At 44.9% G+C, this 144,179-nt stretch overlaps 1 protein-coding gene and 2 long non-coding RNA genes across 3 annotated transcripts; 2 read left to right on the forward strand and 1 right to left on the reverse strand.

The window, feature by feature from the left end:
- Positions 1–865: 865 nt before the first annotated feature.
- On the forward strand, positions 866–44,789 carry CERK (ceramide kinase). The gene is made up of 13 exons (XM_081023702.1): positions 866–1,074; positions 14,009–14,122; positions 15,903–16,025; positions 17,212–17,337; positions 21,428–21,491; positions 24,569–24,714; positions 31,200–31,274; positions 32,196–32,348; positions 32,858–32,963; positions 35,930–36,000; positions 38,340–38,548; positions 42,650–42,858; positions 44,592–44,789. Exons 1-13 carry the CDS (start codon positions 927–929, stop codon positions 44,674–44,676), a joined length of 1,629 nt encoding a protein of 542 aa, XP_080879828.1. The 5' UTR covers positions 866–926; the 3' UTR covers positions 44,677–44,789.
- A 3,696-nt stretch (positions 44,790–48,485) lies between these two features.
- LOC308486790 lies at positions 48,486–56,255 on the reverse strand. The gene is made up of 2 exons (XR_013991312.1): positions 56,078–56,255; positions 48,486–49,199 (listed from the first exon to the last, which is right to left on the reverse strand). It is a non-coding gene; the product is annotated as an uncharacterized lncRNA (long non-coding RNA).
- Positions 56,256–91,935: 35,680 nt separating this feature from the next.
- LOC308486757 lies at positions 91,936–93,131 on the forward strand. The gene is made up of 2 exons (XR_013991274.1): positions 91,936–92,033; positions 92,933–93,131. It is a non-coding gene; the product is annotated as an uncharacterized lncRNA (long non-coding RNA).
- The last annotated feature ends 51,048 nt before the right edge of the window (positions 93,132–144,179 follow it).

Below are 144,179 nucleotides of genomic sequence, written 5' to 3' on the forward strand. Positions count from 1 at the left end.
AGCTTCCAGGTCATGTGGCCAGCATGACAAAGCCGCTTCTGGCGAACCAGAGCAGCACACGGAAACGCCATTTACCTTCCTGCTGGAGCGGTACCTATTTATCTACTTGCACTTTGACGTGCTTTTGAACTGCTAGGTTGGCAGGAGCAGGGACTGAGCAACGGAAGCTCACCCCGTCATGGGGATTCGAACTGCCGACCTTCTGATCGGCAAGTCCTAGGCTCTGTGGTTTAACCCATGGCGCCACCCGCATCCCAGTCAGATGGGTGAACATATAAATAATAAATATATTGTCAATATTTATTATTATTATTAATTTTTCCTTGCATCTGCTGGCACACTCTCCTTCCTTGGAGTTTTTTAAGATGAGCTTGGCCTGCCACCTGTCCTGGATGCTCCAGTTGAGAACGCTGCCACTTCAGGGGGTTGGTTTAGATGACCCTTGGGTGTCCCCTTCCACGTCGGGCGAAGATTCCCCCCAACCCCCACCCCGAGACTCGCCTTCCTCCTCCCTCTTCCTCCTCCTCCTCCTCCTGCCGTCGAACAACCAAAGGGAAGAAGAAGAAGAAGTGAGGGCAACTCCGGTTGAGGGCAAGAGGCGGCGGCTTCACCGGAGGCCGCTGGGCTTGCGCGAACTCACCTCCCTCCCCCTCCCTTCTCCCCCACACCCCCCCTCCCTCGCCGCCGCTACCCACGCGCATGCTCCGTGGGATGGGACCTGCGAAAATTCTGAAGGATAACAGATTCTAAAATGCCAGGCTGGGCAGAGGCGCGCGCGCAGGCGGACTGAGCGGCGGCGGCGGCGCCAGGCAGCCTCGCCATCCTCGCCGGGCCGCGCCAGCGAGCGAGGGCCGCCCTCCGTCAGCCGCGATGCCGCTCGGGCGGAGGCAGCTGCCGGAGCCCCGCTGAAGGGGACCGCAGCCACCATGGGCGAGAGGTCCCCGCCTCCGGCTGGCCGGCGGACCCGGCTGGTCTCCTCGCTGGTGCTGGGGCAGCGCGCCTGCGAGGTCGCCCTGGACCCGGAGAGAGGCGCCTTGGAGTGGACGGAGCAGCCGCAGCCGCGCGGGGGGAGAGGTGAGGTCGCTTGGAGGGGGGGCGAGGGGGCTCCGAGCCATGTGCAGAGTGCCGCTGCCAGCCCACCACCAGCTAGGAACTGCCACTTTCCCCCTTAGGGAAACAACAACAACAAAAGGAACCTCGGTGTTTTTCAGGGTTCCGAGCCATGTGCAGAGTGCCGCTCTCTCCCTCCCGGTGCTCAAGACACTGCCGTTTCCCGTGGTGGTGGTGGTGCTTTCGGAATCAGGGCTCCGGGCCATGTGCAGAGTGCCGCCGCCGCCTCCCTCCAAGACGCTGCCGCTTTCCTCTCCCCTTTTCAAGTTAAGGCGTGGTGGTGGTGGTGGCGCTTTCGGGGTCAGGGCTCCGAGCCATGTGCAGAGTGTCGCTGCCAGTCCACCACCAGCTAGGAACTGCCACTTTCCCCCTTAGGGCAACAACAACAACAAAAAGAACCTCGGGTGTTTTTCAGGGCTCCGAGCCATGTGCAGAGTGTCACTCACCCCCACCCCCACCACTAAGGAGCTGCCACTTCTCCTTTAGGTAAAACAACAACAAGGGGGACTTTCAGAGGAACTTCTGGGCCCTCCCAGTTTTCACCCCTTTTCAAGTTAAACAATGGTTGTTGTTCTGATGTTTCTGGAGTTAGGGTTCTGAGCCATGTGCAGAGTGCCGCTCCCAGCCCACCACCAGCTAGGAACTGCCACTTTCCCCCTTAAGGAATCAACAATAAAAGGAACCTCTGTGTTTTTCAGGGTTCCAAGCCATATGTAGAGTGCCGCTCTCTCCCTCCCGGTGCTCAAGACACTGCCGGTTTCCCCTCTTTTCAAGTCAAGCCATGGTGGTGGTGGTGGTGGCGCTTTCAGTATCAGGGCTCCGAGCCATGTGCAGAGTGCCGCCTTCTCCCTCCCCACCTCCTACACATTGCTGCTTTCCTCTCCCCTTTTCAAGTCAAGCCATGGTGGTGGTTGTGCTTTCGGAATGAGGGCTCTGAGTCATGTGCAGAATGCCGCTCCCAGCCCACCACCAGCTAGGAGCTGCCACTTCTCCCTTAGGTAAAACAACAACAAGGGTGACTTTCAGAGGAACTTCTGTTTTCACCACTTTTCAAGTTAAACAGTGGTTGTTGTTGTGATGTTGTTGGAGTTAGGGTTCTGAGCCACGTGCAGAGTGCCACCCCTTCCTCCCCACCAGCACTACCAAGGGATTGCCACTTTCCCCCTTAGGTAAAAAAACAACAACTCAGTTGACTTTCAAAAGGACTTCTGGGCCTTCCCAGTTAAACTACGAGTTAAACACTGGTTGTTGTTGAATATAGAATCATAGAATCATAGAGTTGGAAGAGACCACAAGGGCCATTGAGTCCAACCCCCTGCCAAGCAGGAAACACCATCAGAGCACTCTTGACATATGGTTGTCAAGCCTCTGCTTAAAGACCTCCAAAGAAGGAGACTCCACCACACTCCTTGGCAGCAAATTCCACTGTCCAACAGCTCTTACTGTCAGGAAGTTCTTCCTAATGTTTAGGTGGAATCTTCTTTCACGAGATTGAGGAAAAGATATGGTTGTTAAGTTGTTGTTGTTGTTTTAAATTACATTTATACCCTGCCTCTGTCCTGCCAGGCGCCGTTGGGCAAGGTGCTGCCGCCAAAAACCACAACCCAAAAGGCAATCGCCTTGTATCCTCCAACATTGTTGGGCTACAACCTCCCACCCTTCCTACCAAGCGTGGCCAGGGATGATGGGAGTTGTAGTCCATGAACATCTGGAGGGCCCAAGGCTGGGCAAGACCTTGAAGGCTGTTGGAGAGCGCTGAGGATGCTTGGGAGCAGGGCAAGGGCTTCAGATGGCCTATTGTCACAACCCAGGACTGGTCGTTGTGCAAATATATGGGGGAAATATTAAGAAATCCCCATATGCTTGGTTCACAAGTGGGTTCCCAGGTCTGAAGGCTACTGCCATAGAGCATCGAGAAACAGCTTTAGTTCGAACCGGTTTGAAACACTGTGCACCAGCTTTGCTGATCCTGCATCACTTAAAAACTTTGCTTAGGGGTATTGCCAATACAGATACCTCTGAAAAATGGTTGAGCTACTTAACTCATATAGAGCCGTCTTGTTTGGTGGCCCGTGATAATCAGCATCAGGCAGGGCCGGCCCAAGATATTTTGCCACTTGAGGCGAGCCACAAAATGACACTCCCCTCCCTGCCAGGGAGATTGCCAGGGAAGATTGACATCAGGTAGTGATGAGTGAAGATTGACATCAGGAACAAGGGGGGAATAAAGATCTACTTTGGGATCTGCTGCCCCTGTGGATCTTGTCGCCTGAGGCAGTCTTCTTGCCTCACCTTGCCTCATGGCTGGGCTGCCCTGACATAAGGGCACCACTCCCACTGCCCAGTTCAGACATCTCTTGAAATTGGGGCATGAATTCTCCCAAGCTGTTATTATTCAGGGGCCCGTGCAAGAAACTTCGTTCTCTTCTCATTAGTGTTTTCATCATCTGTCAGCATCTCAGCCTGAGAGGTTCCACATTCCTGTTTAATATTTGCTAGTCAGATATGCGGGGAGGAGAGTCTGTGTGAATGAAAGGTGTGCTGACGACGTCACTGGTTCTGAAAACTGCTACTACAAGTTCAGTGGCTGGCCACAGCTCCCAAGCCTTCTAAGAAAGCCACATGCTTCATTTTATTTTTTGCCGTTGGCTATGTTTGTATTTTAAATATTTGTAAAGTCTTAGCAGTTTTATTTTTTAAGAGTGAACACAGAGATTTGCACTGCTACGTACAGGGTGTTTGGACAATGGCTAGTAAAAGTTCTTTTACGATTGTCAGTCTTAAGCAGTTAATTGCCCCTGTTTGCCCATTACAGTAGGTCAACTTTTTAAAAAAATGGCCTGGCCTAGTTCAGTGTCAGTTCTACATGCTGCACATCAGAACTGCAGTCTGTTGAGAGCCTGATCACACAATACAGTTTTTGACCACACAATAAATACAGTTTTTGACCTGGCGTATGTTCTTATGTACAAATTTGTTTAAACCAGGCATTGGTTCTCAGTACATTTCCGAGCACAATTCAAAGTGTTGGTGCTGACCTTTAAAGCCCTAAACGGCCTCGGTCCAGTATACCTGAAGGAGCGTCTCCATCTCCATCGTTCTGCTCAGACACTGAGGTCCAGCACCGAGGGCCTTCTGGTGGTTCCCTCGCTGCGAGAAGTGAGGTTACAGGGAACCAGGCAGAGGGCCTTCTCGGTAGTGGCACCTGCCCTGTGGAATGCCCTCACACCAGATGTCAAAGAGAAAAATAACTACAAAACTTTTAGAAGGCATCTGAAGGCAGCCCTGTTTAGGGAAGCTTTTAATGTTTAATAGGTTATTGTACTTTAGTGTTCTGTTGGAAGCCGCCCTGAGTGGCTGGGGAAACCCGGCCAGATGGGTGGGGTATAAATAATAAATTATTATTATTATTACTATTATTATTATAAGCACCCCAGCATCTAGATCAGCGACAAGGAACCTGTGGTCCTCAAGACATTGCTGGACCTCAGCTGACCTCAGCTCCAGCAACATGGCCAATGGGCACGGATGATGGGACTTGTAGTCCAACAATATATGGAAAGCACAGGAGCCTTCTCCTCAGTTCCTTCCTGCAGCCCTAATCTCATCTACTATTTTCACCCTTGGCCTTAACTCTGAACTCAGATCAAGCAGCGGATCCTGCAGTTAAACTGCAGTTAAACTGGACATACCCATTGAGTTAAACAGGCCTTACTCCTGGGTAAGTGTATATCAGGCTGTTCCCAAACTCTCTTGCAGTGCACTGTGGACAGATCCAGGCCATCCTTTCAGGGTGACTCAGGTATGTTTGTTCTGCAAGGGCACGCACAGCAAGAATCCATTTAAAGTCCCACACCCTCAGTCTTAGCCATGCCAGCCATTGCACCGTCTCTCTTCCTGTCATCCCAGAAGTTCAGGAGCAGCTTGCAGGAAGGGCTGGCAGTGGTGCCTTTCTAGATTACGATACACAAGGCAGTTTACAACAACAAAATATAACCTGGCCTCCCAGCACTGCCTCAGTTTACAGCCAGATGGGTGGGGTATAAATAATAAATTATTATTATTATTATTATTATTATTATTATTACTACTATCACAGCTCTCTTTTCGGGGCTTCTGGCTTCATAACAACCTCTCTTTCTTCTGTGCTGCAGTTAGACCAGGCTTCCTCAACCTCGGCCCTCCAGATGTTTTGAGGCTACAATTCCCATCATCCCTGACCACTGGCCCTGCTAGCTAGGGATCATGGGAGTTGTAGTCCCAAAACATCTGGAGGGCCGAGGCTGAGGAAGCCTGAGTTAGACCCAAGTCAATGTGTTCTTCGTCTCTGCCATGAGCAGAGCCTTTCCTGCTGCAGCCCCAAAGCTATGGACACACCTTTCTGGGCGGGGGGGGGGAGAGTCTGAGCAGCTGCTTCCTTTTCACAGCAAAACCACATTTGCTTCGATCGGTCTTTGGGTATTAACCACTCCTCTGCCCTGTTTTACTGCTTCACTATTTTCCAGTTTTGTATTCTAGTACAGTGGTACCTCGGTTTACGAACTTAATCCGTTCCGGAAGCCTGTTCTTAAACCAAAGCATTGTTAAACCGAGGCAGGCTTTCCTTACTGAGGCCTCCCGCCGCCAGTGCCCTTCCACCGTTTGGCTTCCGAGGCAAAGTTTGCTAACTGGAACACCTACTTCCAGTTTTGCAGAGTTCGTTTGCCAAATAGTTCGTGAACGGGGCTGTTTGTAGACCCAGGTACTGCTGTATTGTTACTGTTTTAGGACCCTCATACCTACGGGACTGCCTCTCCTGGTATGTCCCATGGAGGACCTTACGATCTTCAAACAAAAACACCTTGGAGGTCCCGGGCCACAGGGAGGTTAGGCTGGCCTCAACCAGAGCCAGGGCTTTTTCGGCTGTGGCCCCGATCTGGTGGAACGCTCTGTGACAAGAGACTAGGGCCCTGCAGGACATGACATCTTTCTGCAGGGCCTGCAAGACAGAGCTGTTCCACCAGGCCTTTGGCCAAGGCACAGTTTGACCCCCTCCTTCTGTAATCTTCATGGAACTCTAACCCAATGGTTGCCATTAATTTGATTCTGAATTAATTTTAGAATGAATTGATTTTAGAATGTATTTCAATGAATTGATTGTGATTTTATGTAAACTGTGTTACTTTTGCTGTCGTTTAGCTGCTCTGAGCCTGGCTTCGGGTGGGGAGGGCGGGATATAAATTATTTTATTATTATTATTATTATTATTATTATTATTAGCCGCTATGCAACTGACTTCACTGAATAACAGGACAGGCACATACCGGTATTTGGTAACTCATATAAGGATAAATACCGTATTTTTTGGTCTATAGGACTCACTTTTTCCCTCCTAAAATGTAAGGGGAAATGTGTGTGCGTCTTATGGAGCAAATGCAGGCTGCGCAGCTATCCCAGAAGCCAGAACAGCAAGAGGGATTGCTGCTTTCACCGCACAGCGATCCCTCTTGCTGTTCTGGCTTCTGAGATTCAGAATATTTTTTTTCTTGTTTTCCTCCTCCAAAAACTAGGTGCGTCTTGTGCTCTGGTGCGTCTTATAGAGCGAAAAATACGGTAATCTCATACGATCCATGGCTTCTCCCAGAGTCCCAAGTCAATTTGAAGACAACTGGTTATTTCTCTTGCAGGGGTGCCTCCCCCCAGCCCACCTGGCTCTACCAAGGCGGCATTTCCTCCGAGAAAAGTGGATTGGGGCCACATAGAGACACCCCCATTCAGCTCCCTTGACTTTCATGCTCCATTTCTCAATGGCATCGTACGGAAATAACAGCAAAGAGTTTTGCCCCTGCTTTGCCAGATCTGCTGGCTTCTGTACTGCTGAGAAAGCAAAATGCAATGCCAATCAGGCTTGTCAAGCAGGAACAGAGCATTCTGCTTTACCTGCTGAGGAGGCAGCGAGCAGGGAAGAGGGACTGGTTTATGAAGAGTGCCAGGGGCCCGATCCAGATTTAGCCTGAAGCTGGAGGTTCTCTCACCATCTCCCACAACCCACTAAAGCTGAGGTCTCTTTGGCCTCCCACCTTTCTGCTGCATCCATCCATTAGGGAAGCTTTTAATGTTTAATAGATTATTGTATTTTAATATTTGGGCCAGCCAGATGGGCGGGGTATAAATAATAAATTAGTAGTAGTAGTAGTAGTAGTAGAGGCATTGTAGCGGGCTGGACTAGATGACCGCTGGGGTCCCTTCCAACTCTACAGTTCTATGATTCTAACCAGGGTGGATGTGATTTAAATCAAATCGATTTAAATCACTAGTCAGTAAGACTTGATTTACCGTATTTTTCCGTGTATAAGACTAGGTTTCCCCCCTAAAAAATAATGTCAGAAAATAGGGGGGATCTTATACAAAGATACATCTCCCCCCATTTTCTTAAATTGGAGTCTCCCAAAATAGGGGGCGTCTTATACATGGGGGCGTTTTATAGATGGAAAAATACGGTAAATCTCCCCCCCTTCCCCCCCTTTTTTACAGAAACCTTCATTCTTGCTGGTATCAGCTTATTATTTGCAACCAGATGAAGGTTTTTGGAATAATAAATTTTCAGAGTAGTTTTTACAGTTATATCAAAAATTTCTGATTTGGTTATGCTATTAGAAATACGCAGACAGATAATTATGAAATTATTGTGAGGTTTAATAAGTTATCTGTTTATATTTGGACAACTTCCCTGCTGTACTTTATTGGAAGGAGAAGAAGAATCATTTCCTGAATAACAATTTAAACAATTTATTTAACCAAAACAATAACATAGCATATGTATCCATGTTTGTTAACAGATGTGGTTAAACAATTTTTTTTTTTATAAAAACACCAGACTGAGTTTTAGCACACATGAAAAACTTAAAACAAATCCTTATTACCTGATGAATAGCCTTTGGTCTATAATGTAACTTAAATAGAAAACTATATTTGGGGGGGGGGGGAAATCCTCCAAAAGCATTTTATTTTAAAAATCCAATTTAAATCAAAAAGTTCTGATTTAAATCAAAAAGTTCCAATTTAAATTTAAAAAATCCGATTTAGATAAAAAAAAATCTGATTTAAATTTAAAAAATCCGATTTAAATAAAAAAAATCTGATTTAAATTTTAAAAATCTGATTTGTTATTTCTTTTTTAATCATTTATTTATTTATTTATTTAATCATTGATTGATTGATTGATTTTTCTAATCATTGATTTTTTATTCACCTGCCCTTCCCAGCCCAGCAAAGATCTGCTGCCCGAAGTGATCATCTCACTGTGCCTAATGATAGGGCTGGAAATTGGGGCTGGATTGAGAGGAATTTTGACATGCCACTGGCATTCTGTTAGATAAAAAGATCTTAAAAGCCAGAGAACAGGCTTCTTCATTTGTTTTCTGTCCCTCCCTCTCTCTCTCTTTTAAATATCTCTATGGTCTCTTCAAGTAACTGTAGAAGACCTCTCTGCTTCGCTTGTTCATTTTATATCAATACTTTCAAATCCACCTTAAGCTTTGTGTGTCAATAAGTGGTGAAATGCCAGGACTGTTGAATATGGCCTTCCTTAATGAACTTGAGAACCTGACCTACTTCTGGAGCTATTTAACTCAACATTTTTAAAGATTTGTAATGCTACTCCTCAATCTTCATCTGATCGGGCCATTGCAGGAAACAGGAAGCTCTCCTTTTGCAACCAAAAATACATTGAAAGAGAACCAAAGAACCCACAAGCGAGACAATGTGAGGCTTTGGGAACGAGAGAAAAAAGTCTTCGGCAATAATAAAGTGCACTGCTGCATGCTTTGATTTCCTGCCAAAATAATCATTGTTTACCTGAGGAAGATTAATACATAAGGGAAGTATCAGTTGATGAGCTGTCTGGTGAGACTGGCCTCTTACATAACAGGAAGCCCTGTAACACAACACAGCCCTATGCAGTTAGTCAAGAATAAAAAGGTGAAGGGGGGAAAATAGGTCAAGTCAAGAATGAAGGCCTTTTGTAATAGGGAGATTTACGCTTACGTAAGCTTGAACGGCATTGCATCACCAACCCCTTAAATAGTACCAGGCTTGCCAAAAACATCAGTGTCTGTAGTTTCCCCCCACCCCTTGGACAGGGGTAAGGAATCTCTGGTCTTCCAGATGTTGTTAGACTTCGTCTCCCATCAGCCATTGTCTGCACAGCCAATGGCCAGGTTGTCAACAGTGAAACCACATCTGGAGGGCCACAGTTTCCTCCACCCCCAGACAGTGTTCAAAATTAGCCAGGTGCCAGTTTCATTTGCGGGAGGCTGGTGGTGCTGTGGGTTAAACCACAAAGCCTAGGACTTGCTGATCAGAAGGTCGGCGGTTCGAATCCCCGTGATGGGGTGAGCTCCTGTTGCTCAGTCCCTGCTCCTGCCCACCTAGCAGTTCGAAAACACGTCAAAGTGCAAGTAGATAAATAGGTACCGCTCCAGTGGGAAGGTAAACGGCGTTTCTGTGCGCTGCTCTGGTTCGCCAGAAGCAGCTTGGTCATGCTGGCCACATGACCCGGAAGCCGTATGCCGGCTCCCTCGGCCAATAAAGCGAGATGAGCGCCGGTCACGACTGGACCTAATGGTCAGGGGTCCCTTTACCTTTACCTTTAGGTTCATTTAGAAATGTAGAGATTATAGTACATTGGTACCTCGGGTTACATATGCTTCAGGTTACATACGCTTCAGGTTACAGACTCCGCTAACCTAGAAATAGTACCTCGGGTTAAGAACTTTGCTTCAGGATGAGAAGAGAAATCATGCTCTGGCAGCGTGGCAGCAGAGGGAGGCCCATTAGCTAAAGTGGTGCTTCAGGTTAAGAACAGTTTCAGGTTAAGAACGGACTTCCGGAACGAATTAAGTACTTAACCTGAGGTACCACTGTAAATCCTTTTGTGGGTGTTGTCCTTTCCCCCCAATAAATGAATTTTATTTATTTATTTATTTATTTATACCCTGCCCTTCTGGCTGGGCTTCCCCAGCCACTCTGGGCGGCTTCCAAAAAAACATTAAAAACATGATAAAACTTCAAACATTAAATACTTCCCTAAACAGGGCTGCCTTCATTTGTCTTCTAAATGTTAGATAGTTGTTTCTCTCCTTGACGTCTGATGGGAGGGCGTTCCACAGGGTGGGTGCCACCACCGAGAAGGCCCTCTGCCTGGTTCCCTGTAACTTCGCTTCTCGCAGTGAGGGAACCTCCAGAAGGCCCTTGGTGGTGGATGAAATCCAGGAGCTGGCCCTAGGCATGACATAAGCATAGAATAATAATTACGATAATGAATAAAGGTAAAAGGACCCCTGACCATTAGGTCTAGTCGTGGCCGACTCTGGGGTCTTCCCTCCCCACCCATCAAATTCATAACAATATGTTTAATCGCTTTCAAGGAACCCGGCGCAATTCTGCCTTTGATGCAAAGCACGTTATCAACAATAAATACTATATTTCCAAAAACGTGTTAGTCCTATTCTGCAATCCTGCTAACGAAGCAACATGTAAAAGTAACACGTGATAAAATGAGCATCAATGATCACAAAAACTGGAACAGCAATCCAAAGTAAGAATTTGAAGTGCCTGAGGATGATCGCTTAACGTATCTTTGGCAGGGCCACCAGCTAGAGAGCAAGTTGACTCCAAAATCTGCGTAACCCGCTCTGAGAAACTTGTAGAAATGTCAGAGGTTGGCGGGACAGACACACACAAATGATGATGATGATGAGGGACCACAAATTATTTGCGCTCAGCTATTCATTATCATTATAGCCTAGGGCTTGCCGATCAGAAGGTCAGTGGTTCAAATCCCTGCGACGAGATGAGCTCCCGTTGCTCGGTCCCTGCTCCTGCCAACCTAGCAGTTGGGTAGGCAAACTAAGGCCCAGGAACCGGAGCCGGCCATATCTCCTTCTAAATCCGGCCCGCAGACAGTCCGGGAATCAGTGTGTTTTTACATGAGTAGAATGTGTCCTTTTATATAAAATGCATCTCTGGGCTATTTGTGGGGCATAGGAATTCGTTCATTTCCCCCCACCTCCCAAATATAGTCTGGTCCCCCAAAAGGTTTGAGGGACAGTGTACCAGCCCCCTGCTGAAAAAGTTTTCTGACTCCTGCCCTAAACCCAGTAAATGAATGAACGTCAGAATCGAGTTAATATTTGACAGGGTTGCCATGCATCTGGAATTTCCCAGACACAGCCGGTATTCAGCCTTTGTGAACAGCGTCTGGGTGGAAATAGCTGAAATGTCTGGGAAAATCTGGACGCAGGGCAGCCCATGCACTTTTGTGTCGGGATTTTCACTTTTTGAAATATGGCAACCCTATACTTGGAGTTTTCAAGGGAAGCCAGGCTGATCTTCCTTTCCAAGCCAGGGCCTCACCTGGGATAGAGGTGTTAACATGACAAAAAGGAATCCTTGGTCCTGGGCAAACAGAGGTTGCCAAGGTGATGGGATTTATAGGAGCGATAACAGGAAATGTGTGCTGGGAAGAAGAAGGGAGGAAAAAGAAGAAGACTTTGGCAGGCTGGCAGAGATGGCTTGAGCTCCAGTGCAGCACTGCGGTGGGAAACAACCCCTCTTGAATTGACTGTGTTGCAAGTTCTGGGCTCCCTCCCTCCCTGGTGTAAATATGTGAATAAATCATATTTCTTAAAGCTGTGACAGTCTCTGCCATGTCTTGCTACTCAAAGGAGCACAGAGTGGCTGGAATCTTGGCACAGATTGGGGATGGCACCCAACCTTTGTAACAATATTTTGGAAGCAAAGGGTTTCCCCTCATCTGGCTTGAAGGGAAACATCTGTATAAAGGGAAAGACCTGCTTTCTGCCTTAGAGGACTTGCACAGTCAGATGCATGACATTACAGTGGTACCTCGGGTTACATACGCTTCAGGTTACATACGCATCAGGTTACATACTCCGCTAACCCAGAAATAGTGCTTCAGGTTAAGAACTTTGCTTCAGGATGAGAACAGAAATTGTGCGCTGGTGGCGCGGTGGCAGCCGGAGGCCCCATTAGCTAAAGTGGTGCTTCAGGTTAAGAACAGTTTCAGGTTAAGAACGGACCTCCAGAACGAATTAAGTACTTCACCCGAGGTACCGCTGTATTATCATCATCATCATCATCATCATCATCATCATTATTATTACAGTGGTACCTTGGTTCTCTAACGTAATCCGTTCCGGAAGTCTGTCCAACTTCCAAACTTCCTGCACTCAAGCGAAAGCTGCGTTGGCCGTTCAGCTTCCGAAAAACGGAACACTTACTTCCGGGTTTTCAGCATTCAGGAGCTGATTTGTTCGTCAACTAAGCCGTTTGAGAGCCAAGGTTCCACTGTATTGTTGTTGTTGTTGTTGTTATTATTATTATTATTATTATTATTATTATTATTATTATTATCCGCCTTTTCCTTAGACCAGGAATCAGCTTACAGATAAAATAAAGTAAAGGTAAAGGGACCCCTGACCATTACGTCCGGTCGTGGCCGACTCTGGGGTTATATAGAAACTAAAAACATTGAAAAGATAGTCTATAAAATATAATGAAACACTCACAGAATGAAAACAGCACATATACTAAATATCTATCTATCTATCTATTTATTTATTATTATTACAACAACAACAACATCACAGCACCAGCCCTTTCCTTTAAAAAAGTTAGTTTCTAAAAGCCTGTTAGAATAAGGTCTTCACCTGCCAGAAGAAGAACAACAAGCAGGAGCTAGCCTAATTTCTTTAGATAGGGAGTTCTACAGTTTGGGAGCAGCCACCAAAAAGGCCCTGAACCCCATCTCCACAAAGTGTGAGGACTGTGAGGGTGGAGGGACTAAGAAAGGGGCCTCCATTGAAGATCTTGGCCCATGAAGGTTTGTTAGAGAGAGTACAATCATCTTGTATTCTCTAACTTGGTATAAAGTAGGTAGCCTCTCATATTTGTAGCGTAAACCACTGAGCCTTGGGCTTGCCGATCGGAAGGTCGGTGGTTCGAATCCCCATGATGGGGTGAGCTCCCGTTGCTCTGCCCCAGCTCCTGCCAACCTAGCAGTTAACACGTCAAAGTGCAAGTAGATAAATAGGTACCACTCCGGCGGGAAGGTAAACAGCGTTTCCGTGCGCTGCTCTGGTTTCGCCAGAAGCGGCTTAGTCATGCTGGCCACACGACCCGGAAAAATCGTCTGCATACAAACATCGGCTCCCTCGGCCAGTAAAGCGAGATGAGCGCCGCAACCCCAGAGTCATTCATGACTGGACTTAACTGTCAGGGGTCCTTTACCTTTACCTTTTTAATGCCGTCATTATGACTTGTCAAGCACCTTCTCTAAAAAGTCTTTTGTTCTCAGAGAGTATCCTGAATATTCATGGTAGTTACCTCCCAATAAAATGTCACATCTTTCCATTACAGTGGTACCTCGGGTTATATACGCTTCAGGTTACATACGCTTCAGGTTACAGACTCCGCTAACCCAGAAATAGTGCTTCAGGTTAAGAACTTTGCTTCAGGATGAGAAGAGAAATCATGCTCTGGCGGCGCGGCGGCAGCAGGAGGCCTCATTAGCTAAATTGGTCTTCAGGTTAATAACAATAATAATAATAATGATGATTTTATTCTTTATACTCTGCCCATCTGGCTGGGTTTCCCCAGCCACTCTGGGCGGCTTCCAAAGAAATATTAAAGAACAGTTTCAGGTTAAGAACAGACCTCTGGAACGGATTAAGTACTTAACCTGAGGTACCACTGTACTGCATTTTGGTCCGGCCTTTATACCTGCATGTCAAATCGTATCTCTTAATTTTTCGCATTTTCTTCTAGAAGCAGAAGCCGAAGGACTCTGATACTGTGTAGATCTTCCTCACAACACTGCTCTATCTCTTTTTCGCAGAGAGCTGTGCCGTGCCCATATCTGAGATTATTGCTGTCGAGGAAACAGAAATCGATAAGAAACAATCTAATAGTGGGAAATGGCAGAAAATGGCAAAGCCGCATGCATTCACAGGTAAAACACAACGGCAGGCACCGTTTTTTAAAAACACCTGTTTGCTAAACGTTTGCAATATTCTTCCAAGCGGTGAGAGAAATCTTACCACTCATCTGCTTTCTTGGATTTCTCGCCAAGAAATCGTTTGGAGTAAGTTACCACTTGGCATAACATAATCTGTATTCCACCCTCACCAACCCTCAATTCTGAGTGGAGAAATTGCCGCAAAACTACTCTGATTTCCACTGCAGAACACAATAGCATCCTTAACTACCATACCCCTCTGCGTATCTTGCAGAAAACGGACCTTTAGGGAGCATATTAAGGGAAAGCAAGCAATAAATGGCTTTGAATTTGTCTTTTGACCCACTAGGGTATATGCCTGGACTTAGTGTGTGTGAATTTTCACCACACACAACCTTCAAATTATAGGGCATTATTAAGTGCTTTGAAATAGCGACAGGATGCATGTTTTCACATGTGCTCCATATTTTATGTACATATAATATCTAAGAGTTTTTTTAAATTGATGGCATAGCTATAAACTTAACCAAGGGTTTATTGATTGCTTAAATGCCCAAAGTGTTTGTTTGTTTTTAACCTAAAGTTCTGCTAAATCTTGCCCCTATTGAATCCATTAAATGGTCAGGGTTTTCTGCTTTGTATCTGCACTTTAAAAAATGGTAATTATTAATTATTACCTCACAACAGATTATTCTTCTTTTTCCCCCCCAAAGGAAGAGGAAGACCTACTTGACTTCAAAATATAAACCTTAAAAAAATTAGAAGCCCTACCTGTCTGAGGTGAAAGGGCAAGCGCTTGATTTGTTTCTAATTCCTTTTAATACCTTTTGAATAAATAGAGGATTTTCCTTTTACAGTGTTGGAATATGAGACATTCTGGGTACCTTGAAATGAATCCTTACATATAACTTTGTTTGCATAGGACAGGCATCCCCAAACTCGGCCCTCCAGATGTTTTGGGACTACAACTCCCATGATCCCTAGCTAACAAGTCCAGTGGTCAGGGATGATGGGAACTGTAGTCCCAAAACATCTGGAGGGCTGAGTTTGGGGAGTTCCACGCTTTGCAGTGATAGCTGACGCGTGAAAGTAGACTTTCCAGTCTCTTTTCCCCAAATCTGGAAAGTCGGAGGCTGTTTCCGAAAAACCTTCAGCCAGCTTTATAAAATTAAAGTTTAATTTGGAATGCCTTCCCCATTTTTGGTGCCCATATCTTGAAGCTACTGGCACATACCAACTGAAAGACAGGAACGTTGATTAGGAAGTCAAATCTCATCTATGCTGTATAACTGACTTGGTGGTCTCTCTCGTCCCATTCAGAATTATGTTTCATGCGTTGGTCTAATAAGTGGGTGGGGCCGTAACAAATAGCCCCACCCCCAAGTCTCTGTGTATACAGTGTGAATGTCTGCAGAGAGGGAGTCCTTGCTCTGGGTTCCAGATCACATGGGGCGGGGCTACTTGGGACATGTGACACTGGGGTGGAGCTAGTCAAATTAGGCCCCCGCCCACTTCTGGCTACGACTTCTTTTTTCTTTTTTCTTCTGCCTCAAATTCCCAGCTGCAATACAGGGCTAGCGATGCCAGTCTATCTTATTGGGTTGTTGTACGTTTTAATGAGATAATGCACGCTGAGTTCTTTGAACCCTACCAACCTCTGTATAAATACTAAGTTCCATTATGTTTTCTGGAGTTAATTTTGCCCCGCGTTTAAAGGACTCTTCAGGCGGAATTCTGCCTCCTGTGTACATGACCCTTTTTTGTTTGTTTGCAGTGCACTATGCGAAGAGAGTACATAATCACCGCTGGCGGTGCAAAGACGTGACATTCTGGTGCATTAATGAGCAACTGTGTAATCAGTGGATGCATGCGCTCAGAGAATTACTTGATTTGCAGAGTAAGTTCTCGATGCGCAACTTGTTTCCTCCGCTGCCTTGGATGGAGATCAAAATCCTAGAGTACAGCAAACGAAAAACGGGGCAAGGGGTTTGTTACAGGTGCTGAGAGTCATTAGGAAGCGCCATTTGCCTCTTAGAGCTACCAATTTCCAGAGCGGTTTAACAATCAATCCGTCTTTGCAGGGAATTTTGGGAACTGTAGCCCCTGGCAGAGAAATAATGTATAGTGTTAACATGGCCCTGTTGTAGACTAGGGATGGAGGACCTCTGGTCCTTTCCTGTGGCATTATTCCAACTTCCAGCAGCCTCGGCTAGCATGGCCAATGGTCAGGGCTGATGCATGAAGTCTAGTACCATCTGGGACATATGTGCAGGAGAAGCAGATTAAAGATAAGAAGAAACAGGAGTTCATTGATAACTGGAGACCTCTAAAGAGTTACTTAAAAAATAAGAGTTGCAATCTGAATTTGGTAGCAGTTTTTGAATAAGCTCTGTAAATAAACGTTAAATGAGTTAAAACAGATATATAATACACAGAGATGCATATTAATATTTTATTATGATTTTGCTGATAAATTTAGGCAACAGGTTTACTAGAGTGAAAAGATGTTGAGAAGGACGGGTAGTCAAATTTATGAAGATATATACTGTACCTCTTGGATGGAATTTTTATTATGATGAATTTGATTTACAGACTTTAAAATGTCTTTGATGTAACTACGGTTAATAAAGCATTAAATAAATAAAAAGGGGGGGGGGAGAGAAGAAGTAGCCTGGCTGCCTTGAATTTATTGGAGAAAAATGGGATAAAATTATCCACAGTAATTATAGTTCAGTTAGCTATACATATCACCAAAAGAATCATGCACCCTTATAAATTTTCTGGCCTATTACTTGAACACCTTTTTAAAAAACTGAAAAAGGGAAAGAATGCTGGAATAGGGCTTAAAATACCAAAAAAAAAAAAAATTGACTGAAAGTTTGTGAGAATCTTTCGGTACTCTGTTCAGTCATGATAGCGTTTATTACATTTGAATCATTATTTCCAATGAACTTGGTTCTCTAAATTGCTTTGTAAAAACAACAACAACAAAACAACCCACTGATGCGCATGAAGGAATTTAGGAGCGAATAATCCTAAAAACTATTTACTTTTAACTGGTATATCCTTTTTCACTTTGGCAGCCTCTAGACCAAAGCACTTGCTTGTATATATTAATCCGTACGGTGGGAAAAAACAAGGAGAGAAGATCTATGAACAAAAGGTAGCTCCATTGTTTAGCCTAGCCTCCATTTCAACAGATGTTATAGGTGAGTAATGTAAAAATGGTCTGTTATAAAATGCATTCCTTCATCTCGTGCATGTTTTAGAAAGAACTGCCTTTAACTTAATTCCATGTCAATGCTGTTACGCAACAGAGGTTTGCCGCTGAACCTACAAAAGGGGTTTTTCGATTCCGGTAAGGAAAGTTGTGCCGCAATGCAACCCAGTTATAATAATAATAATAATAATAATAATAATAATAATAATAATAATAATAATTTATTATTTATACCCCGCCCATCTGGCTGGGTTTCCCCAGCCACTTTGGGCGGCTTCCCAAAAAATATTTAAATACTGTAATACATCAAACATTAAAAGCTTCCCTAAACAGGGCTGCCTTCAGATGTCTTCTAAAAGTCTGGTAGTTGTTGTTCTCTTTGACATCTGGTGGGAGGGCGTTCCACAGGGAGGGCGCCACTACTGAGAAGGCCCTCTGCCTGGTTCCCTGTAACCTCACTTCTTGCAGTGAGGGAACCACCAGAAGGCCCTCGGAGCTGGACCTCAGTGTCTGGTCTGAACAATGAGGGTGGAGACGCTCCTTCAAGTATACTGGGCTGAGGCCGTTTAGGGCTTTCAAGGTCAGCACCAACACTTTGAATTGTGCTCGGAAACGTACTGAGAGCCAAGGTAGGTCTTTCAAGACCGGCGTTATGTGGTCTTGGTGGCTGCTCCCAGTCACCAGAGCCAGTGTGGTGTAGTGGTTAAGAGTGGTAGTCTCGTAATCTGGGGAACCGGGTTTGAGTCTCCGCTCCTCCACATGCAGCTGCTGGGTGACCTTGGGCCAGTCACACTTCTTTGAAGTCTCTCAGCCCCACTCACCTCACAGAGTGTTTGTTGTGGGGGAGGAAGGGAAAGGAGAATGTTAGCCGCTTTGAGACTCCTTAAAGGGAGTGAAAGGCGGGATATCAAATCCAAACTCTTCACCAGTCTAGCTGCCGCGTTCTGGATTAGTTGTAGTTTCCGGGTCACCTTCAAAGGTAGCCCCATGTAGAGCGCATTGCAGTAGTCCAAGCGGGAGATTACCAGAGCATGCACCACTCTGGCGAGACAGATAGGGTCTCAGTCTGTGTACCAGATGGAGTTGGTAAACAGCTGCCCTGGACACAGATTTGACCTGTGCTTCCATGGACAGCTGTGAGTCCAGATTGACTCCCAGGCTGCACATCTGGTCCTTCAGGGGCACAGTTACCCCATTCAGGACCAGGGAATCCTCCACACCTGCCTCCTGTCCACCCAAGAACAGTACTTCTGTCTTGTCAGGATTCAACCTCAATCTGTTAGCTGCCATCCATCCTCCAACCGCCTCTAGACATTCACACAGGGCCTTCACTGGTTCTGATTGCACAAACCATGGTGCAGATTCCACATCCAGCCTCTGGGCTTGGATCTCAGGTCAACCCCCAGTGCATCGTAGTGCAAAATGCCGTTTGTTGAGAAACAGCTGCAAGGTTTTGCAGCTCCCTGGAAGCTTCACAGTGCTCATTTAATTCTCTGGATGCAAAGAGCTTTCTCAGTCCTCAAATAAACAAATAAGCACGCATAGCACAAAAGGAAAACTCCACCTGAAAACATTTGCATGCGCTTTTTCAGTTGTCAACAAGAGAACAAGCACTGCACAGTGGCAACTGAGTCTCTCCCTCTTTCCTAAATGTACACAGCCTTGCTCGAGTTCAGATTGCCATCACTAGGCTGAGAAAGACTCCTAAGAGATTGGGACAGGCCTTTGTGCAGGTTGCTGGAAGGCTTTCTGGCAATTTACTATGTGTGTGTATTTTTAGAAAGGTGTTGTGAAAACTCCAAGCATTTTGCAGCCATGTTGTTTGTACAGGGTTCACCTCAGATTTGGCACTGGCGTAGATATTTTCGAAATCCACGCTGAATATAGATTACAGGATTGTTCTTTTCCTTTCAAGGAGGCCGATGACCACGTAGTAGCTTCTTACCCCTTTTCTTATCCAGCTATTATGCGCTTCCTTCTTTTGCTGGAATAACGGTCCATTTTTTTCCATAGGAAACTTGGGTCGTTGCCCCAAAGGGAAGCATTTGCTAGCTGGGAATAGGAAACAGCGTTTGAGGCCATGGGGCTGGCAGAAATCTGGTCAAATTTCTACAGGCCAGGCTCTATCACAGACCCTCCAAGTGTCCCCATTTTCCAGGGACGTCTCTGATTTAGAGAAGCCATCTCGGTTTCTGATTTGATCCCGGAATGTCCCACTTTTCCTTAGGAAGTCCCTATTTTCATTGGAGAAATGTTGGAGGGTATGGAGTTATCCGAGCCCCGAGCCGTCTGAAAGCGATCCTGTATAGGGAAGGGGTTTTTTTTTATGTTTTATGATGTTTTTATATACATGTTGGAAACTGCCCGGTAAGATGTGTGGGGTATAAATATAAAAATTACCGTACTGGGCTGAATATGAGCTGTACTATTTTTCCCCAAATCCCAACTGTGAAAAGTTAAAGTGTGGCTTATATTCATGGCCTTACGAGAGCGACACCCCCACCCCCCACCCAGGAAGCAGCCCGGAAGCATGGGGCAAAGTTGCCCAGCCCACCCCCCACTCCCAAGCCTCCCCTGAGCAGCCCTTGAATTTTGCAGCTTATTTGAGAGTGCAGCTTATATTCGGGTCAATACGGTATCATTATGGAATAAGACGTCCCTATTTTCATCAGAGGAATGTTGCGGGGTATGCTATCATACAAGCAAGAAGTGAAGAAGCTGGCATGCCACAATTGTGGCAGTGTACGTTGTGGTTGCAGTTTGTCCATGGAGGCGAGTTTACTCCAGGCTTGACTACTGTAATTCGCTCTACGCGGGGCTGCCCTTGAAGCTATCCCAGAAACTCCAGCGGGTGCAGAATGCAGCAGTGAGGCTCCTCACGGGGTCTCTGCCATGGGAGCATATTCACCCAGTGCTTTTCCAGCTGCACTGGCTCCTGGTGGAGTACAGGGTCAGATTTAAGGTGCTGGTTTTGACCTTTAAAGCCCTTCACGGCCTAGGACCCTCGTATCTACGGTACCGCCTCTCCCGGTATGCCCCACGGAGAGCCTCAAGGTCCATAAATAGCAACACCCTAGTGGTCCCGGACCCTAAGGAAGTTAGATTAGTTTCAACCAGAGCCAGGGCCTTTTCAACACTGGCTCTGGGCTGGTGGAACGCTCTGCCTCATAAGTCCAGGGCCCTGCAGGATCTGATTTCTTTCCGCAGGGCCTGTAAGACAGAGTTGTTCCGCCTGGCCTTTGGCTTGGAGCCAGTTTGATTCCCTCCCCCTCTTTCTTTTTTCTTTTTCCTTTCTCCTCCTGTGATGGGGCTGCATTTTAATATTTTAATGTTTCAATATTTTAATGTTGTATTTTAATCTTGTTTTTAAGTTGTATTCATTCAACTTGTTTTTATTATTGCTTGTTAGCTGCCCTGAGCCCGGCCTTGGCTGGGGAGGGCGGGGTATAAATAAAAATTATTATTATTATTATTATTATTATTATTATTATTACTGCAGCCCTGCCCTGTTTCACGAATGAGCCACACCTGCATTCCATAACAGCTTCCTATATTGCTATACACAAGGTGGTTTGCAGGCAAAAGAAACAACAGAAGATCACGCAACCTGGTCATGAAAAACTCTTGCATTTTAAATGATCTTGTACTGAATAAAGTAATAAATAACCAATAAGAATATAATAATGCACTGCTAGATGAACTCTCAAAATAACAGCAGGTTATTTTAACAGGAATTCACTCTCAGTGATTGCAGCGAATGATTACCAAATTGTAATCAATAAAAATGGTAGCAGAGTTACAGTACGTAAAATAGATGGGCTAGTCCTGGATGACACCCTATGTAACGATGGGTGGAGTTGCAGCTTGGTGAAATATGATAAGGTTTATCACAATCCTGGCGCCTTACAGTAGCCTAGACTGCTTCCTCCCTCAGGCAGCTGCAACAACAATAAGTGTCAGGAACCAAAATGGTCATAAACCAGTAGTTTTCTCCCTTCCTTAGCCATTTATGTGCACATATGATGCTCCTTTTAATATTATGTCCTAAAGCTGTTTGTTCCTTTTCTTTCCCCCCTCAGTCACTGAACGCGCTAATCATGCTAGGGATAACTTACTTGAAGTTAATCTAGAGAAATACGATGGGTAAGTTCTCTCTTTCTCTCTTACATTAATCTGTTTTTTTTAAGATAAAGTACACAGTCTGTACGTGCCCTGCTTAGTAGACAAGTGGAATGACTGCCCAATAATTTGGGAATACCCTTTAGTGTGCAGATTGCTGCGAGGAGCTTGCTTCAGCCACCCAGTTTAGCGCCTCTCTTTCTGACCTTATTCCCAGGCACCTGCTGAGGCCGCAGTCCCTATTGATTCATAAACAAACCCCAAAGAGAGCCTGCTTAGTATTGCAGTCTTAGGGGACGGAGATGTCCCTGTGATGTTTTGAAACCATCAGGGCGTCGTACCGCTGAGTGGGCTTTGGCACATCTTGCATTTTCTCTAGTAGCGTAGGAGAGCTGAAAACAATGCCAATATATTTCACATCTGGCAACCAATGCGCCGCTTTGGTTTCAAATAACGAGTGGGTAGACGAGTCCCAAAAGCCCGGGACCCAAATTTTCATGGTTCTCTAGCAGCTAGTTTTCCAGACTGCAGAGCGTGCTGCTCAAATGCTCTTTGCTTTCTGATAATTTAGGAGATGCGTGAAAAACGGTGATGCCTTAATTGATGCCCAGTGAAACAAGTTCCTCTCGGCCCATAAATCTTCCAGGAAAGCTTTGTAATGCCTAATGATGCCCTCTTATCGACGGAGTAGCACATTTATTTATCATTGTGCATGTTTATAATCCTCACCGGTATATTCTCAGAAAGTTTAGCCAATTCTAATCGCCCTTTGGGAGGAAGATGGGTTGGGCTGTGGGGAGATATCCCCAAGCAAGCTACCGTATTTTTTTGCTCTATAAGACTCACTTTTTCCCTCCTAAAAAGTAAGGGGAAATGTGTGTGCGTCTTATGGAGTGAATGCAGGCTGCGCAGCTATCACAGAAGCCAGAACAGCAAGAGGGATTGCTGCTTTCACTTCGCAGCGATCCCTCTTGCTGGCGATGGGAAAGCATTGCCTGCATTCCCAGCTCTCTTTCCCTCCCCCTGAATCCTGCAACACACACACAGATCTCAGGATCGTGGGCACCTGGTATAGGAATGCTAATTCGCTGCTTCTGTCGTGCCCGCTAAGACGGAGATTAATTAAACCGCCATGCGCCCTGCTAATGCAAGGCCTTCTCATCAAGTCACAATTCCTCGTGCATTAATCCTCCCCTAATTACTACAACGCCGAGTCAAATAGTATTGAGATTCCAATTACGCCGGGCATGGAAATGGTTGTAGGATGGGACAGGCGTTCTGGATCATTCCTGAGGCTCGGAATATATGGACGCTCTAGTTGTTATAGACAGATCGGCCGGCGGTTACAAGCAGACAAATTACCAGCGTTCTATACCAATCCCGCATCATTTCCACTTGCTGTCTTTGTCCCTTTGGTCTCACGAACGTAAGAGAGGGCTTTGGATAGGAGGTGTTAACTTTGAGCAGCGGATGCTCACGATAATGCAGTTGTGGTAGGGGGGGAAAATGTGTTTCAATTTGTCTTTTCAAATATAGGCAGATATCTCACAGCAGATGATGAGGCAGCAAATGCAGAGCTAGATGAGATGATGGCTTTCCTGTTATCCAAATGTGACGTGTAGCGCTTTCTGTCTGTCTCTGCGACATATCACAGCCAGCTATTGAACTGTAGGAGAATTCAGCCGCCTCTAACGAATTAACTCTCGTTTCTGCTGTGCGTTTAAACATCACATGAACAGGGATCAACCTGGCAGCTCAGCATTCCTTGAAAACTTTCCCAAATGAAGATTTCCCCCATTGCAGAAAGCCGGTACAGTGGTACCTTGGTTCTCAAACTTAATCCATTCCAGAAATCTGTTCCATAACCAAAGCGTTCCAAAACCAAGGCACGCTATCCCATAGAAAGTAATCCAGAACAGATTAATTCATTCCAGACTTTTAAAAACAACCTCTAAAACAGCAATTTAACATGAATTTTACTATCTAACGAGACCATTGATCCATAAAATGAAAGCAATAATCAATGTACTGTAGTATAAAATAAATAAGACAGTATTGTACATGATTTTTAAAAATTAATTCTTACCTGCACTGATGATAGTCATTGTTTGGATGGGGGGCATTTATCCATTTCCTCAGTCACACAATCAGTAGCTGAACCCAGTAGCTGAACTGGGTTCCGCACAGTCACAAAAACGAATTAACCGAAAAAGCCTCAAAAACAAAAACGCAAAATAAATGGCAAAAACAAAAGCGCCAAACTTCATCCATTCCGTAAGTCCGTTTGACTTCTGAAATATTCAAAAACCACTGTGCAGCTTCCGATTGGTGCAGGCGCCCCGGAAACAATGGCCGACAGCTGCATCGGATGTTTGGCTTCTGAAAAACGTTCGAAAACCAGAACATTTACTTTCGGGTTTTTGGCGTTTGGGAACCAAAGCGTTTGAGAACCAAGGTACCGCTGTATCTTGCAGTACCAACTGGTGAGGAATTTGATTGGAAATATCTGCAGGATTAGTCCCCTTCCAATGTGGCTGGGTTATTTAAATGATCTCCCAGACATTTGTATACCTGGGGGATCACTGAAAGGACCATTCAGTCGCTCATGAACTCTTGCTGTCCATGGTAAAATCTCCAGAACAGCAGCCCAGCTGTAAGATGATAAGAAGCAGTGGCTTATGTAGGGATTATGAATGGTAATTCATTAGGTGAAATATCTGTACGTTGGAAGAGGAACAGTATTCCATGTTGACGTCTGCCTTGTGTTTACTGTTTTGTTTTCAACCGATGTCTGTGAGTACTCGCAAAGGAACAGCAGAAACTAGGGGAGAATTATTTTACAATTAGCCCCAACTCTGCCCCCTCCCCCTCTAAAACAGGTTTACAACTGTTCTGTGATCTGAAATTACATTTTGAACGGATTAATTCAAGACACACAGTAAACCAGCCTGAAGAACTTGATAAGGGAGGTTTTTCTTTTTTTCTTTTTCTTTCTTCCTTGATAAAGCGAACCATATCTATTGTGTCGGGAGTGTTTGACATATTTGTTGATTCCTTCGTTTGCTGTGAGTGTGCATTTTAATTTGTGTATTTTCCGGCAGTGTTGTTTGTGTTGGTGGGGACGGCATGTTCAATGAAGTGATGCATGGTTTGATTGGAAGGACGCAGAAGGATTCTGGCATAGATCAAAATAACCCCAAAGCACCATTAGTCCAATGCAATATCAGGATTGGCATAATCCCAGCTGGTAAGAATCGCAAAACGGCTCACTTTTGCCATACGTCATTATATTGCGGTTATGATTTATTACATGTTTCATCAGCCTCCAGGTTGCGCGGCAAGGAACCTAGCCTAGAATCACAACATGGGCAGAAACTGGCTGCTGGTATTTCAATGTTGTCTGTATCTGTGTAAAAAGGAGCACGTGAAGGGAAACGACAGGATCACAACCTGTTGCCAGACCTCCATCACCCCAACCTCTGTGCGTTTATCCAAACCCATGAATGGCTCTGTTCACAGATAATGGATGGATACATAGAGGTCAGAGACTGGAGCATGCAGATATCATCTTGGTCGTTTCTCTTCCGTGTGATCATTCTACATGGCTGGATGTGCGATCAGCACTAACTGTTATAGCATATTAAGATTTCAAGGACACAGAGTATGTGAGATAATTGAGCCTTCTATTATTATTATTATTATTATTATTATTATTATTATTATTATTATTTATATACCGCCCTATACACGGGGGTCTCAGGGCAGTTCACAGAATAAAAATAAAAACAACAACCACAAAATACATAATAAAAATAAAAATAACAACCCAATAGCCCCCCACCCCCCAAAATATATATATTTTTTAAAGGGCATAAGATGTAAATAAGATCAACCAAAGGCCTGGTTAAAAAGGAACATTTTTGCCTGGTACTGAAAGGTGTATAATGAAGGTGCCAGGCGAACTTTCCTGGGGGGAGGCTCCACAAACGGGGAGCCACTGCAGAGAAGGCCCCGTTCTCGTGTTGCCACCCAATTATCACCAGCATTCTTCCCTTTTCTCTTGGGCCAGCCAGTTTTACCCCAGAAGGACCTTATTTAAAGGAGCCTGGAATCTTATGCTTAGGAACAGCATCCCAGTTTTCCATCGGTGTCCCTCCATAGTTCAGGGAGCTTATAGCAAATAGAACAGCGCAGGATTACCACCCTGCATTTATTCTACATTGTTTTAGCAAATTTATAGTGTTTGGGCTACGTTTTAGATTTAGATCGTTTTGTCTTTTGTGAAGATTTAACATTGTCTCATTGTTTGTTGTTTGTGGGCTGTTAGTACCCATGACATGTGTTTTCTGGGACTGTCTATTCTCACTGGAACAAACCCTAGTCCTTTTATTTATATGTAAAGGCAAGCCTTTCAGGTTTGCCTGAATGTGTGTTCCCAGCGAATTCTATATCGAGAGCTATGGACACGTCAGGATTTAGTCTAAAGAAAGAACACATCTTGGTGGATTTTGCTAGGAATAGTTTGGACCTCACACCTACCCCATGAGCCCTCAATCTATCGCTTTCCTTTTAAATTGGGAAGTATCCTCCAAACTAGTCTCTTTATTTTTATTTGGTTATGGACATGATTTATACTTCGCCTTTCAACAGCTTCCCAGGGAAACTGACAAAAAGTTTTAAATGGTGCTAAACAAATTAAGACAAAAGCATTAAAACACAGGCAGCAGCAACAGCAGCAGCAGCAGTAATAATAATAATAATAATAATAATAATAATAATAATAATATATTTATTTATACCCCGCCCATCTGGCTGGATTTCCCCAGCCGCTCTGGGCAGCTCCCAACAGAATATTAAAAACAAGATAAAACATCAGACATTAAAAACTACCCTAAACAGGCTTGCCTTCAGATGTAAAAGCGAATGCAAAGCGAGAGAAAGGCAACTTTAACATAGAGCAGGGCTCAGCAAACTTTTTCACCAGGGGGCCGGTCCACTGTCCCTCAGACCTTGTGGGAGGGCGGACTATATTTTGAAAAGAAGAAGAAGAACAAATTCCTATGCCCCACAAATAACCCAGAGATGCATTTTAAATAAAAGGACACATTCTACTCGTGTAAAAACACACTGATTCCTGGCCCATCCACGGGCTGGATTTAGAAGCGATTGGGCCGGATCCGGCCCCCGGGCCTTAGTTTGCCTATCCATGACATAGAAGCCAGGATTTATTATTCTCCTTTATTTTTAAAAGGTCTTCACTTGTGGCACAGACACCTGCCACACCTTAGACACCCAGTGAAGGACCTCTGTTGTAGGTCTTACAAACCATGAAGGGCCTTAAAGCCCCCAAGCAACTTTTGAAGTCGTGAAATGACCTGGGAGCCAGCACAGTTGGCAGAGCACAGGTGTGCCATGATCACAATGCCCGGTCCCAGGGATCACAGCTTCGCGGTTGTGTTTTGGATTAACTGCAGTTTCCGAACCATCTTCAAGGGCAGCCCCTGTAGTGCACTAATGCAGTAGTCAAGCCTTCTCCAAGCCGGTGGCCTCCAGACGTTTCAGAGTCCAGCTACCATCAGCCCCGATGCCCTATGGGCCGAGGAGAGGAGCATTGGTCCCTTGAAGCTGAGGGAATTGGCCTTGCCGTCACTCCTTGTTGCTAGGCGGCAACTTGAGTTACTGCCATGGGCCTTTCCGTGGAAGGAGATTGTGATGGTGGCAGCTGCTACTACCTCTCACCGAAGGGATATCTAACTGAATAGTGCCACTCACAGGGTGTATAATTACTATTCATTTTTTATTTTTTTAAAAAGCTCAATGGTGAACAGTGGCTCACCAGAAAACCGATGTACCTTTGGCACGTAAATTAATTGTCAGTTTAAGCAGGCTTGTCACATGCCAGGACAAATTCAGAAACCTGTTTTTCACTAGCAGGGTTTCTGTCACGGTCATCTTATTTAATTAGTTAATTTTTTAAAGAGCATTCCTCACCTGCCCTACACCCAGGGCGGGTTGCAGGAATAATAATAATAATATTCAGTGGGAAGCCACTCTGCGTGGCTTCCAACTGAATATTTAAAAAATACAGCATCAGACATTAAAAACTTCCCTAAACAAAGCCGCCTTCAGTTGTCTTTTAAAAGTAAAATAGTTGTTTATTGCCTTGACATCTGCTGGGAGGGTGTTCCACAGAGCAGGCACCACTACCGAGAAGGCCCTCTGCCTGGTTCCCTGTAACCTCACTTCTTGCAGCGAGGGAACTGCCAGAAGGCCCTCGGCACTGGACCTCAGTGTCCAGGCTGGATGATGGGGGAAGAGACGTTCCTTCAGGTATACAGGACCGAGGCTGTTTAGGGCTTTAAAGGTCAGCACCAACATTTTGAATTGTGCTTGGAAACGTACTGGGAGCCAATGAAGATCTTTCAGGACCAGTGTTATTGGTCTTGGAGGCCACTCCCAGTCACCAATCTAGTTGCCGCATTCTGGATTAATTTCAGTTTCCGGGTCACCTTCAAAGGTAGCCCCACGTAGAGCGCATTGCAGTAGTCCAAGCAGGAGATAACTAGAGCATGCACCACTCTGGCAAGACAGTTTGCTGGTAGGTGGGGTCTTAACCTGCATACCAGGAATAGAATATACAGTGATAAAAACATTTATATGAGAGAAAAAACACCCCAAGTAAAGCACGCAGAACACAGAACAATATAAATTCAGCAAAACATATTTTGTTTTGTCCCACAAAACAAAATGCCTTAACCATAAAGGCCGGAGGTGTGTTTTTGGCATGCAAGAGACACTATAGAACAAAGATGCCAGTCGTACCTCTATGAGGAGGGACTTCCACAATTTTAGGGCCTGCTGCAGAGAAAGCCCTCTCCCGGCCACCATTCCCCACATTTTTTGGGCGGGGGTTCCTTCCATATATCAGTCGGCTTTCCAGTGAGGAGGGTCTCAAAAAGGAATAACTTCTCTAGTCCCCATACACCCAGGATGAGAAGGTAGGGCTTCTAAGCTAACAAGGCTGTTATTAGTTTTACATTATTTTATCCTGTTTGCACTAAGTTACATTCTGAATTTCAGTCTCGTTTCCAGAATGACTCTTTCCCCAATGGATTAATTTCCTTATGTTCTGCCTTAAAAACACACTTTGGTTGCTTGGACGTCCTATTATGATTTTCAGCTTTTATTAGACGGAGAGAAGTGCCGCAATCAAAAATTGAACCCAAACGAATCAGGGGTTTTTGGGTGGGCTTTCGGAGTCAAAATGTATCTCCCCGGGTCAGAAATATCTGCTTGATATTACCTTCGCTTTCGGAGTCAAAATGTCGTGGGTGTATCTCCCCAGGTCAGAAATGTCTGCTTGATATAACCTTGATGTTTATTAACTTGCAGAGATTTCGTTGGTATGAATTCACTGGTCTGCTCTGTAAAGGGCGGCTCAAACTGTTCCCGTCTTTTCCCTCCGTTTAGCTGCTTTCATTCCACCCACCTGCCTGACAAATCAAAATTTTGCCTAAGCACGCACTAAGCCTAATTCTTTTGTTCTGCCCTGGACAAACAGCGTCAGCTTGACAAAAGGATTTCCACCGCAGCTCTTTAACAACAGATCAATCTCCCTCTACACCTCTCTCGAAACATTGCGTTGACCCTCCTGCCTGAGTTATCAAGGAGAAAGCAAACACCACGACTTTGTCCTGTCAAACTGCATAAAATGGTTAGCGAGAGAGGCGAGGGAAGGAATTGTCTCTCCTGTCTGCTGGATGGAAAGGAAGAAAATTCTACATTCGGCTGTCCCACGGCCATTACCATGCCCTAAGCAATTCCATCCTGTTTCGTCACATTTTGGATATTCAGCATATGTCGACATTCGCATGTGGAAGCAGACAGCCCCAAGAGGGGAAAATCCAAAGTGTCTGACAGTTCAGATAGTCGCTAGCGAACGTTGACAAGTCACCTAAATGGAGCAGTCAGCTTTCCTTAGTATATGTCGGAGAAGCGGGGGGGATATACGTCTGTTTTCAGGAATTCCAGGGCTCAGTTCTTGGACCTGTGCTATTTAACAGGTTTATAAATGACCTGGATGCAGACGTAGAAAGGATGCTGCAGACTTGTGGATGACTTGAATCTGAGACCGATCGCAAACACCATAGAAAACAGATTCGAATCTAGGCAGACCAACAAGGTGAACATCAACGTACACAGATGTATTGAACTTCATTGCAAAGCTGAGCAGAAACAAAAGATGGAGGAGGCCTGGCTCGTGTGAAAAGGATCCAGGGGTCTTGACTGGCTGCAAAACTGAACATGAGCCAGCAGTGTGATGCATCTGCTAAAAAAGCGAATGTGATCTTAGGTAAAGGTAAAGGGACCCTTGACCATTAGGTCCAGTTGTGACCGACTCTGGGGTTGCAGCGCTCATCTCGCTTTATTGGCCGAGGGAGCCGGCATACAGCTTCCAGGTCATGTGGCTAGCATGACTAAGCCATTTCTGGCAAACCAGAGCAGCACACAGAAACGCCATTTACCTTCCCGCCGGAGTGGTACCTATTTATCTACTTGCACTTTGAGGTGCTTTCAAACTGCTAGGTGGGCAGGAGCAGGGACCGAGCAATGGGAACTCACCCCGTCACATGGATTCGAACCGCCGACCTTCTGATCAGCAAGTCCTAGGCTCTGTGGTTTCACCCACAGCGCCACCGGCTGCATTAAAAGAAACATCATCATGGGAAGTAATACTTTCAGTCTATTCTGTGCTGGTCAAGACTTATCTGGAATGTCACTCCCAGTTCCAGCACATTTTAAGCATTCAGTATTTCTGTCATTCATTTTTATCTGTGTACTGCTGTGCAAGACTCACGTAAATAAGTATTGAGAGACAGTGTGAAGTAGTGGTTAGAGCGTTGGCCTAGGATCTAGGAGACCAGAATTCAGATACCCCAGTCAGCCATGAAGCTCACCGGATTACCTATTTATTTCAACAATTTGTAAACCACTTGATCCCAGTCATCTCTAAGCAGCGTACAAGAGATCCAACACAGTAAGACTAAAAAATGTGTTACAACTGTAAAATCACAAAGTTCAATTAAAAAACCTGCAAGGTGGTTGTGTAGATAATTTGGGAGGAGGAAAATCATGCAGACCACCTTGAGCTCCTCGGAGGAAAGATGGCGGGTGAATGTAAAATTTATTAATTAGTTATTACTTTTTTTTTTTTTAAAAAGCAAGGCTTTTGCAGGAGAACGTCCAAAAGGAATCTGCCCTAAGTCACAGTACAATGTACAGATTTGGATTCACACAACGGGTTTTGAAGATCCCTGTCATTAAGTTAGAATCACCGGACTGGAAATGAGTAAAAGAAAACCTCAGAAAGGTTACTGGACTGCAAAAAGAGTTGCCCACCTGCTTACAGTGCTCACTCATAGCCTAAAAGGAAGAGAAGGCTTCAAAATATCTTCCTGCCTGATCGCCCAGAGCACCACAGGCAGCTAAGCAAAACTATTTACCACCCTAAGGTAGTTCCTTCCTCTCTCTCATCCTCTGACTCACTCCTACAAAGCACACAGCGCAAGTAGACAGCACAGAACCTTGGCGCTTCAAGATTGCACAGCTCTAGATAACTCAAGCAAGTGAGCCAGTTCATAGGGACAAGAGATGATCGTGGGTTTGGGGGTAGGGGAAAGCAATGGCTGTTTTCTTTATGTGTCTTCACCGTGCTGTAAAATCCTTTTCCAGGTTCAACGGACTGTGTTTGCTATTCAACGGTTGGCATCAATGATCCAGTAACTTCAGCCTTGCATATCATTGTGGGTAAGTCCCCGCCTATGGATTTTGTGCCCTGGGTGGCGTTTCCAGGGGAATGTCCACCAATTTTACACTGTTTCTGTATTTTCCGGTCATGTGTTTCCCCCTCCCAGACTGGGTACACATCAGAGACCATTCAACTGGTGGCGTGATGGCACGAATACGTATTATGTAATATTGCTCTGTCAGACAGTCACAGAGAAGCATTCTTCATAAAATGTACAATTATTAGTTAACGCTGTTTCTGGCACCTGAATTCTGTGGGGTGTCCTGCCTTAATGTGTCGGTCAATGTAGAAACCTTTTCGGCATAGCTGTTAGCTATAATTTTAACTTTCCCGTGCCTGATGTTCACATGGCGACAAGTGATTGGCAGGCTGAGTGTGGTTTGCCCCCAAATGGCCGAATTAGTTCCACTGAGCAGTTGTTGTTCTCCACCACTCTCACAGACCCAAAGTGTCATGCAGCAAACACTCTCTTTATCTCTCAGTTCAGTTCTGGATTTGGGGATGCGAATAGCGCTGTGGTCTAAACCACTGAGCCTCTTGGGCTTGCCAGTTGCAAGGTCGGCGGTTCGAATCCTGTAAACTCCCTTTGCTCTGTCCCAGCTCCTGCCAACCTAGCAGTTTGAAAGCATACCAGCGCAAGTAAATAAATAGGTACCGCAGTGGCGGGAAGGTAAAGGGCGTTTCCGTGCGCTCCATGCACCAGAAGCGGTTTAGTCCTGATGGCCACATGACCCGGAAAATTGGGCTGTAGACGAACACCGGCTCCCTCAGCCTGAAAGCAAGATGAGCGCCACAACCCCATAGTCGAATTTGACTGGACTTAACCGTCCAGGGGTCTTTTACCTTTTGCCTCAATGCTGGACTTTCAGACTGATGCAATTGCAGCCTCCCTTATAATCTGAATTGTCTCTTGTCGACAGGAGACACTCAGCCTCTCGATGTCTCTTCAGTGCATCACCACGACACGTTACTGAAATACTTTGTCTCCCTCTTGGGGTATGGTTTTTATGGCGATATATTAAAAGACAGCGAGGGGAAACGCTGGATGGGACCCGTCAGATACGACCTCTCAGGTAACCTTTCGTATTTCGTCCTTCTGTATGAACCTGCAGAGAACCAAGTTGCCAATAAAACCAGTATTTTTCTCTAAGGACAACCATTACTGAGCCAGCCTTGCTATAAAAAGGCTGTGAATGTTACCAGCCTGCAAAAATGTTTATGGGCTTCCTGAGGGCTGGCAAAGGAAAGGCAGAGGGGTTCATCTGTCTTTTAGCAGCCCACTTATGGGCACGGGGGCTCCCACCACATGGGGGACAGAAGGCGCCAGACCCTTCCTCTGCCAATCACTGCATGCGGTGCCATCTCCTACTGAAGCTGCCAGGCTAATGCTTAAATATACAACTGCATATGAGCCGAACGGTGGGAGAAGGAAGCAACAAGCTTGGGATGTCAAAAAAATCAATAAGAAGATGGCAGAGCGAGTGTCTCCGTGCACTTCTGCAAGAGAATTAGCAGAATGGACAGAAATAATTTGTGTTGGTTTATAAGACATTGTTGTTTTTTAATTCTCCTCACCCCCCAGGTTTCAAGACCTTTCTCTCTCATCATTACTACGAGGGAACAATATCCCTTCTACCAGCATCACACGCCGTGGGGTCTCCAAGAGATAAGAAGCACTGCAGAAGTGGGTAGGCTAAACTATATTGCATTCGGGTGTTGTTGTTTTTAGCACATCTGGCTCCCAGGTCCCACTGCAATGAGTTGTCAGGATGCTCCCAGCGGCTCCCAGCTGGTTGCCCAAGAAAGTACAGTGGTACCTTGGTTCTCAAACTTCATCCGTTCCGGAAGTCTGTTCCAAAACCAAAGCGTTCCAAAACCAAGGAACGCTTTCCCATAGGAAGTAATGCAAAATGGATTATTCCGTTCCAGACTTCTAAAAACAAGCCCCAGAACAGCAATTTAACATGAATTTTACTATCTAACGAGACCATTGATCCCTAAAATGAAAGCAATAAACAATATACCTCAGTCACGCAATCAGTCAGTCAGTAGCTGAACTGGGTTCCACACAGTCACAAAAACAAAAACGCAAAATAAATCGCAAAAACAGACAGATCTCAGCGTAACACTCAAATCGGAAGCGTAACTTTCAAAATGGAGCTTCTGAAAGAAGTTCACAAACTGGAACACTTACTTCCAGGTTTGCAGTGTTTGGGTTCAAAGTTGTTTGAGAACCAAGGCGTTTGAGAACCAAGGTACCACTGTATAAAGACAAGGAAAGGTTTCTTACCGTCCTTTTTTAGTTCATTCTTTACAGAGAGAGGCTATAGAACCCAGCCTCTTGGATAATTTGGTTGTCCCGAGTGAATCTCCATCCCATCCCCATCTCTCCCATTTCCTCATTCATCACTTCCACGGGTCCTGCTACATGCCCTCTGTCTTTGAGCTCTTTGCTCTCCTACTTTTAAGGCTTGCCAGGTTCTGGGAGATGGAGGGCCTGGAATGTTTTCTGATGACACTGTGTCACCTGGGTGTTGTTCTGGCTCTCCCATGATTTCCCAGCTTTTCTTCCCCTCATCTACCTCTGAGCTGCGACCTTCCTCCAACCCGTGATTGCATGCACAATGTTGATGTTCACACCAGCCAGACCAGAAGGTGAAGAGGGAGGGAAGAAAATATGTCCTTTTGCTATGCCTGCTCCTGCAGCAAAGATTCCTGGGATCATTGCTGTCACATGATGGTAGCAGAGCTTGCTCAGGATCCAGAAGATCCCTTGCCGCCCCAGCTCCACCTTTTCTCATCGAAACCCCCTGTTGGGAGGTGTTTTATTTTTGCAGGCTACTGTTGGCAGTAGCCCCTGCCCACAGTAGGAGCAGGGACGTTGGGGTGCTCCACACTAGCGGACCTCAGGTTTGGGATACCCTGAGGTCACCCAAATGCCCCTGTAGCACAGGGGTTGGCAAGGTTTACCAGCCATGGGCTGGATTACGCCCATGAAGATTGTACATGGGCCAGACTGGCGCAACGCGGCTCCGGAAATCGCTTCTGCGCAGAAGCGATTTCCGGCATCTGGACATGCGCAGACACGATTTCCGGTATCTGCGCATGCACAGATGTGATTGTTGGAAAAACGCCCAGGAAGGCCACCACCTTCCCAAGACACCGGGGCGTCTCTCCGGTGGTCACTCTCTGGCTGTAAATCTTCCTCAGTCCAGAGAGACCGGTGATAAGCGACCCCTCCCTCCTGAGAGGAGCACGCTCGTCTTCTGGCATCTCATTGCAGAAGAAAAAGACAATCAGTAGCTATAAACTACTTTATTTACAGTCCTTATATACAGAGAACCCACCAGCATGTCTGCTCTCTCTCAGCAGCAGTACAGAACAACATCTCACACAGAAGTGAAAGTAACTTCTCTAGCCAGTGTGAGAGAACCAGCTTGGTGTAGTGGTTAAGAGCAGTGGACTCGTAATCTGGTGAACCGGGTTCGATTCCCCGCTCCTCCACATGCAGCTGCTGGGTGACCTTGGGCCGGTCACACTTCTCTGAAGTCTCTCAGCCCCACTCACCTCACAGGGTGTTTGTTGTGGGGGAGGAAGGGAAACGAGATTGTTAGCCGCTCTGAGACTCCTTAGGGTAGTGATAAAGCGGGATAACAAATCCAATCCAATCCAAACTAGCAGTACCCAACAGTACTGAGACTTCCTGTCTCACGCTCTCAGACACTCACATGATATAAACAACCATAGTGCTGCTTGCTGAGCAGCTGATGAGATAAAAATCCTAACAGTGATTTCTGGCGCCGCTCAGCGAGTCCCAGCACGCAGGGGACTCGCCAAGCGGGTGACTCAATCCAGGGACGGCTCGTGGGCCGGTAAAACGGTCTTTGTGGGCTGCATCCGGCCCATGGGCCTCACGTTGCTGACCCCTGCTCTAGCACAACAGATCGTTTTCCGTGTCAGTTCACTGTGAAAGTCAACAAGAAAAAAGCAGTAACGAGAGTCAACAGCTTTCTTTAACTCTTCAGAACCTGCAATGCTTTGGCTGCCAATTATTTCGGGTTTGGTTTTTTTAAAGAACCATTAAGAAAAAAGATAGGCATCCATTATAGCAGTGCAGGGCTTCAGCTAGAAATTTTGAAGCACGTGACAGCTACAGTGGCACCTCGGGTTAAGAACTTAATTCGTTCTGGAGGTCCGTTCTTAACCTGAAACTGTTCTTAACCTGAGGTACTACTTCAGCTAATGGGGCCTCCCGCTGCCGCCACACGATTTCTGTTCTAATCCTGAAGCAAAGTTCTTAACCTGAGGTACTGTTTCTGGGTTGGCGGAGTCTGTAACCTGAAGCATCTGTAACCTGAAGCGTTTGTAACCCGAGGTACCACTGTATTCCAAAGAGAGGCAATCAATTTCATTGTTTGCCTCCAAACAAAACCTCAAATATTTGGAAAACGTGGCTTCAGAACTCAAGATGACTCTGGTACAGAATTCAGAAAGGCTGCTCCAGAGGTTAGCTTGCTTCTCATTTAAATGACATATAAAATGTTGCTTACAACACAGCCTGACATACTGCAGACAATCTGGCTAAACGAATGAAACATTAATGCCCGGTTCAGACTGCAGAGGGGGAAAAACGAGGCTCACTCTTCTTCTCCAGGTGCCACATTTGCAAGCAGAGTAAACAACAGCTGGAGATAGAGCAGAAGAAGAATGGGGGAGAGATTAAAGGTAATTTTATACTATATGGAAGACCAGACCCGGATGGTTAGCAGATTTGTTCATTTGGCCTCTTAATGCACCGGGTGATGTAGCAACAAATGCAAGGGCAAATTTGGGTGATTAGAGAAACTGAATTAAACCAGAAGCCCAGAAGAGACTCACATGGGTTTCGGACCAGGTAAGCTTTCTTCAAAGTGATGCTTTTTTGCTTGTCATCATTTATGGATCATTCGGTATGAATGATGAGGGATGTGATGGAAGCTACAGGGCCCTGCAAACGAAATCTGCATTTCATATGTGAGTGCTTTTCTTTCTTCCTGTTTGCTCCACTGAAGTGTCCAACTTAGAATGGGTTGGACTTGTTTCTGAGCAGACATACCTAGGATGCCAGTTGTAGTTGTTTGAACATAGCTCCTATTGAAATCAAGGACTGAAGTCATGACTAACTTGCTCCATTGGTTTTTATAGGACCAAATTGCAGATTATTATTATTATTATTATTTATACCCCGCCCTTCCCGGTTCAAAAACAGGGCTCAGGGCGGCTTACAACAAATTTAAAACACTTTTAAAAACTTAATTATAAAAGCAGCATAAAATACAGTATAAAAACATGAATAACAATAAAATTCAAAAATCAAAAATCAATTTGATCATCCCCAGGGCTAGCTGGCCGAATTGGTCCTACTTGGGCCAGCGAGGAGGCCAGGGGAGAATTAGCTGTGGGGTCTCAGAGCAGGTGATCTTCATAAAAGGGGAGAGGGGGGGATTGTTTGTTTGTTTGTTTATTGAATTTACATACTGCCCTATACCCAGAGGTCTCAGGGCGGTTCACAGATAAGATCAGCATAAAAACCACAATATATATAATCAAAATAAAATCAACAACCCACTAACACACACCCAAAAAAGAGCCACATTTTTAAAAGGCATAGGATGTCAATCAAGTCAACAAAAGGCCTGGTTAAAAAGGAACGTTTTTGCCTGGTGCCTAAAGGTGTTTCATGAAGGCGCCAGGTGAATCTCCCAGGCGAGAGCATTCCACAGACGGGGAGCCACAGCAGGGAAGGCCCTGTTCTCATGGTGCCACCCTACGGACCTCTCAAGGAGGGGGCACACGAAGGAAGGCCTCAGAAGATGATCTCAGGGTCCGGGTAGGTTCATATGGAAAGAGGCAGTCCTTTAGGTATTGCGATCCTGAGCTGTTTAAGGCTTTATAAGTCAAAACCAGCACTTTGAATTGGGCCCGGAAACTAATTGGTAGCCAGTGCAGTCGGACCAGGATCAGTATAATAGGCTCAAACCATCTTGCTCCAGTGAGCATCTTGGCCAGTGAATTCTGCACCAGCTGAAGTTTCTGAACCATCTTCAGAGGCAGCTCTATGTATAAAGCATTGCAGTAATCTAACCTTGAGGTTCCCAGAGCATAGGCAACAGTAGTTAGGCTATCCCTGTCCAGATAGGGGCGTAGCTGGGCCACCAGCCGAAGCTGATGGAAGGCGCTCTGGGCCACTGAGGCCGTCTGAGCCTCGAGCGACAGCAGGGGATCCAGGACCACCCCCAAGCTACGAACCTTCTCCTTCAGAGGAAGTGTAACCTCATCAAGAACAGGCGATCTCCCATCCATCCAGGCTGGGGAATCGCCCACTAACAGTGCCTCTGTCTTATCTGGGTTGGGCTTCAGTTTGTTGGGTCTCATCCAGTCCATTACCGAGGCATCCAGCTTAGTCTGGATACAACCCAACATGTCCATTTCAAAGTACAGCCACAGACATGCTAGAAGAGGATACCCCCAACCCCTGTTGTTCTAGCATCATAAAACTGACTTTGGCAGTACCTTCTATTTTCAAGTAGAGTTGCCCCTTTTTTTTTACAATGCAAAAACACTTATTGCTCTGCCTTCTCTTGCCTCTGGCCCCGTAACTTTTCTTCTAGAGCAATTCAGTCTCTTGGTAACGAGAGCGAATCAAGTGCCAACAGCTATAAAAGTGCTATAAAAAGCATTCTGATTCCTGCACATCCAAACCTTGTTGAAGATACAAGTCAACACACTGTCTTCTGTCTGACCTCACTTGCCAGTTAGTTTGCAGCCCCATTCCTAAGAACAAATATGCACAGCCAGTTGGCCTTGTGGACAACCGGTATTTGAAAATGTGCAGTGTTTTTAACTTGGACAGCTTGCTAGCGAAAGAACGTGTCATAAATTTGTGCCATGGTTTAATATTGCACACGTAAGAGATGCAATATCTTAAGGCGATGCCATAAGACACCTTTAGAAATCCAAATCGTCATGCTTGTTGCACCCATCCCACTGCCTCTGTGCTAAATATACCTGTTTGCGTTTTTAAGGGGATGACGAAGGAGAATGGAAGGTCATCAGAGGAAAGTTTCTGGCCATCAACACCGCAAATATAAGTTGTGCCTGCCCACGGAGCCCGAAAGGCCTTGCACCAGCTGCTCACTTGGCAGACGGCTCTGCAGACCTCATTCTGGTTCGCAAATGCTCCCGATTCAATTTCCTAAGGTATCTCATCAGGCACACGAACCGGGATGACCAGGTGTGTATCTGCTGCGACGGATTGAAACGCGGGGTGACGTTCAATGCCGATCCTGCGCTCCCATTGCAAAAACACAAATGTAGATTGGGCCTAATTTGAAAGAAGCTCCGATAGCAGCCTACGGGTTGTTTTTTGGGGGGTGGGGGAGAGGGAGGAGAAACACCAAGGATTTGGATTGGCTATGGCGTTAAAACCCTTTCCGGCAAAAGTGGAGTTGCCAGCTGCTCGCCTGAATTGGATTTCTGCGCCGCTAATTGGTCTGTGGCAAGGGGGAAAGTTTGGCAGGTGGAAGTTCTTGTAATGCGTTAGGAATCTCAAAAGTAGTGACTGGGGGAGCCAAGTGCTTTATTGATACTGACTGCACTATTGCAGAAGCTGGCCAGAGGAGAGAGCTGGCCAGATTTCCACTGCTGTATGAAATCGACCTTTCCCAGCAAGAAGCAAGCGGCCAAAGGGGTCACGGGTCCTACCTGGCCCAGCACAGCAGCGGTGAGGAAGCTGTGGTCCTTTGTATGTTGACGGATTCTTGGCCATGCTAGCTGGAGTCTTGATGGGAGTCAGAAGTCCAGCATCTAGCCTGAGCTACTCATTTGTCAGGATCAGGCGCTTGAGTTTGCTGACCAGCTTGACTGCCCACCTGCTTGGCTCGCCTATCTTGGCTCAGATCCCTGTCTGGATAGTACATGTTTGCTGCAGCCTCCCAGCTTTGGCAGTTCTTTTCTCCTTGCACTGATGCATATTGAACTACCTTGGTTTCCAGCCCCCTACAGCCGACAAATGAGTTTCAGAATCCACCCCCCCCCAAAAAAAAATACTATTATGTTTCCTCTTTTTAAAAGGCCAAATTCAAAACTGGTTAATAACATCGAAGGAAGACAGCCACTTACAAACAATGCAGTTATTTGTTTCTCCATTGCTCTGTACTTTATGTATGATATATACTCCTTGGGGCAGGAGCCTTTTCTTGTTTTACTTGGCGTAAATCTGCAAAGTGCAACCATTTATGGCACTCTATAAATAATGATTTCAGCTCCCAGCGTTCCGTTAGGCTCCAATAAACAGAATTCCACCCCCCACCCCCACCCAGAGCTGTACAATTGAAGGGATGGGTCTATTGATTTGATTTTTATTTGATATATTATATTTTTACGCTGCTTTTGGTTCAAGTGAATCCCAAAGCGGTTTACAGACAACAGATAACAATAACAGAAAATCACAGGTAAAGGTAAAGGATTCCTGGACGGTTAAGTCCACTGAATTTGACTACGGGGCTGTGGCGCTCATCTCACTTTCAGGCCAAGGGTTCTGGCGTTTGTCTGCAGCCAGATTTTCCGGGTCATGTGACCAGCATGACTAAACCGCTTCTGGTGCAATGGGACACCGTGATGGAAGCCAGAGCACATGGAAACACTGTTTATCTTCCCAAACATCACAAACGCTGTATAAATCATATAGAGCAATCAACAATTCACCAGAAAAACAATATATAAAACACTATTAACAAAGCAGCAACTAAAAAATATAAGCTGATCATCCCAATTGCAGCAAAAGTCATATATGATTCACAAACCAATACAGCATTTATAGGGACATGGGTGGCATTGTGGTCTAAACCACTGAGCCTCTTGGGCTTGCCAATCAGAAGGTTGGCAGTTCGAATCCCCGTGACGGAGTGAGCTCCCGTTGCTCTGTCCCAGCTCCTGCCAACCTATCATTTCGAAAGCACACCAGTGCGAGCAGATAAATAGGTGGTGGGAAGGTAAATGGTGTTTCCGTGCGCTCTGGTTTCCGTCACGGTGTCCCGTTGCACCAGAGGATGTTTAGTCATGCTGGCCACATGACCCAGAAAACTCTCTGTGGACGAACGCCGGCTCCCTCGGCCTGAAAGCGAGATGAACGACACAACCCCATAATCCCTTTAACTGGACCTAACTGTCCAGGGGTCCTTTACCTTTTACCTTACAGCATTTACAATCTATGGAACAATATTTGTATGAAACAATAAACTAAGCCCTGCAAAGTTCCTGCGCGCAGTCTCCACAGATAGACACAGACCTGATCCTCAGTGGCAGAGATCACCAAGGCTAGGGATCAAGTTACGATACGATACGATACGATATCTTTATTGTCATTGTCCCATACAGAATAATGAAAAGATCTACATAAGACATTCAAAAACCCCTAAAACCTCTGCAACCCCTTTTTAAAATACAATATACTCCCATAGAGACTCCTTATACTGTGTTTAAAACCAGAATCGCATTTGGGTAGAAACTGTTTCTCAGGGGGCTAGTCCTAGTCTTTATAACCCTTTACCTTCTTCCAGAAGGCAGAAGCTAAAAGAGATCATTTCCGGGGTGCGCACTATCCTGCACTATCTCTGCAGCTTTCTTATGACACCTGGAAGCATAGATTTGATCCAAGGTGGGAAGAGTGCACCCAATTATTCTCTCTGCAGTCTTCACAACCCTGGACAGCATTGTTTTTTCCCTGGCACCTGATCCAGTGGCGTCCATGAATACACAGTTCTCGTGGGTTGGTTCTCCATAAGTGAGCAGCTGCCATTCATTCCTAGCGGGGGAAAGCAGCAGACTGCATTTCGGAGATGGGCAGTGTGGAAGTGGGGGCACAACATCCCCACCAGCAACGCAACCGCAACTTTCACCACGAAGTGGATGGCAGCAACATCCCTTTTTAACTTTCTAAAGACAGCTCCAGGACTGCAGGAAAGGTGGCGATAATGTTCCTACCCCACCGCCAGGTCCAAAGCTGGGTTCGAAACTTGGAGAAGGGAATGCCAGATGGGAGGAATAATAATAATAATATAATAATAATAATAATTTATTATTTATACCCCGCCCATCTGGGGGCTTCCCCAGCCACTCTGGGCGGCTTCCAACAAAATATTAAAATACTGTAATACATCAAACATTCAAAGCTTCCCTAAAGATCCCTCAAATCCTTCTCAGAGTAGGTAGGTCATATTTGGTTTGGCAGTGAGGATAGCAGATCAGGAGCAGGCTTTGAAAAAGTGTTATCTCAACCTGCCTAGCATCTCACCATGCTGAAAATGTTTCTATTCCATCAGTCACAATTAAGAACACATCTTTCCACCACAGTTTGCTGATTTCCGATGTTAACTTTTCCATATGGTTTTCTTTCTAATTGTATGGTTTTTACATACAGTCCTGATATTCTTTTAAAATAAATGGTGGTATATGAATATTTTGTTATGAATAGATTTGATTCATTTCGTACATTATAGTTAAGAATGGGTGAAGGTGCATCTATTGAATATCAAGGAATAAAAGTTTACAGTGCCTCTTCCTGAGCTTGTCATAGGAGCTACTCAAACGCCATTCTAGGGACAGCCATACATTTTGCAATGTGCATTCCATTTACTTTGCAGAGGGTTACTCTCTTTCCTGGATAGTGTGGGCAAGTCTCAGTACTTCACACTCAGTTTTCCATCTGTAAAATGGGAATAATTCTGACCTGCCTTACGGGATTTTTGAGGAGGACCCAGATCCAAGTTTGTTTGTAAATGACTAGCCACCCACCATTGTTGACATCCAGCTGGTTCAACGTGGACCAGGTGAACACTGAAGGATAATAATAATAATAATAATAATAATAATAATAATAATTTATTTCTACCCCACCCATCTGGCTGGGTTTCCCCAGCCACTCTGGGCGGCTTCCAACAAAAGATTAAAAATACATTAAAAGATCAGTCATTAAAAACTTCCCTAAACAGGGCTGCCTTCAGATGTCTTCTAAATGTCAGATAGTTGTTTATTTCCTTGACATCTGTTGGGAGGGCGTTCCACAGGGCAGGTGCCACTACCGGGAAGGCCCTCTGCCTGGTTCCCTGTAACCTCACTTCTCGCAGTGAGGGAACCGCCAGAAGGCCCTTGGCGTTGGACCTCAGTGTTCGGGTTGCACGATGGGGGTGAGCAGAATTGTCCCAATTTAGATGTGAAATCCGTGACCTGCATCTTTCTTTATGCTGAACTCTGGCTTGCTTTGAACTAACAGAAGCGGTTTGCTGGGTTTTAAGTCAACAAACGCAACAGATTGCCTCTTCTCCCTTCTCTGCAGTTTGACTTCAGCTTTGTGGAGGTTTATCGGATCAAGAAGTTTCAGTTCACATCGAAACATTTAGAGGACGGTGACTGCGATGCCAAGAAAATGCAGAAGAATCGCTTTGGCCATTTCTGCAGAGACCACCCTGCTTGCTGCTGCCTTCCTCCCAGCAGCACCTGGAACTGCGACGGAGAGACGCTGGATTGTTCAACGATTGAAGTCATGTGAGCATCTTCCTTTCCGGAAAAAAAAGGATCTGTGCTTTTAAAGATGCAACAGTTTCACTCGTTCCTTAATTGATGGGAACTGCAAAAAAATGGTCTCCACAGCAGATAAAAATCTGTTATTTGGCGCACACACAAAGCCGTACACGGGAAGTCTTGAAAATGAGAGGTCATAACATGCTTGAATTTTCAGACCTGCCTCTGTGCTGAATAGCAACTTCCGGTGTTGGGGAAAATAATAATAATAATAATAATAATAATAATAATAATAATAATAATTTATTTGTACCCCGCCCATCTGGCTGGGTTTCCCCAGCCACTCAGGGCACCTTCTACAGAGACCAAAAACACACATAAATGTCACACATTAAAAACTTCCCTGAACAGGGCTGCCTTAAGATGTCTTCTGAATGTCAGGTAGTTGTTTATCGCTTTAACATCTGATGGGAGGGCGTTCCACAGGGCGGGTGCCACTACCAAGAAGGCCCTCTGCCTGGTTCGCTGTAGCTTTGCTTCTCGCAATGAGGGAACCGCCAGAAGGCCCTCGGCGCTGGACCTCAGCGTCCGGGCATAACGATGGGGGTGGAGACGCTCCTTCAGGTATACTGAACCGAGGCCATTTAGGGCTTTAAAGGTCAACACCAACACTTTGAATTGTGCTCGGAAACGTACTGGGAGTCAATGTAGGTCTTTCAAGACCGGTGTTATATGGTCTCGGCGGCCGCCCCCAGTCACGAGTCGAGCTGCTGCATTCTGGATTAGTTGTAGTTTCTGTGTCACCTTCAAAGGTAGCCCCACGTAGAGCGCATTGCAGTAGGAAGGCAGAGTTACAGTTCATTGGCACCTCAGTGATGGAGGAGGAAGTTAAAGCCCACTTCTCACAGTCTTTATCCTAATTCAGAGGACCCAGCAGCTGCTTTTATAGTTTCAAAATGGTACATGCAACCCCTCGCTGCATGTTTAGCATCACACATAGTTTGGCCCTATGTCTTGAGGAATATAAAGACTAGTCGAGTGGATGTTCAGTTAATGAGTCCTGATGTATGTTTGTGGGAACTGACCCCAAATTTGGCTGGACTGTGGCCAAAATGTTTTGTTTTCTTTCATAGTTCTGCAGAAATCTGTAAGCGGTTTGTAATTCCCAACCAAAAGGGAATCAGTGGAAGAAATGTAATGCAATATTCCACATTCCAAACTGAACAATACTTGAGTCGTACCTTGGTTCTCAGACGGAATCGTTTCCGGAAGTCCGTTTGACTTCTGAAAACATTTGAAAACCAAGGCACAGTTTCCTATTGGCTGCAGCACCTTCCTGCCTTCAATCGGAAGCTGTGTCGGACATTAGACTTCCCAAAAATGTTTGCAAACTGGAACGCTCACTTCCAGCTTTGTGGAGTTCAGGAGCCAAAGCGTTCGAGTCACAAGGCGTTCGAGTACAACTGTACTAATAATAGCAACCATAATAATGCCACATTTTAAGTAACATAATTAAATATCTCTGAAAAAAATCCACAACAGCCCTGGTCATTTATTCCCTGCCTCTCATCTAGGGAACGCAAGCTCTTCACCACCAATATGACAAGGCAACCATGACTTTCTCTGACTTTCTCTGGGGTGCCATTGTGAACAACCAGTTCCCCTGGAAGAGCAAAGGGGTTTGCTCCTCTTGATGACGGGCCTAGTCCACAATTAATACATCTGCATTTATTCCGCACTTTTCTTCCCTTTTGCAGGGTCCACTGCCAACTCATGAAACTGTTTGCAAGAGGAATAGAGAGGAACTCCACACTTGAAGCAATTCAGAGGCAGCTCTGCTGAGCAAGTTAGCCGAAGCCCGTTCTCCATAAAACAAAACAAAAAGCAAGCAACGGAAGGCAACCGCCTGGACGAACAAGCGTCTCAGGCCCGTCAATAAACGTTTTAAAGCCGAAGACGTTTTTGTGGTAAAAGAATCCATTTTGGTAATATGCATTCTCTGCGAATGCCTTCGAAGATTTTAGACTTAATGCACGTCAGGCTACTGTTTTGTGAAGAAAGCGAGGCTGTGTACACATCACCTCAAGCAGAGGCGCCAACTTGCGCCCAAAATTGAGGGGGCCCAGTGTGCTTGTGACATCATGCATGCATGTGACATCACACCGGCAGGAGGAGGTTGAGTGCGGAGCCCAACAGGGTGCAGCTTCAGTGACTGGCAGCTCCTCTGGAGCCGGCCACTGAAGGCATGCCACTCTTGGCTCCGTGCTCGACCCCACAGATATTTTTTTGGGGGGTGAATAAATCTTGGCCCCACAGAGTTGGCACCAGGGACCTCAAACCAGCTTCCCCCTGATTTGAAAACACAAGCCAAGGTTAAGCTGAGGTGCGTCCACTTCCGATAGCTGTTGTGCACATGCTGGCAGCTTCCTCGACTAGGACTCAAACCAGGAAATGAGCACCCCAAACCCCTCTCTGGTCTGTACATTTGCAAATGTGACAGCAGGGACGAATGACCTCACTGCATTTTAAGCCGCTATGCGTACATAGACTTGAATATTTGATACAAAGCAGGGCGAGCGTAGCTTGTCAGAGGCCCCAGGGCAGGAGTCCTGCTAGAATAAAGTTACTCAACCCAAACAAAAAAGCAGCCGGTCCCTAGCAGAGCCCCTTGGCCAGCTTAGATCTCCGAGGCCTGGGGCAAGTGTATCTGGCTGGGGCCCCCTCTGCGTGGGCCTGGAGGGAGCAAAGGGCTTGCATTTTCATGCTTTATTTTCGCCCTTCCTCCTGTGACTGTGCTCCAATAACAACTAGGCAGTAATTCAGCCTTATTAGCTTGCTGCCCCCTGGTACCACCACCACTCCAAAAATATCAGACTGCTAAGAGGATGGTATGCATCTCCATACTGGCCAGAAAGGCATAGTCGTTTATTTTGTAGCCAGCATGAAAATACAGGATGCCAGCCACATAGCAGGCTAGTGTTAAAGTGGGAAAGGATCCTTCTAGGAAGTGGAAGACAGATGGAGTGAGGCATCCTCCCCTCTGCCAGACCCCTGCATTTTCAAGCTAGCTATGTATGTAGGGACGCAGGTGGCGCTGTGGTCTAAACCACAGATCCTAGGGCTTGCTGATCAGAAGGTCGGCGGTTTGAATCCCCGCCACGGGGTGAGCTCCCGTTGCTCAGTCCCTGCTCCTGCCAACCTAGCAGTTCGAAAGCACGTCAAAGTGCAGGTAGATAAATAGGTACCACTCCAGCGGGAAGGTAAACAGCATTTCCGTGCGCTGCTCTGGTTCACCAGAAGCAGCTTAGTCATGCTGGCCACATAACCCGGAAGCTGTACGCCGGCTCCCTCGGCCAATAAAGTGAGATGAGCACCGCAACCCCAGAGTCGACCATGACTGGACCTAATGGTCAGGGGTCCCTTTACCTTTACCTTTATTTATGAAGCAATTTTCCTTCCCATGTACAGAAATCAAGTGGACCAGTAGAGGAGGAACTGTTCCTCCTGCAGCAAGCTAACTCACTTGCATGGAGTTCCTTGTTGCTTATGGCTGCCAGGCAATGGAGCGGGTTGGCTTAGCCAGCCACCATCGGCTCTCACCGGCTGCTGCCAGTTTAGTGAGCGCCCCCTTCTGCCTACAGCAGGACCCCCGTTAACAGCATCAGCAGGTCTTCCCAGGGGCACAGCCGAGCCCTTACGGACCAGCTCCAGGCTGGCATAGCAATCTGCCTGCCTCCAACCCAGCCCCATCAGGGCTGCAGATATGGCAGTGCCCCTGACGCTCCATAAAGCCCCAGTGGGCTGCCAGCTAGGACTATTCCCTCCGTTGTTAAGTGCAAAGTTGGCCGGGATGTCGTTTTGCACCACTGGTGCCCTTGTGCAAATACCGTATTTTTCGCTCCATAGGGCGCACCGGACCATAGGGCGTAACTAGTTTTTAGGGGGGAAATAAAGGGAAAAAATTATCCCCCCCCCCAGCCCCAAAGAGCAAAGAAGCCAAGACAGCTAGTGGGATCCCGCTCGCTGTCTTGGCTTCGTTTTTAGCCGCGGGGCTGGGGCGGGGGAAGCCTGTGTTCGAAACGACCAGCTGAATTACGATGGCTTTGTAGCCGGCGTGTTGATTTAAAGGCTCCCTTGTATCAAAGTTCTCAGGCCGTCACTCACTCCAATTTTTCCCCTCCCCAAATTATAACTGAAACCCCTTTGTTGCGTGAGCGGAGCCACGCCTGCAACTTATCAATGCAATTCAAACACACAGGCCTGGCTTCAAAGCAATAGGGTGTTGCGTAGAACACCTTTGCGTACAAAAACATACTGTGATGCCCTTCTGTACATCTCTAGGAGGGAATAAAGGATTGTCTGAAAGGGTTGTAAGGCCAGACAGCTGTTCCGCAAGGCCTGGGAGATGCCGAAAAGAGACAGAGTGGAAGTAACTGACACAAGACACCAGCAGATTGTCCGCTTGTAAAACGTGCTTTAAATGAAAACAAAATAGCTTGGGTCTTCATTTTCTTTCCATGAATGCAACAGAGTTCGTGCACACAGGGCATGGTTTCCCTTTTCTCTGCAGTCCCTGGAGGCTGGGTCACCGTTGGAACTGGTAGAGGATTTGGTTTAGTGGACTGCAGGTGGAAGGGAGAGTTGGCAGAAATATCCCCCCGTCCTCCCCTTACATGATCGGAGGAACAACTTAGGATCATGGCCAACGACTCCTTAGAATCATCAAATTCTAGAGTTGGAAAGGTTCATCTAGTCTGTTGCCTGCAGTGCAGAAATACGCAGCTGCCTCATATGGGGATCGAACCTGTAACCTTGGCATTGCCAGCACCACACTCTAACCAACTGAGCTATCCAGACTCCTTGGTTGAAGCCAGTTTGCACAATCAGAAGAATCAAGTGAAGTAATCATTCTTTGATGTGGCTTGATTTTTTTAAAAAACTGCTTAGACCTATACTGAACCAAATTTGCTGGGTTTGTTTTTAATTGTTTGGCTTTTGGACTGGTTCTGTATTATTGTCAAAGCGCTTCGGTATCCTCGTTAATGATTGGCAGCCTACAGATACTTTAGAAATATCAACCATTTCAGATCGCTGGTAGGTTAGCAGGAGGTCTCCAGTGTCCCGTGGGGAAGGGGGACGTGTTTGCAGATGTGTTGACCCATCGAACGACTGGGAGTTCAGGGGCAAACCATTGTGAGAAATCATCACTGTTCCAAAGAACAGGTAATGTAGAGCAGGGTTGCCACTTCCCGTGGCATCATTGGTGGCATCAGATGACTCAATCCCGCACCACACCTGATGCCATTTATTACGTAAATAAAGGGGAGGGTTAGCTGGACGTACCTTGGGCCAAAGCGGTCTTGCAGGTCAAATGGTATCAGGTCTGAAATGGTCCACAGGCTAGAGCATGGGTAGGCAAACGAAGGCCCGGGGGCTGGATCCGGCCCAATTGCCTTCTCAATCCGGCCCGCGGACGGTCCGGGAATCAGCGTGTTTTTACATGAGTAGAATGTGTCCTTTTATTTAAAATGCATCTCTGGGTTATTTGTGGGGCCTGCCTGGTGTTTTTACATGAGTAGAATGTGTGCTTTTTATTTAAAATGCATCCCTGGGTTATTTGTGGGGCATAGGAATTCATTCATTCCCCCCCCTTCAGAATATAGTCCGGCCCCCCACAAGGTCTGAGGGACAGTGGACCGGCCCCCTGCTGAAAATGTTTGCTGACCCCTAGGCTAGAGGATCCTCACTGCTGGTGTCGAATAAACGCAGTGTTGCGCAAGTGACTGCTGAGAATTAGAAAACCCAGCTCAGTCCCTGCAAGTTAGGCTAAAAGTTCAACATCTTGAGAATCAAGCGTGTTGCTTCAAACTGCTGTATATCTGAGTAGCTTCATATGTTAACAAAAGCACAGTCTTTTAATGGGGTGCATTTCATGTTAGGAAGAGAGCTGTGTACCTGTAGCTGATGATCCTATGCATGCTTCCTAGGCAATAAGCCCCGCTGGATACTTTGAGGGTCGCTGCCTAGTAAATGAGCAAAGACTGGGTTGCATCTGACTGTTTAAGATGGAGTTAAAAAACTAGAATGTTGCAACATGATCATTGTTGATGTGGGACGACGACTCCATGTTAGCTTGTGGGGCCTTGTTTTTTCTTTATATCAATCTTGCTGGTTTCAGGATTGAAAAGCAACGTTTTGTTCTTGAGTGATGGAAATAAACTCTTCTCAAAATAAACAGCTATGTGGCAGACGTTGTGCGTGCTTTTCTGTTTGGTGTTTAAGTTTCTCTGTTAAGGTGATGGACAGCCTTTTCCCAGAATTCTCTCCCAGCTCAGTGATGTTGTTGCTGCTGTTATATTCCAGACCTTAAGAAAAGGGGGAAAAACCCAAACTTTATAAAGCAAATACTTACTACCGTTCCAAAAATGAACATGGAAGCCAAATGACAGTGGAGACATACTTGATCAAAAGAAGTAGGAAAGAAAAGGAGATTGTATCACAAATAATTTATGCATTCCCATAAGTTAACGCAAAAAAACCAAAGTGATATAGAAAATTAGGTTTAAGAGTTTCTAGAGTTTATCTGATGTATTGATTCATAGAAAATTATTTCTCATATTGCTTAGACATTATTATGTTGAGATTTGTTATTCAGTATTTTATGAACAGCTCTTTGAGCATTTAGTGCACATTCCCATAACTTTTTATCATACATGATATTATGTATATGCACCCTCTGTCAAACAGCTAAGACCCATTCCCTCATAGATGGGAATTTCCTTTTCCCAGCATTTAGCAACTAATATATGAGTTGCTACCAAATAATTTCTCAATATCTTTGGGATTATTATTTTGCCCAGTCCGAAAAAGGAAAGGGGGAAAAAAACCCAGAGGATCTAATTTTAATTTGGAAGTGTGGATTCCTTCATTTATTTTATTGATTTAGATATTGTCCCAAAGTATCTCTTTATATTTACATTCCCACCAAATGTGTCCAAAACTGTTGTCCACTGGAATGGTGTACTGTGACTGTTGCATTCTGCCCTACTTCAGATAGATACAGTGGTACCTCGGGTTACATACGCTTCAGGTTACATACGCTTCAGGTTACAGACTCCGCTAACCCAGAAATAGTGCTTCAGGTTAAAAACTTTGCTTCAGGATGAGAACAAAAATCGTGCTCCGGCGGCACGGCGGCAGCAGGAGGCCCTATTAGCTAAAGTGGTGCTTCAGGTTAAGAACTGTTTCAGGTTAAGTACGGAGCTCCGGAACAAACTAAGTACTTAACCTGAGGTACCACTGTAGATAGATAGATAGATAGATAGATAGATAGATAGATAGATAGACAGACAGACAGACAGACAGACATGTATATGGTCAAATGTAGCTTTGGCAGATAGCATGTGACTCTTTCCAGACTGGGCTAGAGTATTGTAAATAAACAATCTTTAGTTAAATATTATGTGAAGTATATAACCCTCAGCCCATTTGCTAGTTTTCCCTGTTTATGTCTACTGAGCATCGAAAGTAAAGGTTTTAAGTATTGCCTAAGAAATGAAAGGATTCAAATCATAAGAAAAATGCATAAACATCCATAATTTTGGAGTCTGCAGTGTGGAATGATTTGAAGGCGTTGAAAGCTTCAGCCAACAAAGTAAATTATAATTTCTACAGGGTGTACAAAACCTGCAGTACTTTGAGGTTAGCAAGTCAGCACTTAACCATTTTAGAGGAACATACGTTTTTGATTCATTAGACGTAGCAAGATATAATTTCTAGCGCCTGTATGTATGTATGTGGGGGGGAACCCTCAAATTTACACTGTGAGTTGAGGCCCTCACCTTTAAAAAATAAATAAATTATGGAGCGTAGATAAGAAATCCCAGAGGTCCAGTCAATGACAGAAAGCATACTATTTCCAAGCCACGTTCTGAAATGTGAGCCATCATTGTGTACAGCCCTATGTGTTTTGCCAGTTTTTAGATACAGTGGTACCTCAGGTTAAGTACTTAATTCGTTCCGGAGCTCCGTTCTTAACCTGAAACTGTTCTTAACCTGAAGCACCACTTTAGCTAATAGGGCCTCCTGCTGCCGCCGTGCCGCCAGAGCACGATTTCTGTTCTCATCCTGAAGCAAAGTTCTTAACCTGAAGCACTATTTCTGGGTTAGCGCAGTCTGTAACCTGAAGCGTATGTAACCTGAGGTACCACTGTATTACATCAAGTTGCATTTACTTTCTGTTGCACTGTGCCTGGCTCAGAAGGGATGGATTCATCAATTATAGGTGCAGAGTTGTCGACACACAACACAGTCGCCTTGTAACTGCACAGAATTAGTTTCACCTCCACAAGTTGGAACTGTGAAGTCTACATATCGATCTGTATGCCCAGCCTCACCCCTTCGCATCTTGACCTAAGAAATGTCCATGCTGCAGGGAAAACGGGCAAGGCAAATGCAGGGCAAGGTTCTGTTTTGTATTTGCTGACCCGGGCATTCTATGGGCCCTGCCTTAACAACTGAGCCCCGTGCCACTTTAAAGATTAGCACATTTGTTGTGCGGTGCACCTCGCGCAGAAAAGAGCTTATTCCGTCGGATGCAGCCGCAGCCTGAAGGTTCCACAGCTGTGTCCAGAAAACCAGTACAGATCAAGGGTCCCCGTTGCTGTGCCAGCATAAATATATATCACGAGTCAGAGAGGTAAAAGTGGAGAGGAAGAGCAGATGAAAATGAATTGCTCTGCCATATTATATCACCGTCACGTTGTTTTTGAAAAGAGCCAGCCTCCAGCGAGAGGCTCGCACAAAGTCCCTGTTTTCATTGGAATAAAAGGCTGCGTGAACTAATAATAATAATAATAATAATAATAATAATAATAATAATAATAATTTATTTATACCCCGTCCATCTGGCTGGGTTTCCCCAGCCGCTCTGGGAGGCTTCCAACAAAAGATTAAAAATAGATTCAAACATCAGTCATTAAAAACGTCCCTAAACAGGGCTGCCTTCAGATGTCTTCTAAATGTCAGTTAGTTGTTTATTTCTTTGACATCTGATGGGAGGGCTTTCCACAGTGCGGGCGCCACTACCGAGAAGGCCCTCTGCCTGGTTCCCTGTAACCTCACTTCTTGCAGTGAGGGAACCACCAGAAGGCCCTCGGAGCTGGACCTCAGTGTCTGGTCTGAACAATGAGGGTGGAGACGCTCCTTCAAGTATACTGGGCTGAGGCCGTTTAGGGCTTTCAAGGTCAGCACCAACACTTTGAATTGTGCTCGGAAACATACTGAGAGCCAAGGTAGGTCTTTCAAGACCGGCGTTATGTGGTCTTGGTGGCTGCTCCCAGTCACCAGTCTAGCTGCCGCATTCTGGATTAGTTGTAGTTTCCGGGTCACCTTCAATGGTAGCCCCACATAGAGCGCATTGCAGTAGTCCAAGGGGGAGATAAGTGGAGCAGATACGATTAGTGTCAGGCAAACATCAACAAAAGCAGCTAGCCCAACTGTTTAGGAGTGTATGTGCTGCGTTTACTTTAAATCTTTCCATTTCTTAATACTCTAGTAGAGTCCTGCTGGTTTAGACCAAAGGCTCTTCACATCCTGTTTCCAGCCAGATGTTCAGAATCAGGGCATGAAGACACTTTCCTGCTGCCCACCAATTGGTATTCAGTTGTGTATTCTTCTTCCTCTAGGGCACAGATGGAGAAGCCATAGGCCTCCAGTGCCCATGATCCCTGACCATTGGCAATGTTGGCTTAGGGCAGTGATGGCCAAACTTTTCCCTCCAGCTGTTTTTGGACTACAACTCCCATCATCCCTAGCTAACAGGACCAATGGTCAGGGATGGTGGGAACTGTAGTCCAAAAACAGCTGGAGGGCCAAGTTTGGCCATCACTGGCTTAGGGGGACTGATGGGAGTTGGTCCAACTCTCATTGAAATTCTACTCAATATGATCCAGAGCAGAACTCCGACGTATAGTTAGCAGAGTAAAAACTTAAAACACATTGCAGGATTCCCAAAATATAGACCAGAGGCAATGAATATTTCATCCAGCAGAGCTTTACTGCTACCGAGGGCAAATGAGCATAATGGTTACAAATCCAATACATTCAGGATTGGCACAATCCATAACAAATCCAGTTGCAGCAGACTTCACTTAAACTTACAAAAACTTATAGTAAGTCTAAACCTTAACAATGTAGCATACCATGTGCAGAAAGCCATTTCCGACCTTGGGAGGAGAGGGGGTTGCGGGTGACCCCCTCCCACACACGCGGGGGCTGGCCTTTTGCCCCCGCGAGATTCAGGGAATCCCCGGGCGTGCCTGCAACCCGGCCCGCCAATCGGCGGGCTGGGGAGGCGTGGCCTAGCCTACTTAAGGCCAGGCACGCCCGGGGACCGCCCTCTTTCCCCTCGCCAGCTGAGCGGTTTTCCCATCCCACCCACCCTTAGGCTTAGCTAACTATGACCTTGCTATGGACTCCGGTTGGTCGCCGCAAGGGGCCTGGTAGGAATTTTTCCAATTTGGCGCACTGTCAGCCTTTTGGTTTTTTCGCCTACCTCGTAGCAATCGTCACAACTTCAGTGGTATTTGGCGGTTAGGCATTGGCAGGGGTTTATTGTTATGCAAATGAATGGGGGGGGAGGAAGCGCCATCACCTTCCCCCAAGGAAAGGGTAGTCCGGTAGAGGACTCCGGGGGGCGTTGCCTTGTCCGAAACCTAGGGAGGTAAGGGCCTCCGGCACGCCCCCGAGCGGTGACACCCGTGGGATCCTAGTTGGCGTACTTCAACAGGACTCCCACGGTTTGTGGTTAACCCTTCCCGGTCTACATGCCGGGTAGTTGATAGGAGCCAATGCCTAAGGCCAATACCTTTCAATTCTGTAATCAATAAAGTTGTGGCCTTTTTATGCCCATTAACCTTAAATAATGTGTCCAATGTCTTCATTTCACATGGGGGAGGGGACTTGCCACGCAACACCACACCAGAAGGAAGAGGGATAGAAAGAGAATGTAAAACCCACCCTCCTTCTGGCCCTACTTTTATAGTCAGCATGGGTTTGACAGAAAGAGATAACAGAACCAGCTTAAGCCAGCTGTGCTCAGATTCTCTGAAGGAATAACCCAAACATCATGAACCTTCTGCTTGTTTCTTTCACACCGAGAAGCTTCCAGAACCCTCTTGAGTTAAGTAGAATAGGAGAGATCTCTACACATCAGATCAATACTTTCTGCACTAAGAAATGCAAACTGACGCCAACAGCATCTGGAAAACCGTTAGTCCCCACCCCTGCTCTAGAAAAGTTCAGTTTCATTTCCAAGTCTAGTCCTATCCTCCATGTGTTTAAAAGGTAAAGGGACCCCTGACCATTAGGTCCAGTCATGGCTGACTCTGGGGTTGCGGCGCTCATCTCGCTTTATTGGCCGAGGGAGCCGGCGTACGGCTTGGATACCTAGCAGTTGGATCTAGCCAGCCATAGGAGGTACTGGCAGGTCCACTGGTGCCCAGAAGAACCACATTTGCAACCCCTGCGGTCCTTTAACGGGAACAGTGTGCTTTGTTACAAATGTTGGTCACCACCCGCACTCTCTGCCAAATGGTAGCAAGATTCCAGGGGGTTCCAGACACTCACCCAGGGCCTGTGCTCCTTTGGAGAACTGAAGAAGTGGCGGAGACTGTCGTAGCTTTAATAATAATAATAATAATAATAATATTTATTTATACCCCGCCCTCCCTGGCTAGACCCAGGCTCAGGGTGGCTAACATCAGTAAAATTACAGTAAAAACATAAGGGGGGGGGGGGGAAACGACCAATTTAAAATACAGGTTAAAATGCAATTTGAAATGCAGCCTCATTTTAAAAGTAGCCCATAGATCAAAAACCATAAGGAGAGGGAAACATCAGGGTCAGACTGAGTCCAAACCAAAGGCCAGGCAGAACAGCTCTGTCTTGCAGGACCTGTGGAAAGATGTCAAGTCCCGCAGGGCCCTAGTCTCTTGTGACAGAGTGTTCCACCAAGTCGGGGCCAGTACTGAAAAGGCCCTGGCCCTAGTTGAGACCAATCTTGTGACTTGGGACTTCCAAAGTGTTGTCATTTGTGGACCTTAAGGTCCTCCGCGGGGCATACCAGGAGAGGCGGTCCCGTAGGTACGTGGGTCCTAGGCTGCATAGGGCTTTAAAGGTCAAAACCAGCAACTTAAACCTGACCCTGTACTCCACCGGGAGCCAGTGCAGTTAAGAAATATGATAGCTTCACATTTTTTTTTTTATTTTATAGAAATTTATTGGGTTTTACAATAGAAATAAACATAATAAACAATGTAACATATATCTTAACATAATTTCACATTTTCTTTGGACTTCCTCACATCTTTCATCGCTCCCACTTTCATCGTTATAGCATTTTGTCAGCAATTTATTATCTTATTTGCATTCTTATATCCCTTCTATGCTTCATAATCTTCTACTTCTCAAAAAGAGTTATATTTTCTCAATCTCACTTATTTTCTTAAATTCATCTAAGTTTAGTGGTGCTCAATTATATTGATCTAGCATCCTGTTTAGCATTCACTCAAATTGCAATGTTTTTGTAGATAGTTCTTAAATTTCTTCCAATCCTCCTCAGTCCTCTCTTCTCCCAGGTCTCGAATTCTGCCGGTCATCTCGGCCAGTTCCATGTAGTCTATCAGTTGCATCTGCCATTCTTCCAGTGTGGGTAGATCTTGAGCTTTCCAATGCTTTGCGAGTAGTATCCTTGCTGCTGTTGTTGCATACATAAAAAATGTCTGGTCCTTCTTTACCACCCCTTGGCCGACAATACCCAAAAGAAAGGCCTCTGGTTTCTTAGTGAAGGTATATTTAAATACCTTTTTCAGTTCATTATAAATCATTTCCCAGAACGCCTTCACTTTAGGGCAAGTCCACCAGAGGTGGAAGAATGTTCCTTCACACTCTTTACATTTCCAACACTTATTGTCAATCAGGTGGTAAATTTTTGCAAGTTTGACTGGGGTCATATACCATCTATATATCATTTTCATTACATTTTCTTTCAAAGCGTTACATGCAGTAAATTTCAATCCAGTACTCCACAACCTTTCCCAGTCCTCAAACATAATGTTATGCCCAATGTCCTGCGCCCACCTTATCATAGCCGATTTAACCATTTCGTCTTGTGTGTTCCATTTTAACAGCAAGTTATACATCCTTGAAAGTACCTTACTCTGATAGCTTCACATATTTACACCTCCAGTCTGCATGGAGAGAGTCCAGATCTTACAGCATGGTCATCTCAAGAGGGGTTTGTTCCCCACAGCATCACAGCATCTACTGTCAAAGGCATCTCTCCCAGCTTGCCTTCAGCCAGCCTGCCCAAAATGGATCTCTGCCTTTGTTCTCCCTTCTTGTTCCCAGCACAGCTTGCCAAAAACATTCTTCGTGTCACATCATGCCCAGTTACCCTGGCAACCTTCCAAATCCCCAGCCTTTGTTCACACCCAGAGGTGGGGGTGGGGGGTGGGGGTGGGGGAGGACAGTTTTCTTGCATTGCCAATGGTCCTCTTGTTTCTTAATGGTCTTAGCTTGACCAGTTCATTTTGCCTAGGCTATCTCAGGAATTCTTCTGCAGCATAATAATAATAATAAATTTTTATTTATACCCCGCCCTCCCCAGCCAAGACCAGGCTCAGGGCGGCCAACAACCAATAATAATAAAAAATTGATTAAAATACAATTTAAAAGAATTAAGATACAACATTAAAACAGTAAGGGAGCAATCTCTTCATAGGAGGAGATTTCTCCCTTCACATCCCAAATAATCAAAACCGTAACATGTATTAATTTCTAGGGTTGGGGGGGTCCCCCAAACTTACAACTGCTTTTATGATGTATAATATTAGGCAGTTAATTAGAAAACTGAACGTTTCCCTTCAGAATTCTGGATATTGCCTTGGTAAATCACAAGACTGATCAGTATTAAAAATAGAAAGAAATGGCATTTATACTCATCAGCCCCAAAGCACACGGTAAGACTTCCCAGTAAATCCCAATATTCACCCAGTCGCTGATGTTTAACATCGCTTTTGGCTAAGCAGTTCAATAGCTCATGCAGAAATTAATAGAGATAAATGTGTTACAGAATCTACAGAGGCTGCTTTTGTCCTATGGCTCCCTCTGCTGCAAGTTCCTTTTTAAAAGATTTCATTTCATCAAGCTCCCTTTTCGAGAACTCACAGCATGTGTGCGAAATTTCAGATAAGATGTAACACTTTTCTCTTTCTCTGAATCACTATCATACCAACCAACCAACCCAAGTGACTGTTATGTATTACTCTTTGTTTCATGTAATAGCATCTTTTAACTGCCATCTTCAACCTGCCTTCTGGCAGCATTAAGATAAATTCAATAAATTCAACAATGTAAATAAGTTCTGATGGATGTAATAATGGAATACTGAATGGTATAGTTTTTTTTTAAAATATGCAGGGGTTTATGATATGTAAAATGAACCATGGAAAGAGAAGAAAGGAAGTCATTGATATCTTTTTTTAAAAAAAAAATTATTAAATGTTAATAATAATAATAATAATACATTTTATTTGTATCCTGCTCTCCCCAGCCAAAGCCAGGCTCAGAGCGGCTAACATCATATAAATAAGACAATATGCATAATACAATATACAATATGCAAATAAAATAACATTCAACATTCATTAAAACAATATAGAATAATATTAAATATCAGCATTTCAAAATTAAACAGAAATCCACTCAACAGTTACAATAAGTAATTTATAAACTCCAATCAATAAAACAACAGCAAACCACAGTGCACAACGTAATACAATACAAAATGAGAAGCAGAGACTGGAGGGTGGAGCAAGGCAGGTGGAAGGAGGCCTTGCCTGATGAAGTCTCTCCCCTCACCCAAAAAAATGAATAGAAAAAAAAGAAATGGAAGCAATACATAACCATACATAAAAACATTTTATCTACACAATTTTCCAGAATGCAAACTAGAAAAGAAGAAAGACAAAAGTTAAAAGAAACAAGAAAAAGAATGAAGAGAAAAAATACTTTTCATAATAAATTACTCCAAATTCATACTTCAAACATTACAATATTTAAATCCTAGTTAAAATATTATAAAAGACTTCCACCGCATTCACCACACGTCTCTTGGTTATCTAATTCACCTTGACATCTGTTCTTCAATCACTTCCTTTCCTTAAATTCTTTCATAGTCCATCTAATCTTTGTATTCTCTTGCATTCTTCAGAAGGTTAGTCTAAGCACAACCAAACTTTCGTGTTTGATTCCTGTTTGTGTAAATATTCATTTACGCATTCCCATTGTTTCTGTCATCAATATCTTAAGGATGTGAAAACGAGTACTTTAAATTGTAAAACAGAAAATTTAATGAAAATTATATACAAAAATGAGAATAGAAAAGAGAGAGAAAGCTAGGTGTCAGCCTCATACTGGTTTGTATAGATTATAGCTTCAAATTTAGAAATGATGACTATATGATAGATAAATAGAACAGAGGTCCTCAGAGGTGAAGACTGTGACTGGGTGGTCTGCTCAGTCTGTTGCCCAGGTCCTAAATGTGACAGGCAACTTCAAGCCCTTGCTCTTCCATCTCAAACAAGACTTGGGCCGGACAGTTCTTCAAATGGAGCACACCTTCAAACAGAGAGCCATCCTCTGTAAAGTAGGAGACCTGGCCACACTAGTCTTAGATAACACTAAGAATGAGAGGGTGTCAAAATAAGGCAAGCTCCCCTCCTTGGCCCTCCCAGTTGGTGTAACCAGCCATTTGCCAAGTTGGACAAACCGCCCATCTAAAATACTTCTGTCTTGTCCATCCAGCTCCCAGATTCAGTGGCACTGCTCCTCTGATCAGCACCAAGCAGCCAGTTTTAAATGGACCACCATGGCCCTGAATTAGCATTATGTTGGGTGCTGTGGGTTATTGTGCTGAATTTTTGTGTGTGTAGTAAAGGGTAAAGGGACCCCTGACCATTAGTTCCAGTCGTGACCGACTCTGTGTTTTTTTTTTTAAATGATATTTATTAAAATTTCAAAAGAAAAAGATTACATTGATAAAAAAAATAACAATAGAAAAAAGAAAAATACAAAATACAAAAAAGAAGAAACAGTTAAAAACAATTCCATCTTTTCATCACTTCTCTTACATTTACTTGTTTCCCGGACCTCCTCATACCTCCCTTTTTTGTATTCCAATTCAATTTGTTAGTCCAGCAATTCCTTTCCCTCCTTTTTAATCCTGATCTTTAATCTTGATATATTATAACATTAAGTTTTTACGTATTGAAAACCAATTTTTCCATGTTCTTTTATACCATTACAGCTAGAAACCACTTAACTTCAATCCAACATCATTCTAACATTCATTAATTTTACAATATTTCTGTAAGTAGTCTTTAAATTTCTTCCAATCTTCTTCCACCGACTCTTCTCCCTGGTCTCGGATTCTACCAGTCATTTCCGCCAATTCCATATAGTCCATCACCTTCATCTGCCATTCCTCCAGTGTGAGTAGATCTTGTGTCTTCCAATGCTTTGCAACAAGTATTCTTGCTGCTGTTGTAGCATACATAAAGAAAGTTCTGTCCTTCTTTAACACTGCTTAGCCGACTGTGCCCAGGAGAAAGGCCTCTGGTTTCTTCAAGAAGGTATATTTAAATACCTTTTTTAATTCATTATAAATCATTTCCCAGAAAACCTTAATCCTTGGGCACGTCCACCAAAGGTGAAAGAATGTACCTTCAGTTTCTTTGCATTTCCAACATTTATTATCGGGCAAATGGTAGATTTTTGCAAGCTTGACTGGGGTTATGTACCACCTGTATATCATTTTCATAATATTCTCTCTTAAGGCATTACATGCCGTAAACTTCATACCTGTGGAGTCGTGACCGACTCTGGGGTTGCGGTGCTCCTCTCGCTTTATTGGCCGAGGGAGCCGGCGTATGGCTTCCGGGTCATGTGTCCAGCATGACTAAACCGCTTCTGGCGAACCAGAGCAGCGCACGGAAACGCTGTTTACCTTCCCGCCAGAGTGGTACCTATTTATCTACTTGCACTTTGACATGCTTTCGAACTGCTAGGTTGGCAGGAGCTGGGACCGAGCAACGGGAGCTCACCCCGTCGTGGGGATTCGAATCGCCGACCTTCTGATTGGCAAGTCCTAGGCTCAGTAGTTTAACACACAGCGCCACCCGTGTCCCGTGTGTGTAGTACCAGGGATCTATTTCAATAACCAGTGCTGCAGCCTTGGCAGCTGCCCATACACATCAGATGTTGACTTTGGTCGCTGCCTAGATGTGAGATTATGCTAGTGTAGGGACATTGTGAATACCAGCATCCTTGCTTTCCAGCACTGCAAGGCAAAGACAATGCAAGAGTGAGTACGATTTTGCAGAAAGCAGCTGTGGTGGTGTCCTGAACATTGCGACCTGATATCAATGGAATTCAAAATCTCACCTATAGAGCACCCTAATGTTTGCAAGCGCATTTCATCAGCAGCCGCGGACGATAAATAAACGGGATGCCAGAAAGCTTTTGTATATTTTGTGATGAGCATGGATAATATAAAAGCAACCACCTAATAGTGCTAAGATCTTCGCAGCCTGAAGCAGAAATGAGCCAGAACAGAAGATTCTCAAAAGGCATGACAAAGTATCTTTCCTGCGCTGCCCGTAGGGAAGGAGAGGGATAAAGATACTTAACAGAAAAAGTTGTCCATCAAACGCAAAGCCTCTCCAAGTGTACTCAGCTCTGCTTTGAAGGCAATGGCCGGTGGCGTGTTGATTATGGAATCCAAGCCGATTCTCCTTTGAAGCCTTGGATGTGTGACCGCTCCGTTACATGAGTGCTTTGAAGTTCAAGAGAGTCTTAACGGAGCCTTTTCAGCCTTCAAAAATGCTAGCAACACAGAAAGCAGCCAGGTTTCGCACTCCTCTTTGTGCGCGCACACAATGGGTAGGAGCAGTTAAGGCGAAGAACTAATCCGTAGCATGTGCACACAACTCCTTTGATTTCTGCGGCGCTTTATGGAGAGTGATACTAGCAGAATTGGTATGCAACAAAAGAGGGGCCCAAGTCATTCCCCCCGCCCCTCGCTCCCCCAGGATACGTCTGTAGTAACACAGGGATTTCCATAGTCAGGGAAGTCTCTAGCAGTGGGTCGATTACCTAGCCGAACTTAAAAATGGAAAGCCTAATGCTGGTGGTCAACAAAAGAGGTACAAAGACTCTCTCAAGGCAAATCTAAAAAGGATTTGTTGTTGTTGTTTGGTCGTTTAGTCGTGTCCGACTCTTCGTGACCCCATGGACCAGAGCATGCCAGGCCCTCCTGTCTTCCACTGCCTCCCGCAGTTTGGTCAAACTCATGCTGGTAGCTTCGAGAACACTATCCAACAATCTTGTCCTCTGTCGTCCCCTTCTCCTTGTGCCCTCCATCTTTCCCAACATCAGGGTCTTTTCCAGGGAATCTTCTCTTCTCATGAGGTGGCTAAAGTATTGGAGTCTCAGCTTCAGGATCTGTCCTTCCAGTGAGCACTCAGGGTTGATTTCCTTAAGAATGGATAGGTTTGATCTTCTTGCAGTCCATGGGACTCTTAGGAGTCTCCTCCAGCACCATAATTCAAAAGCATCAATTCTTCGGCGATCAGCCTTCTTTATGGTCCATCTCTCACTTCCATACATCACTACTAAAAAGTATAAACACCAACAACTGGGAAAAACTGGCCTGCGAGCACTCCAATTGAAGAACAACCTTTACCAAAGGTGTCATGGGCTTTGAAGACACTCAAACGTTGGATGAAAGGGAGAAACATGCTAAGAGGAAGGCACGCTTGGCAAACCCTAACCGTGATCAACTCCTGCCTGGAAACCAATGTCCCCACTGTGGAAGGACGTGTGGATCCACACTTGGCCTCCACAGTCCCTTATGGGCTCAATGTTAAAACTGTGTTTATGGAAGATAATCTTACTCGGCTACGAGTGATCGCCAAAGGAGGAAAAGAAGAAGACCTGGCACTCATACCAGCCTGGCATGCAGCAATGTCAATTGCCCGCTGCATAATGTAACAGGGATCTATTGGGAACAACACGCTCGCTGCCATTTAATTTCCTCGGTAACAGCAAATGTGCACTTATTCAAATGTGAAGTTGCTGTGAAAAGGCTCGACGTTAGCCTTTGATTTCCCAAACGACAAAAGGGAAGAGCGTTTCCCCCCTCATCTTCCAGTTGCTCGCGCATTGGAGAAGACTAAGGATGAATGAGGATCCTTCAGGCAGATTGTCAAGCAAACCTGGAAAGAAGAAGAAGAAAAAGAGTTTGGATTTGATATCCCGTTTTATCACTACCCGAAGGAGTCTCAAAGCAGCTAACATTCTCCTTTCCCTTCCTCCCCCACAACAAACACTCTGTGAGGTGAGTGGGGCTGAGAGACTTCAGAGAAGTGTGACTAGTCCAAGGTCATGCAGCAGCTGCATGTGGAGGAGTGGAGACGCGAACCCAGTTCACCAGATTACGAGTCTACCGCTCTTAATCACTACACCACACTGACTTGCTTTGGGGAGGAAGCAGAAGTGTCTGCACACCTTTTCTCCACGGACCCCTTCAACTTGAAAAGGATTTGTGGGTGGCACTGATCACACACTTAGTTCACACTTCCACTTGCCCCTTGCCTACAAAGCTGTCAAGGAGCCAGGTCACCCGCAGGGCAGGCACCCACACGAAAGGCACGGAATCCAGTCAGCTTTTTATTAGCAGAAAACAACACCACCACAATGTCCTGTTTTGCCTTAAGTCGACAGAGGTGTTGCCAAAACTAAGCTCTGCCTTAGTTTTGCTTTTGGCCACTGTTGTTTGCTAAGGCTGCTGGGAACTGTAGCTCTGGGAGGGGTAAACTACGGTTCCCGGGATTCTTGGGGACAGGTGCTTTAAATGCATTGTTTTTACACAACCCTGATGTCTCCTAATCTTAGTGTTAGAGCTCTCCTGGCTGAACCAAGAAAGCTGAGGGGCAAGGGCAAGTCTGCTGAATCACTCTACACCTACTGATACTCACCAAGAAATTTGTTTTCTACAAAATTATTTTTCTAAAAGTTATGATGGATAAGGTGAAGGACCATTGCTCAGTGTTAGCACATCTTCTTTAGATGTGGAAACTCCCAGGTTCAGTTCCTGGCTTCTCCTGAGATAGGGCTGGGAGACACAGCTTCCGGAAATCCAGTGTAGACCAATATTTTCCAAACTTGGGTCTCTGGCTGTTTTTGGACTACAACTCCCATCATCCCTAGCTAGCAAGACCAGTGATCAGAGATGGTGGGGATTGTAGCCAAAACAACAACTGGAGACCTAAGTTTGAAAAACACTCGTGTAGATATAATATCATGTAGATACTTCCTGAGTTATGCTTGCTTCCCTTAAGTATTCAACAATCGAAACTTTATTCATGCTTCTTCTTTTTAAAACAACTGACTTAGAGCAGAGGCTGACAGAATTGTTCTTTTCTGGACATTAGCCTTTTTTTCATTGGTTCTACATTGGTCACCTTCCAGCGAAATGGATTCTAGGGATATTTTAGTTAATAGTTCTTAGGCCAAACGCTTTGATGAATGTTCTCTGCCCAAAGAAATTTGTCAGCTTTTAATTTGTTTTCTATCCAAAGAAATTTGTCAAGTTTTAATTTGCAAATTCACTAATTTCGTCCTTTGTCTCTTTTATTTGACATGGTGCCCAGGGTGATTTATACCGCAGGAGAGCCCAACCATGAATTCAGCGGGGCTCACTTTGCAGTTAAGATGTCTAATAGTCTGCTGCTAAATTCTATGCAACTTTTCCAATGGTTTACGCCTATGCTACCACAGGCCCTTCACAGTGCTCATCCTCAAGTACAGCCCCACACATGAACTTCCAACAGACATGTTTTGGGATCTTTAACCTATACGATGCCATGAAGGAATTAAAGCTCCCAGAAGGGATAAGCCAAGAGAAAACAAGACAGAGCGTAGTATATTTAGATACAAAGTTTAATACGATCCTGTACTGCAGGGTGTGGGACTAGGGGAATTTTGGGGTACCTTGAACCCTGCAATTCTATTATTCTTTGAGGCAGAACCGGCCCACCCATGAGGCAAGGTGAGGTGGCTGCCTCAGGTGGCAGGATCCACAGGGGCATGGAATGCATCAGCCACTGCTGCTGCCACAATGGCAGTAATGAGTACTATAAACTTCTTGGGAGACTGGATCTGCCGTATCCTTGGCAGCCCTCCACCAAAGTGTTATGTACTGAAGTTCTCACCCTGGGCCAGCACGGGGATACTGTAGATAGTTTTCACTCAGGTCCACATATGCAAATAAGGAATTGAAAGTGACATTCAGTGATTGGGTAGTTACAGAAAGTTGTTACTGTTGCTTTGTAGTTGAGCTCTATATAAGCAGGCTGGCTGAACCCTTCAGCCCAGTTCTGTTCTGGGCCTGTGAATAAACAAGAGCTGTTTGAAGAACCGCTGTGTCGTCTGATATGTTCACTCACTACTTAACACCAAGTACCACCTCTACAACGGTCTCTTGGTGAATAGGATGTGCTGCTTGTCTCCTCGCAACCCTAGGAAGGAAATGGCAGGGGCTTCCCTCTGGGGTCTCCCGGTCTCTGCACCCGCACAGTGTGATTCACAGCAGGCCCCTTTCCTTTGATTCCCAGTTCAACTGTTGCATAAGGCTGATTCAATTCTCCCCACCTTGTTCCCAAAGCAGATCTACACTCACCCCTTTTGGGGGGGGGGCGGGAAGGGGAGGAATTTGTGGTTCACCTCAGGCACCAAAATGCCTTCGGAGAGCATGGAGAACAGAGGCAGGGGAGATAAAGGCATCTAAAGAAGGTCTCACAACCACAACGGTCCCAAGGTAAAGGACCCCTGGACGGTTAAGTCCAGTCAAAGGCGACTATGGGGTTGTGGCATTCATCTCGCTTTCAGGCTGAGGGAGCTGGCGTTTGTCCACAGACAGCTTTCCGGGTCATGTGGCCAGCAGGACTAAACCGCTTCTGGCGCAATGAAACACCGTGACAGAAACCATAGCGCACGGAAATGCCATTTACCTTTCCGCTGCGGCTGTACCTATTTATCTACTTGCACTGGCATGCTTTCAAACTGCTTGGTTGGCAGGAGCTGGGACAAAGCAATGGGAGCTCACTCCATCATGGGGATTTGAACCATCGACCTTCCGATTGGCAAGTCCAAGAGGCTCAGTGTTTTAGACCACAGCGCCACCAGGGACAGCCCTGCAGTCTGCGCTGAGGGCCTCTCCCCACCGGTGCTTTCTGCCGCATCATTGGCTCAATAATGGTACATTTGTGGTGGGTTTATACTAGACTGTCCACACATCATTCAAAGTTAGTGGTCATTCTGCCATGCTTCTTCATTATACACCTTTAGGTTTCGCACACTTGATCCAAGCCACAGAAAGAAGGAGAGACTGCGCTGATGTGACTCAGAAGAGGCAAATCCCTCTCCAAAAGGTTCTGTTTGCCGAGAAAAGTGTGCGCAGCAGCCTGTTTAATTAACTGTCTGGAACTGACAAAGACAAACTGCCCATTCTTTATCTCTGTGTTTCCTTGTATCACACAATTAAGCTTGTGTACTTAATGTAGCACGGATGCAAAATAAAGGCGAAAGCTAGGATCATTAAATAAAGAGGCATGACAAATCAAGGTGCAGACCATGCACACATGAGGAATAAAATGAGTTTTAAGGGGCTGTTGCCATTGTCCATTGCCTGGCCGTTCTGCCTGGGCTGTCTTTGCTGCCATGTTTTTAACTCTTATCATGCATGATGCCCCATTTTTACACCTGTGCAGTATCCTTTATTTAAAATGCAAAGGTTGAAGCACTCAGTTGCAGAGTAGCAAAGCCCAGCAGTGGTCTAGGGATAGAGGGATCTATCTGATTCTCTCAGATTCTCATTTTTATAATCTTAAGATGCCGTCACATTTTGCAGCAATTTGCATTTAAAAAAAGAAAATCATCAGCATTTTTATATGCAGCAACATACACATTTTTGCAATCAGTTTCCTCTAATTTTGGTGTTACTTATATTCATTTTTAGGGATGCGGGTGGTGCTGTGGGTAAAACCTCAGGGCCTAGGACTTGCCGATCGTATGGTTGGCGGTTCGAATCCCCGCGGCGGGGTGAGCTCCCGTCTTTTGGTCCCAGCTCCTGCCCACCTAGCAGTTCGAAAGCACCCTTAAGTGCAAGTAGATAAATAGGTACCGCTTTATAGCGGGAAGGTAAATGGCGTTTCCGTGTGCTGCGCTGGTGCTGGCTCGCCAGAGCAGCTTCGTCACGCTGGCCACGTGACCCGGAAGTGTCTTTGGACAGCGCTGGCTCCCGGCCTCTTAAGTGAGATGAGTGCACAACCCTAGAGTCAGACACGACTGGCCCGTACGGGCAGGGGTAACTTTACCTTTACCTTTATATTCATTTTTATGCATACTTCAACCGAATATTTGCATTTTTGGGAGCACTGGTTGGCACAGCAAAATGTGGATAAGTGTGAATACTGAAGGAACGTTGTGTTTCAGTTCACATAATGTTTGGGACAGTGCAAATTTTATAGATTTTGTTTCAAATGAGACCTGAATCAAACTTCTTCCTCATCCCCAGTAGTGTGCACAAAGACTGTACTGGTAGTCCTTTCTGCTAATTTGCTTTTTGTTGCTGTAAGCACCTACCTAGCAACAAGGCTGATTGGATTTGAGACACATTTGCACAGTGAACACACCATGCGATTTCATCCACAAGAGATCTCTAAGCAGTATACAAAACTAGCCCTGTTGGTTTTTTTAAAGTATAATAGAAACAGTTTAATTAAAAACAGCATTATAAAAAATAAACAGGTGAAAACAGGAATTCAGAAAGGCAAAAGTCCCATCTTATGGGTCAGGGAAAGCCTGATCAGAAAAATATGTCTTCATTATTTAAGGAAGATTGGAAAAGGTTTGCAGAATATTTGAAGAAGCATTGTAAACAGGTTAGAACATCAGCAGGATTACAGTAAATGCAGCAGTAAAAATAATAATACATTGAGATAAAATGAGAAAGGGAAAACAGGGAATAAATAGAATATGCCGCAGTAAGGGGTAATCAGAAGGCACCATGGAATGGGGGAAAGGAAGTTCATGTTTAATTTAATTTAATGTTTTGTTTTTGTTTATTTGATTATGAAAATTATAAAATTTAAAAAGAGAAGTATGCCTTCCCAAGACATATTCAGAAAACCCCCCACCTATGAACACATCATCTTCAGCGTTTTCTGCCAAAAGTGGAGGTCTTAAAAAGTGGGATTTATACAGATTCTTGAAAGGATCAATCCTTCAACACAATGAGTGACAGATAACGTTTGCATCACTTTTGCTTGAGAGATTCCCTGAAAGCCTCCTTGATAGTCTGCCAGCACTGTAGCTAAATATGCAATGCAGTATTCTTTCTTCTTTGGCGATCACTTGCAGCCGAGTAAGATTATATTCCATAAACATGGTTTTAACAGTGAGTCCGTAAGTGACTGTGGAGGCCAATTCTGGATCCACATGTCCTTCCACAGTGGGGACATTGGTTTCCGGGCGGGAGTTGATCACGGTGAGGGTTTGCCAAGCATGCCTTCTTCTTAGCACGTTTCTCCCTTGCCTCCTAAGTTTGAGTGTCTTCAAAGTCAATGACACTTCTGGTAAAGGCTGTTCTCCAATTGGAGCGCTTGCAGGCCACTGTTTCCCAGTTGTCGATGCTTATACTACATTTTTTAAGATTTGCCTTGAAACAGTCTTTAAGCTTCTTTTGTTGACCACCAGCATTACACTTTCCATTTTTAAGTTTGGAATAGAGTAGTTGCTTTCTAATAAGAACCCACTGGAGTCGCAGTATGTATGGATCAATAGGCAGGTTGGCAATCTCCACTTTCTGGCATTTATATCATTGACGATTTGCTGTCCCAACTTGTGTGTGTGTGTGTGTGTGTGTGTGTGTGTGCTCACGCACGCTTGCGCTGAGGTATTTTCATTTCTACTTTCCATTGCACCATGTGGTGAGATGTGCATTGTGCATTATGTGCTTTCTCTCCATCACAGAGAGAGGAGAAAGGAGGTTATTATTCAACAAGGCAATAATCTGAACCAATTGAGACAGCCTCTACTAAGCAAGCATAATAATAATAATAATAATAATAATAATAATAATAATTTATTATTTATACCCCACCCATCTGGCTTTCAACTGAATATTAAAAACAATAGAGCATTAGACATTAAAAACTTCCCTAAACAGGGCTGCCTTCAGTTGTCTTTTAAAAGTAAAATAGTTGTTTATTGCCTTGACATCTGCTGGGAGGGCATTCCACAGGGCAGGCGCCACTACTGGGAAGGCCCTCTGTCTGGTTCCCTGTAACCTCACTTCTCGCAATGAGGGAACCGCCAGAAGGCCCTTGGCGCTGGATCTCAGTGTCCGGGCTGAACAATGGGGGTGGAGACGCTCCTTCAGGTATACAGGACTGAGGCCATTTAGGGCTTTAAAGGTCAGCACCAACACTTTGAATTGTGCTCAGAAACGTACTGGGAGCCAATGCAGATCTCTCAGAACTGGTGTTATGTGGTCCCGGCGGCCACTCCCAGTCACCAGTCTAGCTGCTGCATTCTGGATTAATTGCAGTTTCTGGGTCACCTTCAAAGGTAGCCCCACATAGAGCGCATTGCAGTAGTCCAAGCGGGAGATAACCAGAGCATGCACCACTCTGGTGAGACAGTCTGTGGGCAGGTAGGGTCTTAGCCTGTGTACCAGGTGGAGCTGGTAGACAACTGCCCTGGACACAGAATTAACCTATGCCTCCATGGACAACTGTGAGTCCAAAATGACTCCCAGGCTGCGCACCTGGTCCTTCAGGGGCACAGTTACCCCATTCAGGACCATGGAATCCCCCACACCCGCCCGCCCCCTGTCTCCCCAAAACAGTACTTCTGTCTTGTCAGGATTCAACCTCAATCTGTTAGCCGCCATCCATCCTCCAACTGCCACCAGGCACTCACACAGGACCTTCACCGCCTTCACTGGTTCTGATTTAAAGGAGAGGTAGAGCTGGGTGTCATCTGCATACTGATGAACACCCAGCCCAAACCCCCTGATTATCTCTCTCAGCAGCTTCATATAGATATTAAAAAGCATGGGGGAGAGGACGGAACCCTGAGGCACCCCACAAGTGAGAGCCCAGGAATCTGAACACTCATCCCCCGACACCACTTTCTGGACACGGCCCAGGAGAAAGGAGCGGAACCACCGTATAACAGTGCCCCCAGCTCCCAGCCCCTCAAGACAGTCCAGAAGGATGTTATGGTTGATGGTGTCAAAGGCCGCTGAGAGATCCAGCAGAACTAGGAAACAGCTCTCACCTTTGTCCCTAGCCCGCCGGAGATCATCAACCAGCGCGACCAAGGCAGTTTCAGTCCCATGGTGAGGCCTGAATCCCGATTGGAAGGCATCCAAATGGTCCGCATCCTCCAGGTGTGCTTGGAGTTGCTCGGCAACCACCCGCTCAATCACCTTGCCCAAGAATGGTAAATTTGAGACTGGGCGATATAGATTGCCCTCGAGGTATTCATTTACCTATTTACTTACTTATTTGCTGTTTTTAGTCCACTATGTGGATTCTGGTTCATGCTGGTAAGAAATGGAAATAAGCTAGAAGCATATGTCTTCTCACTGGCCACACAGATTCAAGGTTTACCAGTCAGTGGCCAGGACTCAAAGGCTAGGACTCTAGGCTTGTAAAAAAGAATCAACACGCTCAAAAGAGTTTGCTAATTAATGAATTAAAAAGAACACCAAATGATACAAACTGCTTTTGAGACTCCCATCAGTTTCAAAGGAATATGGAATCGGGCAGAGGGCATTGCAATTCAAAAAACATACATGTCACTAACACTTAGATCTTTGGATCTAAGTTGGGGCAGTGAACCTTTTTTAAAAAAAAAAAAAAAACAACCATCAAGGGCCATATTCCCTCAGGGCTGATCTCACAGACAGACAACGGAATATAATATGCAAGCAAGGGCAGATAATACCATTTAACAGTTTCATTTGACCCCAGGTACCATCTCTTCAACGGATGCGGGTGGCGCTGTGGGTTAAACCACGGAGCCTAGGACTTGCTGATCAGAAGGTCGGCGGTTTGAATCCCCGTGATGGGGTGAGCTCCCGTTGCTCGGTCCCTGCTCCTGGCAACCTAGCAGTTCGAAAGCACACCAAAGTGCAAGTAGATAAATAGGTACCGCTCCAGCAGAAAGGTAAACAGCGTTTCTGTGCGCTGCTCTGGTTTGCTAGAAGCGGCTTAGTCATGCTGGCCACATGACCCAGAAGCTGTACGCTGGCTCCCTTGGCCAGTAAAGCGAGATGAGCACCGCAACCCCAGAGTCGGCCACGACTGGACCTAATGGTCAGGGGTCCCTTTACCTTTACCTTACCTTCTCTTCACGAACCTACCTATGTGGTGCTTTATTCCACCTTAAACAGTCAAGCCCCAGCAGTGCGTCTGAATCCATTTCCTCACAAAGCAAACAAGAGCAGAGTTGTTTTCTCAGATTCACAGAGGTGGGTGCCATGCAAATTTCCCTCAGGAGGCGACGTGACCTGCGATTACCTTGGGTCAACCATCAACAGTTTGAAGCTGGAATCGCTTGTCCCCATACACTGAGGTGGTTGTGTCATCCCTCAGATAATAGTCTCTGAATCCTTGATCATATAAACTTGCTGTTACAGAAACAGAAATAGATTTTCACACACTGAGCCTGAATAGAAGTCGCACGTTCTTTCTTTGTGAATACAGTCAGTGAATGTGAGATATATATATGGAGAAGTTCAAATGCCCAAGACTATAATTGACTGAAAGAATTCCCAAGCATCCTGTGTCACAGAACCAGAAATGGGCTTTGCTGTTTAAGGCTGTTTCTTGCCCAACCGCACGACTTTCTTCCAGAGAGGTATTTTTCAGAGCGGCACAATATAAGCTACTGTTGATATTAACCTAAAATGCCTGTACATTTTTAGTTCCCATTGAAAAAGTAGGCTGCAACCTTTCTTTCCCATATTCTAGTCAAGAGAGCCTCGCCGCAAGACTGACCGTTAATTAAAAATGCAGCGAGACAGATACCTGCTGGGGAATTGCAGGCCTTAAAAAGTTCTGTTCAGTGCGGCAAAAGAGCTAGATAAATTTAGCTGCCAGATAGCCACAGCTCCAGTCTCCATGAACAAGCCCAAGTGCAGGCAGGCGCTCCCTTAGACAGCTTAATCTGTACTTTCCATCATGTCCCTGAATGCCCAGATGTTTAGTGTGGTCAATCAAAGGCATACATTAGCTTGTTACTGGGTATCCTTGGAAAAAGGAGGGGCTGAGTGATTGTCTTCTACAAGATTGTCCGTCTTCATTTTAGCCACTTCAGACAGCCGCCGCATTTTTGCCATTTCCCCCTCCTCCCTTTTATTGTAAAGCATTTCAATTACTTTCCAGCAACACAGGAGCAAAAAGGTTTGCAAGTTCAAATCTACTGTTTGGTTGGAAACTGTTCTGAAACACGAATCTTTTGTGCCAAGATTAGCTCTCCCTTTTTTTCTTTTGCACCCATGCAAGCGCACGCAGAGACGAACAGCAATTACAACGCTCCAGTACTGCTTTATCAGTGAGGAGACCCAATTAAGGGGCATGGCTAATTTAGGTCCATTAGTTTCAATGGGTCTACTCCAATTAATGCTTAGCTGCATGCAACCCGTCATTTGCAGTCTACAATGCTATACAATTCATAATCTAGTGAAATTAAAGTTATTGCAGTTATCTGATTAACAATAGCCTATCTGGCAACAGAATATAAAAGGCGTTATTTATTTGGAAGCATGTGAATATGTTTTATGTGCTTTTGTACGTAGCTGTTTCCAATTTTAGTTTTTTTAAAAAACTAGTACAAAGTCAAAATATGTGGCCTTTCCCTAAGCACTCACTCAGCCTCCAGCAAGCAAATCATGTATTTTTTAAAAAGAAGAAAATAGTACTAAGTGTGCAGGGGGCATGTTTCCAAGTTGCTAACGGGAAAACTTCAGGAAGAATTAAAAACCCAAAGATGAAAATATGACTAACCATACATGAACTAAGATTTAAATCTGAACATCAACCGAGATGCAAGTTTAATGTCTGGATTTCATTTTAATTTTTCCCCACCTCAGTGCGAGAATTTGAACCCAACACTATACCACCTTGTGCCCTGAGCTATTTGTAGCTGTTAACCCACGAGAAGTAACAGCAAGTCAAGAGGCCAGTGGCTGCAGCACTAAGGACAGCTCCTAGTGAGCAACTAGCTCTAGCATCTTAAAAAGCAGAGACATCACCTTGCCAACAAAGGTCCGTATAGTTAAAGCTATGGTTTTCCCAGCAGTGATGTATGGAAGTGAGAGCTGGACCATAAAGAAGGCTGATCGCCGAAGAATTGATGCCTTTGAATTATGGTGCTGGAGGAGACTCTTGAGAGTCCCATGGACTGCAAGAAGATCAAACCTATCCATTCTTAAGGAAATCAGCCCTGAGCGCTCACTGGAAGGACAGATCCTGAAGCTGAGACTCCAATACTTTGGCCACCTCATGAGAAGAGAAGGCTCCCTGGAAAAGACCCTGATGTTGGGAAAGATTGAGGGCACAAGGAGAAGGGGACGACAGAGGACGAGATGGTTGGATAGTGTTCTTGAAGCTACCAGCATGAGTTTGACCAAACTGCGGGAATCAGTGGAAGACAGGAGTGCCTGGCGTGCTCTGGTCCATGGAGTGACGAAGAGTTGGACACGACTAAACAACAACAGTTGCTTTGGGATAAGAGCCCACTGGAGTCGCAGTACACATGGATCAATAGGTTGGTTGGCAATCTCCACTTTCTGGCATTTATAGCATTGACGATTTGCTGTCCCAACTCGTGTGTGCTCACACGTGCTTGCGCTGCAGTATTTTCATTTTTACATTCCATTGCACCATGTGGTAAGATGTGCATTGTGCATTATGTGCTTTCTCTCCATCACAGAGTCTGACCAAACTACAGGAGGCAGTGGAAGACAGGAGTGCCTGGCGTGCTCTGGTCCATGGGGTCACGAAGAGTCGGACACGACTAAATGACTAAACAACAACAACAAGCTCTAGCAAAGAAGGGAAACAGACTGAGACCTTATGAGCTCCATCTCTCCAAGCCTCATCCCCTTGCTTGAAGAAGAAAGATTCTTGAACTGCCACTGGCCGATAGGTAGGATCCGCTTCTCTTCTCTGTGGTGTAGAAGTGCTTGGGTGAAGGCGTGCAAGAGAGCTCTGGCTGCTGCCCCAAACTCAGCAATCTCAAGCACAAAGCCAAGAATCTGGTCCAAGCCCAGTGCTGGCAACAAACACAGCAGCTTCAGAGTCAGCTAGCTCATCTCCATGCCTGGGCCATGGCACACTACTAGACCTTGACAGTTGTGAAATGCTGATCCCATAATTAGGGCTGTGGACCAATTAGAGCGCCGGTTTCTAAGATCATGAGGAACTCATGAACCTTCTTAAGCTGTAGCTGTAGATGACCACTTCATTGATGGCTTGATGGAGCACGAGCTAACCGTGACTATCTCCATAGGTGGAAGTCTAAGGAGTTGAACTACAGTGCCTCTTGGCTTGTTCATGATGGACTGCTACCAGCTGGAGATCTGCTGGCTGAGATACTGGAATGCTGATTCCCAGAGGGCAGCCCTTTCTCATACATCTGCCCTCCCTCCCTCTCCCTTGGCCATAATAATTAATTTTTCATTTGCTTCCAGAATGCTGCCCCTTTGCCTTCCAATAAACCAATCTTTGATCAGTATAACTGAGTCTGAACCCTAAGACTGTGTGTGCATACCCTGTACATTTACAGCACATTTCAAGCACAAACAAAAATAAATCATGGCAACTGCAATTTGGCATGGTGCTCAGAACTGTAGCTCTGTGAGAAGCAAACTACGGTTTCCAGGATTCTTTCTGGGTGCACGCTTTAAATTTATGATTTCTGTGCAACCTCAGTTTTTCATCCCGGTGACTATAAAGTGGGGGGGGGGGGAGAGTGCTGAAGGTTTTTGTTTTTAAAAATATTATCTTCTAAACAACAGACATCACTTCATTTCCCCCCACAGCAGGAAGGAGCCTGTAACCATCTCTGTCTGTCAGGGTTGCTGTTTGGTAGACGTGGCTGTGGGCTCCACCATGTGCTTGTAGATGCCATATTTTATTATCTAATTCCGAGGAAGCAAGAAATGTTCAGCAACTCATTCTCATTTTCCCTAAAGAGCAATTAGGAGAAAGAAGAGAGTGGTTGGCATTGTATGGGCAATTATAATTAACCACAATTTCCACCCTGTCTAATCAACAAGATACTATGATGCTTTGCGTCCAGGGGAAGCGGTAGTGGTTTGGTGCCAAACTGCCCTTCACACATCTGTTAGGCCATCTACAGAAATTTAAAGAACCTTCTGCCTCTTTACTTTTTTCAATATTTGAATTGCATTTGAGATTCCGCACGCACACCCCTTTTATTATTTTAAAGTCTGAACAATACTGCTGTGCGTTCTGTTTCATTCAAAATCTGTTCATTGTGCTGGATAAACGTCATTTGTTCTCCACATTTTGTATTCCAAACTTTCTCATCCAGTTAAAAAAAACCTACTTTATTTACTTTGATTGCAGCTGCAGACAACCTTTGAGAAAATTTTCAGCTTGCCCCTGCACTATACCCCTTCACTCAACTCCTCCAGTAGCTCTAAACAGCAAGCACAGAAAATGAAAAGGCCACATTTACAGATGAAAGGTCAAAAACAAAACAAAGCTAGAAGATAATTGGTTCATACAGGTTCTTGCCAGGACAGTGTGTCCAAAACCCTCCTTTATAAATAAAATGCCACACAGGCTTAACGCAGGCCAACTCTGCCATTTAAAGCCTTGTCAGATAAACAATAGGATTTCCCCCTCCTTCTGCAACTCTTCCAATCCATTATATCAGCCAGAACACCAAAACTGACTACAAAGCTTATTTGATTTGTTTAATTCTTATACAATTGGTTTTCACAGTTCTCTCCTGCATCACACTGGGAGTTGATGTGGCACTGACTCTCATCATTTGTATTTTATCTGTTGATCTCTCCCAAATGGTGATGGGAACACTATATATAAATCTTGTCAGGAATGAGCCAGCTCCAAGAGAAGGTTTGCAGCCAACAGCAGAAAGCAGCCAGGAACAGAGAGGTTTAGATGTTAGTCAGCCAGGGAGAGACGGCAGCTGCAGACTTCAGCTCTTCCTGGCTGTGAAGGACAGGCTGATAAGGCAGTAGCTGAGTGCAGGCTGGAACACAGCCAAAGCTCGCAGGAAGCATCTCAGAAAAGGAAGAGGTTGGAGCTGATCCACTAAGTCCAAAAAGTTGGCGAATGGGAGGGCTGCTAGATAGGAAGCAAAACAAAAGACATAATGGTTATAGGTTCAATATCTTCTGTTGACACCGGGAGGAGTCTTCAGAAGGGTCATCCTAAGTAATAATGCCGAAGGCTTTGTTGAAGCCGTCCAGAGCTATCGGTTTGTTTTTGCAATAGATCCTCCTTTTTAATTACCTACGCTAACTGTGTTATCAAGCTGGGAACCTGGACTCCTGACAAATCCAGTGGCGTTTTCCATTCTGCCCAGTTCAGTTCTTGCTCTTTACCAATTCAGGTGCCAGCATCATATCCACAGTGATGTTCCATGGTGGTTTTATGGGGCAGGAAGTGGGCGGGGTGGGAAGAGATATTTCTATGCAGTGCTATTCACTGTTTCCCTAGGTACAAGCCCAGAAACGGTGCTCCCCTCATACTTCATGTGACCTGAAGTTTTGCCATGCCTCTTTTGAGCTTTTAAAAGCTCCCAAGTGGCCCAGAAACCACAGCTTCCTCAATATCAAAACTCCCTCCTTCTCCCCACTTCTTCTTTCAGGTCAAGCCACATGTTACAGGATAGTTTCATAAACTTCCTGTTCATTTTTTAATCTTACAATCTGAAGCCAAGAAGGAAGGAGGTGGAAATCAAGATGGATACAACAGTGCCTGGAAGGCCATTCTAACTTTTTCTCACTATGCCTGAGAAATAGACAAAGTCCACTCACACTATCAGGGTATGGGAAACCTTACAGGCTTAAGTGCTAAATACAGCACTCCTAAACTTATTTTGCTAGTGAGAAAGCCCATTCAACACAGGACAAAAAAATGAGTCAATTGTGCTTCTGGGCAACTGTGCTTCTTGGAAGGTCTCTGCTGTGGGTGGAAAAAATTGTCTTTGGGTTGGCCTGTTTAGCGCTCCCTCCCTCGCGCTCTGTAACCTATTGCTTTTCCCTTTGTCTTACCAACACAATTCAGCCTCCTCTTGACCACTAGATTGAGTCAGACGCCTTGAGGCTGCCTCTTCACAGGGTTTTAAGTATGGAGACAGACTCGGAAGATTCCCACAGCCAGGTAAGTCTTGCTCAAATGCATCAACGCTGGGGCAAACACACTGCTTTGGGTCTGCGGTGTCCGAACCCTACTTTAAATCAAACTGTGGACACATGTTCCATGCTCAGGGCTGCAGATGTACAGTATATGTACCAGAGATGACTGGAAGAGGCAATTCCTTTCTTGTCCTTGTATTCATGGAACTGTTTCCTACAGGAGAGTCTCCCTGTAGCTGCATAACTTTCGGCAGCCCATTGTAATTCTTCTCTTGCAGCAGGAAGATTAATTTAGCCTCCACACACTGATCTACAGTTCTTTTTTTCCTTTTAGGTTTCTCGACAAATTGTCAGCCAAGGCATCGGATTATATGCTGAAGGGTTTGCTGACAGGAGGCCCAACGATGAACCAGCTATTCTTCTTACTGAAGCTGAGTGGGTTAAAGAGATGATAGAGGGAGTTTATCTTGCAGTTATGAATGAACAGAAGAAACCTGTCAGGGAAACCTGTTTTCATTGTGGCCACCTTAGGCACACTTGTGATCTGCAGAACCAACCCCCATGCAGCAGTGCGAGAGAATATAGCCTGTAGAGTCTGTTTACATTCCCCCACAAAGATGCGGAAACAGGGTTTATCTCTGCAGTGTAAGCAGAGCAGACATGCTTTTGTGTGAACACAGTACTCAGTAGTAGGAGTGAGGGGTAATGTTTGAAACCCCAAACCCCTATGAAAATGCTGCAAGAATTCTAAGCTGGTCCTTCCTTACGCAGAATATTAAATTCTGGATGCAGACCCCAGATTACCTGGAAAAATTCAGGGCAATCTATTAAGACACTGCATTTCTTGACCACATCAGAGCTTGATGTGAGTATTCCCACATGCTGGTATCACTTTGGTTTGGGGCAAGAGAACCAGAAATGATCAGCAAATAGTTCTTCTCCTTGCTTCAGTGAGCCTTCCCAGAAGAGCCCGAGACATTGATGAGACTCGCTGTACCATTAAGTAGGGATGGGTGAATTTGTCAATTTCAGTTTCTCTCAGTGCCTCATTTTTCCAATCATAAATTTGGTTCTCCACATGTCCACATCAATTTGCAAATTCCTTCTACAAAAAGTCCTCATGAAAATTCATCAGTACTTTTGCTGTTTTGACTAACACATATATTTTTGAAAGCGATATTTTCCCCAATATAACACACTGTTGTGTTGTATTACTTGATATATACCGGTATATTCCTCCACCCACTCAGCCTTTACCTTATTACTGTACATGGATTTTTATACACAATATTTGGCTGGCGAATTGGCAAGGTTCTGAGGAGCATGACTTTCGAAAGACATACATTTCAGTTCGCATATTGTTTCGGGAAGGGCAAATTCAACTTCCAGTGCAAATTGAATGGAATTTATCTCCAATTCTTCATCCCTCACAATGGTCCCGCATTAAGGAAGTGTCTGGCCTTGATTCTGATAATTTTTTCCAACTCAGACCCAGCTACCATCGGGTAATTTAGATGTGAGAGGGAAATAATACTAAAGAGACATGTCTTCAAGGGATCAGATTTGCCTTTCTTTGCCTACAAGAAATCTGTATCTTCGTTGATGTTATATCAAGTTGTCACAACAAGGAAGTGTCTGAAAGTACCAGCTGAGTGCCTCCTTTGGGCTGTTTATGTGTTTGAAATCTTATCTTCTTGAGAAGCACAAGAGGCAGGGTCTGTCGATGCTACAAAACTGTCGCTTCTTGAAGGACATATAGATGCTTGTATCAGAGCAGAGCCAAACCATAAGGAGTCACTCAAAATATGCTCATCGACTGCTGCTGCTTGGTTTTGGGTTTTATAAGGATGTTAAGTAATGGCTCTTTAGTTTGTTTTATTGTTTGTATTCCCACCCTGGGGCCAGCTGGCGAAGGGCGAGTTAGAAATACAATCAACCAACAAACAAGACAATCGTGTCTACAAGTGAAGGGACAGGAAAATCAGCAGGAGGTGTGAAGAGAATGCCTTTGCATTCCAAATTCTGCTGCCCCCAAACCCTGTAAAATCAGCTCTCATTCTTCCCACTGTCTCCAGCCCTACCAGTTTCAATGGGCAGCAGCCACCATTGAGCATAGGGGAAAAGAAGAGAGGGAGCCCCAACAGATACAAACAAAATAGAACTCAGAAGTTGCTGAAGAAAATGGGAACCTTTGTTCATAAAAGCACTCTAGATACAGTTATGACACCCAAAGGGTTTTGGGTGTTCACAACTCATGCCTAATGAATTCCTTTTTCTTCTGGGCAGAAATAAAACCTACCCTTTTCTTCAACACCTTTGAAGGTTGGCCTTCTCTCCATAGATCCATCATTGGTGACACTCCCAACTCCAAAACACACACTCTTCCAGTGAGACAGTGAGAAGCTAGCCTGATTTTCATCTTCCATATCTACCAATTAACGATGAGACTAACTATCGGCATATTTTGCGATTAGCTTGCTTACAGATTTGCAGACCGGCGTTGACTTTTGGCAGGCAACATCTGAGAAATCTATTTAACTAACGGCTGGCAGCAGTGACAACTGGCAACTCTAATTGCACTTGACAGACTACAGAACGCGAGACCTTTCTCCCATGGCCTCCTGCGCCCGCTTCCTTTGCAGCAGATGCTTCTACAGCTCCAGGCACTAGTCTTGTCTGCTAATTCCTGCCCCTGATAGAACTTATTAAGACGTGCACCTGTCAGCGAGGACGCGGCAAATGCGTGGCAAGGCATGCAAAGCGTAACGACGCACCGCAGAAACGCCGCGGCGAAAAGTCTTTGCCTGTCACCGCAAACTACCTCCCAAAGTGAAAAATTACCCAACGTCGGCTCTTGTCACCCAGACAACATGACAGCTTTCACCAATGCATCTGCTAAGGTGGGGTCACGTTGGAGAGTGTGCCAGAGTGTGTCGCTGTCCAATTGCTTTAGTGCTGACGTGCTCTTTTCATCCTCGCACAGCCCACTGATGTTTCTGAACTGCCCCGGTGGTTTCATAGACTTGCGCTTGATTAAGCAGCTAAGGCAGACAAGGCAAATTGACGATGACTCTGATATGATACTTCAAGGTACATTGCTTCAGTGCTCTCCTCCTCAAATAAATCACAACGCAACTGCCTGTCAAAATGCAAGGACTCATTTTCCAACGGTGCGGCCATCTTTTTTAAATTCATCCTTCTTCTTTGAGTTCGCAACATCACTCCAGCCAGCTCATCAGGTGCAAATGCCAGGACAGACCTGACTGAGCAGGCCAAGACTAGCTAATATGGTGCCCTCCACAAGTTTTGGGGGCTATAATTCCCATTATCCCTGACCACTGGTTATGTTGGCTGAGGCCTGTGCAATTTCCTTCTCATTTGGCTTGGGCTTGGGGATGAAACGTGCATAGATCATGTGATTATATAGTTTGGTCCCTAGGTGACGCTGGACATAATTCTATTTGGAATGGAGTCTAGAGTTTCCTGTTACTGTTCTATCCTTGTTTAAGAAAGGTGCAGGGCAATAAAGATATTAAATCTATTAATATATTATATTAATAGCCAGTGTGGTGTGGTGTGGTGGTTAAGAGCAGTAGTCTCGTAATCTGGGGAACTGGGTTCGCTTCCCCGCTCCTCCACCTGCAGCTGCTGGGTGACCTTGGGCCAGTCACACTTCTCTGAAGTCTCTCAGCCTCACTCACCTCACAGAGTGTTTGTTGTGGGGGAGGAAGGGAAAGGAGAATGTTAGCCGCTTTGAGACTCCTTAGGGCAGTGACAAAGTGGGATATCAAATCCAAACTCTTCTTCTATTCCTGATGGGTATGTCCTTTAAGCCTTCTAAGACAAATAAATGTCTCATAGATGGAAGGTCACAGGTTAGCCATACTTTCTCTACGAGTGTCCTAACAAAGTCTCCTACCTAAACTGGTAGACCAGCTCAGAAGGGGAAGATGAACCTGAACAGTTCAACCTGAACAATGTACAATTGTGGAGCATTGAAAAGGCAAACAAAAAAATTTTACCGAAAAGCAGCAAAATGGGAAAGGCTGCTTAAACAGTCGAAGTGATAAGGTAACACTAAATTTCAGTGGGGTCAATAGTGGGATGAAATAAGTAAAATCATATTTCAGAATACTCCTTTTTATTCTTTATTAAACCATCCTTCACTACTGCCAATGCTGCTTTTTTTTCTTCCTTTCTTTTTAAAGGCTCACATAATTATAAGATCCTCTGTAATTTGTCTGCATTGGCTATATGTACCAGCAGGGGAAAAAATTGTAGTGAATAATGACGGCTTACATCTTAGACATGGATTTTCAGTGCTATGGCTAATTTATCAAAGAGAGTCCTGGTATCGATCACTTGCTATGATAGCTTAAGAATCTCCCTGCATTTTTGTACTGCAGAAGATATCAATTTGTATTGAAGAACTGACGCCTGAGAAACCTGGAGTGTGTGTTGTTGTTTTTCACCCTTTCTCAAAGAAATTTATCATCAGCTGTAGTTCTGCAACACAAAATAATGATATTGTCTACTTTTCAGAATTGCTGCCATTGATTTACTTGACTCTCCCCCCTCCCTTAAATGAAGATATTACACTTTTTCCTGAATTTGGATCTAAGCAGTTGGTGATAGATGGCATAACTCATGGTATCTTCTAAACCCCTTTTCCTTCCAGTTTAAGAGTGAGGCTGTTACTAGCTTACTACCATTGTGAATTACAACTGTTCTTGAGAATTGGTGCTATTTGCAAGTTATGCAGGCCTACTTTAAATGTCATTACAATGCTTCCAGAAGTTCTAGCCTAGTGCAAAAAATGATGGTTCTCACATCTGTTCCAGATGTTGGACCATATGACAATGTAACTTATTCATAGAAGAGGGAAGAAGTGTTGAGGTTTAGTCAGTCCAGGAATAGAGATCTAGCCTGGTTTTGATTAGGGTTACACTCTTTCTTGAGAAACAGCTAGGACAGGGCAGGGGGGGTGCTTCCTTGACCAGTGTGCATTACATTAGTCCAGTCTCGAAAGGGATGAAGGTGGCGATGTGGTCTAAACCACTGAGCCTCTTGGACTTGCCGATCAGAAGGTCAGTGGTTCGAATCTCCGTGACGGGGTGAAGCTCCTGTTGCTTTGTCCCAGCTCCTGCCAACCTAGCAGTTTGAAAGCATGCCAGTGCAAGTAGATAAATAGGTACCGCTGCGGCGGGAAGGTAAACGGTGTTTCTGTGTGCTCTGGTTTCCTTAACAGTGTTCTGTTGCACCAGAAGCAGTTTAGTCCTGCTGGCCACATGACCTGGAAAGCTGTCTGTGGACAAACACTACAAACAATACAAGCAACACGCAGACCAGTATACTAGATAGCACTGTAATTCTTATTGCATAATACATGATTTAGTAACAAAAACAAAATGTGTGCACTTGTAAATTCTCTAATATATTTGAAATCAATTGAACACATGTCTGTCAATCTTTGCAAGTTTGCAGAAGTATAATAAGTCTATGGTTGAAACAAAGTAATAGATGCTATCCTGTGGGCTAAGCGGTAAAACTTTTTTTAGGTGTTCATGGTGCCGAACTAGTAGGTGAATAACAAAGGACAGTGATCCCGGATAATCTGACTGTTTTGCTGGAATCTGGACAAACACTGTCTCCCTTGGTCTGAAAGCGAGATGAGCACCACAACCCCATAGTCGCCTATGACTGGACTTAACCATGCAGGAGTCCTTTTATGTTGTTTAGTCGTTTAGTCATGTCCGATTCTTCGTGACCCCATGGACCAGAGCACGCCAGGCACTCCTGTCTTCCACTGCCTCCCGCAATTTGGTCAAACTCATCCTGGTAGCTTCGAGAACACTGTCCAACCATCTCATCCTCTGTCATCCCCTTCTCCTTGTGCCCTCCATCTTTCTCAACATCAGGGTCTTTTCCAGGGAGTCTTCTCTTCTCATGAGGTGGCCAAAGTATTGGAGCCGCAGGAGTCCTTTACCTTTTACCTAGTCCAATCTAGAATATTCTAGCGCACCAAGGACCATGTACAGGCAGTGGCAATGGCCAGGAGTTTGTACGTGTTTTGGCTGCTGCACCTTTTCTAGGAGAAGACAGATCTGATTGTGGTCCCTGATGCTCTAGAACATTCTAGACTGGACTACTGTAATGCACACTATGTGGTGCTGCACTTGGAAATGCAACAGATGGTTCAAAATGATGCCACCAGACTACCTGGGATACATTTGACAGAGTACAATTCTGGTTCCGTTTGCTCTGCATTGGTTATCTATTCTCTTCTAGAGTCAACTTAAGGTGTTGGTTCTTATCTCAAAGGCTATAAATGGTTTGGGGCCTGGGTACCTTAAGGACCACTTTCTGCTATTTGCCTCCCCATCCTAATCATGAAGTCCATTCCTTGTCAGAGGTCCTTCTCCATATGCCAGCAGGTCTCGTAGGTGGCCGAGTGAGAGACGGCCTTTTCATTTGTGATGCAAACCCTCTGGAATGCCTTGGCCCACCATTAGGCCTTTTCTGACACCTGGCAAAAACGTGGCTTTTTAGGTTGGCGTTTGGTGGTAGTTTGTGACATCTTTATGTAAGATAAGGCTATCAGTGGGGCAACATGCCTGTCAGTGCCAGTTGCTTGCAGTGTCTGGTGGTCAGAATATTATTGAACTCAAGTCTCGTTTGCAAGCTTCCCATAGCCACCTGGTTGGCCAGAACCGAATCCATCTTGTTCTGATCCAGCTGGGCTCTTCTTATGTTCTTCTTCCCTGCTAGTAGGAGATATTTGTGCCTTGTAATTTGATGGACGCTTATTTTGGCTTCTTGGTCACCGCTGTTTTCCATTGTGTTTATTGGCTATTGGGTTCTTTGCCGTCTTACAACTTTGATCCCCGTCAAATGCCACACTAAATGCAAGGTGCTTTTAAAATGGCATTTAGCTTGCCTGATTTCCCCGCCTCCCTTTCTGCACGGATATACTTTATCTGAAGCATATTTTTAGAAGCTCCAGCCGTATATATATATATATTTTTAATGAGTCAGTGACATGTTTGCACCGGTATTAGGAGAAGTTAAAATGTCAAAGAGTTATTTCCAAAATGTGAGTCATTTAATAAAAAAACCCAAACAGGGTTGGAGGTCTAAAAATATGCTTCAGACAAAACACAAATGAGGGGAAGAATTCAGGAAAGCAGAAAGGCCATTTTAAATAAACTTTGCTGCATGGCCATCAATCAGCATTTGAAACTGCATCTCTCTCTTTCACACATGCATGACAATAGCAGGAGAGAAGTCCTGTGCAAGCAATATGCTTCAGCATGCTAGCCCTGCCCATTCTATTTATTTAACAAAAGTTATATGCTACTTAGGGACGCGGGTGGCGCTGTGGGTAAAACCTCGGTGCCTAGGACTTGCCGATCGCATGGTCAGCGGTTCGAATCTCCGCGGCGGGGTGAGCTCCCGTCTTTCGGTCCCAGCTCCTGCCCACCTAGCAGTTCAAAAGCACCCCTAAGTGCAAGTAGATAAATAGGTACCGCTTTATAGCGGGAAGGTAAACGGCATTTCCGTGTGCTGCGCTGGTGCTGGCTCGCCAGAGCAGCTTCGTCACGCTGGCCACGTGACCCGGAAGTGTCTCCGGACAGCGCTGGCCCCCGGCCTCTTAAGTGAGATGGGCGCACAACCCTAGAGTCGGACACGACTGGCCCGTACGGGCAGGGGTACCTTTACCTTTACCTATATGCTACTTACTGTTTAGGGAAGTTTTTGATGTTTGATGTTTTATTGTGTTTTTAATATCCTGTTGAATAATAATAATAATAATTTATTATTTGTACCCCACCCATCTGGCTGGGTTTCTCCAGCCACTCTGGGCGGCTTCCAACAAAGATTAAAAATACATTAAAATGTCACACAGTAAAAACTTCCCTGAACAGGGCTGCCTTCAGAAGTCTTCTAAATGTCAGGTAGCTGTTTGTCTCTTTGACATCTGATGGGAGGGCGTTCCACAGGGTGAGCGTCACTACTGGGAAGGCCCTCTGCCTGGTTCCCTGTAACTTGGCTTCTCACAGCGAGGGAACCACCAGAAGGCCCTTGACGCTGGATCTCAGTGTCCGGGAAGAACGATGGAGGTGGAGACGCTTCTTCAGGTATACTGGGCCGAGGCCGTTTACGGCTTTAAATGTCAGCACCAACATGTTGAATTGTGCTCGGAAACGTACTGGGAGCCAGAGTAGGTCTTTCAAGACTGGTGTTATGTGGTCTCGGCAGCTGCCCCCAGTCACCAGTCTAGCTGTCACATTCTAGATTAGTTGTAGTTTCCGGGCCACCTTGAAAGGTAGCCCCACGTAGAGCACATTGCAGTAGTCCAAGCAGGAGATAACTAGAGCATGCACCACTCTGGCGATGCAGTCCGCAGGCAGACAGGGTCTCAGCCTGCATATCAGTTGGAAGCCGCTCAGAGTGGCTGAGGAGGCCTGGCCAGATGGGCGAGGTATAATTATAATTATAATTATAATTAACCTTTATTTATGTGCACAAAGCCCTTATCAGGTTATGAAATCAAGTGCTACTTTATAAAACTAGAATATCTGATTTCAAATCAAACACAATTCAAGGTGGCTGAAAGGGTATGTGGTACGTCCACACCACAAACTTAAGCATGTTTAACAACAATCCCTCTTTCCCAGAGTACTCTGTAAACTGTAGTTCTGCGAGCAGGAATGTAGTGTCCTAAGAATTTCCCAGCACCCTTAAAAACTACAGTTCCCAGGATTCTTTGGGGAAAACCATGTATGCTGAAGTGGTATAAAAATAAAAATAAATAGTAATAAATTGTCCAATAGCACTTTTTCTTCAAAAGTGTGCATGCACACAAAAGCTTATACCCAGAACAAACTTAGTTGGTCTCTAAGGTGCTATTGGACAATTTTTAAACTTTTTTTATTTTGACTGCGTCAGACCAACACTGCTACCTACCTGAATCTGGTATAAAAATAGACATGCATGAATAGTGTTGCTGAAACCTTTGCTTAATTTACAGAAATCAGTCTAAAATACAGTGGCACCTTGGTTCTTGAACAATCTAGTTCACGAACAACTTAGAACCCGAACGTCACAAACCCGGACGTGAGTGTTCCGGTTCTCGATTATTTTTTTGGGAAGTCAAACGTGTCCTGAGCGTCCGTTTTTAGTGTTGCGCTTCCATTTTTAGAGAGATCCCACTGATTGGGCCGTTGAGGAGAAGCGTCACAGCAGCGTTCTGCAGCCCAGCTGCTTTGATGAGAGAGAGAGAGAGAGAGAGAGAGATCAAAAGATCGCACTGATTGGGGCAGTGGGGAGAAGCGTTTTAGGGGTAGTTTTTCAACAGCCTGGAACGGATTAATCTGTTTTGCATTGGACTATGTAGAACTGGCAAAACTGACATACAGGCTACGGGACAAGGATAACTGTGATGAATGGGAACCCTTTACAAAGTATTTGAAGACGCAACAAAGCGAACTGGACTCCTTGGCTGGTTTTGAATAAACATTCACAAACTTTTTTATTGATAATTATTACTTAAATAGTTTGAGGATCTATACAACTGTGTAACATGCAGAAAACAGCATTTTTAGAGAAATCAAAGACTGGAACTGAGGGAAGTTAGGGGGGTGGGTTCTGTGGGCGGAGGGAGGGGGAGGGAGGAAAAAAGGGGGGAAATAAGGATGATATGTTTCTGGATAATATGTTTTGTTTTAATTTTGAATAAAAAAGTAATTAAAAAAGAAAATCCGTTTTGCATTACTTTCTATGGGAAAGTGTGCCTTGGTTTTAGAATGTTTTTGTTTTGGAACGGACTGCCGTAACGGATTAAGTTTGAGAACCAAGGTACCACTGTATACAACCTTTCCATGTTGAGCGGAGAAGGTCTGGAACATTTGCTTGGATGTGAGTAGAAGCCACCATGCTAACAAGAGGCCTTGCTTTACAAGGGCGCCCAGTGGGGTGCAGAATTCTACTTTCATCCAAATTAATGCTGATAAAAGCCCTCTTATGGTCTTCCCACTTAACTTGAGAAGGTCAAAGAGTATGGAGGTGGGGCTTTCGTGAATGTCCCTGTTCATCACTGGCCTCCCCCCCCCCATTGTGTAAATTGCCCTCCCCATTTTCTTCCTTCCCTCTCCCCCCTCACCTCTTTTATGCGGCTCATAAATCATATGTGGTGGTCTTGTAGTAAGGTTAAAGCTTACTGGGAAATGATATGTAATGAATTGAAAAGGATGTTTAAAATAACGCTCATAGAAAAAAACAAACCAGAAGCTTTTAGGGACAGAACTGCCTAAACTGTATAGAAACTTGTTTATGTATGTGACTACGGCAGCAAAAATGTTATTCGCCCCAAAATGGAAAGAAGCAGAAGTCCCAGCAAAGGAAGAATGGATACAAAAACTTATGGAATATGCAGAAATGGCAAAACTTACAGGAAGAATAAGAAATCAAGACAACAAACTTTTTTTAATAAAAGAATGGAAATGGTCTATTGAATATTTACAGATAAACCGTAAACAGATAAGAACATTGGCAGGGTTATTGTAATAACCTACAGTTTAATAAGAGTATATATTTAAAATAGATGAATAAATGAGCAAATTAAGTTAATTTGGATGTGCAGAAAATATTAAAATATTAAAAATGAATTTAAGGAACCTCAGAAAGAGTGGGAAGGAAGTCAAGTTTTAAATGATTGTAAAATTATTGAAATGTATAAACCTGAGAAGCATAAATAAAATTAAAACAAAAACAAAACCACTGAGTGCCTTGTCCCAGAATCTAACCCTTTGACCCTGGTTTCTGTGGGGCTTGACTCAAAAAGTGTCCTTCAGCAAACTGGATCCCTGCCCCCAGAAGTGTGTTCGTCTCCCGTCTTCCTGTGAATCCACCTGTTTTCTCCCACTAAGTAGCTTTTATCCAGCTACGGTAAGTAGATGGGCATAATCTCCCAGCTGGTCACCACCATACCTCTCCAGCCCTGGTCTGCCTGTCTTCTCCAGTCCCAGCCTGACTGGAAGTAAACATGGCAACGTGCTGTGCTCCCATCAGCTTCCTTACAGATGTACATTAGCTAACACCACACTGTTGACATTTCCCGATGTACAGAGCTATCACCAGTTGCCTCGAGCATCCTGCAGCTGTCAGGCACCAAAAATCTGTTCCCAGCATGATTTCTCAAGTCTAATATGACACTCCTAATAACTTACAAAGTGTTTCCTCTTTAGATGTGCATGTTCCCCCCTCTCCCAAAAAACAAGAAGGATCTCTGGATCGTGTCCAACTAATTTGTGCTGGGAATTTAACCACTGAAGTTAATTGATCCATTATTTTCAATAGATCTACTCAGAGTGTGACTAAAATTAGATACAGCCCTCTCTGTATTTATATCTCAACTTGGGCTCTCTTTACTGACTCTGTTAAGTTGTGGGTGAACATATCAGACGACACAGTGATTCTTCAAACAGCTCTTGTTTATTCACAGGCCAGAACAGAACTGAACTGAAGGCTTCAGCCAGCCTGCTTATATAGAGCTCCACTAGAACGCAACAGTAACCGCTTTCTGTAACTATCCAATCACTGAACGTCACTTTCAATCCCTTATTTGCATATGTGGACCTGAGTGAAAACTATCTACAGTATCCCCCTGCTGGCCCAGGGTGAGAACTTCAGTACATAACAGATTCGGTCACAAGACCCTAAAGACAAGGCAGGAGCCACGCCTCTTCTCACCATAGCTGTCAAGCGTCCCTTATTTGAATGCACAGTCCCTTATTCCAGCGCCATGTCCCGCTGCTGTCCCTTATTGATGGGTGTCCCTTAAATGTCCCTTAAACAATGTCCCTTAAATTTCAAAGGAAGCAGCTCCTCTCCCTCCCTCCCTGCCGGCCAGGGAGGAGGGAGGCTCCAACTGTGTTGCTTGGCTGTGTTGCTCACCCAATAAGAAGTCTAAGAACGACTGGGGGGTGGAGCTTGCATGCCTTGTGCCAATCAAATCGGCTGCGTTGCCTGGGGACTCGCCTTTGCTCAGCGCTTCCCAGCGGAGAGGTGACGGTGGTTTTCCGTGAGGCTTCGTTTGGCTGCTGGCTGGGCTTTCTGCCTTTGGCTCAGAGGGGCTCAGAAGTTGAACATAACTGTGCTGAGTGCTCGGATCGGAATCGGATGGATACGTCATCGACGGCCCACTCACCCTTGCTGGCGAAAAGGTCTGTCTGGAGCGGGGGCACATGGTGGGGGAAAAGGAAAGGAGATCTCGTGGGAGGGGGGGCTTTTGAATTTGTTTTGGAGGCTCCTTCGATTGACTTATGGGGGGAAAGAAAGAAGCTGGTTGACTAAAATGGTGGGTGACTGGCGATCTCGTGGCGAGGGGGGAGGCTGTGTGTGTGTGGCTAGTTAATGCAAGCTGAGGGGTTTTTTGAATGCTGGGCGCCATTTTGTTGCATGTGCTGTTGCAAACTTTGCAGTGCAAAGCCAGGCCGGGGAGCCATCTTAAGTTGAGGCTGCATAGGCCTTGTGGTGCATGTGATTCAGATTCTATTCAGTTGAACCTCTGGTTACAAAGTTGGTTGGACAGTGTTCTCGAAGCTACCAGCATAAGTTTGACCAGACTGCAGGAGGACAGGAAGACTGGAGTGCCTGGAACAGGTGAGGCTGCAGGTCCCTTATTTTGGCTGCTGGTCCCTTATTTTCAAGGCTGCTGGTCCCTTATTTTCAAATCTGTAAGTTGACAGCTATGCACTGTACAACATTCCTACAGTAGACATGTGACTTGAAGAGGGTGTGGTCTGTTATACTAGCATGGAGGAGCACATGGCCTGTCATATGACAATGACACATGAGAGCAGAAGCAGCAAAGCAGGCTGGGAAGAGCTGGGACTGCACAATCATTTGGGCCCACTAAAGTTACCGTATTTTTCGCCCTATAGGACGCACTTTTTCCCCTCCAAAAATGAAGGGGAAATGTGTGTGCGTCCTATGGGGCGAATGCAGGCTTTCGCTGAAGCCTGGAGAGCGAGAGGGGTCGGTGCGCACCAACCCCTCTCGCTCTCCAGGCTTCGTGGACCTCTCCACAAGCAGCGGGAGCCAGCGCTGGGCTCCCACGGCTTGCAGAGAACTGCCTGTTTGGGGGCTGGGGTCGGGGGAAGCTCGGGCTTCCCCCGCCCCAGCCCTGCGCCTGGGGGGGAAATAATTTTTTTCCCTTTATTTCCCCCCCAAAAAACTAGGTGCACCTTATAGGACGGTGCGTCCTATAGGGCGAAAAATACGGTATTCAGGCCTAACTGCTAGCTGCTGAGTCACTCTGACATGTGGCTCATTCTCCTTATAAGTAGCAGCCATTTTCTCTCTGTGTTCTCTGTAATATTTCAGTCAGAGTCAGTCTGCCTCAGTTATGAGCAGAGTCAGTATGTAATCTCAGTCAGTGTTGTTTATGAAGAAGTTTATTATTATTACTATTTTTTAAATGATATTTATTAAAGTTTCAAAAAATACAGGAAAATACAGAATACAGAAAAAAGTATAAAGTTTTTAAGATATAACAAAAAAGTAAATAATAAAAAGAAACATACAAAATAAAACAGTTAAAAACACGTTAATTTTCCATAACCTATCTTCCTTGCACTTATTTCCCCGGACCTCCTCATACCTCCCTTTTTTGTATTCCAGTTCAATTTGTTAGTTCAGCAAATCCTTACCATTAAGCTTTTACCCATTTGTAAACCATTTTTCGTATCTCTTAAAGCATTACAGCTGGAAACCACTTAATTTCTATCCAACATCCTTCTAAAATTCCTTAATTTTACAATATTTCTGTAAATAATCTTTAAATTTCTTCCAGTCTTCTTTCACTGACTCTTCTCCCTGGTCTCGGATTCTGCCAGTCACTTCCGCCAATTCCATGTAGTCAGTCACCTTCATCTGCCATTCTTCTTGTTTATGAAGAAGTTTAACTCAGTAAAGCTCTTATTCTTTCACTTAAAAACTCTGCATTATTAACTTACGCAGTGCGTCACGGCCGCCATGTTCTGATCAGTGTGTCTTCTCCATTTTGGATGTTGCTGTGTGTTTGGAGAAATGACTGCTTGGCCACAGTCACTTGGGACTAACTTCTTTATGGAATAGTTTTAGCTGTTAAGTAACCTAAGCTTGCCTAGGGATATATCTGCGAACCTGAATGAATCTGGGAGTAAACTATTTTTATATTAACGTTAATCAGATTCCTGTGTTTATTCTTTTTAAGAGGGAAAGGCAAGGGATTTTACCAGGAAGGAATCTTTAATAGTAAGACTCAGATGAGTCAGCAACAAGCTGATGATGATGATAATAATAATAATAATAATAATTTATTATTTATACCCCACCATCTGGCTGGGCTTCCCTACCACTCTGGGTGGCTTCCAACAAAATATTAAAATACAGTAATGCATCAAACATTAAAAGCTTCCCCATACAAGGCTGCCTTCAAATGTCTTATAAAAGTCTGGTAGTTGTTGTTCTAAAAATTTTAGATTCTGTGTAATCTAAAAAGGGGGGTGTTTGGAACTCTGCTAGAATATGGAACTTGCTAGCGCACGTTTGGAAGGATATTATTAAATAATATATCCTCTCTTGCCTCCCTAATCATCCCCACAGAAAGTACAACAGCGATTCTGAGCTCCACCTGAATACTCTTACAGGAACCACTGGTTTGGGGGGTGATTTTCACAGGGCTGAATCACCACCCTGCTTGCAGACATTTAAACTATTGCTCAAATATGCTTCCAGTGTTCACTTTCCCATAGAAACAGCTGCCATGCCACAAAGTTTCTCCTCAAAACACACCAATAACTCTTCTAATATAAATATTACCCATGCGATCCTAAGTGGCAGATGCAGCAACTGAAGCTATCCGGAAAACGGTTTTAAACATCCAAGATGAAAAACAGGCCTTCTCTTCTGCTCCCTTAGTGTTACATTCTGAAGTACTTTGTCCAGTGGATGTTTAAATCTTTCAGGAGATCTCCACCACCTCTTCGAGAAAGAATTTCACAGTCTATTAGATCTCACTGTTAGAACTGTTGCCTGGAGAGTCAACCTTAATCTTCCTTTGTTCAGTTTCGCCCCATTATTTCTAATTATACCTCTTTGAACCAGGCTAAACAGTTCCCTGGCTTTGTTTGATGTTTACATCTTTCATATAACCATAAACTGATATGACCTCACAGATATCTGGTTAGTCTTCCTTTAAAAGAAAAGGGAAAAAAATGCACTTCAATAGACAGTTCTGGTGTCTCTCGAAATGTTTACTTTTTATTCTAGAAATTTCTTCCCACTTAAGCCTGTAGGTAGGAGAAAAAGATATGGATTCTTTAATTTACATAATAGCTTACACTTATAATTATCCTTGGCCCTACGTAGTTTCTGCCCTGGTTTATACACTCCGCTACACTGCAGTGGTGCAAGCCCATCCCCTAAATCACCGAAAATAGCTTCAAGCCTTAACTGAACCCTTCACATGAGCGATGTAGCGTTTGCCCATTCTTTTGGAAATGTCTGTACAGGGGGAGAGAAAGGGTTAATAGGTAGACCAATAGAAAAACCAGAGGCGGAGCCTACCTGTTTTTAAAAGGCTAAGCCAGAGGTTTAGACAGTTTTTTTAAATTTATTTAATCATTTTTTCAATACAGACAGCAACCACAAAAACACATACAACAAAAACCACAATAACACGAATAACACAATTTAACAATTCAGACTGATATACCTATAACTACACCTTTTTAACAATATTTCCCCACCTCTCCTCCCCCTGCTTCCCACCACTTTCCGCCTTATCGCTTAAGTATTCCTTCCAGATTTCTTCATATTTATCCATTCTTAATTTGCGTCGATATGCAATTCATTCGTATGTAACTAGTCTGTCCATATTGTCAATCCATGTGCTCAATGGGCTCTTCCAATTCATCAAAACAATTTTTTTTGCTTCTAATATGGCACGGTACATCCATTTTTTTTGATCCCTTGTAATCTCCCACGTTTCCAGTATATAATTTAGAATTAGATTCAAATCCCCTAAATAACAATTTCTTTTTATTACTCTTGCTATATATATCCTCACCTCTCACCAAAATGATCTTATCATCGGGCAGTTAATCATCAAATGTACTAAGTTTTCATTTTTACTTCCACATCTCCAGCAGTTGTCTGCATTTGTTATTTTCTTCTGGTAAAGTTTTGCTGGAGTCCAATGGACTCTAAATATTATTTTCTGCTGAATAAAACTTAGTCTTAGATCCATAGAAGCTATTTCTGTTGATTTTATACTTGACTCTCATATATCATTTGTTATCTGTACCCCTAACTCTTCACTCCATTTTTGTCTATCATATTCTAAATCATACTTCTTTCTGTTGAGTAGGGTTTTATATAGTGCAAGTGTAGAGTTCTTTGTTTTTGTTGCAGAAATTAAATCTTGTAGCAGCAAGGGTGTTTCTGATGCTGCTATAGCGTCAGGGCCAAACTGCCTTTCCAACAGTTGGGGAAAAGCAGTTGGGGAAAAAGCAGTTAGGAAAGCAGTTGGAAGACAGATGGAAATAGAGAGACAGTTAGTGCAGTTGGTTCTTGTGTGAGGGGAGGTAGAAGAGTTAGAGACAGGATAAAATAAGAGAAAGAGGGTAAAGGGTAACAGCGTTTCGAATGCATTTAAAGTTTATTTGTGCTTGCAATAAACTACAATTTTCGTTGTTAACTTGAGGACCTGACTGCGACTAAGTGATATACCAGGGAGAACCTGGTTGGTGGCAGCAGATTAGTGGTGTACGGGTCAATAGTTTGTGAAATGACCGGGGGCTCCATACGAACGCCACAAGCACCTAAACATGCAGAGACCTGGGTGTCAGGCATTAGTGAATCTGATGCTCTCTCCCATGGTGGGCTGCCAGGAACAGAAAAACAGTTCTTACCAAAGTCTTTTATTAAATATTCACAGAGAGAGGCTTAGAAAAGCAGTCTCTTGCTTTGGTGCCATTGCTATGAGTAATCTCCACCCCTCCCCTTGTCTCCTCATTCATCATCATCAGCAGCAGCCCCCTTTAAAGTGGCTGCTTAGGGCCATTTGTCTCTGAGCCCTTTGCTCTCCTACTTTCAATGCTCACCGGGGTCTGGGGGAAGCGGGGTCTGGAATGCCTTCTAGTGATGACGTGTCAGCCGGCTGCTCTGTCTCTGTCTCCCCCTCCTCTTCTCCCATTATTTCCCAGCTCTTCTCTTCATCTATCTCCAGGCTTTGACCTCCCTCAAACCACTGTTGTAAATCTATACCAGGGGTAGGCAACTTAAAGCCCGGGGACCGGATGCGGCCCAATCGTCTTCTCAATCCGTCCCGAGGATGGTCTGGGAATCAGTGTGTTTTTACATGAGTAGAATGTGTCCTTTTATTTAAAATGCATCTTTGGGTTATTTGTGGGGCCTGCCTGGCGGTTTTACACGAGTAGAATGTGTGCTTTTATTTAAAATGCATCTCTGGGTTATTTGTGGGGCATAGGGATTTGTTCATTTTTCTTCTTCTTCAAAATATAGTCCGGCCCCCCACATGGTCTGAGGGATGGTGGACTGGCCCACGGCTAAAATGTTTGCTGACCCCTGATTTCTACTGCCTTCCTCTTTTCTGGAAGGTTCAGGAGAAGGTCCCTGACACTGGGTGGCCTAATATACCGCCTTTAAGAAAGGGTGGGGAATCCCATGAATTGGACATATCCATGATTAGTGAGATGTCTGTTGGAATATGAAGTGTGTCCAGATCAGGATTCCATCCACTGTATCCCACCTGCTTGGATTTCAATATCAGCTCCTCACCCGCCTAAGGTTTTGTGGGTTTTTTGTAACTTCTGTAAACCTAGCAGTTTCCCCAAGCCTGCTGGTACCTCCTCCCTCTTGCACACGGATGTTGTCATTTTGGTTACATAAAGACTCATAAATTCCACTTCCAGACGTTTGCATTATTGCATTATGTTTTGCCATGTTTGGGCACTTCCAGGCTGTTGCTATTTCTACATGGGATCCAATCACATACCAAGAAATTCAGATTGCACAAACGAAGTCGATTTGGAAGTTTTGTGCCACAAACCTGCTTCCCCAAGAGATCAGGCTTTTTGAGATAAGGAAAGTGACCGTAAAGCATGGGATGACGCTTGCTTGATGCAATGCCATCTCTAACCTCCTTGCTAAATAGCCAATGTTGTCTAACCTCTCTCCAATCAAATTGGGGCATTAAACAGGTCATCCGAAAGCACCCTTAGATAATTTATAGCAGCGGATTATCAGTGACCAGATGATCACTGTAGCAAGAATTCATCATTTGCTGGTGGAAGCTGATGAGGCTCCATCAATAATGGAATGGCTATTGAAGATGTGGAACATTGTGGACATAATGAAATTAATGCACTTTGTTAATTTTGTCAGAGATATATAATAGGTTATTGAAAAGTGGAGCTTTTTTGCAATGCATTGGAATATGAAGGCACAAGATTCAGTGTAGCCATTTACAATGATAGGAGCAATTTCAAATAGACTACTTAGCTTTTGATACAAATGATAATTTAGATTTGCTGAGGAGTGTATTTAGATAACTATTGTGTGCTTTGTTAACAACTGGTTGTCGTTATTGTTTCTGTTAACTGCTTAGATATATTTTTATATATTAAGCAGTATACATTAAGCCTAAATCAATCAATCAATCAATCAATCAATCAATCAATAACACCTGGTTTCTTGCTTGCTAATCTGCTTTGCGATTTTGTTACTTTTTAATTGCAACTTATGCATAATAAAATATAAAGGGCTGCACTTGGAGAATTGAAATCGTTAGCATATGCACAATATGATATGGAGGGATCTATTCTCACTTAGAGCTATCTGGGTGGTGAAAAAGATAGGCTTTGCGTGGCTATTCCCTCCCCCACCACATGTGGATAAATGAAGACACAGGACACCAGAATTTAGGTTAATTGGGCGAAAATGGCCACAACTTTATTGATTACAGGCAAGAGAGGTATTGGCTTTAGGCATTGGCCCTACCAGACTAACCGGTCTAACCGGTGAGGGTTAAGCACCAACAGGGGGAGCCCCCGAGATGCATATCCCTAGGCGCTCCCCGAGGGGTTACCGCTCGGGGGCGCGCTTTAGGCCCTAGCCTCCGTAGGTTTCGGACGAGGCGACGCCCCTCGGAGTCCTTTAACGAACTACCCTCCAAGCCTTGGGGGGAGGTGATGGCGCTCCTCCCCCCCCGATCTCATCTGCATGACAATACCCCTGCCAATGCCTACCGCCAAAACCCAGAGTTGTGACGTTTTGCTACGAGGTAGGCGAAAAAACCAAGTGGCTTCAAATTCCAGCCAATTAGCCAAATGGAAAAACTCCTACCAGGCCCCTTGCGGCGACCAGTCGAAACCCATAGCAAAGTCAAGGGCAAACCTAAAGGGCGGGAGGGTGGGAAACCGCGTGGGAAAAGCCGGAAAAAAGGGGCGAGCCGAGGGCTGCCCCGACCTTAAATGGCCCTAGAAGATCCGCCCCCGCCGCCAGCCGATTGGCTGGCAGGGCGTGGGTATGCTAATAAAGGGAATCCCCGGCTCCCGCGAGGCTGGGGCCAGCCTCGCGGGAGTGTGGGCGGGGTCGTGAGCCCGCAACCCCACCCCCTCCTGAATTTCGGTAGTGGCATTCTGTTCTTCCCTGCCAGATTATGTTTTACAGTTTTTTATGCCTGCCAAAACCATTTTTTGTTTAGGCTAACCTATACAGACATGTAATTTCATTATGTCTATTTGTTTTTAAAACTGTTGAGTTTATTGGTATTTCCAAATACCGATGCTTAGAGATTTTTTTTTGGGGGGGGGGGTAATTGTTCTCTGATTCAGCGGCATACAAATCTTGATAAATAAAAATCTCTGCAGCACCTTCTGTGTCAAATGTGCGAATCTGGGCTATATTTTACAGTCTGGTTGCTGACTTTTCTTCCCTGAGAGCTTGAGCATTTCTTGTTCCTTCTCGGCAGCGCAGCTTTTGTTGTCGCTGTTGGCTTAATTAGTTCGGATTCTTACCAGAGGAGAGGAGACGTGCGAAACGAAATCTCATATTCTCATATACAACACCACCATGCCAGCACGCAGGGCTGTTCATTGCTACGGAATCAGAAGTGCCAAATTGTCAAGCCTCTTCCTGAAATAAACTGCATGCGCAAATTCACAGTGCCAGTCACAGACTGCGCGTGACAACATGTCAGTCAGATGTCACACATAGGAGGCGAGCTGCTAATGTGCGTGGCACGAGGTGTCACCGCTGCAAGGGGCGCTTTCCTTTGTGAAAGGAGGCGAAAGGATTTCAGAGAAGCCACTGGATGCAACATTTCCGTAGCAGTTTCTCAAGGGGGTATTTCTAAAACCTTGCTATTACCCAAGAAGTGCCAGTATCCATTGGAGTACCAGTGCCACGTACCTGTAGATTTGAAAAAGCCTCATAATCTGATTTCTCTCTATAACTAGGCAGCTGAATCGAATCTTAAGAGGCACAGCTTAAATACAAAAGGACTGCTTCCATATAATTATGCAAGGCGGAAAGCCCATTGTAATAACCAGTTTGACGATTGTTCAGTAGGTAGTATGATAATGAATTCCCTCTTTTGATCGGTGAAGGCTGGTGCCCATTGAGGCTGGTAGAATGGAGGGCAGGGAGGCTAACAGTAGGTGGCGCCAGAGCCAATGACACAAAAGGCCAACAAATTCTAGCTTTATTCACCTCTTGCTTCCTGAAGCCTTCTAGAAGGGGAACACAAAGACTAAGAGGGAGGAGCCTGAAGCCAGTGCCACTATCTGGGCAGGTTGTAGGTAAGAAAGCAGGTTTCAAACCCATGCAGGAAGAGGGAAACTCTTTTGCCAATCAACCAACATGCAGTAAGGAGTAGGGATGGGAGAGAATTCAATTTAGATCACATTTAATTAGATCACATTTACCCAGTGCTTTTTTTCTTTAAAAATGTTTGTGGGTACTCTCATTTTGACTCAAGAAAATCACCATGTTATAGTTCAAATTGGGAAGAATAAATACAGTAAATGGACAAAAGTCCAAAGATTCACAAAATGTTTAGGGGTATTTGTACCCCTGCGTCCCCCCCAGAAAAAAGCACCGAGTCTACCTCAATTGCTCTTTTCGCAACAATCGAACACCAACATCCTTCAAATTTCAAATTTTAGTCTTTAAACGTTTTCCATTTTTAAGTTCAGAATAGAGTAGATGCTTTGGAAGACAGTAATCAGGCATCCACACAACACGACCAGTCCAACCAAGCTGCTGTTGAAGAATCATTGTTTTGACACTGGTGATCTTTGCTTCTTCCAGTACACTGTCATTAGTTCACCTGTCTTCCCAAGTGATGTGTAAAAATTTTCAAAGACGCTATTGATGATATCTTCCGAGGAGTTGGAGATGGAGTTTATAAGTGGTCCATGTTTCACACGCATTTAATACATAGGACTCAGCTACATTAGCCATGTTACAACACTATAACTGTGTTATAAACATGCGACACCAGATGGTGCTGTAGAGCACAAAATTTTGTCTATGCCAGGCTTCCCCAACCTCGGCCCTCCAAATGTTTTTTTGAGACTACAATTCCCATCATCCCCGACCACTGGTCCTGCTAGCTAGCGATCATGGGAGTTGTAGTCTAAAAACATCTGGAGGGCCGAGGTTGAGGAAGCCTGGTCTATATGATTTTCCCCCTTTTGTTATAACGATTTATGACTAATTTATAGCGTTTCCCCCCCCCCTCCTGTGTGTAGATCCAGCCCTAGTTTACTCTTCCAGACTGTGAATGCTCCCAGATACTGGTCAAGCCTGTTTCCTGATTTAGATGGAACAGAGAGGAAGAAATACAAATAGAATTACTAAAAGAAGCATTCTTAAGTAAAGTTTTGGCTCACTTGACTCGATAAAGGGATTTGGCCTAGTGGCATTACTGCACCTACACATTTCATCTCTGCTGAATTTTGATCCCCTTGCTACCTCAGATATATTTAACAGGTTTACACTTGGTGACTTCTGGCATACGTTGCCTGGGAGGATAATTATTGTTCCTTACTGCAGCTCTCACTCCTATATTGCCTCTGATGCAGGGCAAAATAATACAGCAACTCTTATTCTCGTCATAAATGGAGGTCACAGGAAAGGTCCAGATAATTGTGTATCATATACTTTTTAGCCCTCGAGGCCCCAGGTGCTGATAGAATAATCTGAAAAGTGGAATGAGCTACAAATAACACATACAAAATTTCAGACTAACGGATGCGCTGAGAACAGTCCTGTGGCTCAATAGTCGCTCAGTGACCGTTCTGCTATAATTCACCTGCCTACAAGTGGTTTCCTAGGTCCAATTTAAAAAGGGTATGGAGGCTGAAAAAAATGTGCCTATTCCATGTGGCCAGCAACACCTGAAAATTGGAGACTTCCAAGCACAGAAAATATTATTATTATACCTCCCTATACGGGATGCAGGTGGCTCTGTGGTCTAAACCACTGAGCCTAGGGCTTGCCAATCAGAAGGTCGGCGGTTTGAATCCCTGCGACGGGGTGAGCTCCTGTTGCTCAGTCCATGCTCCTGCCCACCTAGCAGTTCAAAAGCACATCAAAGTGCAAGTAGATAAATAGGTACCACTTCGGCAGGAAGGTAAACGGCATTTCCGTGCGCTGCTCTGGTTCGCCAGAAGCGGCTTAGTCATGCTGGCCACATGACCTGGAAGCTGTCTGTGGACAAATGCCGGCTCGCTCGGCCTATAAAGCAAGATGAGCGCACAACCCCTGAGTCATCCACAACTGGACCTAACGGTCAGGGGTACCTTTACCTTTTACACCTGGGGGTCTCAGGGCTGTTCACAGAATAAAATCAAGATATAAAACCACAAAATACCTAATAAAAATAGAAAACAACAACCCAGTAGCCTCCCCCCGCAAAAACCCTACATTTTAAAAGGGTGTAAATCAGATCAACGAAAACCTTGGTTAAAAAGGAATGTTTTTGCCTGGTGCCTAAAGGTGTATAATGAAAGCGCCAGCCAAACTTCCCTGGGGAGAGCATTCCACAGACAGGGAGCCACCACAGAGAAGGCCTGTTCTCGTGTTGCCACCCTCTGGGCCTCTCGGGGGGGGGGGAGGCACACGAAGGAGGGCCTCAGAAGATGATCTCAGGGTCCGGGTAGCTTCATGTGGGAAGAGGCGGTCCTTAAGGCATTGTGGTCCTGAGCCGTTTATGGGCTATGCATTCCTCATGTGCCAATAACATGCATAAGAGGCAAGCCTTCAGTTAAACTGTGGTGCAGACCACATCGACCCTTCAGAAACTGACTTTGGCTGTATACACAGCTATGCAGCACATTTAAAGCAGTTTTAAACCACCAACACCCAGCTCCTGGGAAATGCAGTTTGTTAAGGGTGCTGTGTATTGTAGCTCTGTGAGGAGCAAACTACAATTCCCAAGATTCTTTGGTGAGGGGTGCTTTATACAGAGGCAGCCTTATACAGAGCCAGCTATCCTGAGCAAACTGTTTTGTTTGACTGGCTTTTCGGACTGATAAAGCGTGTAGCGAAACCTGTAATATATCTGGATAACAGGTCTCCTTTTGCCCACTTGCATTATTCTCATCCGGGTGGTGGCTTTGATTTGCCTTCCCATGATTGATCCATGTACACGGCTTTGTGTTTCTAACTCAAGACCCATTGAAGAACATCTCATCCAGTTCAATCTTTGAAAAACTTTTTCATATTCTCCAGCGTGCTACCCTTGCCATTGTGGTGGCACAGGGTTGCTGTTTTGCGATTCGACTTACGCTACTTGTTGAACGGTTCATTTATCCAGTCTGTATAACGTTTACTGCACATGTAATTTGTTAAGAAAGAGTTGTACATTTATCCACTCCATGTTTACAGTATCTCCAGGCTTTGTCTTGCATATGGCACCTTAGTATGTTTGAATGGTTACAAGTCTATCTCTATTCTAGCTATTATTCTAGTAAATTTGGTTTTATACTTATAAGCCAGTTTGTGGTGTTGTTGTTTTGTTGTATTGTACAGAGTCAGACCATTGTCCCATCTAGCTTATTATTGCCTGGGCTGACCCTTAGTTGTTTTCTGGGGTTTCGGATATGGGTCACACTGTGCCTTGGGGCTTTTCCATGCGAAGTGCTGAGCTATGTCCATTCCTGAGACACAAACGTTTGGGCTACAGGCCTTGTAACTCTGATTTAATGTATGCTCATCCTCAGCTTGTATTCTGTCCAAGCTTTGATACAGACTGCTTGTTTGCCAGTTCCTAAATCTGGTATAGTAATGGGAAAGAAAAACCAAAGCAAAACGAAGGCTTTATACAATGCACATTCAGGACTTTGTAGCCACAATGGCACCGACACACCCATCCTAAGCAGATTGTCATGGAGCAAGTAATGAATCACAGAACTGTAGAGTTGGAAGGGACCTTGAGGATCATCTAGTTCACCCCCCTGCAATGCAGGAATATGCAGCTGTCCTATACAGGGGTTGAACCTGAAACTTAGGCATTATTCTGCACTGCACTGAATCTGCCTCTGCTTGTGCCCAAAGTCCCCCCCTAACTTCTATGGACTTTTCCAGGCTGGTTAGCTGTTTGGATGCCAATTTCTGACTTGAAAAATATGTGGAGTTAATGAGGGAAGTGGGAAAGAGCAGCCAATTGAAGGATCAGGAATGAACTGGGGGGAAACCTGGAAAGATAACCTATGCAAGTTCCCTGCCTGTCAGGACAGAGAACTGCGGGTAAGGAGCAGGCTGGCTGATGGGGGGCAAATGCGTAATGGGGGTCCCAGAGAGAGGCTTGCTTGCTGGCTGTGTGTGAGAGAAAGGAAGGAAGGAAGGAAGGAAGGAAGGAAGGAAGGAAGGAAGGAAGGAAAGATAATGATTGGATGAGCTCAGTGGCATAGCATGGGTTGCCAGTGCCCGGGGAAAGGCAAATATTGCACCACCACCCCAGCCCATGGTTCCTGTCAGGGCCAGGCAGCTGTGGCAATGGTGGTGCGGGAGGGTCTTCCCAGCAGGGAGAGGGAAGCTGGGGAGGCGACAACAGTGATGGCGGATTTTTTTTAATTATTATTATTATTATTATTATTATTATTATTAATATTATTATTATTATTTAATGAAATTTTACCACACTTGATAGTTTAAAAAAACCCTCAAAGCTGTTTATTTTTCTTATGAAATTTTACACACACACAAAATTGCGCCCAGGACAACAGCCCCTTTGCCGCCCCCCCCCCCATTGGATGGGCTATAGGGGGAGACTGGTAGATGACTAAAGGAGAAAGAGAAAGTGAATGAAAAGAGAAAGGGGTTCTCCGGCTGCTTTGGGTTTCCCTACAAGCGGTGTGAAGCCCCTGATCACTTTAGCTCATGGGAACACCGCCCTCAACCCTCAAAATGTTGCCCGCACAAATCTGCGCAATGCTTCTATTTCATTTCTGTTGCTATCCCTGGGATATTCAGGTGGCAGCAAGAATTAGAGTGGCAAGCCCTCTGCCATGCTATCCGAAATAGCAGCAATTACCCGACTTGTCACCTTCCGTGGTCTGAGGAGATGAATCGAGATAACAATAAGACAACGTTATTATTTCAATTTCACAGCTTCCTCACCAAATGTACGTATTAATAACACAGAAAAGGGTTGCACGTTGCGGCCACCCAAGACTGCCAAGAAATCAGGAAGATCTCTCTCCCTTTAATTAGGTCTGTTATTCTCAAGGTGTCCTATGCAAATGCAGGCTACACAGATGACACACTGACAGAGGGGGACGTTTCCTTTAAAAAAGAAAAGAAAACTGTGTGGTGATTTGGGGCAGCTTGTTGCTTTATGGGCCATCAGGGACCACTTAATGAGGCTGGGGTTTTTTTTCCAGTAAGTGGCATAGAGAGATGAGCAGCCACACAGAACACTAATTCTCTTATTCCCCCTGCCTTAGCCGCCTGCGTCTTGCCACACATTAATCCTTGTCTACGGCTTGTACTCTCACTTTCCGGACAACTTGAAAACACACTTGGAAAAGAATGAAAGGTTACCGTCTTGCGGTCATGCAAGGCTTCGGGTTTGGGGCATTGTTCCCATTGCAGAATGGGGGGCAGGGAGGTTTTTAGTCATGCCCCTCTCCTCACAGAAGGCTGGGGGTTTTTTTTTAAAAAAAATTAATTTCCCCAAAACAACACAAAAAAACCCAACAACAATACATATTCAAACAGAGGGAAAAATAGAGTTGACTTCCCCCTGTTCCCTTCCCTGGTTCCATTGTTTATCATCATACCACATGTCCATTTTAAATTGAAAAATCATTGAAATTACTTATTGTCCATTCATAATGTCTTTACAAGTCTTCTTAAAATCCTGCTAATGTATTAACCTGTGTACATTGCGTCTGTATCTATGCAATAAAATCCTTCCAATCTTCTTTAAATTCATTGTCATCTCTTCCTCTTAATTTCAAAATCAATTTTTTCATTTCAGCATACTCCATTAATTTCACTTGCCAATCTTCTTTAACTGGGACACCTTCTTCTTACCAATGTTGTGCTAATACTATTTGTGTGGCTTTCGCTACATACTTAAATAAGTCTTTTTGTGGTCTTGGTATATCCACTCCTGTAATACCTAGTAGGAAAGCTTTAACAAACGATATTTTCAACATTTTCTTCAATTCATTGTAAATCATCTCCCAGTACTTCTTCTCAATTTTGCAATCTAACCACATATGAAAAAATGTCCCTTCTGCTGATTTACACTTCCAGCACTTACTTTCTTTATTTTTATACATTTTTGCTAATTTTACTGGGGTTGGGGACCATCTGTACATCGTTTTCATATAATTTTCTTTCATCGCCACACATGCAGTCAATTTTATTTCAGTCTTCCATAATTTCCCCCAATCTTCCACCTGTATGTTGTGTCCCACACCTTGTGCCCATTTAATCATAACTGAAACAGAAGGCTGTTTTTTGACCACAAACTAAGGCCGGGGGGCTGGATCCGGCCCAATCGCCTTCTAAATCCGGCCAGCGGACGGTCCGGGAATCAGCGTGTTTTTACATGAATAGAATGTGTCCTTTTATTTAAAATGCATCTCTGGGTTATTTGTGGGGCATAGGAATTTGTTCATTATTATTTTTTTTCAAAATATCGTCCGGCCCCCCACAAGGTCTGAGGGACAGTGGAGCGGCCCCCTGCTGAAAAAGTTTGCTGCCCCCTGGTAGATGAACCTCAGGATCCTTTCCAACTCTACAATTCTATGAGTCTATGGCCACCTCCACAGAAGGGAAAGGCTCCTGAGTGACAGTAAGGTAAAGGTAAAGGGACCCCTGACCATTAGGTTCAGTCATGGCCGACTCTGGGGTTGCGGCACTCATCTCGCTTTATTGGCCGAGAGAGCTGGTGTACAGCTTCCAGGTCATGTGGCCAGCATGACTAAGCTGCCTCTGGCGAACCAGAGCAGTGCACGGAAACGCCGTTTACCTTCCCGCCGGAGTGGTACCTATTTATCTACTTGCACTTTGACATGCTTTCAAACTGCTAGGTTGGCAGGAGCTGGGACCGAGCAACGGGAGCTCACCCTGTCGCGGGGATTCGAACTGCCGACCTTCTGATCGGCAAGTCCTATGCTCTGTGGTTTAACCCACAGCACCACCTGCGTAGAAGACACCAAAAATGGCTCTTCAATAGGAAGTGGAGACTAGGCTTCTCCAGATGGAGAAAGGTAGGCACTTCCTCTGCTAACTCGTCAGGACCAGCCCCAGAGACCAGATCTCCATCCCACAAATCGCTGGGTCCCTGCAAGGGATCAGATATCTCTTGAAGCCTCAGGTCCACTGTTGCACTGCAATTTCATTTTAAACAAAAAGACCAGATCCAGGCACTTCAACCACAGCAATTTCTTTATGATACCGTATCTGTATCCTGGGACAGGCTGCAGGACTGGAGTTGAATATTCAAAAGTGAAGTCACTATAACAGCAATTAAATCAGCTTGCTTCCTGGAGCCAAACACCTTTTTTAAAAAAAAAAACATGATTAAAAGTTATTCCAGTGTCTAAGAAAAATACCCTTTCATTATTTTGGTTATCATTGTCATCAACACGACCACACAATACACCATGCCAAAAAAGAAAAAGCAATTACCCAAATTCACATCCATTTGTTAGAATTTCTCCAAGCTGATTTCCATGAAATGATTAGCGACGATGCTGTACAATTATTTATATTCCCCCCCCCTTTGTCTTTCCTAAGTTTCCCACTCCCCTGCCTGCACCCAGGGCTGTGGTTCCCCAAAGACCATCCTTAGAGAGAAAGGAACGAGATAAGGACAAGGTGCATATGTAGCAGCTGGTTTTAATATTTTATTTCCGCTTCCCTCCCTTTCCCCCCTCTAATCTCTTTGCAAACCGGGAGGGAAATGCAGCGTTTTAGGGGTGACAGGCAAAGGCGGTAATGAAACGCAAGCTTCATTCAAATGTGAGAATGATGTTTATTTATTTGCAAATGAGAAATTATGCAAACCCTCTGTGCCTACCTGTATGCTCAAATTGCCCAGGGGCTCATCTAAAGTCGCATCAGCGGTAAACAGCGTCTATCAGGTGCCTCTGCTTAAATAGCATTGCATCGGTTATTTGCAAGGCAAGCTCACATGAATGTTTGTTTCATTAAAATGCCATTCAAGTTTTGATGTGGCTCTTTTGTGGAGTAACAACCACGAAAGGAATGGGGTGGGGAGAATTGTTCAGGCTGCTTTGTTAATATTTATTGGCTTGTGCCGGCTTGCTAGGGTGGATGGGAACAGACGCTTGCAGATATGAAAAGCATTTCGACAAAGGGCGCTGATGAAAAAATATATAGTTCAAGAGATAACATATGGACCTTAATTCAGCTCAGACAGTTAAACATGCAGCGTTGAGTACACTGCACAAAGCTGTAACTAGGCATTTCGGTTCCCAGCACAGAGTTTAAAATGTGCTAGACTGGAGTCCAATTTACATGTTGGCATCGTGTTGCTACTGTAAATCTGCTATCCCTGTGCAATTTGCAAGAGCGCTGATCACACATGGGGCAGCCATTTCTGGATACTTACTGAGTAACACTGGGATGCAATCAAATGTGGGTTGGGGTGTTGGCCTGACGGTGGAGTAGGAATAGATGAGAATTTGTCACACTTACTTATTCTCTGTATTTCATGGCTGCTGTGTCAGGGACTGTGCTGAGGAGGACTGCACTGAGGAGGAATGGTGGCAGCCACCTCCTCCCCCTGCTCCTGCTCCTGAATTTTCCCAGGAGCAGGAGGACAGTATAAATTTGGAACAGTGGTTTGCAGAAGGGCATAGTTCAGAAGGCAGAAGCTGGGAAATACTGGATGGGGAACAGCCAGCAGAAGAAACACTGGAAGAGAGAGAGTTAACAGATTCACAGTCTCTGGATAGCATCCACCCCCCTTCTCCAAAGTCACAGAGAGCTCAGAAAGTATCAGAACAGAAAGCTCAGAGGTCACAAACTCAGACTACAAGAAGTAGGAGTGACGTAGATTAACAGGGATGGAGGGAGTATCCCTTAATTGGGAGCGCCGCCATTTCTAGGAGATATGTTCTTTGTTATCTCACTGTGATTTTTAAAGATTCTATCTGGTAAGGCATTCCTTTCATTTGATCTCTTATCTACTGCCACGGGGGGAGGAAGCCAGTTCCCCGAAGCTCGACATGCTGGTAGGAATAAGGCAATGCGCTATGGCAGGAGTGGGAAACCTGTGGCCCAGTAAATGTTTCTGAACTTCAATCAGAGCTGGAAAGGTTGGCACCCCTTCCAAGAGGTGTCACCACCACTCTCACTTTGCCGCTGGTCTTCCAGGCCTCTAGGGGCAGAGAGGAACCAGGGGCAAAGCTCTCCGGGAAGCCTCCCCTTCTGCCAAGTCAGTGAAGGAAGGCGTTGCACAACCCAGCTTGGCTGCCAGGCATGGGGTGGAATCTCCCTGACCCCACCCTTGCCCCGGGTTCTCCTGGAGGAACCAATGCAAAGCCCCACTGCTGGGCAGAAGGGGGTATCTGGAAGGGTCTTCTCCCCCACCTGGTGCGGGACACTCCTACTGGAATTTGTGCTCCCATTGCTGGGGAAGCAAACTGCCTCAGGTGCCAAAATGCCTCAGGTCACACCTGACTATAATGCCCACCAATCCTGACCATGCTGGCTGGGCCTGATGGGAGTTGGAGTCTACACACATCTGGAGGGTCGCAGGTTCCCCAGTCTTGGAAGAATGAGTAAACTTATTAAAGGTAGTTGACAGGGACTGGGAAAGAGAGGAATGGTGGAGACCGCCTCCCCAGCCTGACCCTTCCAGAGAAGAAGGAGACAGTTCAGAATTACAACAGGGGTTTGAGGAAGATCACAGCTCAGAGGAAGATGAGGGGGAAAGCTGGGAAATAATGGGAGAGGAGGAAGAAGAAGAACATGAGGGGGGACAGCTGATGGACACAGTGTCTTTAGAAAGTACAGTGGTACCTCGGATTACATACGCTAACCCAGAAATAGTACCTTGGGTTAAGAACTTTACCTCAGGATGAGAAAAGAAATCGTGCTCCGGTGGTGGGGCGGCAGCAGCAGGAGGCCCCATTAGTTAAAGTGGGGTTCGGGTTAAGAACTGTTTCAGGTTAAGAACGGACCTCCAGAACGAATTAAGTACTTAACCTGAGGTACCACTGTATTCCAGACCCACCCCGCTCTCTCAGAACCTGGTGGGCTCAAGAAAGTAGGAAAGCAGAGGGCACATCTCAGCACCTCTAGTGATGATGCATAATGAGAGAGACCGAGCAAGTGGAGACTCACTCGGAACAATGCCATTACTCCAAGAGGCTGCATTGCTAAGCCTCTCTCTGTGAATATTAAATGAAAAACATTGGTAAGAACTTTCCCTGTCTTTTCTGTTCCTGGCAGCCTACTGTGGGGTTTGGATCCTCTGACGCCTGACAGTAGTTGAATGCAAATTATAAAGCTTTTTTAAAAATAAACAATTTCATGCCATTAGCCAATGCACGTGAGGCAAAAACCAAAGCTTTTCAGATCGCAGAATTTCCATGCTAGAGAAAGCCTCGCCTATCAATGATGCGCAACTGTTACAGGCATAGAACCACCCTCCATTAACAAAATAAAACATGGCAACCTCATTCATGCTGGCAGTCCCATAAAGAGCAGGGGCTCTGCGTATGTATGAACGGTTTAGACATGGAAAAAAGAGGGATCACCAAACTCGAGGGCCACCACCCCAACGCCTTTGCCATTTCCCCCCAAAACTTACACATTTCTCAAGCTGGGGCTGCCTGTCCATGCCGAACCTATTTTGTGCTTTTGCAGCAGCTTGATCTGCAGAAAATGAACATTACAGTTTTACAGAGCCTGGAGGTAAATATTATGACCAGCTGGTGTCTGCACACAAGCTGCTGTTAAAGGCATTGCTACAGAGGTCAGCTCAAGAGTGGGCAAACTTAATTCAGCCATGGGAAAACAACGCTGGGGCTGCGAGGGCCAGGTGCAACACACAGTTCCTGCACTTTTAATAGTTTTGCAGAAGACTGCATTTCAGCAAGTGCAGCTTGTGATGCCACATGCTGTGCCAGGGATATGAAAACGTCAGTTTACATAAATCCCCTCTGCTACACTAGCATTAAATATCCAGGGTTCCTGTTTTCAGTTGCATGTTGCCATTCTCTGGTCCTGGGATCGCAACATAAGGAAGTATTCTTGGGGAGTACTTTGCTTCTATTTTTCTTAGCCGCAAGAAACATGCGGCATGGTGTTATTTAAAACAGAAAACATGGTCAAAACATGTTATTTAAAACAGAAAACATGGTCAAATTATGCAAGCTGAAATCAAGGGATGGGCAAATCTTTCAACTTTGCTTCTCTGAGTTTCTCATTTTTCCAAACATAAATCCAGTTCTTAGTGTTTCTGCAGCAATTTTTGATTTAAAAACATCCTCATGAAAATTCATCAGTATCTTAGTTATTTCTCCCCATACACATTTTTGTATGTCATTTTTCCTCATATACACATTTTTTTTCAATTTTCCCCAAGACAATTCTTTTTTATATTATTTCCAGTAATATGCACATTTACCGGTATATGTGCACTTTGCACTAATCAATGCATTTCTATACACATTCCATGGCTGGGGAACTGCATTGCAAAATTCAGAGAAATGTGGATTTCAAAGAATGGTTGTGTTTTGGTTCATGTATTGCTTTAGAAAATGCAAATTAGGTACGTTCACCTTTGAATACAAACTGAATCTAAGTTCAGCCATCACTAGCCATATCCTTGATTAAGCAAACGTTTGTGTTTGCTTCTCTGTTCATTATGTATTAAGTCTACAATTAAACGGAATTCCGTTTAATTCGAGGACCCACCTAGCGGTCTCCTCCCTCTCTGGGCAGGGCTGTCCTTCAAAGACTAGGCAGAGGCACCCTTTAAATGCTGGCAATGCTTCTCTTTCCTTTGGGGTGGAGTGTTGCAATCCCTCATGGGATATAGCATAGCAGGAAAAGGAGAGCAAAGGCCTGTTCGGTCCAGTGGCCAACCAGATCTCTCCAGGAAGCCCACAAGGATTGTCCTCTAACAGGTGGCTTCAGTGGTAGATTGCCTCCAAACATGGAAGTTCTACATACTGTAACTATTTCAGATCGTAACCATAAAGACTCCCCTCTTCCTCAATGAATAGGTGTGACCCCCTTTCCAACCTTGCAAGGCAGTCGTCCTTTGCACATCTTTTGACTGCCAATTTCACAAACCAGTTAAGTGTTATGTGAAGAAGTGCCCATCGATGTTCATGAATGACCCAAAGCTCTGCTATTCGATGGGGCAAAAACCTCTCCAGTCTCCCTATTTATTTATTTATTTTGTTTCTTTGTTTCATAAAATTTATATACAACATATACGGTTTACAAGAAGGTAAAACAATGTAGGTGTTGTATGTTGACAAGGCCTCGCTCCTGTCAGCACTCACGCTGCAGCATCCTGCACTAACTACAGTTTCCAGGTCAAGCACAAGGGAAGCCCCACGTACAGTGCATGGCAGTAATCCAGTCTTGAAGCAATCAGGGCCTGAACTATGGCAGCCAGGCTCTCTCAGTCCTGGAATGGCAGGAACTTGTACCTCCTTTCTCTCCAAGCCCTGGATGCTCTTGGCTGCCTCTCTGCAGCTGATATGAAGTCCTACAGTTCATTCAACTGCAGAAAGAGGGAAGGAATTGGGAGGGATGTGATGTCAATTTCCTATTAGGCTAAACGTATTTCTGTTCTGCATCACCTCTTTTAGGCTCAGGAGACTGAGAAGCTTCATACAGCCAGAAAGGAGGAATGAAGTGGCCCCGCTCCAGGTGCCCAGCGATGGAGGAAGCCAGATCATCAAGGAAGACGTGCACCCAGAGGAGGGGCGATCTGCCCACCGTGATGGGGGGATTCGCCCTCCTAGGGGTGCCATCAGGGGTGCCCGATCCTCTAGGAGGTGCCATCGCCTCAGGAAGACCAGAAAAGTGGCCCCGCTCCAGCAGGAGAAGCAGCCTGTGACTCCGGGTGAGGAAGTGCCCCCCCAGCACCATTTTGGGAAAGTCAGGGCAGGAATAGGCTAGGGGGGCAGCTCAGGGTATAGGATTTGTGGGGGGAGGAAGCTAGTAAGAAAAAAAGTCAAAAGAGACAGGCTGCTGGATCTGGCAGGAGGCCGAGGCAGCTGATAGGGTAGGGCAGGGGGACAGTGGTCAGCTAGTGGTCAGCTGACTGTCCCTAAAGGCCTGGGGTTTGGTACCCCTGTAGTAGGAGTGTAGAAGCAGGGAAATCAAGGAGAAGATTATTAGAATAATCTTGGAAGCTGCAAAGGGACAAACTAACCTGTCCCCATGTCCTTCTCTTGTTGCAGTTGTGACAAAGCTCTTCAAGACCTTCCCAGAGTTTGAGGTTAGTAGTAGGGGAAACAAAAGAGGAGGGCCTGGATCCCCCAAACCCTCTGCCCGCTGACTGTGGTCTTTGCCCCCAATTCTGCAGTCTCTGAATCCTTCCACCCCCACCCTCCAAAAGGCTCCCAAAGCACCTAATGCAAATAATGTGGCGTGTGTCCCTGGGGTGTCAGGATGATGCCAGAGGCATGTCCTGCCCTCTTCCCTGGTGCTGCCCTTCCACCTCTGCCCAGGAGGCTGCAGGGCCCATGGAGGTCCTCTGGGGCAAGGGATTGGGCCCAAGCCTGAGGGAGGCCAGTCTTTCCTGGCTTGGGCCTGCTTGTGGGCTCTCTTGCACCCGTCAGTGGTGGGTTTTGTAGTGTCACAAAATGCATGTGATCCAGCTTTCTCTTTCCTCTGCAGAAGGCAATAGCCCAACGACACCAGTCCTGTATTCAGCCAGCTCCTGAAGAAGGTAAATGAATCTCCCCACCCTGCGGAATTTTCACTTAGTAGCTTTATGGTTCATGCCCGAGAAAGACCTCCCAGGCCTCCTTGCTGTGCCTTGCAGGCCTTTTTCACTTCCCCTCAGTAGGCAGGGCCCTGACTGACTCCAGCTACAAAAGCTGAGGTGGTTGGACCCTTGGGTTTGGGTATTGTTTGGCAGGCGTTGTTGAGAGAGGCTGTTAATTCAGTCTCTCTTTTTCATTCTCTTCCAGAGGACCTGCTTACTGAAGACCTAGAATGAGCTTCTGGTGTGCTGCCCTCAGAGACGGGTCGAGGGAAGGTGCTCTGCTATGGTGGATCACACCCTACCGTGGAAAAAAGGAGTTAGGGGAGAACGAGGGCGACAAGATTGAGATTGAGAAGAGCCAGGAGAGGGAGAGGCAAGACGACGCGAGATCACCTCGAGAATTGGGAGGAAAGAAACGCAGGAAGGCGAATGAAGACGGGGAAGGAGGGAGAAAGGATTGAAGAGGTGAAAATGGCGGGGACAAAAGGCTGACTGTTGACTCACCCTTCCGTGCGAGGAAGAAACTGGAAACAATGAAAAAAATTAGTCCCTTTGGGGATGATGTCTATTTAGAACTTTAAAAAATATTAGGGGCCTCATTAACAAAAAAAAAACAGAGGCTTTTTCCCCCTTCAAGATAATCTTTATTGGTTTTTTAGTTACATACTGTACATACACATATCGCATTACATTTTACATTTATACTTGCTCCTAGGAGCTGACTTCCCTTCTTCCTTCTTCTGGCTTTTTTATATCGTCTCTAAATTTCTCGCATTTTCCTTATCCATTTTGTATATTGTTGTTCTTCCACATTTGTCCATAAAATATCTGTAAACAAATAAATCCTTCTATACATACAATTCTTGTTGTCTGTCTATTTTCATTTACAACTGCTGTTTATTACATTGGTCACATAGTATATTTTATTTCTTATTGTTATTATTGCCCAGTAAGATTCTTTGTATTTCCCATTATGAGGTTTGTTTCAATTCTACTGGTTTCACTATTTCACCTTATCTTTCCTATGTATGACACAAATTTTTCCCATTCTTTTTGAAATGTTTCATCGCCCTGTTGTCGAATTTTCCCCGTTAATTTGGCTATTTCTGCATATTCCATTACTTTCTGTTGGCATTCTTCTACTGTTGGCAATTGTTGCTGTTTCCAGACCTGGGCTAATAAAAAAAACCCAGAGGCTTTCTTACCGGGAATTACCGGACCCAATAGTCCTCAGAATGTGAAAGATCTCTTTCTATATGCCATCGCTCCCACAAGAATTTTAATTGTATTAAATAAGAAATAAGGATACAGGAGAAAATGCAGATTATAAAATATATGCAGAAATACTTGCAAACAGGTTAAAAACAGTCCTTAATGAGATTATCAGTCATGATCAAGCAGGATTCCTTCCGGGCAGAAAGATGTGTAGTAAAATGAGAATGGTCATTGACACAATAGAGTACTTAGATATGAACCTGGTTAAAAAAAGCCGCATTTCTATTCATTGATGCTGAAAAGGCCTTTGATAATGTGCCTTGGAAATTACTAAAGAAAAAGTTGGAATTAATGGAAATGGGGGGGAAAGTTTAGTAGAGGGTTACAAGCAATATATGAAAGTCAAAAGGCTAATCTGATAATAAATAATGAATTATCAGAGGTTTTTATATTAAGCAAAATACGATCAAAAAAGAAATAGAGAAGGGAAAATGGATCAGATAAGAAAAGAAATTGAAGAAAACGAGAAAATATTGGCTCTGGAAAGTGAGCGAAGTCCCAGTCAAAGAAGAATGGCAACTTAAATTGACAGAATATGCACGACTTGCAGACATAACATATAGAATAAGAGAACAAGAAGAGCATACGTTTAAAGAAGATTGGAAAACGTTTATTGAATATATGAGAAATAATTGTGTACATCTGAAAACGTTGGCAGCATTAAGATAACTTCAACAGTGTAAATAAGTTTTGATGGATTCAATAATAGAATACTGAATGGTATAGTTTTTGTAAAATATGCAGGGAGTTGTGATATGTACAAAGAACCATGGAAAGAGAAGAAGGGAAGTCACTGGTCTCTTAAGGATGTAAAATGAGTATTTTAAATTGTAAAACAGAAAATTTGATAAAAATTATATGTACAACTTGGTATCTGAAGCAGGGAATGTTACAAAAGAAACAAGGAACTTAAAGCACACCCAATTGCAGGCCGGGGTGTAGAAGTGGGAGGAGCTACTTGTTTGGGGCACTATGTAGAAATAATGAGCATCTGAAGCTATTGCGTCTGTAGAAAGACTCAGGACTGGCACAAAGAGGACAATTGTGCTGGGTCGGTGATATTTTCACAGAGACTCATACATCTGAGCCATAATGGACTTCTGACTTAGCCATAAGTAACTTCTGGGGATGAAAGTCATTCTGACACGACGCTTTAAATCAAAATAGAAAGGAGAGACACATTTATATTTTTGTGTCAGATTACAGCTGGATTAAGTCACCAGGTCACTCGTGCCTGGAGCCCACACTTCAAATCTTTCATATCTAAAATTTAGCCAGCAGGGAAAGCTGCTTCCATCTGAGTACCTTTGATGTTCTGAACATTAATCTTTGGAGAACACTGCAAAACACGGTTTCTGCAAACAAAACTAACTCCTTTGCTCACACAACTTTGATGGCATGCTTTGGAATTGAGCATTTAAGGTCTGCACTTATTAAGAAATTCTCCTTCATTTCTGATATTGGTCAAATCAGGCTGTAATCCTTTACCCAAACCTGCGGGTAAAACCCAGTGGATCTTATTTCTAAGCAGACATTTTGTTTTGTTTTCTCGCAAAATTGCTTGCCTGTGCTAGGTTATTAGCATTCTAGCAATCACGGTGAAAATGTATTCTGCCAAGTTGCCAAGTTATGCGGAGATTATTTTTACAACAGCAAGAAGCGTCAAAATAAGCATCACTTCATCATCACCACGAAGCACTGATTGAAAGTATCACTTTAGGTGAGAAATCACAGGCCTAGCTCATTATCAGCTGGAGATGCGCATTAGCAGTATTGTTTCACATTAAAGCAATCTAGACAAAATAACAATGCATGTGACATGCTGTAATTAAATCATACTCCAGGGTAGAGATAATAGCAAATTATAAAATGGCTTGGAAAAGTGGCAACAATTACTCTTGGGGGGTCCTTCTTTATGAGAGTTTATAGACTTTTAAGACTTGGCAGAAAAGTCTCAGTTTGAAATAACTGTGAAAGATCAAAGCAAACAAAGGATCTGACTCATTAGGCAGTTTTAGTCTTATCTGCCATAAATCTCTTTGTCAGAGTTACTACACTTGCAGCCTTAATCCTTTTCTGATGAAACCAGAGGAATTTTTTTTTGAAGACATAAATCACGACATTATCCTTAGACCCCCACATGCAAGAAGTCATTCAATTACATACATCCAATTTGCATTTACAGTTAATTAATTTTGGTGAGTGAGCTGCAATTCAGAACACCAAAAAGAAATGCTTTGCCTCCTTCCACGCCCACCGAAAGTTCCAGGCCCCACCCACCGCTGCTGCCACTGCTGCTGCCACAAAGGTGGGAAAGCAGTGCGTTTGTGCAACAACCAGGTGCCTGGGCCCTGGGTGCTTCCAAAGTATTGCCCTGTTGCAGGGCCGGGAAGCACAAGGGAATAAAAGAATGAGCACTTGCGTTTCCACCTAATCAGCCTTTTCTTAGGAACTGGGTGTCAGGGATGCGGAAGGGAATAGTAGAATTGTAGAGCTGGAACGCAGCTCTAAGGGACGCAGGTGGTGCTGTGGGTTAAACCACAGAGCCTAGAGCTTGGCAGTTCGAATCCCTGTGATGGGGTGAGCTCCCGTTGCTCGGTCCCAGCTCCTGCCAACCTAGCAGTTTGAAAGCACGCCAGTGCAAGTAGATAAATAGGTACCACTCCGGCGGGAAGGTAAACGGCGTTTCCGTGCACTGCTCTGGTTCGCCAGAAGCGGCTTAGTCATGCTGGCCACATGACCCGGAAGCTGTACGCCGGCTCCCTCAGCCAGTAAAGCGAGATGAGCGCCACATCCCCAGAGTCGTCTGCAACTGGGCCTAACGGTCAGGGGTCCCTTTACCTTTAGAGCTGGAAGGGACCACAAGGACCATCGCAAGATGGGGAGGGAAAGGTGCTGGCACTGCATACTATTGAGTACCGCCAGGGGGAAAAAGCACTTGTGCATATGATGGCAGATTTAGACACTGCTAACGCATCCCATTGACTTAAGTGGGACAGTCATATCTAAATTTTTGCTAGACTATGCCCAGAGTATTTATCGCTTTACAAATGTGATAAAGCGGGAGCAGGGAGATTATGTCAGGCGACTCACTTACAGACTGATGTAACAATATCGTTCCGTGGGATTTCTTCATCGGCAACTTAATCTATATCTGAGGAAGACTTTACAGGCTACCTTGGCTCTGCCATTTCATTGTGGGAAATTAAGCCCACCTAATAACACTTTCATAAGAGAGGGCAATGAATAAAGGCTTGTGCTGAAAGGGAAGGAAAGGAAGTAATAAAAAATTCCATACCGCATTGCTTCGAAAATATGAGAAAACAGTTCAGTGCTTGTTCTTCGTAGGCTCTTCTCCGGAGACAAGCTTTTTGTAAATTACACTGTTCGGATGATATAAAATTTTTCATGTAGCGGTAAGCTGGCAGCCATGCAAGAGCTGGCTTATTAATATTGCATGGTGCAAGGATAATTTAAGAAGCAAGTGCATTGTTGTGTAGCTTTAACGCTGTGTCACTTGCTAGCGCCTGTGACAAGTACTGAAACAGACCGTGATACGGGAACAGCTGGCTCCGTCTTGCTAGGGTCAACAAAGAGACCTGTGCAACTTCAGGTCTTGTGGGCTCATATAGACTGTGTTGGCTCCCCATGTCACACTAAACTATGGCTTAGCAGTACATCTGAACAGGGCCTCAGTGCTACTGTCAGGCTGCTGCCAGTGACTCCCGGCCAGTTGCCCAGGAACGTACAAAGACAAGGAAATGAGTCTGACCGTCCGCTTTTTATTCAATATTTACGGAGAGAGGCTAGAGAACCCAGTCTCTTGGATAATGGCGTTTTTCTGTCTCTCCCACTTCCTCATTCATCATTCTCATTGTCTCTCCTATGGGTGCCGCTGAGTGCCCTTTGCCTTTGAGCTCTTTGCTCTCCTACATTCTTTCTTTTAAAAAATATTTTTAATTAAATTTTTCAACAAATGTAACAAAAATAAACAACAACAGCAAACCAGAAGCCCTAGCAATGTGGCCCAATGGAGTGAAAATCCAAAGACTTTGATTCCACTTTGAGCCAGAAACTCTGTGCCACTTCCAGTTTTATATTGAAATAGAACCTGCTGGCTTCTTTAGCAGATAGCCCTTTCAGACAGGCAAACACCACACGACACCTCAGCAGCCTCTTGTGCCATTAGCAAGCAGTGATGAAAGGGAGATTTGAGAAGGACAGTTGTGGAGGCAAACGCAGCCGACATACATGTGTTGCCATCCAGCTGCCAAAGAGAGAGATTTGGCTGGTTTGCAATGTCCAAAACCATGATGATTACTTAATAATCCATCTCTTCGCTATTTCATTTCTTTTTTGACCTCAGCCCTTTCTAAATTCTCTGCTTGGGGGACACACACACACACATAGTGGTACCTCGGGTTACAAACTCCACTAACCCGGAAGTAGTACCTTGGGTTGTAAACTTTGCCCCAGGATGAGAATGGAATTCGCGCCACGGCAGCACAACGGCAGCAGGAGGCCCCATTAGTGAAAGCGCGCCTCAGGTTAAAGAATGGTTCCGGGTTAAGAACGAACCTCCAGAATGAATTAAGTTCGGAACCCGAGGAACCACTGTTTATATGGTAAAGGTAAAGGTAAAGGTAAAGGTAAAGGTACCCCTGCCCGTACGGGCCAGTCTTGCCAGACTCTAGGGTTGTGCGCTCATCTCACTCTATAGGCCTGGAGCCAGCGCTGTCCGCAGACACTTCCGGGTCACGTGGCCAGCGTGACAAGCTGCATCTGGCGAGCCAGCGCAGCACACAGAACACCGTTTACCTTCCCGCTGCTAAGCGGTCCCTATTTATCTACTTGCACCCGGAAGTGCTTTCGAACTGCTAGGCTGGCAGGCGCTGGGACCGAACGACGGGAGCGCACCCCGCCGCGGGGATTCGAACCGCCGACCATGTGATCGGCAAGTCCTAGGCGCTGAGGTTTTACCCACAACGCCACCTGCGTCCCTGTTTATATGGTAGCTGGGATCAAATACTGGAGACAATCAAATATTCCCTGGAGACAACAGGCATGTTTCCCCTAACTTTCGTTATCTTGCTCAAATTCAGCAGAACCAAACGAACATTTCCCCCAACATGCCGCAGTTCCAATGAGGCAATTTATCAACTGCTTGGGACTCTCTCACAATCGCCCAATCCTGAATTTCATAGCTATCTGTGGTGTCAGAAGCTGCTAATGGCCCATAAAATTTAGCAACTTCTCCATAAGCTGTTGGTTAATGAAAAATCGGTTAAATTGTTCACAGATCACTTGCAGCAGTGCCCTTTTGATTTCTTCTAGCATTGCCTTGGCAAAGGTTACATTAACTGAGAAGGAGGAGGAAAGAATATAGACAGGGTGGGAGAGGTTCTTTGCCCTCAAGAGATGCTTGGATTATCATTATTATTTTATTTCTCGTGGATGCTCTGCGTAGCTCTGAGTGTAACCAGGGGAAACCACCAAAATGTTGGAAATACAAGGAAAAAAACACGAGAATTTTGTTTGCATTTCCTTGTACAGACAGTATGGTGGCTCTCAAACATCTTTTCCCCCCAAGGTAAACCAAACACAACCACTATCCTGTGCTGGAAAAACAAAGCATTTTCTTTAGTCCTGATAGCCATGTAAGATTGCAATGAAAGCTAAAAGTCTCCAATAGAAATGAAGTGTCAACAAGCTACCTCATTTGCAAAGGATGCTGGCTCTAATTCAAGGGAGGACGGGGCGGAAAGCGGAGGCCCACAGTAGGTGGCGCTACAGCCAAGGTTGGGCAGAACCATCTCATTCTTGTTCTGTCCCCGTTCTCATCCCTGCTGAGTTCTACAGAGGACTGAGCTTGGCAGGGCAGTGTCTCGCTGCTCTAATGAGCAAAATTCCCTTATACTGGGGCAGGAGACTGAAAGCAATGCCAATATACCTCTGGCAACCAATGCGCTCCTTTGGTTTCAGATAGTACAGTGGGTCTTAACCTCGGGTTAAGAACTTAATTCGTTCCGGAGGTCCTTTCTTAACCTGAAACTTTTCTTAACCTGAAGGACCACTTTAGCTAATGGGGCCTCCTGCTGCTGCCGTGCCACCACCACGCGATTTCTGTTCTCATCCTGAAGCAAAGTTCTTAACCCAAGGTACTATTTCTGGGTTAGCGGCGTCTGTAACCTGAAGCGTCTGTAACCTGAAGTGTGTGTAACCCGAGGTACCACTGTGCATGGGTCGATGGGTCTAAAAAGCCTGGGACACAAATTTTCACAGCCCTCTATGGTGGCTCGTTTACCAGAAATAATGTCTTTAGCATTACCCCACACACAAAAAGATTTCGTATAAAAATTTTCTCAACTACATAAATGTCATTATCACCAATAGTCTATTTCTTCTTTAGCTAAGAAACCCGTTTTATTTTGCTTTCCAGATGAGCATCTTAGTGCCTCATAGACATGGTGCTTAGGTGTGTTCATGCTGCTTTGGGAAAAGCCAGGACAGAAAATGGTTGTGCGTGATTAGATTGATCACTATGGAAACTAAACGAGACCCAACCATTATGATGCAATAGCTGTTGTTGTTGTGAAGTGTGTGTAGCCTTCTCCACTTTTTCCTTGCAGGTGGCCATGATGCAAGTTGTAGCCTATCATCTAGCGACATTTAGAAAGGCACAAATCAGCTACCCCTGCTAAAATGGTCAGCATCAGTCATTGGAATAGGGCATCAAAACAGACCATCAATGGAGAGGGCAGTTGATTAAGCTATTTTTAAGACTGCTCTTCTAAGCACACTGGAGAGACCCTGAGACTTTGTAAACATGCCTAGAATCACACTGCACATGTCTCTCCTATATATTGACTCAAATACAGACAGCTAACTTCATCACTTCCCAGCCCTTAGGCCCTGGTTGCACTCACACAAAATTATATAAATTCAGAAACGCTGGCCTTCTCCTCATTTATTTCCCTACTGTAGCTGAGCAATGATATTTATTTCACTTTTCTGAAGAGCACGGCACATACAGCGCCTTAGGCATCTTTACTCTGCTTTGAGAAAGGCCACAGTAGAAAACCATTTTATGTGAATCTTGGCTGTTGGAAAGTAAGACACTGTTTAGCTGGCAAAGTGCGGCAGAACTTGTTAAATTGTGGCGCAGTTGCCCTGGCAGCCCCTGTCATGGCCTTGAGGAGGTTTTGCCTTTTTGCAAATCAGTCAGTGACCAACAATAGGTGAAGATTGGCCACAACTTTATTGACTAAAGGTAAAGGTAAAGTACCTTCACAGTTAAATCCAGTCATGAACGACTCTGGGGTTGCGGCGCTCATCTCGCTTTACTGGCCGAGGGAGCCGACATTTGTCTGCATACAGTTTTTCCGGGTCATGTGGCCAGCATGACTAAGCCGCTTCTGGCGAAACCAGAGCAGTGCATGGAAATGCCATTTACCTTCCCGCCGGAGTGGTACCTATTTATCTACTTGCACTTTGACGTGCTTTCAAACTGCTAGGTTGGCAGGAGCTGGGACCGAACAACGGGAGCTCACCCCGTCCCAGGGATTCGAACTGCCGACCATCCTATCAGCAAGCCCAAGGCTCAGTGGTTTACACCACAGTGCCACCCGCATCAATAAACCCAACATGACAATGGGTTAGGATTTGTTGGCCAAAAGGACTTCCAACCTGAAATCTAACCATCACCCCTGCGTGCCTATCCTGAGTTGATGACCCAGCATGGTGCAAAACCATGCAGCTGGGACTACTGGCAACTTGTGATGGCTACTGGTCAAGCTAGAACCAGTGACTGTTCACCTCTCATGGCCCCTTAAGGGGATGTCTCTTTATACATACAACCCTACCCAATGCAATTTCAGCCAAGTTGTGACAACGAGACACCTAACAGTTCCACATGCAGATATCCCCGACCCCCTCAGCCTTGCCACTTAGAACCTGTTAAAAAGAGTATGACTGGCAGTTCTAATCCCATGAGTAATATTATTCCTATTTTACATATGGCAAATTGAGGCAAATTGTGACTCTCTAGCACCAACAAAGGGCAAATATGTGCATTGTCTATCATCATACTCTTCAAGATTATGGGATGTGGCGACCCATGGCTTTTGCGAGAATCAAATAGAGATATTTGTCAAATATAAACTCACTTGGAACAAAGAGTTTTCAGCTTTGGATGCTGAGAAAGACTTCCAAGTCCACAGCTGGGTAACACCAACAAAAAAATATATCACAAAAATGGGGAAAGTTTTCAAAGAGGGGGTTGAAACATGAGGCTATATGTTGTAACCATGTGGTCAATGTGTAGACTTGGGTCCAAAATGGAGTTTGCAGGTAAAACGAATCCCTTCCAGGTGCTACAGATTGCACATCTAGGATTCTGAGATGAAGAAGCAATGGCTCCTTTCCCCATTCCCTGTTGTTGAGAAATCAAAGTCTGGCTTGCAATCCAGCTCCATCCCATGCCTAGGCAGACAGAGCAAAAGTAAAGGAAAATATGGGTGGTCTTCAATTTAGGGGAGTTTTGTGGATAGTATTCTAGGTAGAAAAGAGTCAGATTGTGTAATATTACCTAGGAATTGCAGGTGTCTCCCTCAGAGTGCAACCATTTTCAGGTGGCCAGAGATATTCTGCCTCTGGTTGCAGATTCTGGTCTAAATGGCTATTTTTGGTATTCTTCAAGACACTCCACTCTTCCTTGATGCAGGTGCATTTAGTTAAAATACTGGACTCATGGGAGTCACCCAAGGTCACAAACTGAGAACAAGTAAGAAAAGAAGACTGAAGCCCACCAAAGACCAAATCACTCAACTGACCCAGCAGTCAATATCCATTTTACAGAAGGTAACCTACCAATCAATAAATATTTATTGTTTGGGAGTACAAAAGAAAAGGTGTTTGAAACAAAGACATAAAACATGAGTAATTGACTTGGCCAGTTCTCGTTTAAAGTAAGAGTAATAGCTAAATAAAACCTTAGTAGAAACTTTCAGTGATCGCTCTTGAGGATATACACTAATAAGGTGAAGGACCCCTGGACAGATTAAGTCCAGTCAAAGGCGACTATGAGGTTGTGGCGCTCATCTTGCTTTCAGGCTGAGGGAGCCAGTGTTTGTCCGCAGACAGCTTTCCGGGTCATGTGGCCAGCATGACTAAACTGCTTCAGGTGCAACGGGACACTGTGACAGAAACCAGAGTGCACGGAAATGCTGTTTACCTTTCTGCTGCAGTGGTGCCTATTTATCTACTTGCACTGGCGTGCTTTCGAACTACTAGGTTGGCAGGAGCTGGGACAGAGCAACGGGAGCTCACCACCATTGCGCAGATTCGAACCGTCGACCTTCCGATCGGCAAGCCCATGAGGCTCAGTGGTTTAGACCACAGCGCCACCCACTACAGTATGCTAATGAGGCTGTGTGACAAGTGCCAAGGGAAACAGGCGTCCAGACTTGACTGTTGCAGAGTGCTGAACGAGGGGCTACCCTTTGAGAAAAGTCTAACAACCGCCATCTCCATTTCACTACAGTCAATGTTGGGGGCGGAGGTGATTTGGAGCAGCGAAGCAGGAAATTGACAAGGCTGCGTAATCTTTGTCCCTCTGAAATTCTCCCCCCCCCCCCCCCCGGCTGTAGGGTGTGTCTGGAAGGATAAAGATGCATATGGGAGGGAGAGGATGTGGCTTGAGGGTGAAGAATGGCAGACACACACACACACACAAACAGAGAGAGAGAGAGAGAGAGAGAGAGAGAGAGAGAGAGAGCACTACTTCTCCACTTCAAATGGGTCACTTCCCATGCTATGGTGAGGTGAAGCAGCAATCTCTGGGGCGGGGGGCAGGGTGGGGCATTTCATGAATCCCTATGTAACATCATCATCACCACCCCCACCCCCACCTGTGGCAATCACACAGGGTCCCCGGACGTTTCACCGTCAACTGATCCCTGTGCCACCACTTGATTTCTCGCTGCCACCACCCAGGCCCTAGCTGGTACAATACTGAGTCCAGTCAGGGTTAAATTGGAACATAAACTTTTGTTTATTTATTGCAGTTTAAGAAGCGTGTGGTTTCATAACCGGTATTGGTCCATTACAGTCATGGGTTGCCTATCCAGGCCTATAACTACCTGCTCTCACTCACTAAACCACCTCTCAGATATTTACTTGTCTGCCTAGCTCCTAACTGTTCCTGACTCAGTCTATTTTGTTACACTAACTCAACCTACCCACAACTCTATCTCAATTCACTCCCACTCAACCCAACTCCCAACAAACTCCTCAACGAATTCTCCCCTTTGCCCCTCCCAGAGCTGGTTTATAGTCCCACTGACTCCACCCCCCTGGGTCCTGACTGGGCTACCTGTTTAACTATTTCACCTCCAGCACTCTCTCATACGTTAGCGTCACACCACCATCTATTTATTTGTATGCCACTTTTCCACAAAATTGTGCCCCAAGTGGCTCACAAAATCTCGTGTGATCAGTTAAGTACAACGGTTTAAAAAAAAAAAGCATATTAGAAACAATTAGAAATAATAATATTGAACAATAAATAATAATAATAACCCATGCACATTTTATTTGAATGTCTAATTCAGTTCCACACTGTCCCCAGCTGCCCTCAATGTTCGAGAAGCTGTATATGAGACAAGGTTGTTGTGCTCTAGTGAAATATCCCGGTTTGGAAAGAGCACAAACTTGCAGCACTGATGTCACAAGAAACAAAAACTTGGATCAGTACAAGTAGCAAATGCTAAAGGGAGGAACTGGTGCTGTTTTGCATCGCAGGTGTAACATGTAGCTAAGCAATAAGACACTTTAAAAAAACCTTAATGTCATTGTTACAGGTAAGCAGGGAGTTATTTCCAGTATTTTGGTTGAATGCCATTTTTGCCTTTAAAAAAAGAACCACACCACCAGAAAACTTTAGAAAGAGAACTGCTGTGCATCAGATATGGTTATTTTGCTTCAGGACTACAAAACTGTGAATATAGCTCCACTTACTGGCAAAAATCATGAGGGGAAAATGTAACATCAGAAAGCCACGTCTTCCTTTAATTAAGATTTCTTCACTATGTTTGGCTTTGATACAGCATAATACTGGTACAGTGGTACCTCGGGTTACATACGCTTCAGGTAGAGACGCTTCAGGTTACAGACTCCGCTAACACAGAAATAGTACCTTGGGTTAAGAACTTTACCTCAGGATGAGAACAGAAATCACACGGTGGCAGCGGGAGGCCCCATTAGCTAAAGTAGTACCTCAGGTTAAGAACAGTTTCAGGTTAAGAACGCACCTCCAGAACAAATTAAGTTCTTAACAACTTTCGTTTCAAGTATCTTTTGATTCAAGAAAATATATAATTAAAATTATTCCAGGAATCATAGATAAATCCTCCTGCCTGACTGCCGGGATCCGATTGGAAGTCTAGGACCACCTGAAGATATGCCAATGTAGGAAATTCATGCCAGTTTGGCACCACCATTCTGCCAATGTCAACATGTGCAGGGGATGGGAGAGAGATACAATTTGGTTTTCATTTTAATGAGAAACTACCTGATTTGCAAGGGATGTGGGTGGTGCTATGGGTTAAACCACAGAGCCTAGGACTTGCCAATCAGAAGGTTGGCGGTTCAAATCCCCGTGACAGGGTGAGCTCCCATTGCTCTGGCCTTGCTCCTGCCAACCTAGCAGTTCGAAAGCACGTCAAAGTGCAAGTAGATAAATAGGTACCACTTTGGTGGGGAAGGTAAACAGCGTTTCCATGTGCTGCTCTGGTTTGCCAGAAGTGGCTTAGTCATGCTGGCCACATGACCCGGAAGCTGTATGCCGGCTCCCTTGGCCAATAAAGCGAGATGAGCACCGCAACCCCAGAGTCGGCCACGACTGGACCTAATGGTCAGGGGTCCCTTTACCTTTACCTTTACCTTTACCTGATTTGCACCAGCGGCGTAGATAGCCACTCGGGTGCCCAGTGAGGCACAAGTGTCCTGCAGCCAGGGGCAGGGCATGCTGTGTGAAGCATCTCCACCACCTTCCCCTCAGCTGTAGGGCAGCTGAGGGAGAGGAGGTGGGCAGGCGCAAGCCCCACGCTGCCGTTTCTCTGAGACAGAGATTGGTGGGGCAGTGCCCTGTTTGCCCCAAAGGACCAGCTTCCACTGTTAGCGCCCCCTCTCCCAACACAAAGCTGAACAGCAGCATCCATCAGGTGGACATAAGAAGAGTGCTTGATCAGAACAAAGACTATGTAGCCCATCATCCTGCTCCCATGGTGGCCAATCAGTTGCCTCTGGGAAGCCCCAGAGCAGATCAGGAGTGCAAAACCACTTGCCTGCTGTTTGCCTCCCAGAAGCTGGTATTCAGCAGCATAGCGCCTCTGATAATTGAGATTTTTTTTCTTTTTAAGGACTATATATCGGAACAATCTAAGCCCCGCTCCTCCGAACGCACATCTAGAATACAAGTTTTCAGGAGCTGTTACTGTCAGGAAATTGAAAATGAAGTTTTGCCTTTAGGGAAACTTTTGACAGCACGCTGTCAAAGACACATCCCTGCTAGGGTGATCTCTTGGCTACAGTGGAGTAGACGATGGGATGTTGGGATTTTATCAGGACGCAAAGGCAAATATGTGCCTTATGAAATGGAAATAGGAGGCTCCTATTTCAAATGTCAGTCCCAAGGTTTCCGCTGTAAGCATTTAATAAGGTGAATGCTAATTAAATTAGGGGGACTTAGTCTGTGGCACTTCTCTGGTTTAATATAGTCAGGTTTCCCCCTGTGCGCTGTTTTCTTCTGTGCTCAGCATTAATAAAGGTGCAGGAGCCCACTGAATCCTACTTTCCCATGCAAAATCTTGCAGCTGATCTTTCCCTGTTGGTTCTGCGGGATGTGAAACACAAGAGCAGTCAAGTACAACATTCCTAGAGTGAACGTGTTTAGACATGGGGAGGGATGTTTGTCCAGCCAGCAGGTAAACTTCCTGTTTCCCTCTGGGCTGGGACAGACTTCCTCTACATGTGACTAGAGGTGGGTGTGGCCTCACCTGTGCAGGTAATGATAAAAGCACAGGGCAGGGCAGCCATCTCTCTCTTCCATCTCTCTTCCATCTCTCTTTCACCACATGCATTGAAGAAGCAACATCTACTGAGTGAAAGATGCACTCTTGGCTCCCAGCCAAGAGAGGACAAAGGGACTATCTTCTTATAAGATGGATTCCAAATGTATATTACTTCATTAAGCCTAAGTCTGCCTTCTGGGATCTGATTGTGAACAGAATGTGAGTAAACTCTTTTTATACTTTTGTAAGAGACTGTGTCATCTATTCTATTTTAAGAGGGAATAAGGGGAAATTACCAGAATAGTTATTATAGAGGTTTTAGCGAACCGGAGCAAACGCTGCCGTTGCAAACTTAAAATAAAGGGGAATGTTTTACTCTGCTGAAATTGGGGAACTTGTTAACACAAGTTGGATATAATCAGATAATATATCCTCTCCTGCATCCCTGAACATTCCCACAGGTTCCCACTTGCTGAGAACTGTAGGGAATTAGGAAGCTGCTTGGCTCAGTGCTGCCTACCCTGGCTGCCAGTGGCTTTCAGGGTCTCGGACAGCTGTTTCCCCCATCTAGCTAAAAAGGTAAAGGACCCATGGACGGATTAAGTCCAGTCAAAGGCGACTATGGGGTTGTGGTGCTCATCTTGCTTTCAGGCTGAGGGAGCCAGCGTTCGTCCACAGAGAGTTTTCTGGGTCATGTGGCCAGCATGACTAAACATCTTCTGGTGCAACGGGACACCGTGACAGAAACCAGAGCGCACAGAAACGCTGTTTACCTTCCTGTCGCAGCAGTACCTATTTATCTACTTGCACTGGTATGCTTTTGAACTGCTAGGTTGGCAGGAGCTAGGACAGAGCAACAGGAGCTCACTCCGTCGTGGGGATTCGAACTGCTGACTTTCCAATCAGCAGGCTCAAGAGGCTCAGTGGTTTAGACCACAGCACCACCCACGTCCCTCTTGCCCAGGTCTACATGGATACGCCAGGGGTTGAAAAGGGGACTTTTTTGCACACAAAGTGTATGCTCCATCACTGAGCTGCAAGACCGTTTTGAGCTCCTGGATGTGTCAAGGGCAAGGACTTGATTGCTGCCCAGGGCTTTTTGCTTGTTTGTTTCTTCAATGTCCGTACTTATTATTTATCATTCATCACTCATTGCCACTTTCTGGGATATCACTGGTGTCCATATTTGTGATTCTCTGGCTTAAATGTTAGCAATCTTATTTTTTAAAAAAGATTTCTTCTTAGAGAGCTGTTTATCTTTAAACTGGACAGCCCTTCAAATAGAGAACATCTATGTCTGTAAAGCAGGGCACATTTTGGCCACCCCACATTCCCGGAAGAGTAAGGCCTGATTTGGATCGGGCCCAAGGCCCGTCTTGTCCAGCATTCTGTTCTCACAGTAGCCAACCACACGCCAATGGGAAGCCACAACACAGGACCTACAAGTGCCACAATACTCTCCTGATTTATGATTAGCATGTGTGTAAAGCGAGATGAGCACCGCAACCCCACAGTCGTCCGCGACTGGACTTAACTGTCAGGGGTCCTTTACCTTTACCAAGATCCCCTTGCCCACATCACTTGGGAAGACAGGTGAACTAATGGCAGCCTACTGGAAGAAGCAAAGATCACCAGTGTCAAAGCAATGATTCTTCAACATCACCTTTGTTGGGCTGATTGTGTTGTGCGGATGCCTGATGATCGTCTTCCAAAGCAACTACTCTATTCCGAACTTAAAAATGGAAAGAGTAATGCTGGTGGCCAACAAAAGAGGTTTAAAGACTCTCTCAAGGCAAATCTAAAAAAAAATGTAGTAAACACCGGCAATTGGGAAACATTGGCCTGCGAGCGCTCCAGTTGGAGAACAGCCTTTACCAAAGGTGCCATGGGCTTTGAAGACGCTTGAACTGAGGACGAAAGGGAGAAACATGCTAAGAGGAAGGCACGTTTGGCAAACCCTCACCGTGGTCAACTCCTGCCTGGAAACCTATGTCCCCACTGTGGAAGGACGTGTGGATCCAGAATTGGCCTCCACAGTCTTCTACGGACACGCTGTTAAAACCGTGTTTTTGGAAGACAATCTTACTCGGCTATGAGTGATCACCGAAAAGAAAGAAGAGAAGAAGCTCCCCTTGCCCATGTTCTGTCAATTCACAGGAGCTCCAGGGCCAGAACACTTCCCTCTCCACATACTGAAAATGTGTTTATGCGGTAGAAGTTCTTGTAAGCAGATCTTTTGAACAGAATAGAAGCTGAGCGTTGGCAAATTCCAGCAAGCATCATGGTGACAGCGCCATATTTTCGTCCCACAACAGGAATGAGTGTCTGCATGATTTGCATTCTTGTGTTAGATTCGCCGTTTGAGAAAGTGAGTAGCTACAGCTGTAGCTGACGGAGGACAACCAATGTCGAGCCCCAATTTCCAGGCAAACTCTTAATCGGCGGTTTTGTTACATGTGACTCAAAGAGTTCCTTTAACAGAGCGGGGACACTTGTGAAGGAAAGGCGCAGCCGCCAAGCTCTGAAAGCAACATTACGTTTGCTAAAAATGCAGAGAAGTGCTAATTATCGCTAAGGAGGGATGTGAAACAGATCACAACAATGGAATCATTCTATAGGCTGAACACAATCAGAAGAAAATGCCCCCAGGAAGACACATCATTAAGATTCCATCCCTGGAAGCCTGTCACATTAAACTGCCACATTGCTGAAAAATGACAACTAATGAGTCATTTGGAAATAACAACAGATACCAATGTCACAGTAAACTGAGAAGAGAGAAAGGAGATTGTGAACATCTTGCTTGAGAATCACAGATATGGCCATAAGTGCTATTCCAGAAAGGGGCAGGGAGTTGTATACATTTGAAGGCTTGTTTTGAGGAAGGCCAACAGCTGAAAGTTTTTCACTCAGTACATGGAGAGCCAGTGCAATGTATTGATGAAAATGTTGACCTAGTCTATGTGCAACCTTACTGACTGACCTTAGTCCAATCTAACCTGCCTTATAAGAGTGTTGTGAAGGTAGATGGATATGCTCCGCATGCCATCATGAGGTCTTCATAAGAAAAGTGGGGTAGAATATAATTAGTTAACAAAATAACCCATGAACGTCCCAGACAGATATTGTATTATATTGTCCTGTTTTCCTATCTGCTGAACGAAACCCTTCAGCAGCACCCAACACAGGGAAAAATATGGGCACTGGACATGGAATCCAGCCAATGGTTGCTTCCCTTGCTGGCACCAACTCACCCTTTCTTATTACACCAATATTCTGTGTTTTATATAACTCCATTGTTTCCATTGTACTTGCTACATTACAAGTGCTAATGTAATCCTGCTAATGTTTTCATCCGCTTACAGTGGTTTCCATTCTTTGTTAAAGTCCTGGTCTTCTTGGTTCCTGAGCTTTCCGGTCAGTTTTGCCATTTCAGCATAGTCCAACAGTTTGATGTGCCTTTCTTCCCTGGTAGGAACTTCATTTTCTTTCCATCTCTGGGCTAATAGCATCCAGGTGGCTGTCATCACATGCATAAAAAGTCTTTTCTGCTCCCTTGGAATATCAGCACCTACAATTCCTAATAGAAAAGCCTCTGGTTTGTTTTGTTTTTTTACAAAAGTTAATTTAATTCCCCCCCCCCATCTCATTATATATCATTTCTCAGAATGCTATTATTACCTTATAAGACCACCACATACGATAAAAGGTACTACAAATGAACATTTCTCATGCCCTCCACCACCGTGTGTGTGTGTGTGTGTGTGTGTGTGTGTGTGACAGAGACAACATTCATACTTAATGACTAAAAGGAACTAAAGTCTCTCTCATCTTCTCCCTTCAAATTTTCCACAACAGAAGCTTCAACTAGGTCCAAGCTGCTACTTGCTAATAAAGCTGTGAAACAAAGACCAGCACCTTACGACCCATTTTCCCAATTAGTCAAGGAACCAACTTCTGGCCCTGTCCTCTGGCTGAAATATTCCATCCGCAACTTACAGCCCTAAATTCAACCACTTGAGGGATGACCATCATATCTACTACTGTGGGCAACAAAAGTTTCTCCTTTCTTCTCTACTATTAGGCAGAGTGAGGCAGACACCTGCCTCAGGTGGCTGATCTTGACAGTCACAATTGCCTCGATTTTGACAGCCAATTGCTAGTTATTTAATTTCTCATTATTGTATATTTATAGCCAAGGAAGAGGAGACACGCTTGTGGAATTTTCTTTGGATGCCAAAATGACCTGACCAGCCTTGAATGCAAGTACTTTGACTCAGAGGGGAGTCATTTGCTGTGCTGCCTCAGGCAGAAAAATGTCTTGGGCTTGCCTCAAACTGATGTTGCATGTAGAAATGAGGGGAGAGGAGAGGATAAGGCATGAGGCTGAGAGAAGGTCAGAGAGCTGCCCTTGTAAAATACCACCTCCCTCTCTGGTAAAACTGAGTCACAGCTGCACTCATGATCTTTGATGGCTTGTGCCCGCTTCTGCAAACAAAAACGTTTCAGTACAAATCCTAACAGCCTTGTTTTCCGCACCAGAATGAAAAGAAAGTGAGAGGGAAATTGTTTTTATGCCTCATGGGTGTTCAGAAACCTCAGTTCCTCAGTAAATCACACTGAAGGAAAAGAGTTAGTGAAGAAGAAATTTCAGGGGGAGGAAGGCGGGGGGGGGGTGAAGGAGGCTGAAAGAAGTTGACAGCAGTACAAAAGCATTATATATTCAGGATAAAAAGAGAACATGTCAGGGTAAGGGAAGAATTATCTAAGCGTATATATGTTTTATTACTCAGGGACAATATTGGGTCAGCAAACTTTTTCAGCAGGGGGTCGGTCCACTGTCCCTCAAACCTTGTGGGGGGGCAGTCTATATTTTTTTTGGGGGGGGAGAAATGTACGAATTCCTATGCCCCACAAACCCAGAGATGCATTTTAAATAAAAGCACACATTCTACTCATGTAAAAAACACGCTGATTCCCAGACCGTCTGTGGGCTGGATTTAGAAGGCAATTGGGCTGGATCCAGCCCCCAGGCCTTAGTTTGCCTACCCATGGATTAAATGGTATGCAGACCCTAGACTTTTTAATACTCTGAGGTAGTCTTTGGCAACCCAGTAGCTTATGAGATTTTGGACTATGCACAACTTAAGATGAGCATGTGAATGGCAGAAGCATGGATGGCATGCACAAGCCCACAGTTTATACATTTAATAAAAAGTAATTCAAGAAATAATAATAATAAGTCATAGAAATGAGGCATTAAAACTATGTCACTATCCAGTCAGCAGAAAGATTCAAAACGGAAGTTCCAAAACAGTTTTCAAGGCAAAAGAATTATTTTCATCACAGGAACAAAATGTGCAATCTTCATGTTAGGGAAAGCAAGCTGGGAAGATTCACCATATGGAGTTTTGGAAGCTGGAGATGGCCCCTGATCTGAAATCTGTGGGATGTGAAACACAAGAGCAGTCAAGTACAACATTCCTAGAGTGAACATGTTTAGACATGGGGAGGGATGTTTGTCCAGCCAGCAGGTAAATTTCCTGTTTCCCTCTGGGCTGGGACAGACTTCCTCTACATGTGACTAGAGGTGGGTGTGGCCTCACCTGTGCAGGTAATGATAAAAGCACAGGGCAGGGCAGGGCAGCCATCTCTCTCTTCCATCTCTCTTTCACCTCTCTTTCACCACATGCATCGAAGAAGCAACATCTACTGAGTGAAAGATGCCCTCTTGGCTCCCAGCCAAGAGAGGACAAAGGGACTGTCTTCTTAAGAGATAGATTCCAAGTGTATGTTTCTTCATTAAGCTTAAGTTTGCCTTCTGGGATCTGATTGTGAACAGAATGTGAGTAAGCTCTTTTTATACTTTTGTAAAAGACTGTGTCGTCTCTTCTATTTTATGAGGGAATAAGGGGAAATTACCAGAATAGTTATTATAGAGGTTTTAGCGAACCGGAGCAAACGCTGCCGTTGCAAACTTAAAATAAAGGGGAATGTTTTACTCTGCTGAAATTGGGAAGCTTGTTAACACAAGTTGGATAAGAATATAATCAGACAATATATCCTCTCCTGCGTCCCTGAACATTCCCACAAAATCTACTTCCTTCCAAAAGAAAGAAGCAGAAGAACCTGAGAGAGAACCAAGACTGCAAAATGCTTCTAAAGTCCCTCCCAGAAGAATCGGGGAACTTGCTAAGGCTGCTTACTCAGCTTAACCCTTAAAGGTAAAGGTAAAGGGACCCCTGACCATTAGGTCCAGTCGTGGCCGACTCTGGGGTTGCGGCGCTCATCTCGCTTTATTGGCCGAGGGAGCCGGCATACAGCTTCCAGGTCATGTGGCCAGCATGACTGAGCCGCTTCTGGTGAACCAGAGCAGCGCACGGAAACGCCGTTTACCTTCCCGCCGGAGTGGTACCTATTTATCTACTTGTACTTTGACGTGCTTTCGAACAGCTAGGTTGGCAGGAGCAGGGACCAAGCAATGGGAGCTCACCCCGTCGCAGGGATTCGAACCGCCAACCTTCTGATTGGCAAGTCCTAGGCTCTGTGGTTTAACCCACAGCGCCACCCGAGGCAGAAACTATCCCACAAAAATTAGGTTAGCTTGCAGGGCCAGGTTGCAAAATGTTAAGGATCCTCAGGTGAGCAGGTTTGCAAAGTGCTCCGCAAGCCCAGTTCTCTCAGCTAGCTTAACTATCGGTAGCATTGTTTAGCAAAGGCTCATGAATGTGCAACTGGCCAGAACAAAAGGTAAAGTCCCGAGTTTTCAAAACAGAGCAGGCAAGCAATAATAGTAGTAATACTTAGGCCTCATATTGCTCCATTATCCTAAGTGCTGAACTTGGTTCAGAACCAGCTGTTTTGTCATGGGAAATAGTTTCTGTTCATCTGGAACACAAATTACTGCCTGTTGCTATTACAATATTGTGGGAGGTTTTATCATCTCTCTAAAACAGTGGTTTGGCGTCTGCTTAACAACGTGTGAGTCAATGCAGTAAAGATAAATAGCAACTAAGCCGAAATATGTATCTGAGCAGTGGAGAAGAAATGGCTTTCTCTCTCTCTCAACCCTTCCTCTATCCCACCCTAATTTATTTTCTACGTTTCTAGCAAACTGCATAATGAAGTGAGTTAAAACTCTACTTCAGGCACAGTATCAATGCTGCGTTAATCTGATTGTGGAAATAATTCTGTTACTGGCGGAATGTAATGTGCTGACTGCCAAATAAAAACAAAGCGTACCAGGAAGTAGAAATGTAGCCCGTTGGACCTTATATCTGTGATGCAGGATTAACTATAAACAAGGTACATATGTAGCCTTATTAGACTTTACCGACTGGTGGGGTCTGCATTGCTCCCGGGAGGGAGGAAGGAAGTCAAATGACACCAAGGTTGATTCAGAGAAAGAGTTTATTCTGCTCTCCGGATAGCAGAAGGCACTTGCGTGGTCAGTCCACAGCAAGTCCAAAGAAATGAGAAATTTCATGCAGTATATATATCCTCCAGGCACCCTCTCCCCCCTTCCCCAGGAATTCAAGCACGTCAGCTTATACACGTAAGTTGACATCCATGACCATAAAGAGTTGTTCCTGTTCTGGCACTCTTGACCATAAAAGGTTGTTCCTGTTCCTATACTCTTATCTTGGGGCAGGAGGTCACCAACTCCTGGCACCGTTCCCGGGTCTCTTGTCAGACTTGACAAGGTCTGTGCGTCTTTGTGGTCTTTGTGGTCAGGATGTAAGATAAGACCCAGACGTGCCATCCCTGCTCTACTGGAACTGGCAAGGCCACTCATTGCCGTCACAGACTGATAAGTGAGAGGGCTTTGAGTGCTTGTTTATACAGCTGGGTTTTCTGTTTATACATTGACTCAAGCTCAAGCTTCCTGAGCTTGAAAAGCTCAAGTTAATGCATTTTAGAAATGCTCCCTTGGAGGAGGAAAAATGGGGATTTGGGGTCAGTTCCAACTGACCCATTCCTTCACATAAAGCCAGATTACATCTGAGAAAGGGAGGAAGCAAATTACAGGACCATGGAGAGCTAACAGCAGTAGCTGGTTGCCGATAGCTACATATCGGCATCCTCGGAAAATACTGGTACCTATAAATAGATATATTAAAGAGATAAAGGAACATGCGAGGGCAGGTAGCTGAGTCCTCAAAGATGCCATTGCCATTCTATGAGAAAGAAGGAGGCATTGATGGTGAATTCTAGCACCTCTTTTTCTCGAAAAATATCACTTTATTGAACCACATCGCAAGAGGTAGCTCCAGCTGGGAATTCCAGTGATACGTTATCACTAGACGTGCGGCTACCAATAGAAAAAGAATTAAATATTTAAGCTGGATAGTAGAGTTTAGTGAAAGCAGGGCTAAGGCTGGTTTGGTGAGAGAGGTTGTTTAACAATTTTGGAAATAATATCAAAGGCATGTTACTGGATCCTTTTTCTTTTTCTAACTGGCGATGCCATCACAGACCCTTCAAGCATTCCTATTTTGCAGGGACACCCCTGGATTTACAAAAGCTGTTCCAGTTTCTGATTTCATCTCGGAATGTCCCAGTTTTCCTTAGGATGTATGTCCCTATTTTCATCAGAGAAATGTTGGAGGGTATGGAGTTATGCAATCCTCCCCCAAGCCAAGGAGATTAGTAACTATACAACCTTTAGAAGACATCTGAAGGCAGCCCTGTATAGGGAAGTTTTTTTAATGTTTAATATTTCATTATTATATATGTTAGGAGACACCCAGAATGGCAACCCAGCAAGATGGTTGGGGTGTAAGTAAAATTATTATTATTATGGAATAGGCTATCACTATTTTCATTAGACAAATGTTGGAGGATGTGGCCTTCAGCACTCAAAGCATGTGCTCTGAAACTGAGCTATCACCCCTCTCCAAATACTGGGAATGAAGTGTCAGTGGGTTCCCATGAGGGGAGACACAGTGATAACAGCAAGAACCTTTATTGAACTAACAGAACTAGACAACAGGGGCAAAGCAACTGCTTATATACATTTCTGAAGGTCTGAGCCACACCCACTCCCAATGTGATTGGCTGTCTAAACTTCCAAGCTGCAAATCATGACTCAGAGTTTAAGGGCCAATGACAGTGGCCCAAATCCTGAAATGTTCTGTGATTGGATATCATGTATTGAATTAGAACACAGGGGCTCAGAATCCTTAGTCCAGACTCAAGCTCAGGCAAACACAGACCACTGAATACATGACAGAGAAGCCTTTCGGTGTGTTTTTTTTTTAACCTCTGTCTGGATAACAAAGCAGAACCTTCTGCCTACTGCAATTCAGGTTCTAGCTCCCTCCTTTTTCTTTGTTGTTGTTGTTGTTTAGTCGTTTAGTCGTGTTCGACTCTTTGTGACCCCATGGACCAGAGCACGCCAAGCACTTCTGTCTTCCACTGCCTACCGCAGTTTAGTCAAACTCATGCTGATAGCTTCGAGAACACTATCCAACCATCGCGTCCTCTGTCGTCCCCTTCTCCTTGTGCCCTCCATCTTTCCCAACATCAGGGTCTTTTCCAGGGAGTCTCCTCTTCTCATGAGGTGGCCAAAATATTGGAGTCTCAGCTTCAGGATCTGTCCTTCCAATGAGCACTCAGGGTTGATTTCCTTCAGAATGGAGAGGTTTGATCTTCTTGCAGTCCATGGGACTCTCAAGAGTCTCCTCCAGCACCATAATTCAAAAGCATCAATTCTTTGGCAATCATCCTTCTTTATGGTCCAGCTCTCACTTCCATACATCACTACTGGGAAAACCATAGCTTTTACTATACGGACCTTTGTTGGCAAGGTGATGTCTCTATTTTTTAAGATGCTGTCTAGGTTTGTCCTTTCTCTAGGCGAAAGATTAAGTCATTAAGTCATTAAGACCCCAGCAACTGACTCCAGGGACCCTGGACACTCCACAGCTCTTGATTTGGATGCTAGATATTGCTGCATTTGGGTTACTTTTATACAAGAGATTATAGGAGACCAGCAAGCAATAAACCATAAGTAATCTGGGCAGGATAGCTGCCCACGCTGGTGAATGTAAATGACGCAGACCTATGGCCAGAGGGTCCACAGGAAGCACTCAAGCAGAGAAAGGTGGGATAAGGTCGGAAGATGCACAGACTTCAAATGGACCATGAAGTATTTTGAATCATGTCAGCCACAGCTGAAAGCCTGGGGGTTGTGAGGGGAGCAGAGGGGAGGTTGTTTGGCAAGAGTCAGTTCAGGTACCGGTCAAGCAAAGACAAATGAAGGAGGCCAGTTAATGCAACAGAGCTAATGTGTGCTTGTGCTACACATTTAACTCATCTTGCCCCCTTACAGCACATGAATATGTCTGTGGAACTCTTAATATTCCCGTCGGCCATATCAGATATCTATGTATTACAAGGCACAACTATCAATTCATTTATGGAATACAGAGTAAGGCTGGATCTAGAGACATCAAAGAAGCATTGTAAACTTTGTATGAGAAATCGGGTTGGCAAAAGCAGGACTCCACAGCGCCATCTGGTGTCAAAGTGTCGTAATGCATATACAACGCATGTTGTTGTTGTTTAGTCGTTTAGTCGTGTCCGACTCTTCATGACCCCATGGACCAGAGGACGCCAGGCACCCCTGTCTTCCACTGCCTCCCGCAGTTTGGTCAAACTCATGTTGGTAGCTTCGAGAACACTGTCCAACCATCTCGTCCTCTGTCGTCCCCTTCTCCTTGTGCCTTCCATCTTTCCCAACATCAGGGTCTTTTCCAGGGAGTCTTCTCTTCTCATGAGGTGGCCAAAGTATTGGAGCCTCAGCTTCAGGATCTGTCCTTCCAGTGAGCACTCATGGCTGATTTCCTTCAGAATGGATAGATCTGATCTTCTTGCAGTCCATGGGACTCTCAAGAGTCTCCTCCAGCACCATAATTCAAAAGCATCAATTCTTCGGCGATCAGCTTTCTTTATGGTCCAGCTCTCACTCCCATACATCACTACTGGGAAAACCATAGCTTTAACTATAGGGACCTTTGTTGGCAAGGTGATGTCTCTGCTTTTTAAGATGCTGTCTAGGTTTGTCATTGCTTTTCTCCCAAGAAGCAGGCATCTTTTGATTTCGTGACTGCTGTCACCATCTGCAGTGATCATGGAGCCCAAGAAAGTAAAATCTCTCACTGTCTCCATTTCTTCCCCTTCTATTTGCCAGGAGGTGATGAGACCAGTGGCCATATAAAGCGCTTTTTCTTTGCCAACATAGCCGGGTCCTAAATCAGTGTCCCATTGGGCCCACTGAGACATTTCCACCAAACCACCCCCACTTAGCTGACGCCACTGAATTCAGCCCTGCTGGGAGCTGCTTCACCAACATGTTCACTAAGGGGGGTGCACTGGTGAAGAAGACCTCTTGCCAAGAGCAGGATTGGACCCTCCACTCATCAGCTGGTAAGCGGAAGGTTCTTCTTGCTGGGTGCTGATTCTTCAGAACATTTCCGGCAGAGAATGCCCTGGCGAAACAGGACACTCCTCCTTCCCCCATGAGTCAAGTTTGACCGGTGGTCAGAACCACCCACCTATCAGTACCCAATGTCATCATGATGTCATGTGATTGGTTGGTGGCCCCACCCACATGTCAAAGTTGGCCCATAGAGTAGAGAGAGATCAAGATCTGGCCCTGGAATAAAGTGTGCTCATTGAAAGTGGGTTTAAATGTGCCAAACTCTGGTGTTCATGGAGGGTCAACCATGACTTATCTCTCAACCAGGCACTTAGGAGAAACCTCTGGGAAACGATATATAATGAACTGGAAAAAAATGTTGAAAATAACTTTTCCTAAGAAACCAGAAGGTTTTCTTTTAGATATTACAGGAGCAGAGATCCCGAAGGACCAGACGAAACTATTTATGTACACGACCACTGCTACACAGACTCTGTTAGCCCAGAAATGGAAAGATGGTACAACGCCAACCAAAGAAGAGTGGCAGACAAAATTGGTGAACTATGCTGAGATGGCAAAGCTCACAGGAAGGATTGGAAACCAGGAAGAGGAGGTCTTTAACAAAGAATGGGTAAAGTTTATAATTTATTTGAAAAACTATTGTAAACATTGGTAGGATTGACAGAAAACTTGTAGTAAAAATTTGAACTATCAATTGACAAAGGATTTGTAAGTTATGAAAGAGATGCAGAAGGGGAAATAGTTATATTTAGATCCACAATGGAGGGTGAAAAGGGATTACATGTTTATGTATTTAATTCATTTGTTTATGTAAAATAGAAAATGCAAAAACAAAATTTATTTTAAAAATATGAGAACTAGTGTGGCCAGCGTTTAGAGTGATGAATGTGGATTGAGGGGACCTGAGTGGTTTCAGATATCTACTTGACGAAGAGTTCTGCAGAGCCTGAAAGCTCGCTCACATATTTTGGTTAGTCTAATAAAGGTATTGTACCTACGTTCGCTTTTGGGGAAAGCTTACTGGGTGAGCCTTGGCAAATCACTGTCTCTTGGCCTAACCTCTCTCACCAGAGTTGTTGTGGGGTTAAGGAAGGAAGCAAGCATGTCTGTGACCCTGAGATTCTTGGAGGAGGGCTAGAAAAGATACACAAACATGAAAGCATCAAACATGCTTTCTTCACCCACCAAACCATTTTGTGCAACAGCCTAACATGCAGATCAAGAAACATAGGAAGCCAGCTGCCTTATGCCACTATTAGTCCATCTAGTTCAATATTACCTACACTGGCTGGCAACAACCCACCAGGGTTTCAGAGAGGAGATACTAGGGCACTGAATCTAGAAAGCTGATGGCTTACCGCTGAGCTACAATCCTTCCTCCAACTTTAAGGGAAGTCACATGATCTGCAAGCAAGTACAAACAAACAGCTTGCCACATGGAACAATCGAACAGGCTTCTTGTGAATGGAGTATTTGCTCCATCCTAAGGCTTTTTCTTTTGGAACAGAAAGAGGCAACCCAGTCAGATGGGCAGGTACAAATAAAATACTATTATTATTATTATTATTATTATTATTATTATTACTATTATTATTATTAGGAAGAACATTAGAAAGGAAGTGCTGTGTTTATTACTTCTATTAAAAAACACATTTAAAAATAATAATGCAAAGTATCAGTTTCCCTGTCTAAAATTACGTTTGCAAGTGATCAGTTGCCCCAGCCAAAGCTTGTCCATTACATTAGCTGTAGTACTTCTTGAGAAATCCTGTCCTTGCCGCTTAGGATGCTTAGATCTAGCAAATCCAAAAGTGCATGTCTGGCAGGAGAAGAATCCTTGATAAAGCAGAGCTGCTGCATCTTTCTATTTTTGCATCATTCTAGTCCCTGAGCGCTATTAACTGTCAGCTGATGGTATCTGCATTTGCAGATACCGCAACTTAAAGCAGCAGGCAGGTTGTGGGGGGGTGGGATGTTAATAAAGAGGCTAGCGCTACTTTTGCCCTGTTCTTCTGGGTTTTTGTGTTGTTTTTTTACCCAGGAGACACTCAGCCTGGTCATAAGATCTCAGCCACAGTGTACAATCAAAGGAACAGAAATGCTTTTTTTTCTTCCTGGTAATCTCTGCCCACAGAAAACCTCAGCACAATCACAGATCCCTATATAAAAGGGGAGCTGGCGAGGATTTCGGCGCAGACTTTTCTTCCGTAAGAGATTGCCATTCATCTCTTTCTCTGCTAAAATGTGGGGCTCGAGGTAATCTCGCTGCACAACGAAGTTGCTTAAGTGAGGGATTATCCATCGGACTGAAGTCCTGCCATATAAATCCCTCTGCCGCTAGCTGCCGACCCAACTCCACCTGGCAAGGAACGTGCTAATAACAGCAGAACTATTAGATTTTGAGTGGGGAACGCCATTCAGCAGTAAGGGGTGTTTTTGCCCTAGCCAAAAATCTTCCCTGCCAACCAGTTCTTAATTTCTAGATTTATCCCTTTGTCTTTCAACCCAACTGGGTCTTCAGAGAATAAGGCATTAAAGCCATGCAAAATGGACCATCCTTATGCCTCTGGTGCAGCTAGCCTTCCAGTGTGCTGTTATGATAAGCAAAATGCCACAGAGATGTGGGACAGGACCTGGGAAAGCTCAGTTGGTAGACCATGAGACTGTTAATCTCAGCGTCACAGCTTTGAGCCTCATATTGAGCAAAAAGATTCCTGTATTACAGAGGGTTGGTCTAGATGGCTTCCATGGTCCCTTCCAGCTGTGATTCTATAGTTCTATAGCTGCATGGCATTGGAAATGGGTCCATTTTGCCTCTAGCAGGATGCCTGCCTGTCTATAGAAGAGAACTACACTGGTACTTCGGGTTAAGAACTTAATTCGCTCTGGAGGTCCGTTTTCAACCTGAAACTGTTCTTAACCTGAAGCACCACTTTAGCTAATGGGGTCTCCTGCTGCCACCACACCACCGCCGCACAATTTCTGTTCTCATCCTGAAGCAAATTTCTTAACCCGAGGTAATATTTCTGGGTTAGCGGAGTCTGTAACCTGAAGCACTGTAACCTGAAGTGTCTGTAACCCGAGGTACCACTGTAAATGTTATTCAGGTGTATGCTTACACCTATACAGAGAGCTAGATAAAATCTAGTCCTTCAACAGTGGTGATTAGTTTATAATCGGTGCACCTTCTTCATCTATGTTGCCTCTGTGTTACTTAGCCATGGATTTCATCTCCATTGTTTTGGGGTTCAGTTCTCCATTTTTATCTGTGTTCTGAAGCATGGAATCAACTCCTAGGGGCCAAGGTCCCATCGCCCCCAAACCCAAATAAAATATTTGAGGGGGCAGAGAGAGAGTGAGAAAGCGAGCACATAAGTGTGTGCATGCATTGGCTTCACCCACTGCCATTATATTCCTCCCCCAAGGGAATGCATAGCCTTCCAAACAACAATAACAACAATAACAATAATAACAATAATTTATTTGTACCCTATCCATCTGGTTGGGTTTCCCTGGGTGGCTTCCAACAAAGATTAATAATACATTAAAACATCAGTCATTAAAAACTTCCCTAAACAGGGCTGCCTTCAGATGTCTTCTAAACGTCAGATAGTTGTTTATCTCTTTGGCATCTGATGGGAGGGTGTTCCACAGGGCGGGCGCCACTACCGAGAAGGCCCTCTGCCTGGTTCCCTGTAACCTCACTTCTCGCAGTGAGGGAACCACCAGAAGGCACAGTTGCCTAGATCATATCCTGCACTGGTGCCCTTCAGGGACTAACTCGCTGTGCTAGCTGGATGGTGTAAATAACCCCAATGTCCTGGTGCATGGTAAAAGGTAAAGGACCCCTGGATGGTTAAGTCCAGTCAAATTAGACTGTGGGGTGCGGCACTCATCTCGCTTTCAGGCCAAGGGAGTTGGCATTTGTCCACACACAGCTTTCCGGGTTATGCGGCCAACATGACTAAACCACTTCTGGTGCAACAGGACACTGTGACTGAAGCCAGAGCACACAGAAATGGCGTTTACCTTCCCGCCGCAGCGGTGCCTATTTATCTACTTGCACTGGCATGCTTTCGAACTGCTAGGTTGGCAGGAGCTGGGACAGAGCAATGGGAGCTCACCCTGTCGTGTGGAACTGCCAACCTTCTGATCGGCAAGCCCAAGAGGCTCAGTTGTTTAGACCACAGCTCCACCTGCCACCCACATTCCTCCTGGTGCACAGGAACTGACCTAGCCCCCAGATACGAACCTAGACCGAAGATACGAACGCAGCTGTAAGTCAATTTAGCCCCCGCAACTGTGCTGGCATGCTGAATGGGTATCCACAATTTTCACAACGCAGGACACATAGCATCTCGGCAGAGCAAAGTCTCTTAATCATGCTTTATTAGGGAAATATCACCATGTCAACACATTGGCTAAATGAGTCACGGTATCGTAGATGTATATTTCCATCGCCCGCAGGCCACCCCACTGGAACATTACAAAGAAAATAGATGAAAAAGCATTAAGCCTAATTGCCACACAATAAATGGACCATACATTTTCATTAAATGCAAAACAGCTTGAAGAGCGTCACGTGAGCGCCGGAGACACACAACAAGATCAAAACCTGATCTTGTTCCAAGCAAGTTCTGACTCAAGGTCAAGTTGCTGAAAATGGCAATGCGAAAAGAGCACTGAGGAATGTTGTTGTGTTGTTGTTTAAGGGAGAACTCAACAGCAACAAAGCACGCCAGATGAAAAGTGCCGTTGCCTTCCTGAATGATAAATGTTTTCCCGTGCTGTTTATTCCCACCTAGCGGGAGCGGGGAGATCAAGGATGCTGCTCCTCATTTAAAAGTGAAGGCAAAAGAAGATCATATAGAACAACAGCCTAATGCAGTGATGGCGAACCTTTGAGAGACCGAGTGCCCAAACCGCAACCCAAAACCCACTTACTGTATTTTTCGCTCCATAAGGTGCACCGGACCATAAGGCGCACCTAGTTTTTAGGGTGGGAAATCAAGAAAAAAAATCTTCCATCCCGCTGGCTGTCTTGGCTTCCTCTTCAGCCAGCTGGGCAGAAGCACGCGGCTTTGGCTTTGTTTTTAGCCGCGGGGCTGGGGCAGGGGAAGCCCGAACTTCCCCCAACCCCAGCCCCCAGAACAGGTCCGGGAGCGGCGGCAAGGTTGCGAAGCCTTTGGAGCACAGCGCGAGTTCCTGCTGCGCTCCAAAGGCTTCAGGGATAGCCTGAAGCCTTTGGAGCGCAGCGGGATCTCACGTTGCGCTCCAAATGCTTCCAGTTCCTTTCGCTGAAGCCAGGAGAGTCTTGCTCTCCAGGCTTCAGCGAAAGCAACACGTAGCCTCCGAAGCATGGAGGGAGCGCTCCCTCTGCGCTTTGGAAGCTTCGCGTTGCTATCACTGAAGCCAAGGAGCCTGCATTCGCTCCATAGGACGCACACACATTTCCCCTTAATTTTTGGAGGGGGGAAAGTGCGTCCTATAGAGCGAAAAATATGGTATTTATCGCAAAGTGCCAACACGGCAATTCAACCTGTATATCTCATTTTTTCTGTGTATTTCACATTTCTTCTTTATGACTGCTGTTGTAATACATAATCCTTCATAAAAGTTATTGCATTACATCAGGCTTCCTCAACCTCGGCCCTCCAGATGTTTTGAGACTACAATTCCCAGCATCCCTGACCACTGGTCCTGCTAGCTAGGGATCATGGGAGTCGTAGGCCAAAAACATCTGGAGGGCTGAGGTTGAGGAAGCCTGCATTACATTCTTCATTAAATTATCTTTCCATTGATATATAATTTTATGGTATAACTCAGTGCTTTTTTTCTTTAAAAAATGTTTAGGGGTACTCTCATTTTGACTCAAGAAAATCACCACCGAGGGAAAATAAATACAGTTCAAATCGGGGGAAATAAATACAGTGAATTTCTTCTCCCATTAAATTCACAAAATGTTGAGGGGTATGCGTCCCCACAGAAAAAAAGCACTGGTATTGCTCCAAAACAAAGTGGTGTTATGAGCCAATAAAACTTGGAAATACATTTTTCCCCAGAAGGTTCTACAATTTTGGCCACCAGTGTACACTGGAGGGCGTACTAAGAGCCACCCTCTCCCAGTTTTTAATATGAGACAATAATGATTATCTGCGTGGGCACATACAAATAAATATAAATAAATAAATAAGCCCAGGCAGATGGGCAGGGTATAAATACTATATTATCATTATTATTATATTTTGGTGTTTCTTCGGCTGCTGTTTGACCGCAGCCTCCACGGATTGAATTTCTCTCTTGGCTTCCGCGGGAAAGTCCAGCTAACACGTAAACCCAGCAGCCCCTTCTGAGGTTGCCGTCTTTATATGCTTTCTGACCTGGGAGTTAAGCCCTGCTGAACTCAAGGTGACTTATTCCCGAGTAGGAAAAACATACTGGCGGGAGACCCTGGCGCATCAAAAGTCAATGTCTGCTCAGATCCTCGATGCTCACCAGGCCCTGGTGCCACAGGCTTCGGATGGCGCTTGCAAAGCCCTCCTCTCCTCCTCCTTCCCCACCCCCGGCACAGAAGCTACAGCCCTGCTGGGACGATGGCGTGCGTGCCCACAGAGAGGACTCTGAGTGCCCTCTCTGGCATGCATGCCATAGGTTCACCACCACTGGCTTAATGGATGAGCACATTGGAAGGACATGTTGCTTTCAATGGCTCACGTTGATGGTCAATTTCTAAGCCCTTCCTCGTATGTTTTGTTACCTGACTCAATAACAAACAGCACTGCCACCCCTGACAATAGGGCCAATACTTTAAATTGCACCATGTGGAAATCGGTTCCTGCTCTCTTCTGTTCCCTACATCACACCGCCTGAAGGAGCCTGCTTGTCTTTGCTTCGCCGTATGGTTTTCCCAGTAGTGATGTATGGAAGTGAGAGCTGGACCATAAAGAAGGCTGATCGCCGAAGAATTGATGCTTTTGAATGCTGGAGGAGACTCTTGAGAGTCCCATGGACTGCAAGAAACCTCTCCATTCTGAAGGAAATCAGCCCGGAGTGCTCACTGGAAGGACAGATCCTGAAGCTGAGGCGGCAATACTTTGGAGAAGACTCCCTGGGAAAGACCCTGATGTTGGGAAAGATGGAGGGCACAAGGAGAAGGGGACGACAGAGGACGAGATGGTTGGATAGTGTTCTCGAAGCTACCAGCATGAGTTTGACCAAACTGCGGGAGGCAGTGGAAGACAGGAGTGCCTGGCGTGCTCTGGTCCATGGGATCACGAAGAGTCAGACACAACTAAACAACTGAACAACAACAACTGCCATTAGGGAAAGATAAAGCTGGCAAAATGGGTGCCGCAACACTGTGATTAAGATAGCGCCCCTCCTCTCCCATTGCTGGAACGTCGCCTTTTCCATCTGGGCTCCCAGAGCCCTCTGCGAGGAACGCTGTCCTTTGGCATTCGCTCCCTGGCTGTGTCTTAGAAC

This window comes from Podarcis pityusensis (genome assembly GCF_964106645.2).
Source record: "Podarcis pityusensis genome assembly, chromosome: 10".
Lineage (NCBI taxonomy): Eukaryota > Metazoa > Chordata > Lepidosauria > Squamata > Lacertidae > Podarcis > Podarcis pityusensis.

What these genes read in the sequence shown, in the direction of transcription:
- CERK (XM_081023702.1), top strand. Translation starts at nt 927, where the DNA reads ATGGGCGAGAGGTCCCCGCCTCCGGCTGGCCGGCGGACCCGGCTGGTC. An exon ending in GCAGCCGCGCGGGGGGAGAG is followed by an intron (nt 1,075 to 14,008) that starts GTGAGGTCGCTT and finishes TCTTTTTCGCAG; the next exon opens with AGAGCTGTGCCGTGCCCATA. An exon ending in TGTTCAACGATTGAAGTCAT is followed by an intron (nt 42,859 to 44,591) that starts GTGAGCATCTTC and finishes TCCCTTTTGCAG; the next exon opens with GGTCCACTGCCAACTCATGA.